The 137,947-nt window shown below is 37.1% G+C and overlaps 18 protein-coding genes, 2 long non-coding RNA genes and 3 other non-coding genes across 38 annotated transcripts in view; 9 read left to right on the top strand and 14 right to left on the bottom strand.

The window, feature by feature from the left end:
* Window positions 1-1,232, top strand: part of LOC106398587 (gamma-tubulin complex component 5-like) — a 4,841-nt gene extending 3,609 nt beyond the window's left edge. The window contains exons 13-16 of the mRNA XM_013839116.3: window positions 151-249; window positions 367-498; window positions 586-762; window positions 839-1,232. Of these exons, the coding sequence (XP_013694570.1) occupies window positions 151-249; window positions 367-498; window positions 586-762; window positions 839-982 (552 nt within the window). The 3' untranslated portion in view covers window positions 983-1,232. The remainder of the gene's footprint in view (window positions 1-150; window positions 250-366; window positions 499-585; window positions 763-838) is intronic.
* Window positions 1,233-4,844: 3,612 nt separating this feature from the next.
* LOC106436776 lies at window positions 4,845-7,747 on the bottom strand. Its single transcript, XM_048747492.1, has 5 exons — window positions 7,042-7,747; window positions 6,649-6,959; window positions 5,840-6,574; window positions 5,217-5,750; window positions 4,845-5,138 (listed from the first exon to the last, which is right to left on the bottom strand). Exons 1-5 carry the CDS (start codon window positions 7,295-7,297, stop codon window positions 5,031-5,033), a joined length of 1,944 nt encoding a protein of 647 aa, XP_048603449.1. The 5' UTR covers window positions 7,298-7,747; the 3' UTR covers window positions 4,845-5,030.
* A 3,781-nt stretch (window positions 7,748-11,528) lies between these two features.
* Window positions 11,529-12,862, top strand: LOC106436781 (glycosyltransferase family protein 64 C3-like). The gene has a single exon (XM_013877726.3). It carries the CDS (start codon window positions 11,678-11,680, stop codon window positions 12,725-12,727), a length of 1,050 nt encoding a protein of 349 aa, XP_013733180.1. The 5' UTR covers window positions 11,529-11,677; the 3' UTR covers window positions 12,728-12,862.
* Window positions 12,863-13,013: 151 nt separating this feature from the next.
* LOC106436780 (probable 2-oxoglutarate-dependent dioxygenase AOP1) lies at window positions 13,014-14,357 on the top strand. Its single transcript, XM_013877725.3, has 3 exons — window positions 13,014-13,475; window positions 13,539-13,866; window positions 13,948-14,357. Exons 1-3 carry the CDS (start codon window positions 13,099-13,101, stop codon window positions 14,239-14,241), a joined length of 999 nt encoding a protein of 332 aa, XP_013733179.1. The 5' UTR covers window positions 13,014-13,098; the 3' UTR covers window positions 14,242-14,357.
* Window positions 14,358-23,880: 9,523 nt separating this feature from the next.
* Window positions 23,881-25,349, bottom strand: LOC106436779 (gibberellin 3-beta-dioxygenase 4-like). The gene is made up of 2 exons (XM_013877724.3): window positions 24,779-25,349; window positions 23,881-24,584 (listed from the first exon to the last, which is right to left on the bottom strand). Exons 1-2 carry the CDS (start codon window positions 25,234-25,236, stop codon window positions 23,987-23,989), a joined length of 1,056 nt encoding a protein of 351 aa, XP_013733178.2. The 5' UTR covers window positions 25,237-25,349; the 3' UTR covers window positions 23,881-23,986.
* Window positions 25,350-26,599: 1,250 nt separating this feature from the next.
* LOC125581661 (gibberellin 3-beta-dioxygenase 2) lies at window positions 26,600-31,316 on the bottom strand. Its single transcript, XM_048747490.1, has 2 exons — window positions 27,785-31,316; window positions 26,600-27,272 (listed from the first exon to the last, which is right to left on the bottom strand). Exons 1-2 carry the CDS (start codon window positions 28,261-28,263, stop codon window positions 26,675-26,677), a joined length of 1,077 nt encoding a protein of 358 aa, XP_048603447.1. The 5' UTR covers window positions 28,264-31,316; the 3' UTR covers window positions 26,600-26,674.
* Window positions 31,317-39,223: 7,907 nt separating this feature from the next.
* Window positions 39,224-39,330, top strand: LOC125582573. The gene has a single exon (XR_007320030.1). It is a non-coding gene; the product is annotated as a small nucleolar RNA R71 (small nucleolar RNA).
* Window positions 39,331-50,096: 10,766 nt separating this feature from the next.
* LOC106398529 (katanin p60 ATPase-containing subunit A1) lies at window positions 50,097-52,881 on the bottom strand. The gene is made up of 7 exons (XM_048747489.1): window positions 52,609-52,881; window positions 51,882-52,383; window positions 51,505-51,702; window positions 51,063-51,307; window positions 50,818-50,976; window positions 50,660-50,747; window positions 50,097-50,587 (listed from the first exon to the last, which is right to left on the bottom strand). The coding sequence occupies exons 1-7, from the start codon at window positions 52,734-52,736 to the stop codon at window positions 50,306-50,308; spliced, it is 1,602 nt and encodes a 533-aa protein (XP_048603446.1). The 5' UTR covers window positions 52,737-52,881; the 3' UTR covers window positions 50,097-50,305.
* A 6,403-nt stretch (window positions 52,882-59,284) lies between these two features.
* LOC125581660 (aromatic aminotransferase ISS1) lies at window positions 59,285-61,448 on the bottom strand. Its single transcript, XM_048747488.1, has 9 exons — window positions 61,430-61,448; window positions 61,299-61,369; window positions 61,157-61,204; window positions 60,814-60,942; window positions 60,668-60,727; window positions 60,426-60,582; window positions 60,179-60,344; window positions 59,984-60,092; window positions 59,285-59,902 (listed from the first exon to the last, which is right to left on the bottom strand). The coding sequence occupies exons 2-9, from the start codon at window positions 61,359-61,361 to the stop codon at window positions 59,450-59,452; spliced, it is 1,185 nt and encodes a 394-aa protein (XP_048603445.1). The 5' UTR covers window positions 61,362-61,369; window positions 61,430-61,448; the 3' UTR covers window positions 59,285-59,449.
* A 492-nt stretch (window positions 61,449-61,940) lies between these two features.
* LOC125582324 lies at window positions 61,941-62,795 on the bottom strand. The gene has a single exon (XM_048748958.1). The coding sequence runs from the start codon at window positions 62,793-62,795 to the stop codon at window positions 61,941-61,943; it is 855 nt and encodes a 284-aa protein (XP_048604915.1).
* A 5,034-nt stretch (window positions 62,796-67,829) lies between these two features.
* On the top strand, window positions 67,830-72,253 carry LOC106422033. 5 transcript variants are annotated; one of them, XR_007319310.1, is made up of 12 exons: window positions 67,831-68,589; window positions 68,659-69,268; window positions 69,350-69,454; window positions 69,541-69,625; window positions 69,775-69,999; window positions 70,133-70,279; window positions 70,805-70,892; window positions 70,989-71,088; window positions 71,175-71,212; window positions 71,489-71,591; window positions 71,678-71,761; window positions 71,873-72,253. It is a non-coding gene; the product is annotated as an uncharacterized LOC106422033 (long non-coding RNA). The 5 variants fall into 5 exon arrangements; XR_007319311.1 differs by having other exon boundaries at window positions 67,830-68,589; window positions 70,994-71,088; window positions 71,678-72,253; XR_007319307.1 differs by having other exon boundaries at window positions 67,830-68,589; window positions 71,462-71,591; window positions 71,678-72,253.
* Window positions 72,254-78,675: 6,422 nt separating this feature from the next.
* LOC106364594 lies at window positions 78,676-82,311 on the bottom strand. 4 transcript variants are annotated; one of them, XR_001273251.3, is made up of 6 exons: window positions 80,831-81,470; window positions 80,037-80,139; window positions 79,825-79,940; window positions 79,406-79,607; window positions 79,236-79,330; window positions 78,676-78,984 (listed from the first exon to the last, which is right to left on the bottom strand). It is a non-coding gene; the product is annotated as an uncharacterized LOC106364594 (long non-coding RNA). The 4 variants fall into 4 exon arrangements; XR_007319304.1 differs by having other exon boundaries at window positions 79,825-79,919; window positions 80,831-81,467; XR_007319305.1 differs by having other exon boundaries at window positions 79,765-80,139; window positions 80,831-82,311.
* Window positions 82,312-82,500: 189 nt separating this feature from the next.
* Window positions 82,501-85,865, top strand: LOC125581657 (cyclin-A2-4-like). The gene is made up of 10 exons (XM_048747480.1): window positions 82,501-82,624; window positions 83,362-83,731; window positions 83,831-84,044; window positions 84,146-84,252; window positions 84,328-84,420; window positions 84,502-84,635; window positions 84,752-84,938; window positions 85,039-85,188; window positions 85,283-85,417; window positions 85,519-85,865. Exons 2-10 carry the CDS (start codon window positions 83,438-83,440, stop codon window positions 85,570-85,572), a joined length of 1,368 nt encoding a protein of 455 aa, XP_048603437.1. The 5' UTR covers window positions 82,501-82,624; window positions 83,362-83,437; the 3' UTR covers window positions 85,573-85,865.
* A 183-nt stretch (window positions 85,866-86,048) lies between these two features.
* LOC106398485 (D-glycerate 3-kinase, chloroplastic) lies at window positions 86,049-88,850 on the top strand. Of its 4 annotated transcripts, none has more exons than XM_013839040.3 (12): window positions 86,049-86,400; window positions 86,650-87,035; window positions 87,130-87,209; window positions 87,282-87,333; window positions 87,425-87,466; window positions 87,563-87,641; window positions 87,727-87,758; window positions 87,875-87,943; window positions 88,026-88,100; window positions 88,187-88,303; window positions 88,408-88,458; window positions 88,548-88,850. In XM_013839040.3, exons 1-12 carry the CDS (start codon window positions 86,151-86,153, stop codon window positions 88,689-88,691), a joined length of 1,377 nt encoding a protein of 458 aa, XP_013694494.2. In that variant the 5' UTR covers window positions 86,049-86,150; the 3' UTR covers window positions 88,692-88,850. The 4 variants fall into 4 exon arrangements, with proteins under 4 accessions (XP_013694494.2, XP_013694489.2, XP_048603435.1 ...); XM_013839035.3 differs by having other exon boundaries at window positions 86,056-86,400; window positions 86,635-87,035; XM_048747478.1 differs by having other exon boundaries at window positions 86,058-86,400; window positions 86,635-87,035; window positions 87,425-87,641.
* A 233-nt stretch (window positions 88,851-89,083) lies between these two features.
* On the top strand, window positions 89,084-91,301 carry LOC106398465 (E3 ubiquitin-protein ligase At1g63170). Of its 2 annotated transcripts, none has more exons than XM_013839017.3 (5): window positions 89,084-89,249; window positions 89,521-90,319; window positions 90,392-90,517; window positions 90,611-90,890; window positions 90,977-91,301. In XM_013839017.3, the coding sequence occupies exons 2-5, from the start codon at window positions 89,676-89,678 to the stop codon at window positions 91,145-91,147; spliced, it is 1,221 nt and encodes a 406-aa protein (XP_013694471.2). In that variant the 5' UTR covers window positions 89,084-89,249; window positions 89,521-89,675; the 3' UTR covers window positions 91,148-91,301. The 2 variants fall into 2 exon arrangements, with proteins under 2 accessions (XP_013694471.2, XP_048603438.1); XM_048747481.1 differs by having other exon boundaries at window positions 89,093-89,252; window positions 89,523-90,319.
* Window positions 91,302-91,377: 76 nt separating this feature from the next.
* LOC125581656 (N-terminal acetyltransferase A complex auxiliary subunit NAA15-like) lies at window positions 91,378-98,269 on the bottom strand. The gene is made up of 26 exons (XM_048747476.1): window positions 98,027-98,269; window positions 97,418-97,496; window positions 96,947-97,029; window positions 96,693-96,842; window positions 96,427-96,542; window positions 96,043-96,148; window positions 95,813-95,884; window positions 95,612-95,727; window positions 95,332-95,464; window positions 95,088-95,165; window positions 94,948-95,001; window positions 94,775-94,845; window positions 94,628-94,682; window positions 94,434-94,529; window positions 94,064-94,192; window positions 93,901-93,983; window positions 93,576-93,806; window positions 93,353-93,476; window positions 93,174-93,281; window positions 92,947-93,078; window positions 92,784-92,840; window positions 92,563-92,660; window positions 92,414-92,472; window positions 92,205-92,319; window positions 92,011-92,111; window positions 91,378-91,876 (listed from the first exon to the last, which is right to left on the bottom strand). Exons 1-26 carry the CDS (start codon window positions 98,075-98,077, stop codon window positions 91,677-91,679), a joined length of 2,697 nt encoding a protein of 898 aa, XP_048603433.1. The 5' UTR covers window positions 98,078-98,269; the 3' UTR covers window positions 91,378-91,676.
* Window positions 98,270-98,376: 107 nt separating this feature from the next.
* On the bottom strand, window positions 98,377-100,939 carry LOC125581658 (DNA-repair protein XRCC1-like). 5 transcript variants are annotated; one of them, XM_048747483.1, is made up of 8 exons: window positions 100,548-100,939; window positions 100,013-100,221; window positions 99,751-99,939; window positions 99,565-99,679; window positions 99,281-99,369; window positions 99,068-99,181; window positions 98,921-99,007; window positions 98,377-98,807 (listed from the first exon to the last, which is right to left on the bottom strand). In XM_048747483.1, exons 2-8 carry the CDS (start codon window positions 100,160-100,162, stop codon window positions 98,514-98,516), a joined length of 1,038 nt encoding a protein of 345 aa, XP_048603440.1. In that variant the 5' UTR covers window positions 100,163-100,221; window positions 100,548-100,939; the 3' UTR covers window positions 98,377-98,513. The 5 variants fall into 5 exon arrangements, with proteins under 5 accessions (XP_048603440.1, XP_048603442.1, XP_048603444.1 ...); XM_048747485.1 differs by having other exon boundaries at window positions 100,013-100,218; XM_048747487.1 differs by having other exon boundaries at window positions 100,013-100,208.
* On the top strand, window positions 100,693-100,774 carry TRNAS-AGA. The gene has a single exon. It is a non-coding gene; the product is annotated as a tRNA-Ser (tRNA).
* Window positions 100,940-101,227: 288 nt separating the features above from the next.
* On the bottom strand, window positions 101,228-102,102 carry LOC106398448 (VQ motif-containing protein 11). The gene has a single exon (XM_013839001.3). It carries the CDS (start codon window positions 101,934-101,936, stop codon window positions 101,442-101,444), a length of 495 nt encoding a protein of 164 aa, XP_013694455.2. The 5' UTR covers window positions 101,937-102,102; the 3' UTR covers window positions 101,228-101,441.
* A 5,154-nt stretch (window positions 102,103-107,256) lies between these two features.
* On the bottom strand, window positions 107,257-107,328 carry TRNAC-GCA. The gene has a single exon. It is a non-coding gene; the product is annotated as a tRNA-Cys (tRNA).
* A 6,968-nt stretch (window positions 107,329-114,296) lies between these two features.
* LOC125581655 (glycerol kinase-like) lies at window positions 114,297-116,620 on the bottom strand. Its single transcript, XM_048747475.1, has 4 exons — window positions 116,359-116,620; window positions 115,831-116,052; window positions 114,749-115,715; window positions 114,297-114,671 (listed from the first exon to the last, which is right to left on the bottom strand). Exons 1-4 carry the CDS (start codon window positions 116,490-116,492, stop codon window positions 114,426-114,428), a joined length of 1,569 nt encoding a protein of 522 aa, XP_048603432.1. The 5' UTR covers window positions 116,493-116,620; the 3' UTR covers window positions 114,297-114,425.
* Window positions 116,621-128,052: 11,432 nt separating this feature from the next.
* LOC106398423 (DEAD-box ATP-dependent RNA helicase 35) lies at window positions 128,053-130,506 on the bottom strand. Its single transcript, XM_013838980.3, has 2 exons — window positions 129,491-130,506; window positions 128,053-129,192 (listed from the first exon to the last, which is right to left on the bottom strand). Exons 1-2 carry the CDS (start codon window positions 130,387-130,389, stop codon window positions 128,328-128,330), a joined length of 1,764 nt encoding a protein of 587 aa, XP_013694434.2. The 5' UTR covers window positions 130,390-130,506; the 3' UTR covers window positions 128,053-128,327.
* A 234-nt stretch (window positions 130,507-130,740) lies between these two features.
* Window positions 130,741-133,213, bottom strand: LOC125581654 (P-loop guanosine triphosphatase YjiA-like). Its single transcript, XM_048747474.1, has 9 exons — window positions 132,829-133,213; window positions 132,627-132,692; window positions 132,361-132,541; window positions 132,091-132,287; window positions 131,830-131,880; window positions 131,663-131,754; window positions 131,450-131,565; window positions 131,244-131,335; window positions 130,741-131,163 (listed from the first exon to the last, which is right to left on the bottom strand). Exons 1-9 carry the CDS (start codon window positions 133,159-133,161, stop codon window positions 130,921-130,923), a joined length of 1,371 nt encoding a protein of 456 aa, XP_048603431.1. The 5' UTR covers window positions 133,162-133,213; the 3' UTR covers window positions 130,741-130,920.
* Between the last annotated feature and the right edge of the window lie 4,734 nt (window positions 133,214-137,947).

Below are 137,947 nucleotides of genomic sequence, written 5' to 3'. Positions count from 1 at the left end.
CTTTCTTCTTAGAATGTTTCATGTGACATCTAAATCCACTTTCAAAGTGAATCAGTGTTTTGATCAATATGGTTAAATATAAAGAGTATTGATAATAACGTGGTTTAGTTTGATAAAATGAGTGACTTGGTGCGTTTGTGTATGTGATAGGGAAAAGGCTCAGCAACAAAAATCCGCAAGCACCACTGGTTACTGGAACAAAAGCTACTCAATTTTGTGGATGCTTTTCATCAATACGTAATGGACAGGGTATTGTCTGATACTATATGATTGGTTATAATTACAAATATCACTTTTCAAAGCTGATCGTATGGCCTCAGTAATGGTGAAAAGCTTACCTGGGATTAAACTGGATCTTGTAAACAGGTATATCACACAGCATGGCGCGAACTGTGCGAAGCAATGGTAAAAGCAGGGTCTCTAGACGAGGTCATATATGTACATGAGACCTACTTGTTATCGATTCAGAGGCAATGCTTTGTGGTTCAAGAAAAGCTGGTAAATGGACCATTACATGATCTCTTTAGTTGCATAAGATTTTATATATTTGAATTTGTGACCAAATGTTTGGTGGTTGGTGTATAGTGGGCAATCATCGCAAGTCGGATCAACATGATTCTGGGATTAGCTCTAGAGTTCTACTCGATACAACAGACACTGAGCAGCGGTGGAGCAGTCTCAGCAGCGATCAAGGCTAGATGCGAAATGGAAATAGACCGCATTGAGAAACAATTTGAAGACTGCATAGCTTTCCTCCTTAGAGTAAGGCCATCGAATCTAAAACTCTGTATACTTGTTAGTTGTAATATGAAAGCTTAGTTGATTATTGAATCTGTAGGTACTGTCTTCGAAGCTGAATGTGGGACACTTTCCTCATTTGGCTGATTTAGTGACCAGAATCAATTACAATTATCACTACATGTCCGACACTGGAAGCTTGATGACTGTTTCTGGAGCAGAGACCAGCTCATCTAGAACATGAACTGCCAAATATGATCTCTGAATCGACCAATCTGAGACGGGGGAAATCTTTGGATGGTCTCGGACTTTTCTTCAGTTCTTTCATAGTAGCTTTCAAAGCTTTTAAAATAGATATGATTGTAAGATGTGGGTGAATGCATTATTAGCTCAAGACATTTCCATTTTGTATATGTTTTATGTGCTTGTGATGTTTGAAACTCAAAAAAATAAAAGGTGTCAGGCAAAAGAAAAGAAGAAAAGTTTTCTATAAAGTTTCAGCCTGTTCCGAGAGACTATTTGTAAGCATACTTGGTGCTGGTGCTGCTATTTTATTCAGAAGAAGAGATACACTCAGGATGTTATAAAAAAAAGAGGGATGCACTCAGGAAAAAGAAGCTTCTGCACTCTTTAATCCCTTGTCTTGACACTAGCCAAGGCAAATAAAAATTTACTTTTGGTTAAAAAATGTGTTAATTTGCCTACCAAGTACCAACTATATTAAGAGACAATATTAATAAAATAACCATGTAAATGTTCCAAAGAAAAACGTTCCAACAAAAAAAACCATGTAATAAAGTGGGAGATGAATAGAATAATTTGACACAAAGTTGAAATGATAGTTGACACAAAGTTGAAATGATAGTTTTGTTCAAACAAAACTATTTGTAAGATTAAAGTACTTTACAATTAATACTACGGTTAAAATCGATATAAATTGTATCAAAATTCTAGATTGACATTTTTTTGTAACAGGAGAATTATATCATAATCCATAAATTCAAATCTAAATCTATTTTTTTTTTAAGTTTACTTTTAGATGGTTTGAAATTTTATTACTTATGCGCTATTTGAAAATAAAAAATATATTTTATTACAATTTTAGGTATTTGTCTTAGAAATATTTTTGATGGAGTTTCCCTTATTTATAAATGAAACTTGTCTCATTTAAATTAATAAGGAGAGAGGAAAGTTTCTGATGATGCCCATGCGCATGTAAAGCGCGTTGAGCGCATCATCCCAGAATCCTAAGACTAAGACTAGAGATGGCAAAACATGAACCTGCCCGCGGGCCCGGCCCGTTTGAACTTGCTGCGGGTCGGGATTGATTACTAAGATTTAGGCCCGAATTTTTAGCGGACTTCGCGGGTTGAGCTTGTGCGGGATTGGGCCAGAAGCGGGATGGGCTCGGTGTGTACCGCGGGACGCGCGGGGATCCGCAAAGACATCGTCACTTTGAGTCTTCAAGCTCTCACCGAAAAATAACCTGAGAGAAATGGTGATTAGAAAGCTGATCTCTTATGGCTTCTCCTCTTCTTTGATCCGTCACAAAAACTTCGATCCACGAAAACAACTTCTCCATGCATGTTCTTCATCTTCTCGTTTGATCAATGTAGATCTTCATCTTCTCGTTTGATCAATGTAGAGTCTCTTCTCTGTTTCATCTTCTTTCTTTCTTTTTGAGTCACGATTCAAGAACTATGGGCCTTTTGAAGTTACTGATGAACATCAATGCATTCAGGTAAGGATAAAGTTTTCGATTACACGTTCTTTTGCTCATTACTGTGATTTAATTTGTAAGGAAAGATAAAATTTTTGGACCTAACTCTTTATTGTCGATTACATGATCTTTAGTGAAAGAAGAACAAGATATTGGGTCTCTTTTGTCTCTTATCAAGCGGCTACACATTGACCAATCGTGTAAGTTGTTCTGTCTCATTGCTGTCTCTTATCAAACAGCTTCTTATCGACAATATATGGGTTATTTTAGTTGTTCTTGTTTATTGTCATCAAGTCAATGTTTGCGTGTAGTTGTTCTTGTTTGTTCTCATCAAGACAAACGTTTAAAATGTTCTTGATTCTTATCGAGAATATATGGAGCCTGTTATGCTCTGTTTTTATATTTGTTTTCGCTCTGTTCGGTCTTGATATTGAAGTCAGAAGTATGTTCGGTCTGTTGTTTCTTAATGTTCTGATCGTATAAACTCAAGTGATTTTAGTCATATATTTTCTAAAACTTTTTCTTTATAATGACATGTTATGAGTGGGGGGTTGTATTATGATCAAGGAGGAGAATGATATGAGAATGCAAAGGACACTTGCATTCCGATCTATAAGGCAAAGGACCTCAGGTTAGTCTATGTTCTATTTTTTTACTAAGACGTCTTCATTGCTTAAGATAAGAGCTGATAAAATTTAGGTACTAGGTCAACATCACCTTCTACAGAGCCTCGTGAGATGGATCAACAAAATGTTTGTGGAGGACCGAAAGGAACATTTGAGAACTATGGTGTAAGTCTCCTGTTTCTATTTTTTTTTTAAATTAATTCTGGACCTGCGCTAGATATGGATAGCTTTGAAAGTCTGGATATTCCATCAAATCGTTTTTAATTTTTTTTTAAAACACTACATAATTTTTTTGCGTTTCGCAAAAGTAGTGTTGCTGCGAGTGGAAAGACAGCTCTCCAAGCTTATTTGGATGAACCTGCGCTAGATATGGATAGCTTTGAAAGTTTAGATATTCTCAACTGGTGGAAAGATAATACTCACAGGTTTGGTGATTTGCCAGCAATGGCTTGTGATCTGCTTAGCATTCCGATCACAACAGTGGCTTCAGAATCCTCCTTTAGCATCGGTTCGAGAGTTCTGAACAAATACAGGAGCCGTCTACTTCCGAAAAATGTGCAAGCTCTGATATATAGTAGGAATTGGCTAAAAGGATTCGAAGCTTATGAGCATGGTAAATTATTCACATTATTATATATTTTAGGGTGCCATGTTCTTTAAATCTAATTAGCTTCGATTTTTTTTTAATATTTCCGGAAGATGAAATAGTTGGTGAAGAAGAGACACTACCATGGTTCTGATGATGAAGTTGAAGAAGAAGAAACTTGATTTTTATTTTGATCTGGTGTTTTTATTTTATTTACATTATGGATTTCGTGGCGCTCTTTTTCTTTTGTCGGGTTTTGTCCCAATGAGTTTTCCCGATAAGGTTTTTACCGAGGCCACATTACATAACTTGGATTTTGTTTTGGTGTTCATTTACATTACTTGGATTTGATTATTTGGATTTGCCATCGTTGCTTCATGCCATTCTTATGCATACCGTGGTGTTAATCTTAATGACTATATTATGCATACACGTGGTGTTATAACCTCTTGGGTGTTATGAGTTTAAAATTTTAAAACAAGTTTCTAAACTTCTAACCAAACAAGTTTATAAACTTCAATAACTTCAATCGTTTCTATATAATTTATAAAAAGTCACCACCATACGCATCAAACCAAACAAGTTTCTAAACTTCAATAACTTCAATCGTTTCTAATCTATGCATACACATCGAGTGTTGGCCATTCTCTTATTTACGTACTTCTGAATCACTAATATGATTTCTTCTTGAGTGGATGATGTGTGCTTCCGATACGATTCTCAATCCTTTGGCTGAGCATCATTGTGTTTAACTGATTCATAGGACTTATGTTGTGTTCTCATCTCTATTGGTCTCTGCTTCTTGCAGGTGCTATGCTCAGGTTAGAGATGGTGGGACGGGACACAGCGGGTCGGTACAGCTCAATTGCCATCACTAGCGTATGTGTTGATGAAGATCGGAATCCTGCGGGCCTGTACCGCCAAAGCTTGTGCAAGTCGCGGATCGGGATTGGACAGCACATCTAGAGACCGCATCCCGCGCGGGCCTGTACCGCCAAGACCCGCATTGACCGTGTACTGCGGCCGGGGGACAAGGCGGGTCGGTACAACCCAATTGCCATCTCTAACTAAGACCATAGGCGCGTGATTAGGCCTTTCACAGCTAGTATTACTTTTCTCCTTCCTTATTTATATTCAGTACAAAAGAAACTTGGTTTGGTTCGGACATAATAAATAGAAGACTTTCAATCCACACATGAAAACAGAGAAAATTACAATAACTCTGGTCATGATGAATACACACAGCTGCTAAGATCTCAAAATCACCCCCCAACTTCTTTCCTTTTGGGGAAGACAAAAAAAAAACAAAACACAAACCACTAATCGATTGTGATCTAAGAAGACAACAAGAAGTGATCACTCAGTCACTAAGTACAAGTCTGCTTATGAATGGGGTCATGGCTGCAAGAAGCGCCTTTGGACACTCCTCATGCGGCAGATGACCACATCCTGAGATTGCTACTAGCCTCTGTTTGTTTGAACAATGTCTAATGTTAGTCCCCGAGAAGAGAGTTATTCGTTTTAATTAGATATACGGAAGACTTACAGAGTTAAAGAGTTTTGAAGCCATGACTTGGGAGGACTTGAGGGGAACAAGTGCGTCTTCTGCTCCAGCAACGACTAATACTGGTAAGCTTTCCACTGCTTTGAGAAGCGACTGTGCATTTTGAGTTGAAAGCACCATCTCGGATGAGAGTCTACCTATCTCGTGAAGCGCCTCGTCCCAGCCTTCGACATGGAGTGGTGCCTTGTATAGCTTTAAGACATCTGATGTCATCTTGGCAGGATCATACCAAGCTCGACGGTTCACCACCTGAGCTATCTCAGTTCGCAAAAGCGGGCGAACAAGGTGTTTCTTTCCTAGTGATGTGTGCAGAAGTATTCTTGCAAAAGCTGGGACTACTTCCCTCGTCAAGCTTACATTAAGCAAAACCACTCCTTTCACTTTGATGGTGGCATCATCATTTGATGCTACCAATCTTTGTGCAGCCTTGAGAGCAATCAAACCTCCATCATCATGGCCAACCAAGACTACCGAAGCAAACCCCATTTCGTGGCAAAAAGCAACAAGCATGTCTACCTGCAAACATCCAAGAACAGATCATTGAGTTTTTACATTTCTTTCTGAAGTGCAAATACAAAAGCTTCCACCAATGAAGATCAAATTACCTGATTTTCCAGAGTGTAAGGGTTTGGCAACTCTCTTTCTTCCAAATCCTTAACATGAGGCCTAGCGGTTAATCCCCAACCAGGCCTATCAAAGGCAGTGACAACACAGCCAAGCTGATGGGCGATAGAACCCATCACATTTCTCCAAGAGAACACTCCACCTCCAAATCCATGTACCAGCACTACACCAAAGCTTCCATCTGAGAGATCTTGCTGCTCCATGACACCACCACAACTGGACGCATTCATGACATCCTCTTCTTCCTGAGTATCTTTGAAAAGAAGAGGAGAAGTAGGAGAACCCTCTAGGAGAGGATCGTGTAAGGAAGAAGAAAAATTGTTGTTGAAGAGGCTGCTGCAGCTTTTATGGTGATGATGATTGAGCTTGTTTCTAGTGACCATGCTCAATAGTTTCCTATCAAGCTTCAACCTTCCTGCCATCGCCTCCGGCACATTGAGCATAGAATTAGCTTCGGGAGAAAGAGTTGAGGAGACAGACGACTGCCGAGGAGAGGCAGGTGTGCAAATCTTGTAATGCACTGAGAGTCCCGTGACTGTAACGAACAAGCTGTCAAGATCAGCGAGTACTCTCACTGGAAGCTCTCCATCATGTGATGTAGATGAAGTAAGCTTCCGTCTGACCTCGCCATCAGTCTTGGAGACCTTCCGCACCAAAGGAATGGGAGAACGTGGGACTTTCTGGTAACTGGAGAAGACACTTTTACACGAAAGAACCTGCAAACAAACACACAGAAGTCAATGAGATGATGTTTAGTTAAAAGCTTTGCAGGCAAAGTTAGTAAGCTTACAGCTTCAGGGTCGACCGCTCTGTGGAACAAGAGTTTCCTCCGAGCTCGGCAGCTAGTTCTATAAGCAACAACGGTGTGACCAAGAGCGAAAACCACAGAAGAAAGGAACAAAACTGGCATTCCCCAAGACTTCTTGAGGTGAAGTCGTTGCCTTGACGGAGAGATCGATGCTTCAGCGTTGAGCTGAGAGTTAGCAGTGAAAATGCAAGCTTTAACCGAAAGAAGAACAATGGAAACAACGGAACACAAGGACACAGTTCCGAGGTAAGGTCCGTGAGAGAGTGCAGCCCCATCGGAGAGTGAATATACACCTGTTCATAAAATAAAAATACATACTTTGAGATTCTAAAAAGTGGAAAAATTGAGAAAGAAAGGAGGGACGGTGAAAGGTACAGATGACGAGGAAAGATCTGACGAGGGAGACGAGAGGAATATCAGTCAAAGAGCTCTTGAAGCTGTATCTGCTCAAATGCTCCTTGAAGCTGTAACACGTCAAACAAGTAAAGCTGGAAAGCAAAAAGGTTGGGACCAAGACGTCGCCGATGGCTACGAGCACAGGCAAGGAGGAGACTAAGAGGGAAACCAACATGGCAACCATGAAAAACACCGTCTTTAGGCATCTTCCCAATTTCTCTACGACCTTCCCCATTCTTCCCCAAACCTCCCTGAATTCAATTCCCAATGCGTAAAATTGGAGATCGATTGGGATCAGATCAGATCGTTTGATCTATGTTTGTGTTGAGAAGCTAGCGAGAAGAAACCAGCAATCCACCAAGTTCGGAGGATTTTGTGAGGATGGTGACGACTTGGCCATCTGCCGGCGGCGAGAATGAAGAAGGAGGAGGGGGAGAAACCAAAGCAATCCCCTTTTTTGGCAAATTAAAAAAAAAAAAAAGGGAAATCAAAAAGCCATTGCTACTACGATTCTGAAAGGAAGGATCAAAGCTTAAAAGAATTTCAGAATCGCAGGAACGGCGAAAAGAGAAAGAGAGAGAAGAAGAAGAAGGAGATTAGAAAAAAGGGAGACACTTTTGTTTGTACAGAAAGAAAAAAAAAGAAGCAAAACCTCCCCTTTTTTCTGCTCCTATTTTTTCACAACCTTTTTTTTTTATAAGCTTTTATTTATAAGAAATTCACTTTTGTTTTTATCGGTCATTTTTCATTCATACGAGAAAAAGCTAATTTAAGATTTATTCCAGGTAATTAAAGTAAAGCCTTTCCCCCACTTGCTATTTGCGAATTTTTTTTTTTTTTTTATAAACAATCATCGGCTTACCAAAAAATTAAGAATCATGTCTATGAGACAAAGGGAACAACGAACGAGTCACAAGCGGCGTTGGCAATATTTACCCTTAGCTGAACAGAATCATCACTGCACACTTCTTCTATGCACCCACCACCAGATAATATCTCTTCTCAGACCTAATACCCAACAGAGAACTGGCTGCATTTTGGAATAATTAATCTTTCTAATTATTTGTTGCAAATTACATTAAACAAAACAAATCAAGAGTGGTGACTGTTATACCCCTATAGAGGAAGTACTGTTACAGTGGTTGGCTTCAGACGACGACAGATAGCAGCGGGAGAATCGAGGCTGTTTTTTTTTTTTTTTTTTTTGGTGACCGTTAACTTTCAAACTTGGATTTCGTGTAGTTTTGAAGATTCTTGTCGGGGACCATTTTATTGTCACAACAGTCCCCACATTTCTACTCTCTCTCAATCAGTGTCTCTAGCTTATGACACAAAAACAATGTGGACAATCATCGCTAAATATATCATACTTTGCTTGTACCTTTTCACATGTATATATGTACATGACAAAAAAGACATATGTATACGTATATGCAAATTAAATGGCAGCAAACTATCTGGTTGTAACTAGAAATTCGTGTAACCAAAATGCATAGATAAAATTACTTGACTGAAGGCACATAGGTTCTTTTTAACAGTGTGTCTCTTCTGATATACTTCTTTGATACACTTTCATATTAATATATAATTTTTTATTTCAACAAAACTTAGTTAATTCACTGTCCCTTTTATTACCAATCAAAATGCCACATAGATTAATAATAAAATACATTATTTTTTATTTTAAAAAATCTAAAATAATTGAAAAAAATAATGACGTTTACTTTAATGACGCTAACGCCACTAACTAAACCCTAAATCTTAAATTCTAAACTCTAAACCTTAAATCTAAACCCTAAATCCTAAATTCTAAACCCAAACTCTAAACCCTAAACCCTAAACCCAAACCATATATCTTAAACCCAAATCCTAAACCCTAAACCCAAACCGTAAACTATAAACCCAAATCCTAGATCTTAAACTCAAACCCTAAATCCTAAACCCAAACCTAGACTCTAAACTCAAATCTTAAACCCTAAAGAAACAACATCAACATTAACCCAAACCTTTAAGATATAGGATTTGGGTTCAGGGTTTACGATTTGAGTTTAGAGTGTAGGAATTAGTTTTGAATATATGGTTTGAGTTTAGAGTCTATGATTTGGGTTTAGGATATAGGGTTTGGGTTTAGGATTTACGGTTTAGGTTTAGGGTTTAGGATTTAGGTTTAGGATATAAGGTTTGGGTTTAGGGTTTACGGTTTGGGTTTAGGGTTTAGAGTATATATTTAAAGTTTAGGGTTTAGTTAGCGGCCTTAGCATCATTAAAATTAGCGTTATTATTTTTTTCAATTATTTCATCTTTTTGAAAATAAAATTAATCTATTTTATTATTAATCTAGATGGTATTTTGATTGGTAATAAGAAAAGAGTTGAATTTAAAGGTTCACCCTAAGACAGTGCCGGTCCAGAGTTCTTGGACGCCTAAAGCGCATTAAAGAAATGATGCCTTTTAGTAACAACAATTTTTATTTTAATTTTTTTAGACAAGCTAAAAAAACAAAATATGTTATTTTGTATGATGCTAAAATTTCGTTAAAAAACCCAATAGACTGATCTATTATATAAGATAAAATAAATACTGATTTAAAACGTCTTTTCTTATTTAATAAATTATCAGAAAATATTTTTGGTTCATATGTTTTTTTGGCTTAAATCTTTGGTTCATATTACACCAATTTGTTTTCTGTATAGTACCTAGTTGGTTGATTATAAGAGCCAACAATAAATTTTATAGGCTTCAAAAATAATAATTTTCATGATGTTCTTAGTTTTACAAAATACAGACAAAATTCTAAAAATAATTGGGAGCAAAAGATAATTAAAAGAGGAAACGTGAATGGTATGAGTCTGTGAGAAAACACTGATTAGAAAAGGAAACTAGATTTTTGTTTTGTCTCCAAGTCGATTTGTTTTATTGATATGACTATTATTTCATAAACATATCGAAACATATACACTGAAACTGTCAATAAATGAATCAGATTCTTTCATTTATAGTAGAAAAAAATAATTAAAAAGTGAAAGTCAAGATTCGAACCCGCATGCTTGAACTATAAAAAGAAGATTTCAAACCACCCGACCAACGATAATTAACTGTTAATATTTGGCGCCCCTAATTTATATACAATGTGGCACCTAAAACCCTAGCTTCGTGGACTTTGCCCCATGGTGAACCTAAGTCTTACTCTTTTTATTTTGAAAAGCAAAATATAAGCGTCTTTTAAATTAATATTTAGATCATAGCTACATATGAAAAAAAATAAAGAATGATACTGTTCTAGTAGAAAATAGACATTATTATTAAATATCCTCTCAGTAACAAAATAAATAAATAAATATCCTCTGATTTGCTTCTCCACATGCAAAAGGTTAGAAAATCGCAAATAAAAATGACGCAAGAAGAAAGTGAAAATGGCCATACATCAAAATGACATTGATGCATTCTTTTTCGATTTGTGAGATCATGCTTATAAGACCGATCACGGGCAAGTTAGTGAATTTAAATAGTTTTCAAAATACGATATAAGATGCACAAATGTTGAAAAAGGTAGGAAAAGCCTAGCAGCAGCAACTGAAAGGAGCAAAATCACGTGCATGGGTCCCTAAACCCGAAATCCACTAGTTTTCTATCTTTGTTTGCTTTTTGCTCTCATTTAGTTCTGATGAACTTTCACACTTTTGAGCAACTCATGTGGGCCGTAGTTGCTGCAGCATCTAAAGCTGCCCGAGGTACAAACCTTCCCCCACCATTTTAACTCACTTTCATGCATCCCCTCCTCCAGTTTCACCATTTTATCTGGTTTTCTTTTAACCAATCTATAACAAATAATTGAACTAGATCTCCCTCCCTATCTCTTTTTGGCTAAAGGTTAACTATATCTACATTTATTTATTTTTCGTTTCTATCTGCAATAGGATCCGAGGCAGTGGATTCTGTCAACTCATGTTTTCTTAATACTACTATTGAATTAATACAATGCTAGTTTCCTGGAAGCTGGAAAACTAATTTTAACAGTTATCAGTGTGTACCTATGACTTTGGCTTAAAATAAACGACCAACTTGTTTTATGATTTGTCATTTAACCACACATGTCTTGTCGGGTATAAGTGCGCTGGCTGTTTGACACACTGAGTGTCTAGCTTAGATAGTAAATAGTAGCCTAACCTAACTAACTCACCCGTTTTTGTTAGTTAAATGTTTTATATTCTCCTCTCCTACATTATTACTCTATCGCACCCACCTACCATACCCTTTCTTTCAAAACATTCGACTGGGCATATTAGTCACATCCTGTTAAGCTTGTTAAAAATATGATATTTATACACGTAGGAATTCAAAATTTCATTCTCCTCCTTTTAAAAGGTTTGGGCTTTGCTTGGTTTTCATATTCTTTTGGGCTTAATTATATATATGTTTAGGCCTAATTATAACATATACGGCATTGTAAACTAAAAGCCCATTTAATATCGTTCGCCGTTAGTTAGGCTCGGCTCTAAAACGGAAGATCAATCGGGAGTCCACGTCGATGCCGGGAGGACTTCTGCTTCTCCCGAGGTTCGATTGTTCGTTGTGATCTGTTTCATGGATCAAATCGGAACAAGAGGCTGAAGATATGGGAGTCAAAGAATCAGTGAAGGTTGCTACTAGTACTAGCAATGGCTTCTTCTCCATCTGGATTCTTATGTTCCTTGTGCTCTCTGTTACGCCACTCGTGTTTTCGCGCACGCTCCCGGAGGATCCGGATCCGGATCCGTGTGATGCAATGAAACTGAGAGACTTTGAGAAACTCAGATCGGATCAGATCGCCGTCCTAATCAACGGTTACTCTGAGTCCCGTATTCCTCTTCTGCAATCCATCGTAGCCGCGTATTCAGGATCCTCAATCGTCTCATCAATCTTAGTCCTCTGGGGAAACCCTACCACACCTGCTCAGCTACTTGACCACTTATACCACAATCTGACCCGTTACTCGCTTGGCACCGCTTCCATCTCTCTTATCCAGCAATCGTCTAGCAGCCTCAACGCCAGGTTCCTCCCTCGCCCTTCCGTAGACACTCGTGCTGTTTTGATATGCGATGATGACGTGGAGGTGGACAACAAGTCGCTGGAGTTCGCGTTTTCCGTGTGGAAGTCGAACCCTGATCGTCTTGTAGGAATGTTTGTGAGATCGCACGGTTTTGACTTGCAGGGGAAAGACTGGATCTACACTGTTCACCCGGACAAGTACTCCATCGTCCTCACCAAGTTCATGATGATGAAACAAGATTATCTCTTCGAGTATAGCTGCAATGGAGGTGTGGAGATGGAGGAGATGAGGGGGATTGTGGACACGATGCGTAACTGCGAGGATATACTGATGAATTTTGTAGCTGCGGACAAGTTTAGAGCAGGTCCAGTCATGGTGGGAGCAGAGAGAGTTAGGGATTGGGGAGATGCGCGTAACGAAGAAGAACAAGAGCAAGTGGAGAATGGGGTGAGAGAAGCTGGGTTGAGCAGTAGAAGAGTGGAACACAGGAAGAGGAGAGGCAAGTGCATTAGGGAGTTTCACAGAGTTATGGGGAAGATGCCGTTGATGTATAGTTATGGTAAGGTTGTTAACTCTGTTGGGGAACAAGGGCTGTGTCGTAAATCCGGAAAGCTTGTCTTTTGTGACCGAGATTGAACCAACCCCTATAGCAACTTGCTATCGATAAGCAACCTGTAAACCAAATGCTTCAAATAGTGTATTTTTTTCGACTTGGACAAAGATATGTAACCACTAAACCAACGTTTATAAAATAATGCGTATATTTAGCGACTTTGGGATTGTTGATAAATCATTAAATTAAAGAAAGCTACAACATCATATACTGATGACGCATAAAAGAGCCAAAACCGGATCTCTCTTAACGATTGTCCCTTTTCTACGAAGGATCTCATTCCAGTCTATACTGTTACCTATATGTATAAATAGAACGCTGGCATTCTTTAACAAATCTGTACCCTAATCTTTAAACTCATCATCACCTAACCTTTTGGGCTAATACTGCTCGAATGGGGTCACATGAAGAGCAGTGCTTACCAATCCTCGACTTCTCCCGCGAAAAACTAGTGCCAGGCACAAGTCAGTGGATCACGATAAGAGACAGCGTCCGAAGAGCCATGGAGGAGCAGGGTTGGTTTGTGGCAGAGTTCAACGGCGTCTCACCAGACCTCAGGGGCGACTTGCTCTCCGGCATGAAGGATATGTATGAGCTGCCGTACGAGGTCAAGATAAAAAACGAGAACCACAAGGCCTCCCATGGCTACATGTCTATGGTCGTCGACGATTGCAGGATCCACGAGAGTTTGGGGATCGATTATGCAACAGATCCCCAAGCTTGCAAAGACTTCTCCAAATTACTTTGGCCGCAAGGAAACAATCACTTCTGGTAAAAAAAAAATCACAACTTTCTCATTCCATTTCTGTTGTCTAAATGTTTTGATTTTTGCAGCCAGACCACACATAGGTACGCAACGGCACTAGCGGAGCTAGACCAGACAGTGATGAGGATGCTGTACGAGAGCTATGGAATGGACGAGAAGAAGCACTCGGCGCGCCATTCCGAGTCAACTCGGTACCTGATGAGGATGCTGAGTTACAGGAGACAGAGAAACGGTGAAGCAAACACGGGTTTTGTATCGCATACTGATAAGAGCTTCATGAGTATACTCCACCAGAACCACGTCCTAGGTCTCCAGCTGAAAACCATGACCGATCAGTGGGTCGGGTTTAACCCGTCGCCGACAAGATTCGTCGTTCTCTCGGGCATGGGTCTCACGGTAAAGTCTACTTAAAAATATAGAAATTTAGCTACTGTTATCAGTTCTCAGTGATTGTTGTTATGGTGGTGATTGGTGAAGGCGTGGAGTAACGATAGGATAAAACCGTGTTACCACAGGGTGGTGATGGGCGCAGATGAAGTTAGATACTCTTTAGGTTTTTTCTCCTTCCACAAAGGGACCATCTGTACGCCGGAGGAGCTCGTCGATGACCAGCATCCCCTCCGCTACTACCCTTTCGAGCACGACGGTCTCCTCCGCTTCTACGAGTCTTACGTCAACTCCATGAAGAAATCCAGCGAAGATCTCCTCCAGTTATACTGCGGAGTCAAGTCAACCCCTCTGCTCGGTGATCATTCTTCGCCACCGCAATAAATGTATCCACACTCTAAGGCCATGACTATTGCTAAAACTGTTTTATGCGTTTCTTCATATTTTTTTTTGTTTTTTTGTCTTCTCTCATTAAAAAAAAAAAAAAATTAAAAGTGGAACCAATCGGGGGCCGTCACGTGTCAGTAGAGTCCGCAAACAGTACAAGAAACAAACCAAAGTCGATCCTTCATTCGCGACTTTTGTAACCGAAGTTAATGGTTTTGTGGGTTCCTCAACATTACTTTTTTTAAGAAATCCCCTTTAAGATCCGCGATATTTATGCTCTAACGTGTGCAAGTTTAATATCAGTGTGTTTATAAAAATGATAAAAATGTATTAGATTAAATGTTGGACAATTCTCTCGAATAAACTTTTTTAAGTTTTTATCACAAAAATAGACTTCAAAAAACAAAATGAGCAAAATACTTTTTTATTTTGAAACTTTTAATATTTTTTTAGTTTTTAAAATTTGAAATCATACCCCCCAAAATCTCACCCTTTAACTCTAAACTCTAAACCCTAAATCATAAACTCTAAACCCTAAATTCTAAATCATAAACTCATAAACACACCCTTTAATAAAACATTTTGGTCATTTTGATCCTTAGGGACTATAATCGCGACAAAAACTTTTTTTTATGGCTATCCTAGTAAATTTCTCTTAAATGTTTTATATTAAATGTTGTTTGATTCGCAACTTTAGTTTTATTTAAAAACACTATGATAAAACATGCGCTTATATGAAAGTTATTTAAAAAATATCGTATAGAAAAATAAAATGTATATTCTTAATCGAATTAATATTTTTGGCCCTTAAACAATTTTAAATTATTTTTTGTTAATTACATAATTTGTTTATTAATGAGCTGATTCTATTTTTAAAAATATTTAGGTCAAAAAATCATTTATCGCATAAGAACCTAACGTTTAGACCGAAGAATATCAAGCCTGCTATTTGCTTACAATGAAACTATGCCAGCTTGGTGTTATATCATTATTTACCAATTTAAAAGTTAATTATCGTTATGAGAAGTTTACGTTCACGTGCCAATACTATATATCTTCAATTTTTTTTTCTTTTTGTGTCGTTTTTTTTCATTTTGATTATTGCTCGATATAAATATTAATTTTTGATTTTATTCTCATTTTGTTCTTTTGTTTTGGCATGAGATTTAAAAAATGTTTAAGATTTTTTTTTTTTGTCATCGACATTACATACTCATACTGACTCTGTGAACTAAACCGGGTGAGCTGAATCCACGTGAACGACAAAAGAGGATTGCTTTCTAGCACTGCGTGCTAGACTATCCGCCTTTAAATTTTGCGTCTGTGGTACATAGATAATCTCTGCTCGTATGAAGCTCTCCTTCAGGATCTTGATATCTTCTAAATAATTTGCAAAAGCTGGCAATTCTTCTGGTTCCGAAACCATCTTCACCAATTGAAAATAATCCATTGCAAACGTAACCTGAAATTGACGTAAATTCCTTATGCATTCCATTGCCCAGAGTAGCGCTTCCATCTCCGCATGAAGAGGCGAAAGACTAGCCCTAACATTCCTCGCCCCCAACAAACCATCAAAACCTTCCAAAGTACTAAGCCAACCTTGTCCTGAAAAACTAACACTCTCTTTCCATGAGCCATCTGTAAAACACCATCTTCCTGCTATCGACGGCAATATCGCATCTATTATTGATGTTGTCGTCCTCTGATCGTTCACTATTTGTGCCTCAGCCCACAATGTTGATTCTGTTTCAGCCAATTTAAGCGTATCCATAGGGTCCATATCCAAATTACTGAAAGCTTTATTATTACTAGATTTCCAAATGTACCATAGTATCCATGCAAACTGATGATCCTCCATTGACGAGAAGACTCTCCAGAATAGATGATCCATGTTTGTGAATAGGGAAAAATAGCTGGATTTGATGGTATCTTCGAAAGAGCCCAAACCTGAAGAGCTGGAGGACATTCAAAAAACACATGATTTATCGATTCCTCCGGAGCTCCACATCTTACACAACAAATATCCCCTTGAATCCCCCTTGCTTGTAAATTCTTCCGCACTGCTATGCATCCTGTTACTAATTGTCATAGGAAATGTTTTAACTTTGGTGGGCACCGTATTTTTCAGCAGTGAGCCTTTAAAACATAAACTGTAGGACCAATCAGTAATAGTGGTCTTTCTCTATATGGATAAATCTGTTCTACCCGATATTCTGATTTGACCGTATATTTTCCATTTTTTGTAAAGTGTCATCCATCTCTATCTACCCGCTGAGTCCTGCTCAGTGGTATGCTTTCAATAAGTTTCGCATCCTGAGGATCCATCAACGCACGAATTGCCTCTAAATTCCAAGTACGCGAGGTAGAATCAATGAGGGATTTTACTGTAAGGTTCGAGTATAAATTGTGTTGATTTTTATTAGCTGGTCTCGCGCGAGTGGTTGGGAGCCAAGGATTATTCCATACATATATAGAAGACCCTGATCCCACCCTTTTGATTAGTCCTTTGCTTACCAAAGATCTAGCAGAAATAATGCTCCGCCAGCCGTATGATGGAGAATATGAACGAATCGGTTCCAAGGGCGAAGCATTTCTATAATACTGACCTTTGAAAACTCGAGAGAATAAAGTATTTGGCTTTTCTATCAAGCGCCATAACTGTTTACCAAGTATCACCGTATTAAAATCAGTGATGTCTTCAAACCCCAAACCTCCTTCATCCTTATCTGCACATACCTTATCCCATGATTTCCAATGCATACCCCTTGTGCTTCTCCCTGGGCTCCACCAGAATTGTGATACCAAACTTGTCAGTTTCTTTACAGTTTCCTTCGGTAAACGATAGCAGGATATCGTATGATTTGATAATGCTGTAATCACTGATTTGATAATCATTTCCTTTCCTCCTTTTGTGAAGAATTTAAAAGTCCACCCACTGACTTTATTATTTAAACGATCTTGTACGAAACTGAAACTTGAATCTTTGAGCCCCCCATATTTTCCGGTAAACCCAGATAGGATCCCATGCCTCCAAGATTCTGGATGCCCAAAATATCCCTTAATTCTTGTCTAACAGATTCTTCAATCTTATGTCCAAATTGAATTGAAGACATCTCAAAATTTATTAATTGTCCTAAAACTGCCTCATATTCTTTCAAAATCCTAAGGATGGTTTGACACTCTTCCTTTTGAGCTTTACAAAAGAATATACTATCATCCGCAAAAAGCAGATGAGATATCGACGGACAAGCTCTCGCTACCTTCATCCCCGTTAATTGATGCCCTCTCTCTGACTTTTTTATATTTGCAATTAAAGCCTCAATACATAGAATAAATAAATAAGGCGATAAAGGATCTCCTTGACGTAAGCCCCTATCGGGAACAATGAGGCCACGTGGTTGACCATTTATGAGAACCCTATATTGAACCGATGATATACATTCCATCATTAATTTAATCCAATGAAGGTCAAATCCCAATTTCTGTAATAATGCCTTTATAAAATCTCATTTCACTCTATCATACGCTTTGCTCATATCCGTTTTGATTGCAATATACTTTCCTTGACATGCTTTATTAGTCTGTAATCCATGGAACATTTCCTGGGCGATAAGAATATTATCAGAGATCAACCTTCCTGCCACAAATGCCGACTGGGTTTCGGAAATGAGCAACGGAAGATAGATTTTCAATCGCTGACATAAAACCTTCGAAATAATTTTATACCCTACATTTCATAAACTAATGGGCCTTAATTCCGTCATCCTTGTAGGTCTCTCTGTTTTTGGGATCATACATATATTAGTGATATTCAATCTTGTATCCATTTCTCCCGATACCAAAAAATTATTCACCATATCTACTAAATCATTCTTAATAATATGCCATGAGTGTTGGAAAAAAAGAGCTGTCATGCCATCCGGCCCTGGTGCCTTCTCTGGGTGCATCATAAACAAAGCCTCTTTAACCTCCTCCTCCGTCGCTAGCCTCAACAAATGTTGATTCATCTGAGGAGTGATTCCCGGTGTAACCTCTGTAAGGAAACTATCGAAGTCCGATGGGAATATGGTACTAAATAGATCCTCAAAATAATCTATTGCCACCTTTTCCACGCCATTATCCTCTGTAATCCAATTCCCATCCACATCATGTAATCCACGAATCCTATTACACACCCTTCTTTGCCTAGTTAAAGCATGATAAAATTTTGTATTAAGATCTCTAAATTAATACCACATATTCCGACTTTTCTGGTGCCAGTACTCTTCCTCATCCTTATATGCATCTTGTAATTTCCTAGATACCTCCAGAATATCCTCGTGAGACCTAGTATTATCTGTTTGGACCTCTTCAAGAGCTTTTTGTAATTCATTTATTTTTTCCTTTCCATAAGGGGGATTATCTTTCCGCCACTTAGCAATTTCGTGACGACAATTACTAATTTTTTCCACTATATTCTGTGATCTCTCTTCCTTTCTTCTTTCGTTATAGTCTGTCCAACCCATTGCAATTGATTCCATGAGACCCGCCTGTCCAATCCATCTCTTATCAAACCGAAATTGTCATTTCCTCTTAGGGACTTTATCCTCAAGATAAGCCACCACTGGCCGATGATCAGAAGCCACCATTCCTAGATACTCTGTAAAAGAACATGGAAATAACGTGTGCCACTCTTCATTCGCTATAGCGCGATCTAGACGACATCGAATCATCACTGCCCATTTTCCTTTACCTCTTCTCCCCTGCCATGACATTTTGTTCCCCCTAGCCGGGAATTCGTGTAAACCACTATTTCGTATCATATTATTAAAAGGAATAAAAGAATCTGGACTCCTCATAGATCCCCCATATTTTTCATGATTTCCTGTAATCTCATTGAGATCTCCAATAATAAACCAAGGTTCAGATCGCGCCAATCCATACCTAGTTAAACGTTCCCATACTTGCTCTCGCAACTTTTGAACTGGATCCCCATATACAAAAGTAAGATAAACCTTTTTGCCAAGAGCCGCCGCTTCCACATCAATCATACGGTTGCTAGAATATAAAACCCTCACCTGATGCTCATTATGAAAAAACAGTGCTAGTCCCCCACTTCTTCCCAGTGGATGTACTGTGACCAAATTATCATATCCAAAAAGAGCTTGGAATTTTTGAACAAATTTCGGTTCTTGCTTAGTTTCTGCTAGAAATAAAAAACCCGGCTTATGTTTTTACCTTATCTCGCTTAAATAGCTTATAGTCTACTTACTGCCTATCCCTCGACAATTCCAACTTAAAACCCTCATTTAAAAAATTAATTTTTTATTTGCTCGGAAGAGCCAAAACTATGGATGTAATGATACCCTCTTTCTCCAATCCAAATATATTCCAGTCTTAGTGACCAGACCATAAAACACCATAAAGATTCCAACCATTTGTAATCTCCATATTGACCATTTTTCCATTTCGCATTCAAAGTATAAAAGAGTACATGTGCCAATAGTAACTTCTGTACCCTTAAAACGATCACCAAGGATAGGAAAAAACCTGTTTTGACGTTTAGCTCACACAAACTCCAAACCAAAACACCCATACTCCAAGTTGAGACTTGAGAAAAAGAACTAACGCAATATCACAGAATGTATCTACATCTTTATATATAATCTTTAAAGTACACAAGATAATAAAGTTGAAACCCACGAAGCCCTTTCCAAAACACCAAAGACATATCGACCATTTAACCAAAGTAGACAATGTAATAACGAAACCTTCCCCACCTAACTGGACTTTTATCAAAATAAGAACAGTAAACATTTGATCAATGTTGGGCCTAACGACCACATGTACCAAATTGGCCCATTCAAAAAACCCGAATTGCCTATGCCACCATTGAGCTGTAGTAACTTTGATACCATAACATATCATGATACCTCGTCTTCTTACTTCAACACCATTGATGCTCCGGACGGCGATCCTCCGTTTCAGAGCAGCCGCACCCCTGCCCCACTGTTGGCACCTAGACTGATCAATCGAATATATCATAATGCCACTAAATAAACTCACGGCACCACCACAATCCATATTCCAATCTATAAATATACCATCATATCGATCGTGTCCTTGTTGAGGGATGTCACCTATGTACCACGAACCACAATACCCATAACACAAACCATTTTTATTAAACCATTGCTTACTCTCAAGAGCAAGCTTTACCAACAACCATAACAATAAAGCCGAAACCATACACAAACTCATGTTTGAATGAAAGAAAATGTCAATGCTATTAAAGCTTATTAAAACCAAGAAACAAATTAAACCATGAAACTGATCATAAAGCAAACTCTGCTTGCTTAAACTCCCATAATGAAAGGCTTGATCCATAAAATCAAGGTTTCTGAGTACCATTTTTCGGGTTTAAAGGACCCTTGCTCTCCATTTGCTTGCTGTTGTCTCCTTGCCTTGTTCTGGTCTTATCCCCAGCCCGCTTTCGTGGAGACGCCAACGCATTGAAGACCCTCATCTTAGTGCTTCCCGCCGTGCTTGACGTGGGCTTAAACAAACGCTTGCGTAACTCTTGCTTTTTCGCAACATCCTCCAACCAGGCCTTTCTCTTCTTCCACAGATACCATTTCCTCTTCCTCCCGATCATTGCTCCCCTCCTCGTGGCCCTTGATCACCTCTTCAGCTTCTTCCTCCGAGAGGTTCTCCAGAAAATCTTCTGCATCCATGTCTATTCCGTTCTCCAGTAAATGAGCCTTAATCTCATCCATTTCCATCACATCTTCATCATCTAACTCCCCTTGATCCTCAAGCAAACCTTGAACCGTTACTAAACCTTGCTATGCATCTGTAGGATCAGATATTGCATCTGTTCCATCAGCCTGCGTATTGGCTAGCTCCTATTGGAATTTTTGGGAAGGCAACGTTGCAACTTTCTCCTCTACTCCCATAATCTCTCCCTCCTCTCGAGCTTCCACACGCCCACCTCTTTGCCCCTGTTGCTCCCTAGTTTGTTCATTCTGAACTCCAAATCGAGTATCATCTCTCCTCGCAGACCTATGACGAGATGCATCACCCTCTCCCCTGTAGCTTCCACGGTTAGTATATGCCCTCTTGTTTCCTCTCTCTGATACCTTCATCCATTTAGATTCTGATTCCTCCACCATTTTGCCCTTGCCGTAGTAATCACACCCTTCTCTCTTTTTGTTCTGTGAATTGACATTCCCGTTTATCACTACACCTTTGTAACTCCTTGCCCTATCATCGTGCTTTCCTCCTTCATACCACGAGCCATTTCCATCTCTACCTTCCCGTTTCTTCTCCGGACTCTTCTTATTATTCTTCGCGTCTAGTGGATACACTTCATCTTTATGGCAGAGACTGCCACATACTTGACAATAGCCAAATAACTTCTCATAGCGTAGCGAGACTGGAGCTTCCTCCCCCTCATAGAACTCCCCGCCTGTGAAGTCCACTGTGGTTTCAAAACAGAGCTCCTTGAAGGCGTCAACCACCACTTGAACTCGAGAATGATCCAAATCCACAGCTACCGTCCTTCCAATAGCATCACCTATGCTCTCAAAAGTAGGAACGGTTTTGAACTCCCCCGGTACGCCAATCACACGAACCCAAAAGGTGATCTCTGATGGGTAGAGCAGAGACTTCTTTGATTGCCAGCGTGCCAAGGAAAGCATCCAGTAATCAAAGTGAAAGGGCTGAAGCTTGAGCACCCCTTCCATATCCTCCTCCTCCTCAAAATCAAACTGGAACTTCCCGAAACCCAAATCCGTACCAACTACCTTTTCCTCCAACTTCCATATCTTCGGGAGGTTCGAAATCAGAGCCTTCATCTCCTGCTCCTCAGGATTCATGCATCTTCCCAGCAAGGTCTTGGAGAAGGTCTTGACCAAAGCTGAATTATCTTGCGAGTGCCTTCACCGTTCTTCACCTCCCCAACATTACTCAGAAGCTGACTCTGCGTTGTCCAAACGAAGAAAGGAAAACCGTTTATCTTTACTTAGAACAAGAGAAAAGGTTTCGATAATAAAGATGCAAAGATAAGTAAACCCCTTGTTCCTTTTATACTGATCCCAAATTCTCATTATCATTCTAAACCCAAAATTTCCTTGAGTGCCACCAAATCTCCCAGAATTGATGTATTCAAGATCAATCTCCCCACACATTCTCATTCGCAAAGCCCAGAATCCCCAAATTATCTCCTCACCATTTCCATAGAATTTCCCTTTTCTAGCTGTCTCGCCAAACCCAAATCCCTGGTTAACTCTACAAAAGGAAACCGAAATGATACCTCGAGGAAGATTCGATTTCGTCTTGATGATGATCGAAATCGAGATCCGAATCAACTAGATTCGGAGTCGCCGAGATTTCCCCAAATTCCACCTTCCCAAACCAATCCATCGAAGATTGATAGATGATTCCCAAATCCAATCCTCATAAACCTCAGAAATCCCAGGATCCCAACGCGTTGAAATCATCGAGATTCTAGATCGCCTCTTCAATACGTTATGTTTTCTAAAAAAAAAAATATTTAAGATTTAAAATTATTAAAGAGATATATACTTAGATTAAGATCCGCACTTTGTGCAGAAGAAATATTTTATATTTATTACTTTTATGTATTTTTGCATATTATGAAATAATAAAATAATAATTATATATCAAATAACTAAGAAATCAGTTACTATTATGTAATAAATTGGTGTACACATATAAATCAAACGACCGCTCTTATTTATTTGCAATTTTAGGATAAATAAATCAAAACAATTAATCTTATATATCGTATATGATATATAATTAAATTTAAATGATATTAACATAAATATATAGTATACTTTTAATATGGATATTTATTAAATGAGGTTTCTACGCATATGATTATATAATTCTTTGCATATTTGTGTAACAATATTCAACACTAACGAATTTTTTTTAATGTGGAATATTTAGTGGTTTCAATAATTATAATCATTTAAAAAAAACAATGAAGATTTCAAAATTAAAATATTAACTTTTTTTTTAATATTAACTTTTCAATATATGTTCAATGAAAATATCAAAATATAAGTATGTATTCTCATATGATGTATAATTTAATTTAAACGATATGAAATATATATTAACATAAACACCTATTAATTAAAATTAGTTTTTTCATATGGTTTTATAATCATTGTATCTTATTATAGAAAAAAAATTTAAACTTTGATCACAAAAATTTATGTGAGACTTTTAACAGTTTTAGCAATTTATACTCATTTTGAAAAATTCAAAATAAAACGTATACAAAAAAAAATCTAAATTTTTATTATATGATTAATGTAATTTTGTAATTTATTTTAATAATAAATAATTAAACAAAAATGATAAAAAGTAATTAGATTGTTAGCAAATCTTTATTATGTGAAATGATTAATTGTCATATATATCTTGATCACATTAGGTAATTCTGTAGGTTTTATTTAATGAAATAATATATATAATAAATTTTATAATAATATATAATAAATAAATAATTCATAATGAACATACTATATAATATAACATTTTCTAGCAATTTAATTTTGGACTAACAAAATTTTCAATTGATTCTCAAACCGCCACGTAAGCAAAATTGACATTCTAATTAAGTGACACTTAAGCAAAGCTCTTTTTTAATTAATACAAACTTGAGGTTACAACTTAACTTTTTAAATGTTTCTCGATTAATATTTTTAAAAACATTGGAACAGGAGATTCAATTGGTGGGATTAACGACTCTAATTGCGTCCAATGCCTTGTCGAAAACCTCAAATTTGATTCGGAGATATTCACTCCAAGTAACTGGCCGGTATAGATACGGTCCAACCGGACCAACTATCTTTGATATTGGACTTATCTTCACATCACCGGCTGGACCACCCCACAGATACGCTATCGATATTCTTGACTTGGTTTGGTTAACCCTTGCTCGGTGAACCACGCTAGGAAACTTCCCGTTCGATAAAATGTGAAAGAGGTCGCCGATGTTGACCACAAGAACACCAGGAATCGGCTCTACCGTAACCCAACCGGACTCTTCTTTGAACACTTGTAGCCCTCCCATGTTGCTCTGGTGCAAAATGGTTAGGAGACATGAGTCGGTATGAGCGGCTAGACCCATGGCTCTTTCTGGCTCAGGACAAACCGGGTAATGGTTTAGTCGTATGACGCCTCGGCCCATTTTTGATCCAGATTTCTCGGTCTTCTGAGCCCATTCGATGTCGTCTACGGTGACACCAAGTGAGCCTAATATGCATGATAGAAGTCTGTTTGCTAAGTTTTCCATTTCACCCTTGTACTCTTCGATTATTCCGCTGCGCATGAAAAATCCAAAAAAAGACTCAAGAATCACCGTTGAGTGTTAGAAAGCCAAGATCTAATCATAATTTATAAAGTTAATTAACTTGCATGTGAAAAGCTCATAATTCAGTAATATAAGTTTCATTTCACTTGAAACACTTTTGTAAACTATCCAATACATGTTTGTGTAAAGTGAAGTGGACGTTACCAGTATTTGGTGTAATCACGGGGCCAAATAGTAAGGAACTGGTTGCGGTAGGAGCCATCGGCGATTGTCAACCCTTCAGACCACATTTTCTTCTCGAAGAAAGGAGAGATTCGAGGTTCTCCGTACCCACTAACTCCTTTATTAGAGGAAGCAGCCTCGAGTTTCCTCTCTGACGGCATATCGAAAAAGGTTTTGGAGAGAGATTCAACGTCGTCGAGGAGACTTTGAGAGATCCCGTGGTTGGCTATCTGAAACGCTCCCCACGTTTTGCATGCATTTCCTAACAAAGTGGTGACGTCAGGATCGGAGAGGTTTATGACCGGAATGAACTCTTTCACAGTGGCGGAGGAGGGAGGGAGAAGGGAGTCAGCAGCGGTGAAGTTCCAGGTGAATGAGTCTGGGAGTGTTTGGAGACTGCCTAAGTTTCCAATAGATACATCTTCAGTTATTGAAGGCATGGCTGGTGAAATTGAGAGTGTTAGGATTTGGTGAGATTGGGATATCCATGATCTATACAATTACTTAGGATATACATAGAAGACACACATATGTTATGAATATATGTCGATCACAACAAGTTTAATACATGCATATATGATGAGGATAAATCATTTTTTTTTATTCTTGTCCTTTTCTGTAGGTACACGTGATTAACCTCAGTCTTTTAACTGGGGTTCTTAGCTTCGGATAAGAGACAGTTCTTAGCTTTTCTTAGATTTTAACTAAGAAAAGCTAAGAACCGTCTCTTAAATAAGAGATACGAGGGCATGATTATCGGCTGTGACATTTTTTGTCCTTAATTTTTTTTTTTGATTTTTTTTTTTTAAAAAAAAATTAAATGATGAACCAATTGCGGACCGCCACGTGTCAGTGGGGTCTGCAAACAGTTAGGGACAACCTTTGTGACGTTTCTTAATTAGGGACATTTGAGCAAAGTTCTTAGAAAAATGTGGTGGGTCCCACACCAAAAAACACTAAGGACCAATGTTGGGACTACCAATAATCATGCCCTTAGCATGATCAATGGAAAGTTCTTACGGTGGAGTTCTTAGCGGAATATAAGAATCCGTCTCTTAACTTTTAACTAAAAAATCTAAGAACCAGGTCTTAAATATCTTATTTAAGAGCTGGTCTTAGCTTTTTTAGTTAAAAGTTAAGAGACGAGTTCTTATATTCCGCTAAGAATCCCACCCTAAGAACTCTCCATTAATCATGCTCTACGAACCGTTTCTTAGCCAAAAAGTGTAAAAAAAAATAAAAAAATGTCAAATCATGAGTTAAGAACCCCGACTAAGAGATCGGGGTTAATCATGCTCTTAGGCTGAGGTTCTTAGCGGAATATAAGAACTTGTCTCTTAACTTTTAACTAAAAAAACTAAGAAAAAGGTCTAAAACTAGTGTATTATGGATTAGTAGAATATATCTTATTTAGTATTTCCAATTAAATCTAAGCAATTTGATTTGATCCACGTATTAACATTGACAAATGTTGGTTTCTCTATATTGATTATGCAATATTACTTATTGGCTATAACTCGGATAATGCCATTTTTCAATTAAAACTAGCAATTTGACTGGTATGTAACGATTAAAACAAGTGTGTTCATGCATGGTGTGAGTTACAATTGTTTTTTTGTCATTATTACTTTATGGAGAGCTTTTAATGACCCCATATTTTGATTCCTTAAGAGATAAGTACTTTGTAATTGCTTAAACATCAAAATCTAGCAAGTTTTCACATTTTTAAAAAAATAGGGGGGGGGGGGGGGTATACCTAATGTATTCTACGGTTTCTACCTAGCAAAGTTCTCGTGTAATGAGTTAAAATAAAGTATTAACTATTACTCATATTACTCAGATAAAAACTGTACAATAATGAAAGTACAAATGTAAACATCAAGAGGTTTGGTCTGAAGACAGATAGTTTCTAATAAAGGAAAGAGACTGATTAAAATGAGTAGCTTTGGTTGCAAGGTACTGCTTCCAAGTAAGAGATGGGTAAAGAGGAGAATGGAGAGGATCAACGAGTTTGGGAAGCGGAGAGATCATCAGATCAGAAGGTGGACCCCACAAGTAAGCCATGGAGAAGCGAGATCGGAGGTGGTTAACCCTAGCTCGGTGAAGCACGCTCGGGAATATTCCGTTGGTCAAAATGTGGAGTAAGTCACCGAGGTTGACCACTAGTGAGCCAGGGACAGGTGGCACGGTGATCCAGCCCACGTCATCCCTGAAAACCTGGAGACCGGCGGTGTTGTTCTGGTACAGTATGGTCATGAGAGTTGAGTCGGTATGTGCTGCGAGACCCATTGCTCGGTCCGGTTCTGGACATATTGGATAGTGGTTTAGTTGGATAGCTGCTTGTGCTCCTTGAAAGTCTGAAATGGGACCGGCCCATTCAATGTCTTTTTCCTCAACTCCAAGTGAGCCTAATGCCAGCCACATCAGCTTGGCTGCCAACTTTTGCATATGCTCTTCATACTCTTGAATAATTTTACTGTTTAATCGATGTGACAATCAGATGAAATCTTAAAACGTATACAAATCTTCATACAAAAACTGAGACAGCCATAATCTATTAATGCGTCCATCAGCCTTTTTTTTCCTACCATAAATGCCATTGTATTTTGTTACTGCTTACTATATAGTATACAGATATCGTTGAGACACATATAATCTTTGGTGGGTCTATTAGCTTTCATTGTGCTTTTAACTAAACTTCAACATGGCAAGATATTTCGATTTCTATTTTTCCTTTTTCGGATTATTCCTACTCGTATCCATAAGAAAATAACGAAATATATAATAGTCAACTGTAATGTACTAACACGTCCACTAATCTTATTTTTGGTTGAGCCGGTTTAATCTTTTTTTTTTTCCTTTAAGAGAAGTGGATATATATGTTGATATGCTATTTACGGTCTGTTGTTACAAGAAAACGAATCTTAGATAAAGATATATAGTTTTTCTCTTGTCCCAAAAAAAAAGAAGATAAAGATATATAGATACCAGTATTTGAGGTGCTGCTTGGGCCAGAGTTTGTGGAAATCATCAAGTGGGGAACCAATAACTGTGAAACCTTCGGACCACATTTGTTTGTTGAAGAAAGAAGCAATACGAGCAACCCCGTAGCCGGAGATGCCATCCTCCCGTCGAGCTGCCTTGAGCTTCCGGTGGACGGGAAGCCGGAAAAGGCTTCCAGTGAGGAACTCAATGTCGTCGAGAAGCCGTGAGGGCACTCCGTGGTTTGTGATCTGGAATGCCCCCCACGTGGTACAAGCATGGCCAACACGAGTGGCCACGTGGGGATCGGAGAGGTCGATGAAGGGTAGAGATTCGTCGGAAGAGGATGCGGAGAAGAGGAGATCGTCTTTGGGGGTCCATGTGTAGGAATCTGGGAGGTGACGGAGGGATGTGAAGTCGGGTAAGTTTGAGAGTGGGATATGAATGGGATGCGATATGAACACATCGCTTAACGTTGAGTGCATGATTGGATTGGTATAAAGGTTTATAGATAAAAATTTATTAGAATGTGAGTATTATTTTCTTAGCTAGTGTTCCCTTTTGGTATGAATATGATGTTTGGTGGAGAAGAGGAGTAGGAGTCGGAGGGTATTTATAGTAGTCAAGACTGAAGTGTAGTGAATGAGCGTATTTGATATGTGAAGACAAAGGCTCCTTTTAATCTCATTCTTATTTGGTTATAAAATTCTTCCTTTTTTCTGTCCAAATAATTTTCTTTTCTAACTTAGATTTAACGATTTTGTTTGTATGTGTCTGTATATTTTTGTTTTTGTTTTTTTGACTAAGTGTGTGTCTGAATGTTTTTCTTTTCTTTTCACAGAATAAGCTAATTTGCTATTTTGTTGTGTATTCATTAGAGTTTTTATAGGAGAGAACAACATTATAATTTGGCTAGCCTGTTGCAAAATTTTCCTCTTTTAAACATTAGTTCTACTGAAAACCTAACTTCAGTGTCAATATCTGTAGAAAAAGAGACAATTGTTACCAAACCAAAAATTTAAGAACGTCCTACAAAAAAAGTGTACTTTCCGAATATTAAATGTCAAAGCTATATGTTATTACGCTTGAATAATCAGGTTTGCATTAAAATAATTAATTTGCTTCACAAATTTACAAAAGTACGTACAACTAAAAATGTTTTATTATAAAACAATTGCTTACAACAACAAAAATCTGCCAAATGTGGAGATTTACTAAACAAAACCTATAGATTTTAGAAAAATCTACATTGTATTGAAGGTGAGTTTACCCCACTCCAAACCCAATCTTAAAATCCGGTCTAATAATCTAAAAGTTCGATAAAACGCAACAAAGTAGTGGTAGCCTACTGACAATCTCTTGGGGCTTGGTGTGTACCCACATCAGTTATGGGTTCGATTCCCCTGATAACTAAATTATCACTACTTGGCCAGTCTGAGCTTGGGTTTCGGCCCAAGTGGTTTACATGGTGGGTCATAACAGATGATTGGTCCACCCTCTGGCATTACGCGGAAAGTATTCTAAACTCGGATCATGCAATGTGGTACGCTTTCGGGATAGTCCACTTTGTATCACTAAGTGCGTTTCTCCCGGGGCCGACGGATCAGCCGATAAGGCTTATCAAAAAAATAAAAGTCCACAAAAGAATAAGGCTCATCTTGAGTTCGGAGAAGTATTAATCTGACATGACTTGATCAACCCAAAACTTAAAGAAAACCAAAACATTAAAAATGGTATTCAAAACGTCGGATACTCACAGAAAACTATGCCACCGTTACGATTCTTTTCCTAACAACTAGTATAAAAAAGCAAAGAAAAAGGAAAAGACGGATACAAACTTCCTTATACTGGAACTAGAGCATGCGCGTAATATTGTTTTATTGTTGTTAATTATTATTTTTCGAATGATTTAGTTAACTAATTATGTGATCGTCTTTATTTGCTAAGAGCATTATTGATATTTTTATTATGTTATGTAGTAATAGGTGATATGCTAACATATTATGTGTTTATTTTTTAATAGTGTGTTGTTGTGTAGTACTTATTAGTGGTGGAGTGAGTTTGTGATGTAATGCATATTGAATTTCAATAATTTTACATTTAGGAATTTGTTGATTCTAAGGCTAATAGTTTCAAGGTAAAAATTAATATTTGTTTTTTCAATTATTTGAACATTACTTTTTAAAGATGTGTTGTGCTCTCTTCCTATATTTTTACATTGAGCCGTCACCATCTATGCATTTCGTTTACCTTTCCGGTGTGCTGTGATTCTCACCATCACCGAAAAAGACTCACATATGTGCTTTTGTTCTTCCTCACCTTTTTCTCCACTTCTTCCTTAGATCTCGGCTCATGTTAGGAACTGTGTCTCCTTGGGTTGAGTCAGAGTTTAGTCGTCTCTGAAGTTGTTTTCCTCGTCGTTGGCTTACCATCGATAGTCCCTTCTCGTCTTAGTTTTCAAGATATGGTTTTTGGTGATCCGACTTCTATAGCTCGAGGACGGCTCCGATTTTGTTTTATCTACCCTTCCATCTATGTTCCCTCATCTCGTTGCAGCTTTCATCGCTGTTTGCATTTCTATGACTCTCCCTTTCGCCATGTTTGCCACTCCAGGTTTGGATAGTGTTCTCCTCCGAGTATGCTCTGTAGATTTGGAAGATTGTTTCTGGTCTTAAGTCTGGGCTCTGGTTTCTCGGGGGTTGGCTTCCGTTCTCCCTCACTCAGGTTGTTCTCTTCTTCCCTTGCTTCCCTTAGTATAAATGTGTGGTATTAGTCTCTTGGAGCTTTGGTCCCTTCTATCCAGAGCTTTGTGGTTCTTCACCGGCATAGGCGTCTTGTTTGTGCTTGTTTAGTTTGTGAGGTGCTTCTTACCTCTTAGCTGGTGGTTGTGCTTATCGTTCGTTATGTATGTCTTCTCCTGCTTCGTGGTGATTTTGGCCTTCTATGGATTATTCTTCCTCTAACCCGCTTTTTTGGTTCTTTGCATTGGTCATTGATCACGCTCCTTTGTATTCGAGGGATTGCATTATCTCAAGATTATCTTTCTACATTTTTCTGACTTTTGATTGTTCTAGCCAAGACACTCTATGATAAAGTGGGGTAAGTTAGTTTTCGTTCTTGATCGCCTTTGAGCTCTGGACCTTTATTGAGTTAGTGTTATTTTAGCATTTTTCTCTGTGATTATGGAAGTTTTATGTTTAGATTATGTGTTCTGCTTTAGTTTGGTTAATATTAAGATAAATATATAGTTGTAAATGAATAACAAAAAATAGTAAAAAATAATAAAATTTTTAGCTGTGAATAAATTAAATATTTAAAATACATTTATATTTGTATACTTATTTCTTTATTCATTTTGCAATTTTTGAACAATAAAATAGATTATCAAATTTCAAATGATGATGGTTAGTGTGAGAAGGATTAGATAGTGCATAGTTAGAAAATAGTGAACCAAATTACAATAATCTAAAAGAAGAATGATCTAAAATGTAAAAAGTCAAAAAAAAGAGGACACATGTCAACAAACCCTCCATTCCACATGTCATAAGAAGGAGAGAAAATCCTTATTTATAATAATAGACTAGGATAAGACATGCGCCTTGCGCAGGGTGAATTTATTTTTATATATTATTGATAGTTTCTTTTATATATTTGATCATTTTATTTATATATATAAAATATTTTTTGTTGTTATTATATAATTTTTTTCCGGTGGATCAGATCAATTTTTATTAAAAATAATGGAACAAAACTATAATTAATACATCATGGGTTGATCGTATTGGACATTAAACAAATTATGACATAAAAACCTTATTTTTTCCATCGAACACATTCTTGAAAAAAGTGAACAGTATTGTTTTCACAGTTGAATTATTTTGACTTTTATCTTCCATATGGTTTTGAAAGCTTTCAAATCAACCATCGTATTGATACATGTCATTTTAATGTTTTAGTCGTATACTTAAGGAAAACTTACATTTTTGTAATTTAAAGTCGTTTTAAAAAATTCAAAATATAACATATAAGAAAAAATCTAACATATAAGAAAAATATAACATATAAGGTGTTCTCATTTTTGTATTTTAAAGTCGTTTTAAAAAAATATATATAACATATAAGGTTTCCTCGTTTTTGTAATTTAAAGTCATTTTAAAAAATTCAAAATATAACATATAAGAAAAAATCTAATTTTTTATTATATGGTTAATGTGATTGTTTATTTTTTTTAATAATAAAAAATTAAACAAAATGAAGAAGGATGCAAAAGTTGTTATCAAATCTTTATTATTCATAATCATTAATTGTCATATATATGTAAATCATATTAGGTAATTTCGTAGCTTTTATTTAGGGAAAGAATACACACTTCTTATAATTTAGATTAATATAATGTTCTCTAGTGGACATTAAATAAATTATGACATAAAAACCTTATTTTTTCCCTCGAACACATTCTTGAAAAAGTGAACAGTATTGTTTTCACAGTTAAATTATTTTGACTTTTATCTTACATATGGTTTTGAAAGCTTTCAAATCAACCATCGAACTTATACATGTCATTTTAATGTTTTTAGCCGTATACTTAAGGAAAACTTACATTTTTGTAATTTAAAGTCGTTTTAAAAAATTCAAAATATAACATATAAGAAAAAATGTAACATATAAGAAAAATGTAACATATAAGGTGTCCTCATTTTTTTATTTTAAAGTCTTTTTTTAAAAAAATATAACATATAAGATTTCCTCATTTTTGTAATTTAAAGTCATTTTAAAAAATTCAAAATATAACATATAAGAAAAAATCTATTTTTTATTATATGGTTCATGTGATTGTTTATTTTTTAATAATATAAATTAAACAAAAATGAAGAAGAATGCAAAAATTGTTATCAAACCTTTATTATTCATAATCATTAATTATCATATATATATGTAAATCATATTAGGTAATTCTGTAACTTTTATTTAAGGAAAGAATACACACTTCTTATATTTTAGGTTAATATAATGTTCTCTAGTGGACATTCAACAAATTATGACATACAAACCTTATTTTTTCCATCGAACACATTCTTGAAAAAAGTGAACAGTATTGTTTCCACAGTTAAATTATTTTGACTTTTATCTTCCATATGGTTTTGAAAGCTTTCAAATCAACCATCGAATTGATACATGTCATTTTAATGTTTTTAGTCGTATACTTAAGGAAAACTTACATTTTTGTAATTTAAAGTCGTTTTTAAAAATTCAAAATATAACATATAAGAAAATTCTAACATATAAGAAAAATATAACATATAAGATGTCTTCATTTTTGTATTTTAAAGTCATTTTAAAAAGAAATATATAACATATAAGGTTTCCTCTTTTTTTGTATTTTAAAGTCATTTTAAAAAATTCAAAATATAACATATAAGAAAAAATCTAATTTTTTTATTATATGGTTAATGTGATTGTTTATTTTTTTTTAATAATATAAATTTAAACAAAAATGAAGAATGATGCAAAAATTGTTATCAAATCTTTATTATTCATAATCATTAATTGCCATATATATGTAAATCATATTAGGTAATTCCGTAGCTTTTATTTAAGGAAATAATACACACTTCCTATATTTTAGGTTAATATAATGTTCTCTAGTGTTATATAATTATGGAATAATGTGACACCATTAGATTAAACTATACTTTATATTAGATGCTCTAGAATTCTTTGAAATTGAATTTAGAAAGCATTTAGAGTGTCACCTAGGATTTAGGGTTTTTTTTAATTAATACAAAATTAAGGTTTTAATTTTTCAAATGCTTCTCAATTAATATATAGGGGATTACTTTTGTGTTCACTTATATACTTGTATATGTTGTTCATCCCAGTCGTATAAGTTTATAAAATCAATAACATACATTTTTCATATCAAAGTTATTAGTATATAATCTTCTTACAAACTACTTTTTAGTAATTTCTGATCATGTAGACTAAAGATAATTTTTACTTAAGCTAGTTCGTAATCGCAACTAAAAGAAAATAGCCGTCAAAGCTATATAGAAAAGAATGTTATTATTAAATTTCTCTCGGATAGTTTTGTTATTATATATCATTCCAGAAGAATAGTCTCTAGAACTCAAATAACGAACTCAAGTATGAAACTCAAAGACTCAAATAAGAATTATCTCTTATTAATAACTTGTGAGACTCTCTCAAAACACAAGTTCTCAAATCCCTAAATTTCGTAAATGGTATTACATCTCAATATTTACTTATATAGAGATTATATTTTCCTAATCCTAATAGATAAACATAACTTTAGATAACTCCTAAGCTTATAATGTTTCCTATTTCCAAGTCTCGATAGGATTAGGTCTCCTTACTTCTATCTCAAGCTTCTTTGTTCTTCAAGCTTAATCCAACAATCTCCCCATTAAGCTTGAACTTCACATCACTCAAATCTTGAACTCCAATGAGATATCTTATCTCCTTAAACTTTATCCTTCCTAGAGCTTTGGTTAAGATATCCGCCTTCTGTTGACTTCCGGGAACATGCTCGACTTCTATTACTCCATTCTCGACACACTCTCTAATGAAATGGTATCTAGAGTGTATGTGCTTGCTGCGTCCGTGAAACACATGGTTTCTTGTAAGAGCAATGCCAGACTTATTGTCAATACGTATAACCACCTTCTCACTCGATGACCCGTGGATCTCTTCAAGCAACTCGCTGAGCCATATAGCCTGTCGTGTGATGTTAGGAGTTTTCAAGCTCCTAAGACAAATGTTGTAGTATAGTGATTGTCGAACCAGTTCTGAGGGATATCAAAGCACTGAGAATGCAAGTACTCACTTAATCTAAGTGCAACCAATGATTTAGATGAGTTTTAAGCTATGACTAAAACTAAAAAGCAATAACAGAATGATACTTTCTTGACTAAGGGAAAAGAGAACTCATGGGCATAGGGATTAGACCTTGGGTGATCAAGTTTCGAACTAAGGATGACAAATGATCAATCAAACTATCTACCTTAAGCCTAGACACAATTCTAAGCAAGCTCTATGTCTAGATGAATGCTCATTTGCTAACATATCTCAAACATCAAATGTCTTTGGTTGAATAATATGAAAGCAATCATTACTAACAAGTCTATTAGCTATCTTAGCACCTTTAACAACAAATGTCTTTGGCAAAGTATATTAAAAGCCTAGGAGAGTTGTCTCAGGCATTTCATCAAACACCTTTCGGGTGGGAAATGCCTATTGATCAACTTTTGAGTGGCCAACTCAGAAGATGCATTAGGAATACTCTATTAGCAAGGAACAAGAATGATCTACACTAAAACATCCTAGAACTAACCTAATCACCCTTAATCTCCCTAACCCATGAATTCAAAAGGTGATTACTCACTAATCTCCATGATTCCTCTTAAACTCATATTGGATTTCAGATTAATCATGTAGAGAAATAGATAAGAAATCAACAAGAACATAACAATCAAAATCCAAGAGATAAACTTCTCAAGAGAGTTTTTGTGTATTTCTCAATAGATCAAAAGATCCTCTGCCTGGTGGCTACAAAAGATGTTTAAAACATAGGTTTTTCCAAGTGCAAAACGTCCAAAATAAATTGTAAAAAGGTCCTTGAGAAATCATGATTTTCGGCAGCAAAATAACGCGGAGCGACTTGCAGGTGTCGCTCTGGAAAGTCGCTCCAGGGCCGATTTTTGGTGTCTCCGGGCGAGAGGTCCCGAGCGACTTTGGTGTGTCGCTCCAACGGGTCGCTCTGAGAGGTCGCTCCAGGGTCATCTAAGACTGTTCGGAGTAACGAGAACGCGAGCAACTTCATGGCGTCGCTTTAGGAAGGTTGCTCTGAGAAGTGGGACACAACGACTTCGTGATGTCGCTCCGGGAGGTCGCTCCCATGCTCGGTTCGTCCAATGGTCACTTTTTCACCTCTTTTGAGCTCCAAATGCACTTGAATGTCTCCAATAACCTCATGTGGTACTCCAGTACCTAATAGAGACTCATGTATGCAAAATGCAACCTAAACATGGCTAAATCCTAGTCTATATGATCAAAATGCACATGGACGAATGGATAAGATAATGGAAATATGCAAGATATCAACTCCCCTAAACTTGTTCTTTTACTTGTCCACAAGTGAACTTTCTAGAACTCATAGGGAGAGAGGTTTGAAGGTGAGAGCTCATAGCCAAAAGAAACACACAAAACACTCAAATCAACATCTAAATTCAGCATTAGTACACCCTCTCTTATTATACTCTAGCTTCTCTAGGCCTATTCAACTCTTTTCATCCCTACACTCATCATCATGCATTCACACATGCAAATCAGCCAACTCTCACATTCATTAAGCACAAAACATCAGGTGAATTCTTGCAAATGGTCAGTTGGTCCAAGTCATTTGGTTGGGTAAGGGAAGGCTTTTATTCAAGTGAGTCAAGAGGTTCAAAATATATGATTTCAAAGGTGGTTCACTCTCAAAACAAGTAGCCTTGACATTGCACATAATATATCTAAGAAAGGGATCAACTCATGCATACAATGCTCAATCTCCATTGTTCTACCCTATTCCCAAACATACAATTACACAATCATTCCCAAATGTCAAACCCAACTCACATCTCTCACCAAAAGATCCTAAGAACATTAACTCCTTCTCTTTGAAATCTACAAGAGATTTTTCACAACCTCAAAACATTACTTAGCTCCTAACAACTTTGCTAGCTCCCTTTTTCTTTCTTTTTCTTTTCTTTTCATATATTTTTTTTTTTTTTTTTTTTTTTAGATGGGTGCCAAGACTTTTCATAACTTGAGCTAGAGGTTTTTCTACTTATCCCAATAAGACAATTCACTTAAACACAAAGAGTCATTTCTTTTCCTTTTTCATTGCTCCCAAATCATAATCACAACTCTCACCCCCCACCTATAGCTAGACAATAGAGTGCCCAATCTAGCAAGAATGAAGATCAAGCATTGTCATTCCCGATACTCTCAACATTATGCACATGTAAGACTTTCCGAAGAAGGCCTCACTCATCAAACAATGAAAGCTTAAAAGGAGGGAAAAGTTTTGGGAGTGGTCTACCACTAGAGTTTGTCAAAATAAGATTGGCATAAATGATGTGACAACTCAGGTGTGTATAGCCATGACTCAGTACACAAGGGACCATGAGCAAGAAGCATTAAGTTCGTTTAGTTCAAATAAGGTTGTAGTTGGCTTCAAAGACTGAGTTTCAGCAATCAACAAGTTTCAAGAAGAGTCTTCAAGGCTCGAAGAATACAAGTGTTTTTGAGAGGTGCATAAGCTACTCAGGTGCAAAGTAATGTTTTTTACAAGGCATTTCAAATCATTGCTCCCAATGCAAGTAAATGCAACCTATATGCCTTAGACTCTCCTAGAAATGCCAATGATGCAAACTAAATGAATTTTTTTATGCAAATATATATGTATAATGCAATGCATGAGACTCAAAATCATCAAAGCAAACGTGATCAAATACTTGGTACCTCCCCCAAACTTAAATGACACAGTCTCTGTGTTGTCAAGGAGAGAGAGATACCCAAAAAGAGAAAACTAATATGCAAAAACGAAATGGTATATACAAGGGAAAGTAGTGGGTTACCTTCTATGGAGAATGAGTAGAGGGAGATGCTCCCTCCTCGTCGTCCTCAGGTGGTAACTCTTCAAGGTGCTCATGAGTAAGAGTGTCCATCTCTTCAATGTAGAAGGCTTGCCCGAACACAGTTGGTTTTTTCATTTTCTCCTTGATGTCAAAGTGGAGAACATGCCCTTACCCAAATGGAGATCAATTGTGCCCTCTTTCACCTTAACAATTGCTCCTGCTGTAGGTAAGAATGGCCTTCCAAGAATCAATGGGTCCTGAGCCTCCTCACCCATCTCAAGCACCACAAAATCTGTAGGTATCTCATACCTTCCAATCATCACAGGTAGGTCCTCTAAGATGCCCACAGGGTACTTCACTGAACGATCAGCTAACACCAGAGAGAGTTTACACTTCTTGTACTGAGTGAATCCAAGCTTCTTTGCAACAGACAAAGGCATCACGCTGACACTAGCTCCCAAATCGCAGAGACATTTCTCAAATACCATAGGTCCAAGAGCACAAGGTAGTGTAAAGCATTCTGGATCCTCTAACTTCTCTGGAACATCAAGCCTTTGGATGATGGCACTGCACTCATGGGTAAGAATCATCATGCTTTCCATTTCCTTCTTCTTTGCAGCTACAACATCTTTCAGGAACTTGTTGTATTGAGGAATCAACATGAAAGCATCGATGATGGGCATTGCAACCTGAGCTTCACTCATTTGCTTCTCAAACAAAGCCTTGTACTTCTCTAGCAGCTGCCTCTTGAATCTACCAGGTAATGGTAGTTTGGGTTCATAGCGAGGAGGAACAAAAGAATTCTCACTTGCTGGATCAAGAACTTCACCATCTTTCACTGTTTTCTTCGCTTCCCAACCTTTCCTTTACCCTTGGCTTCCACAATCTTCTCCAAGATTTCATCATTGATTTTTTCATCAACAATCACCACTTCATCATCTAAGTTGATGGCCACCTCTTCACCTAGTTTCTCAGCATCCCTAGTGAGGGTTGTAGGAGGTAACTGCTAACCACTCCTAAGGGTGATAGCTTTGGCCTCCTTGGGGTTTTGGTCAGATTTCCAGGTAGAGATCCTTGCTGGCGAGTCTGGTGAGTGTTCATGGAAGCAAACTGATTCTCTAAATTCTTGACTGTAGAAGCAAGATGTGAGAACTTGTTGTTGAGCTCATTGTAGCTCCCATCAATCTTGGAATGAAGGTTCTTCAACTCATAACCAACATGCTTCTCACTTCTAGTCTGAGACTCCAAGATTTGTTTCAGCAGGGTGTCAGTGCTGCTCTCTTGAGGAGCAGAGGAACCAGATGAGGGGTTTTGCTGAGGTTGATAGTTGCCTTGCTGGTTGTTTCGAGGCGGATAACCACTCTGTTGGTTGTTGGGATAGGATTTCTGTTGGTAGTTGTTGTACTGAAAGTTGGGCTCTTTTTTGTACCAGCTACCATTGTTGTTGATGAAACACAGCTCTTCCTGACCTTCCAAACCCTCAACCTCATGGACAACAGGTGGTGTATCTTGGCTTGGGTTACCAACAAAGTGCAGTTGCTCTTGTCTGGCTTTATCAGCAAGGAGGATGTCTATCTTATCCTGTAGAGCTTTCAACTCCTTCCTCGTCTGCTTATCATCTGTTCGACTGCTTCTGTCGTGGTCTCCACTGTAGACTGCATCACTCTTTACCATGTTGTCAACCAGCTCCTCTGCATCTTCCTCAGTTCTCCCCAAGAAGAACCCATTGCTAGCTGTATCCAGTCTGGCCCTGTACTTAGGAAGAGCACCACGGTAGAATGTGCTCAGCAAGCTCTCCTTAGAGAAACCATGGTGTGGGCATTGATCTTGGTAGCCCTTGAATCTCTCCCACGCTTCGCTGAAGCCTTCCAAGTTCTTCTGTTGAAAACTGGAAATCTCATTTCTCAGCTTAGCAGTTCTTGAAGTAGAGAAGAACTTCTCCAAGAATGCTCTCTTGCAATCATCCCAAGTGGTGATAGAGTCGCTGGGTAGAGACTTCTCCCACTGACGTGCCTTATCCCCCAAAGAGAAAGGGAATAACTTGAGCTTTAAGGCATCTTCAGACACACCATTGGTTTTTGACAACCCACAGTAGCTGTCGAACTTGTCCAAGTGGTCAAATGGGTCCTCTAGAGCTAAGCCATGATACTTGTTGTTCTCGATCACGTTGGGGAGTCCTGACTTGACCTCAAAGTTGTTGGCTGCCACAGCCGGTGCTCGGATTCCTAGTCTATGACCATGAATGTTGGGCAGGTCATAAGTACCAATGGGTCGAGTTGCCCGCGGTTGGTGTTCTGCCCCTTGCGGTGGATCTGCCATATCAATATCCAATCTCTGCAAGTGGGCTTGTTGTTCTTCTTCTCTTCTAGCTCTAGTACACTCCCTCTTGAAAGCTCTGATGTCTGCTACTATTGGAACTAGGTTTGATGGACCTTTGCTCCTCAAGTTCATACACCTGAAAGTGAAAGGTAGGTGAAGAAGAAGAATCAGTAACAAAACAAAATTAAAATGACTTAGTCTCAAGCAAGTGACTAAATCTCAATGTTTAAATCTACTCAGAATTTGGCAACGGTGCCAATTTGATGTTAGGAGTTTTCAAACTCCTAAGACAAATGTTGTAGTATAGTGATTGTCGAACCAGTTCTGAGGGATATCAAAGCACTGAGAATGCAAGTACTCACTTAATCTAAGTGCAACCAATGATTTAGATGAGTTTTAAGCTATGACTAAAACTAAAAAGCAATAACAGAATGATACTTTCTTGACTAAGGGAAAATAGAACTCATGGGCATAGGGATTAGACCTTGGGTGATCAAGTTTCGAACTAAGGATGACAAATGATCAATCAAACTATCTACCTTAAGCCTAGACACAATTCTAAGCAAGCTCTATGTCTAGATGAATGCTCATTTGCTAACATATCTCAAACATCAAATGTCTTTGGTTGAATAATATGAAAGCAATCATTACTAACAAGTCTATTAGCTATCTTAGCACCTTTAACAACAAATGTCTTTGGCAAAGTATATTAAAAGCCTAGGAGAGTTGTCTCAGGCATTTCATCAAACACCTTTCGGGTGGGAAATGCCTATTGATCAACTTTTGAGTGGCCAACTCAGAAGATGCATTAGGAATACTCTACTAGCAAGGAACAAGAATGATCTACACTAAAACATCCTAGAACTAACCTAATCACCCTTAATCTCCCTAACCCATGAATTCAAAAGGTGATTACTCACTAATCTCCATGATTCCTCTTAAACCCATATTGGATTTCAGATTAATCATGTAGAGAAATAGATAAGAAATCAACAAGAACACAAGAACATAACAATCAAAATCCAAGAGATAAACTTCTCAAGAGAGTTTTTGTGTATTTCTCAATAGATCAAAAGATCCTCTGCCTGGTGGCTACAAAAGATGTTTAAAACATAGGTTTTTCCAAGTGCAAAACGTCCAAAATAAATTGTAAAAAGGTCCTTGAGAAATCATGATTTTCGGCAGCAAAATAACGCGGAGCGACTTGCAGGTGTCGCTCTGGAAAGTCGCTCCAGGGCCGATTTTTGGTGTCTCCGGGCGAGAGGTCCCGAGCGACTTTGGTGTGTCGCTCCAACGGGTCGCTCTGGATCGGGAGCGACCTTGGTAGGTCGCTCTGAGAGGTCGCTCCAGGGTCATCTAAGACTGTTCGGAGTAACGAGAACGCGAGCGACTTCATGGCGTCGCTTTAGGAAGGTCGCTCTGAGAAGTGGGACACAGCGACTTCGTGATGTCGCTCCGGGAGGTCACTCCCTTGCTCGGTTCGTCCAATGGTCACCTTTTCACCTCTTTTGAGCTCCAAATGCACTCGAATGTCTCCAATAACCTCATGTGGTACTCCAGTACCTAATAGAGACTCATGTATGCAAAATGCAACCTAAACATGGCTAAATCCTAGTCTATATGATCAAAATGCACATGGACGAATGGATAAGATAATGGAAATATGCAAGATATCATCGTGCGGCTTCTGTTCCAGCCATAAACTCTGCCTCACAGGATGACAGAGCCACAGTCTCTTGCTTCTGTGAACACAAAGTGATTGGGCTTTCCCCAAGATAAAAGACGTGACCAGTTGTGCTTCTTCCATCATCGGGATCCATGTTGTGACTACTGTCGCTGTAGCCAATGAGTCTAGACGCATTTGATAGTGAGCGCTCAAACATAAAACCACAAGTCATCGTTCCCTTTAGGTACCGTAAGCATTGCTTCATTGCTATACCGTGTGATTCCTTCGGGTGTTGCATATACCGACTCAACACTCCGACACAAAAAGACAAGTCAAGACGTGTATGTAATAGGTAACGAAGGCATCCAACATTGCGTCTGTAGCTTGTGGCATCAATGGATCTTTCTTTTTCGGACTTTAGTAGCTTAAGCCCGCACTCTATGGGGGTGTGCACCATATTACAATCTTTCAGTCCAGCTTCCTCTAATATCTTTAATGCATAACTCTTATGACTCAACGTAATTCTGCCTTGGTGTTGAGTAATTTCGATCCCGAGATAGTAAGTTAACTTACCCAAATCACTCATCTCAAATTTTGACGCCATCTCCCTCTTAAACTCAACAATGACGTCCATATTCGTTTCTGTAATGAATATATCGTCTACATAGACGGAAAAAACCAAGAGATCATTGTGTACCTTCTTTCGATAGACCGAGGGCTCCTTTGAGCACTTGGAAAACTGAAGCTCCATGAGAATTGAGTTTAACTTATTTTTCCATGCTCGCGGGGCTTGACGTAGACCATACAATGCTTTGTTGAGTCGATAAACTTTGTTCTCCGAACCCTTAACCTCGAATCCTTCAGGTCGAATGACGAACACGGTTTCTTTTAGTTCACCATGCAAGAACGCCGTCTTGACATCCAAATGATGAATCTCCCATTCATTAGATGCGGCAATACTGATCAGAAGTCGGATAGTTTCGATCCTATCTACTGGAGCGAACACCTCTTCAAAATCTATTCCTTGCACTTGTACATACCCTTTCGCAACAAGCCGAGCCTTGTACTTATTGATGCTACCGTCCGAGTTCCTTTTCAGCCCATTTTAAGCCAATCACCTTTGCTCCTATGGGAAGATCCACGAGCTCCCATGTTCTATTCTTCTCGATGGAGCATATTTCATCGCTACACGCATCTGTCCACTCTTTTGTTTATCTTGCCTCCTCATAGTTTCGAGGCTCATTGTTCAAACACATGAGTAGATATTCTCCTTCTTCCTCTGCGAGAAGTACATAATCATCTAGGTACTTTGGCTTACTAGTTTGTCTCGTCGACCGCCTTATTATGACCTCTGTTTCATCTTCTTCTCCCTCGTCATCATCATCTATAGTGACCACTTTTGGAGTATCTTCTCCATTGGAAAATCCACTTGTCTCACCTATTCTTTGTTGAGCTACTTCTCCACTACTGAACTCTTGATCCTTTTGGATACCGTGATTTCCAAATTCTCCTAATGTGATGCTGAAGCTTCCATCCATGCTCTGTTCCGAGCTGTTTTGAAGCCAATTCCATCTTTTTGTTTCATCGAAGACAACATCTCGACTTACCACGATTTTCTGTGTCTGAGGGTCATACATTTGATATGCTTTGGAGCCGGGGTCTGTACCTAGGTGAACGAGTAGGCGCGATCTATCCTCAAGCTTCTTTAGGTGTGGTTTCACAGTTTTGGCATATCCGATGCACCCAAACATTATGAGGTGATTCACATTCGGCTTTCTTCCACGAAGCGCCTAATATGGAGTCACGTCCTTGAGTACTCGTGTGGCCACACGGTTCAGAAGATAGGTTGAATGCCTTGTAGCCTCACCCCACATATAATTTGGAATTGCCATATGTTTAAGGATGCTTCGTGTCATCTCCATTAGGGTTCTGTTCCGTCTCTCCACGACTCTGTTCTGCTGTGGCGTATAAGGAGTTGTAAGATGTCGTTTAATTCCAATCTCCTCGCAGAATTCACTAAACTCGTGTGAAACAAACTCTCCACCTCTATATGTTCTAAAAGTTTGTATCCTTTCTCTTGAGTCTTGCTCCACCATTGTCTTAAACTTCTTACATTTTTTCGAACGCGTCAATCTTTTCCTTCAATAGTTGCAACCACATGTACCTCGTATGATTGTCGATAAGCACAAATATGTACCTATTACCACCAATTGTGCTTGGTGTTATAGGCCCACACAAGTCGCCATGGATGAGCTCAAGTGTTGTATCAGCTCGGTATGCGGTAGCTTGCGGAAATACTTGCCGTGTTTGCTTGCTGAGCAAGCAGGAGCCACACACACTCTTTTCGAAAGTCATGCGCGGGATTCCAGTTACAAGCTCTCTCTGAACGATAGATTGAATCGTCTCAAAATTAACGTGTCCCAGTCGTGCATGCCATTGGTTTGAAGCACTGGTTGCTGTTGATAACAAGCATATATTATCTTTTATGCCCATGTGAACCTTGTAAAGACGATTTTTAGACCTTGTTGCTTTGACTAGTAGTTTTCCATCTTGATCATGCATGGTCATACACTCCCCTTTTAGTCTTATGTCGCATCCCGACTTCGTGGCTTGCGCGAGACTGATTATATTACTCTTCAGATCAGGTATATAGTAGACATCGCACATCGTTCTTGCTTCTCTGTTTCTATCGATAAATTCAATACTACCTTTTCTTTTGATGTCTATTCGAGAGTCATCTCCGAACTTTACCTTTCATGTAATAGTCTCATTGATCTTCTTAAAGTATCGTCGATCTCCAGTCATATGATTACTAGCTCCATTATCGAGATACCACATATTATCTTCTCGTTTAGACTCGTAGTTGCTTAACATCACTTTTCCTTCGTTGAGATATACCACCTCATGCATCATAAGCTCGTCTGCATCTTGTGTGTCATCCTTCTCTTGCTCTTGAGCTTCTTGCAACTTAAGGAGACGGTCGGGACAGGTAGAGGCGTAATGACCCATCTTATCACACCGAAAACACGTTATTCTCGACATATCTCTGCCTCCATTCCAACGGCCACGACTCTTGCCTCTGAAAGACTGTCCTCTCCCATGATATCCTCGATAGTCCTCTTGATAGTTTCGTTGCTATTCCGTATTAGTGTACATAAGTTTGCTTTGATCATCTTGGCTATCTTCTACAATTCGGATGCATTTTTCATAAGCTTTTAAGCGTCCCACAATGTCTTCGAACTTTGTATTCTTTAGATCAAGTACTTGTTCGAGAGATGCCACGATGTGTACATATTTCTTGTGAGGGAGACACTTAAGAAACTTTTTGACCAGTTTAGATTCCTCAATCTCTTCACCTAGGACAGAGCACATTGACGAGATCTCAGATAGCTTGCCAACAAAGTCATCGATCTTCTCGGTGTCCTTCATCGTTAACCTATCAAAATCTGCCATCAAAGTTTGTAGTCTAGCTTCTTTAACTCTCTCTGCACCTACATGTCAAGCTTGGATAGCCTCCCAAACTTTCTCTGCTGTATCCAACTCTCCAACTTGTAGTACCAAGGCCTCGGGTACTGCTTGGAACAGCAAACCGATTGCTATATCATTCTTCTCATCATCTTATGTTGCTGTCTCAACAAGATTCCATACCTTATGAACCTTAAGCACGTTTTCCATTCGGATGGCCCACACGGTGTAGTTCGTAGAAGTGAGCATTGGAAACTTTATGGATGAACGCTCTCCCTCTTTTGATTTCAGCGACGTTACTATGGTAAGGTCTCCCATTCTCAATTCTCCTAAGGCTCTGATACCAAATCTAGAACTCAAATAACGAACTCAAGTATGAAACTCAAAGACTCAAATAAGAATTGCTCTCTTATTAATAACTTGTGAAACTCTCTCAAAACACAAGTTCTCAAATCTCTAAATTCCGTAAGTGATATCACATCTCAATATCTACTTATATAGAGATTATATTTTCCTAATCCTAATAGATAAACATGACTTTAGATAACTCTTAAGCTTATTATGTTTCCTATTTCCAAGTCTCGATAGGATTAGGTCTCCTTACTTTTATCTCAAGCTTCTTTGTTCTTCAAGCTTAATCCAACATAGTCAAATTTACCTTTTAAACACAACATGGCATTTAGGAGATCAACTCATGTGCCAATGCCATGAGGGCAATGGCCTCTCACTAAACGGCAAACTCGTCTCTCATGCCTCAACTAAAAAGCAATTTCGTCATTTTGGTTGCTCTGTAAAGATAAACATGAATGATGAAGCTAAAGAGAAATTGTTAGCCATCATGCTTACCTCATAAAACGAGGTCATTCTATACAAATCCCACTTACGCTTTCTAATGAAAAGTTGGTATATATAAAATGTTCCTATAAAGAATATATGATGCGTTTAATTTTCTCCTTTTCACGTCCCACCTGGCTCTCACTAGTCTCTAGCAAGAGAGACGACAAAATACGAAAGAGATTTGCCACTTGATTCTCGTGGCCACTTGATTATTCTCGAATATATCTAAGAGAAACCGCCTAATTTACAGATATAACATTCCTAACCCAGCAAAAACGAAAAACAAAATATAAACTTATAAAGTTAATGAATGATCAACCATTATTTCGAAGTTCATCTTTTAAGGCTAAAATATGAAATTATTTTTATTGATACATAACTGATTAAAACATAAAGTTCAAAATTTTCTCATCGTTAAAAATGTTTGTAATAACAAACTACTAAAGCTTTAATTCGCAGAGCGGATGATAAAGCAGTAGATATAAAAGCAGTACGATGCTATTTACTAAAATATTTAATATAATGATTATTAGAAGACATACTATTTTAAATTATTATAAAAATAGTATATAGTATATTTATTTTTATTGAATATATTTCTAATATATATATATGAATATATAAAACTAAGAAATATATAAAATTAATTTATTTTCCTTAATAATATCAAACATTATGTTTATTGAAAATGTTATTTTAAAAATAAATTTACAATTAAAATACATTTTTAAAAAATAATATTTCACATTTAAAATGTAATTAATTTTCTATATAATTTAATTATATATATAATTAAATTATATATAAAATTATATTATATTTTAAGTGTGAAATATTATTGAAAAAATATTAATTGTAAAATTTATTTTAAAAATATTAATTTTATTTTCTGGATATAAAACTAATTTTATGGTATTATTAAATAAAACAAATTAATTAATTATATATTTTTCTAATATATATTATTAAAAGCTCTATATAAAAGCATTGACCAAATAGCATTTGGAGAGTATTTTCATTTCGCAAATGCTTTTCTAAATGTTTTTCTAACAAATGATAATTGGATAATGTAGAGCATAATAATTATGCTAATGCTCTAATAATCAAGATCTAAGTTTTGTTTTTTAGGGTAAATCAAACTACTTACTACTTAGTTGTCACATACTTTGGAATTTAATTGGGTTTCAATCCAAGCTTTTTGTTTTTTTAATCAAAAAGTTTTATTTAAACATAAAATCTTTAAGCATTCAACGACCGTGAAAAAATTTGTACAGTGTTTTTTTTCTTTTTCAGTTTAACTGGAAAATATAAAGCAAGAGTTTAGATTAACCGAAGGTTGTAGTTTTAGTCATATACATCTAGATAACGTATTATACTTTAGCGGTGACGGAGTAGGAGAGAGTCGGCTTTTAGAGCTAGAGGATGAGTCAGATCTGGTTTTCCCTTTTCAGATCTCCGGCGACTCTTCGACGGTGACGACGCGTGGCTTGGTGTGACGCCTCCTCCATCATAAATCTTCCTTCACACGTGGCGGTGAGACATTTCGAGGAGAGGATTAATGACCGGTGGTAAAAGGTTTGCCCTCTGGTTCTCGGAGACAACAAGTACAAGGGTTTCGCGACGAAGGAGTGGTCCACCGGAGGAGTTTAGCCTCACGAAGGTACGTGGCAGAGACTCTACATCCCAGCGCCGGAAAAGAGTGTTCTTCTCCAACCGGTGGTACGAGCTCCACACTTTTGAAATTTGGATTTGCAGGATCGGTTCGTGTCTGTCACCGAAGCTTGCTTTTCTCAGTACAGATGAGTCTGTCCATTTTATGGCTGAGGATCGAGGCATTGAAGACCGGTGGGTTGAGACTAGTTCTGGAAACGCCTTTGGGTAGCTGCTTTTGGGACAAGAACTTCAAGCTGATCATTTGGGACCAATAGCTCAGTACATAATTGTAATCTTGAATTAGTTTCTGTCTCACTATGTTTAGTAAATGTCTTCGTATCATGAAGTCGAATTAGAGGGTCTTAAGAGAAGAACCTATTCCGAGTCGTGGGATGGGTTTAGTTTTTCACTGGGTTGAAATGTACAATGTGATCGGGTAGCGTTGGATCCTTAGAAGTGTTTCAGGGTTGATACTAGATCATCTCATTGTATAAAGGATTAAATCTCTTTTGAAGTCTAAATCTTTGTATCCAAATTATTGGTGAATGAAAGTTGCAGTTGAGTAAGAAAAAAAAAAAGAACGTATTATACAGTTTTTGGTCTAAGTTTGTTTATCTCGCACGCTGAGATTGGTTTTATTTTCTGATAAATTAGTTATTTGTTTATGGCAGGGAAACGCGATTTCTTGATTACTACGTAAGTTGTACGTACGAGTACGATAATTTGTGTTGCTGTTGAGTCTCAAGAACATGTTATATACACTAAAACTTCTATAAATCAATATATGATAAATTAATAATTTTTATAAATTAATCAATTTCGTCGGTCTTAACTTGGATCGGTGTAAAATATGACACAAATCGATAAAATAATAAGATAATAATATTTTTCAAACTCTCATGTAAATATATAGTCCCATTAAAATCATAAATTAATAATCTATCTCTATATATATTTTATATAAGTACAGACTAAATATTATATTGTTGGTTTTATATTCACGATGAAAATACTTCTATTTTTCTTAATATTTTAATATATTTTGATAATATTTAGTAAAATTATATCGAAAACCACATAACAATTCTATGAAACATAAAAATATATACCAAAGAAGATAATAAAATAATATAAAAGTCAAATTTCTAAAATTTAAATAATTTATATACGGTAAAATCAAATATTTTCTTATTTTATTAATAAAAATATCAAAAAAATAAATAAATATTAAAAAACTTTTGTAAATTAATATTGAAAAATTTCCTACGATAGTCATTTTTAAGTTTTTGTCACAAAATAGTCCTCAATGAAAAAAATGACCAAAATAAGTTTTATTAAAGGATAAAATTAGGGCTAATTAATCTAAAAAAAAATTATTTTGGTCATTTTTTTAATATTATTTTTGTGACAAAAATTTAAAACTGGCTATTTGAGAGAATTACCCATTAATATTTCTATAAATTAATAAAAAATTTAAATCCCAATATTTAAATTTACAGAGGTTCTAGTGTTACAAATCGAATCATATGGAAAACACGTAGATTAGACGACACATAATTAAGTACGTAACACATGGACATGCACCTCATCACTTGCATTTTTTTTTTTTTTGACATCCATCACTTGCATTTCATGTGTACGTGTTCCTCAGCTAATCACATCTATTTCCATCTCATCACGAATTCACGATTACAGCAATTATATTTTATACTTATACTCACTCCATTTGTTTTTTACACAGAATGTATAATGATAGGCCTGAAACGAATCGGATATCCGGGCAATTTTAAAGTATCTGGATCCGGATCCTTATCCGGCGGATCCATAATTTTATTATCTTTATCCGGATCCGGGGTTTTCGGATATCCGGGTGTCGGATATCCTTCTAAAAATTGTAATATCCGGTGGATATCCGGATCCGGATTTGGATCCTTAAAATAAATAAAATAATAATAATAATATATATAAAATATTAAAAATAATTTAAAAATAAAAAATATATAATGTTTTTAATTATTTCTATGTGTAATATTAAAAAATTTACATATACTATTATAAAAATGAAAATATATTAAATGAAGTTAGTTTTTATATATAGATATTACTATTTTTGAAATAGTTATTAATAAAACTTACGGATCCGGATATCTGGACTAAAAAATCAAGATATCTGGATTCGGATCCGGCTTTGACGGATCCAACATTTTATTATCCGGATCCGAATTCGACCCTTCTGGATATCCGGATTTTCGGATCGGATCCGGATCGAATTTCGGATCGAATCCGGATCTCGGATAAAAGTCTGAGGCCTATATATAATGATACTTCGACACTCGGAATCGTTTTAACTTTTGCGTTTTTCTGTTAAGTCAATTCAATATCGAACATATATAATAACAACACAATCAAGGAGTTGAAATGCCTTTCTGACATGGTTGATAATACTCCACGTTGAAATAACGCCTATCTTTCATATCAATCTGACTTATTTAGGTTCTTTCTTTTTTTTGTCAACTGACTTATTTAGGTTCTATTATTAAAAAAAAAACTATGTCAAAAACACCACTAACGTATTTGATAATATATGTCGGACTCTGACCTCTTCCACTCAATGTTTTTAGTTTTAACTGATTTAATATCCTGCTGTTCAGCATTTTGAATCCAGTTTCTAAAGAATTATTTTTAATTAAGTTCAACTACTACCCTCCATTCCAAAAGAGACGTAGAAAAAAAGAAATTTTAAAAGGAAAGGGTTGCTTCATGCAAAAACAATGAAAAAAAAAAAATACAATCATTTCTTCGGAGTTGGATGGAAAATACGTACTAGAAACAACAGAACATGATCAAATTAATAAATAACAATAATATAAACAACAACACAAATAGCGCACACATTCTTTGGGTTTGAGAGACTAATACTGAGAAAAAGTGGTTGGTTCCAAGGGTTTAAGCAGATCCAAACTCAGAGAACCACTTCTCCTGTTTCTCGATATCGGAGGAAGACACACTGGGTTGCACTTTCTTAATGGCCTCTTCGAAATCACACATAGCGACAGGATCGTTGGAGATATCGTCCTTTGACATGTTCTTTATCTCATCCCTCGTTTTCCCTGCTATCTTCCGCCTCATCCCGTTCATTGAGGCGTCCCTGCACACGTTTGTCAGATCGTCTCCACTGTATCCTTCCGTTCTCTTAGCCACATCTTCAATGTTTACATCACTCGCCACCTGAAACACCCATCCATTACATTGCATCGAGCAAACATAGATAATTATTAGTATTCATATCACAAAACTAACCTCAACTGTTCTCAGATTGATATTGATAAGAGCCTTGCGACTTTCTAAATCTGGAAGTGGGATGTATATACGTTTTTCCAGCCTCCTCCTGCACGAGTATTACGAGCTCAAGAGTCAGTCAGCAGTCTCATTGTATTTGAGCAAACAAGAATACGTACCTGAGAGCTTCATCAATGTCCCATGGGAAATTGGTAGCTGCTAACACCATCACTATTTTGCGACTTCCATCTTCATTTGTCGCTGTATTGCTCACTCCATCTACTTGGACTAGGAGTTCCGATTTCACCCTTCTTGACGACTCATGCTCTCCAGAACCCCTACATCCATACACACATTCATCAATTTACACATGGACTCAACCCGGTCTTCAAATCAGTCTCAGTGTGGTGAACAAGAGAATTACCCACGAGAATTGCAAAGAGAGTCGATCTCGTCAATAAAAATTGTGCTTGGAGCATATGCCCTGGCAAGATCAAACAAACATCTCACCATCCGCTCACTCTCCCCGCGCCATTTTGAAGCTAATGTAGCAGAAGAGACGTTGAAGAAGGTGGTACCACATTCTGTTGCAACCGCTTTTGCCAACAGAGTTTTACCTGTTCCAGGAGGACCAAACATGAGTACTCCTTTCCACGGTCTCCGAATACCCTGAAGAGAAACAAAAAAAGACCAATCAAATTAAGCATCCTCCACAACTGGAGATAACAAAAAAAACATTAAGACTGAAAGTACATAATATATGAACAGACACTTTTCATTCTCTTCATAATTTATTGGTTGCTCCAAAGCCTAAAAATAGTATTTAACGTATAAATACATATTTGGGAGCACAAGAAACAAAGTACCTGAAAATATTCAGGCATCCATAAAGGAAGGACAACAGCCTCCTCAAGCAGCCTTTTGGCTTCAGACAAACCTGCAACATCATCCCAACGGACACCAGGAGTAGAGTCCAACACATCCCTTTCAAGCATAGCAGCCAGGTCTTCATCAGGGCCCTCATACAATCCCCGTTTTGACTTGCCGTCTTCAGCATCCCTATTCTGATTGATTATCATCGTGAAAGCCACAAACTTTATTAGTTGATAGCAATTAAGTGGAACCTACTTACTCACAGCATCATCATCATACATAAGAAGTTAGAACCGAAACGCCATAGCTAACTTCAACTATTTACAGTAAACCATACATACACTAAAAGGCAGGAAAACATAAAGCTTACGGTAGAATCGGGTTTGGTGGATTTGGAGGCAGGTCCTTTCTTTCCGGCAGCAGCAGTAGCAGAAGAGCGGGCGCTTGCAGCAGCAGACTTACTGCCTCTTCCACCACGGGAAGGTGGAGCAGTCCGTGTAGTAGGGCCAGCACCACCACCACCACCACCACCACGAGCCCAAGCCCCATCTTGAGGAGACTTTCGCATACCAGGCCTGGCGGGTCTTCGGGTAGAAACATCACGGGTGGGAGGCCTCCAGACATCAGGATCATCCATGGGAGCACCGGAGGAGGAGGAGGAAGTAGGATACTCATCCAAGGGCTGAAAGACAAAGGAAGATTTGGTACTATTGATAGGGGGAGAAGCAGCACGACTACGACCAGTGGGAGCTTCCTTAAAAGCTCTCCTCTCTGCATCCAACTGCTTCACAACTTCAGTCTCTTCCATTATAGCCTTCTTAACGTTCATCCATTTAGTCCGCGACATAGGATCATCAAGGCTGTTTAAATGCCTACAAACAGTAGAGTCGTATCCCTTCAGAAAAAATAATCTCATTATCTCTCTTTCTCTACATACAGTTCATTGACCAATGCTGCAGTTTCTAAGCATAATCTTAAGCCTTAACTAAGCCAATTACTAACACGAAGAGAATCAAACTAGCTAGGGATCGAAGAAATTGCCAATGGGGTTGATCAAATTAAAATGTAGATTAAAGAGAGAAAGGAGGTAGAGTTACTTGTTGATCTGAGCAAGGGCCCCATCGAAGAAGATGACAGATGTGTCGTAGGATCCTTCTAGTGCGTATTCTCTCGCTAATTTCAAGTGATCTTGTAGACCCGCCAACGAGTTAGTATTACTTCCCATTTCCTCGATTTCAATACACAATCTCTTTGAGTCTCTCAAATCTCGGGACCTATAAATTCCCCCACCCTTCTCTCGGCTCTCCAGATTTACAAGACTCGTCGGCGAAGTTGGAACCGATGTGGAAGACGATGTAGAAGAAGATGGACGTCATGTAAATTGTCCACTCTCTCTTTATTCGGGTTTATTTCAAATTAGATCCGGGCCCCATTTACGGCCCACCTTAAATCCAATAAAGCTAAATCATCGATTCCTTACAACTTTATGCTCTTGTTTCCTTCAAAAATTAAAATTTCAAACTAAAGAAGGTTTTGTTATAAAAAGAACTTGTATTTTATTGTATCGCAGGAATTTAAATAATGGCAAAATTTTATATCCGGCGAAATTTTTAACACTGATAGAAAGAGTTTATTAGAGAGAGAAGAGAAGGTTGAGGGATGATTACAAATGAACGAAAACGTTCGTATATATATAAAGAAATTTACTGTGTAAATAGTGCAGCGGGTCCCACATTTTTTTATATTTTCAAACATTACGGCTCCTCCTCCTTTCTTTGACTTTCGTAAAACTCCCCCTTGGGGGCCGTTGTCACTATCCGCTCTCGCTTAACGTCTTTGTTGCCTCGTTAAAAACCTTTCCAGGAAAACCCAATGGGAAAAACCATAGTAAGGTAAAAAGAGTACAACCACGTAAGCTCCCCCTCGAATAAGTAGTCATAGATCCTTCTGATGACGCATTCCAATGTTATGGATGTGTTTTCTGAATACCGAGGTAGGGAGTGATTTTGTGAAGAGGTCGGCTGCATTGTCGCATGATCGAACATATCTTACTTCAATCTCTTTATTCTTCTTGAGCTCTTGAGTATATGAGAAGAACTTCGGAGGTATATGTTTCGTTCTATCGCTTTTAATATATATGTCCTTTGTTTGAGCAACACATGCTGCATTATCTTCATATAGAATAGTTGGCTCCGTATTTTCGTCAATCCCGCTGCTTGAACAGATGTGTCGGCTTATTGATCTTAGCCATACACATTCTCTACTTGCTTCATGGAGTGCAATGATCTCAGCATGATTTGAAGAAGTAGCCACGAGCGTTTGTTTCTGAGAACGCCAAGATATAGTAGTGCCTCCGATCGTGAAAACGTATTCTGTTTGCGATCGGGCTTTGTGTGGATCCGAAAGATATCCTGCATCTGCAAAACCAACCATTTGACCTTTTGAACTTTTAGGATAAAACAAGCCTAAATCAATGGTCCCTTGGAGGTAACGAAAAAAATGTTTAATTCCATTCCAATGTCTTCGTGTAGGAGACGAACTGAATCTCGTTAAAAGATTAACAGCAAAAGATATGTAAGGTCGAGTACAATTTGCAAGATACATAAGAGCTCCAATTGCACTTAAGTATGGAGTTTCAGGACCAAGTATTTCTTCATTTTCCTCAGATGGTCGAAACGGATCATTTTCAACATTAAGTGATCTAACGACCATCGGGGTGCTAAGAGGAGTTGCTTTATCCATGTTAAAGCGTTTCAATACTCGTTTGGTATATGTAGACTGGTGTACAAATATACCCTTTCGAGAATGCTCAATTTGTAATCCTAGACAATATTTTGTCTGCCCGTGATCTTTCATCTTAAATTCTCCTTTCAGATAGTTTGATGCCTTTTGGATTTCGTTTTGAGTTCCAATAATATTAAGATCATCAACGTACACCGCGATTATCACAAATCCGGATGTTGTTTTCTTTATGAAAACACAAGGACATATAGGATCATTCGTGTATCCTTCTTTTGTTAAGTGTTCACTAAGACGATTATACCACATTCGTCCAGATTGTTTTAACCCATATAATGATCTTTGCAATTTTATTGCACATAATTCTTTAGGTTTGGAACTTAACGTTTCTGGCATTTTAAATCCATCTGGGATTCTCATATAGATATCAGTATCTAATGATCCATATAAATATGTCGTAACGACATCCATGAGACGCATTTCTAAATTTTCATTGGCCGCTAGGCTCATCAGGAATCTAAATGTGATTGCGTCCATGACAGGAGAATAAGTTTCCTCATAATCAATTCCTGGCCTTTGAGAGAAACCTTGGGCTACGAGACGAGCTTTGTATCTTGTAATCTCGTTTTTCTCATTTCTTTTTCGGACAAACACCCATTTGTACCCAACAAGTTTTACATCTTTGGGTGTGAGCACAATAGGTCCGAATACATTTCGTTTGTTAAGTGAATCTAGTTCGACTTGAATTGCATCTTTCCATTTTATCCAGTCATGTCTCTTTTGACATTCATATACAGACTTTGGTTCTGGATCTTCGTTTTCTTCATTTATTTTCTTTGCTAAAAGGTATGAGAAAACGTCATCAATATCATCCATCTCATTTTGTTTCCATATCTTTCCATTATGGATGTAATTGATAGAAATCTCATGATTTCCTTCAGATTCAAGATGCTTTATATTGTCGTTAGATTCACAATTTTCTTCATCCAAAATATTTTCTGTTATTTTGGGAGTATCATGCTTTTCACATTCCTTACGTTTTCTAGGAAGTTTATCCTTTGAACCAATAGGTCTACCGCACTTTAAACGTGTTCCTGATTCACGTGTATCAACTGCCGTTCCACCATTTTGTGGTATTTCAATACGAGCAGGAGTATTTGCAGCGGGTATATGTGATTTAGTTACCATTTTGGTATCAGCAAATGCATCAGGTAGCTGATTTGCTATATTTTGTAAATGCATGATACGTCGAACTTCTAGTTCTGACTGTTTCGTAGGAGGATCAAGGTGTAATAACGATGGTATACTCCATTTGATCTCTTTTCCTACTTGTTTATTGTTTCCCCCTAGAGTTGGGAATTCTTTCTCATTGAAATGACAATCGGCAAATCGTGCCGTAAACACATCACCAGTTTGTGGTTCTAGGTATCTTATTATTGATGGAGAATCATAGCCAATATATATTCCCAACCGTCTTTGCGGTCCCATCTTTGTATGTTGCGGTGGTGCTATTGGAATATAAACCGCACAACCAAAGATTTTTAGATGAGAGATATTTGGTTCTTTTCCAAATGCTAACTGTAATGGGGAATATCTATGGTATGCACTTGGTCTTATCTGAATTAGTGCTTCTTCATGCAAAATAGCATGTCCCCATATAGATGTTGGGAGTTTTGATCTCATGATCAATGGCCTTGCAATTAGTTGCAGCCGTTTAATTAATGATTCTGCTAAACCATTTTGTGTATGAACATGAGCAACATAATGCTCTACTTCAATCCCTGATACCATACAATAATCATTAAAAGCTTGGGATGTGAATTCACCAGCGTAATCTAATCTAACTCTTTTAATTGGATAATCTGAGAACTGTGCTCTTAATTTGATTATCTGAGTTAGAAATCTCGCAAATGCCATATTTCGAGATGATAACAAACAAACATGTGACCATCTACTCGATGCATCGATTAATACCATAAAGTAGTAGAATGGTCCACACGGTGGATGTATTGGTCCACAAATATCACCTTGGATTCTTTCCAAAAACTTTGGTGATTCTTTGTCAATTTTGGTTGGTGATGGTCTTATGATTAATTTCCCAAGAGCACACGCATCACATGTCATTTTATTACTTTGGTATATATCTTGGGTTTTTATTGAATGACCATGTGAGCTTTCAATGATTTTTCGCATCATTGTAGTGTCTGGGTGACCAAGACGATCATGCCATAATGTAACATCTTCTGGATTTCTTTTGATCACAAGATGTGATTCTATAGCATCAATATAAGTGTGATGCAATCCAGAAGGAAGTTCTGGAAATTTTTCCAGTACAAGGCCTTTGCCTGATTTTTCAGAAGTTATATATAAATACTTCTTTCCATTCTCAGTTGCAGACTGAGTGTTATACCCTTGACGGTATATATCTTTGAAACTCAACAAATTTCTCTTAGAATTTGGAGAATATAAGGCATTATCTATGGAAAACTTTGTTCCATTAGGCAACATAAAGTTTGCCTTGCCAATTCCTTCGATCAGGTCTGTAGGACCTGATATTGTGTTTACAGTCATTTTTACTGACTTTAAAGTAGAGAAATATCTTTTATCCTTCAGTATAGTGTGCGTTGTGCCACTATCTGGTATGCAAATTTCTCTACCAATTTGCTTAATTGTTGTTCTATTTGCTTTCTTATCCATTTCTGTAACACACAGTTAATATCAGTAAAGAAAATAAATTTTCATAAGTAAACATATTATGCATTAATAACAAGTACACAATAATTATACATTAGTTATTCTGAAATACAACATTATTCTGAAAGTGAAATACATAATATTTTATGGCATCACTAGGCATTATTAAGCTTGATTAGTACAAGCACTTCAATTATTTTGATGAGTGGCCTCATCGAAATCCCCCATAAAGTCAGAGGATTCGAGGTATGTCGATGTTGTACCCACAAGGTGTTCATTGAGATTTACTTCTTTTGCCTTGCCTTTAATAGATTCTTGGTACAATTGGCATAGATGCTGAGGAGTTCGACATACTTGAGACCAGTGTCCCTTCGATCCACATCTGTAACAGACGTTCTCATTTTTATGAGTAGGGTTTTCTTGGGTTTCTTTCCCTTTTACCCGATCAGATCGATTCCATGTGTTGGATCCCCTTCCTCTTGGGTTGTTACTCCTTTCATGGTTGCGGTTAAATCGATAACCACGACCACGACCAAAACCACGATTATGACCACGGCCACGACCACGCCCACGATAGGAATAATTTCCTTTTTCTGGATTTTTTATATCCGTTGCGTTTACCTCAGGAAATGCTTTGGTTCCCGTGGGTCGGGCATTGTGGTTTTTAATGAGGAGTTCATTATTTCTTTCCACTATTATAAGCGCCACAGCGAGTTCAGAGAACCTCGTATACCCACAATTTCTATATTGTTCTTGTAGAACATAATGATTTTTGTGGAACGTTTGGTAAGTTTTCTCGAGCATTTCTGCTTCCGAGACAGGCTTACCACAATAATCTAATTGCGCCGCTATTCTCAATATAGCGGAATTGTAAGTTTCCACTTTTTCAAAATCTTGAAATCGTAGATTTTTCCACTCATCGAGTGCATGGGGGAGAGTAATTTTCTTTTGGTTATCAAACCTCTCCTTCAGAGCTTTCCAAAGATCTAAGGGATCTTTGGTTCTCGCAAAATCATGCGTAAGATTTTCATCTAGATGCCTTCTCAGAAATATCACGGCCTTAGCCTTTTCATGAGAGGTTGATATATTGCCGTCTTTTATTGTTCCGAGTATTTCCTCGGAATCTAGATGAAGCTCCATGTTTGTAACCCATGCCGTGTAGTTTGTCCCAGTTACTTCCAATGCCGGAAACTGAAGTTTCTCGATTTTTGCCATTTGTATTTCGAATCGCAGAGTGATCGTGCTGATAACGTGTTATAAAAAGAACTGATATTTTATTGTATCGCAGGAATTTAAATAAGGGCGAAATTTTATACCCGTAGAAATTTTTAACACTGATAGAAAGAGTTTATTAGAGAGAGAAGAGAAGGTTGAGGGATGATTACAAATGAACGAAAACGTTCGTATATATAGAAAGAAATTTACTGTGCAAATAGTGCAGCGGGTCCCACATCTTTTTATATTTTCAAACATTACGGCTCCTCCTCCTTTCTTTGACTTTCGTAACAGGTTTGATTATAAGAGTGTCCATTGCCTGCCATCTTACCCTCCACTTATTTTTAACGTCTTAACCAATAGCCCATACCACACAGTTGTTCAATTTGAATGTCATTCTCGACCTTATCCCTTCTCTAATCTAATATCTAATAGGGCTGGGTGTTTGATTTCAGGCCCTTTCGAGGAGGGTATCTGATTGGTTAATGTCAGCCCGACTCATATGGACTTCCGATGTTTCTTAGTTGACAACTGCATTGAAATTAGAAGTTCTCCAGTTATTCCTACACAAGCAGCATCATTTATAGATCTGATTGAAGAGCGCTAGGAAGAATGGATCGAACGAGAAAGATTAGAGCAAGCTTTGTTCTGGGTGAATCAAGAAAGGAAGTTTCGGGAGTTCCGTGTCCCGAAGAGAAAAGTTCACTAAGAACTAGCTTGGCCGTAGTTCCTCGTAGGAGATAGACGGACCAATTGCAGATTCCGAAAAGAAATAATTTCACTATCCTAGTTATGCGAGACGCCCTCTTCCTAGCGAGTGAATGATTGAACTGATAGCTTCAAAAAATGACTCTTCTCTTTCCTTTTGGTTAGCTTGCAATACAACGCGGATCAGCGAAACTTGTTTGAATGTAGACTTCCTTATTCTTCTTTTGAAAGCAGCTTTTACTTAGATAGCTACTTCTACAAGCTAGTAGGAATATTCAAATCAGATAAAGCTCGAATTTTCCTTTGGATTCTAGTTCTACTGACAAAGAGTTAGAACAAATAAATCTAATTCAACATTTTCACTTGTGGATTTGTTTATTGAATGGAAAATTCATTTTAATAAGTAAAGAGAGTATATACACACTAAAGGGAACACACCATTTAATTAGTTTCCAATACAAAATGATCTTAAATACAAAATGACTTTGAATCAGATATAGAAACACTCTTTTATTAGTAGTCTTAAAAAACTATAATAATTTCAGTAACACGCAAAGTAACCATCTTTTCTTAACAAACAATTCACTCCACCATTCCAAGGTGAACCAGCTCCTCTAATCCTTTCCTCAGCCTCTCCGCAGCAGCTCTCATTTCTTCCTCCTTCAACCCTCCAAACGACACCCTGACATACCCTGAACCACCACTTGCACTGCCCGGGATCACCACCACTCCATGACGGTGAGCCAGCCACCTCACCACCTTGAAATCATCTCCATGTTCCTCCGGCAGTTTTGCCCACAAGTATATCGCTCCTTCTCCTCCCTTGACGTTCTCCTTCCCCAGCGGCTCAAGCGCCTCTTTAACAATCTCCCTGTTCTTCACCAGACCCTTTACCCTTTCTGTTATCCACCCAGCACCCTCCTCTAGTGCGTATAAAGCCAGGCGCTGAGATATTATGGAGGCACAGATTGGGATGTTGTCTTGAATTTTCAAGAGCTCTGCCGCAAACCCATCTAGTCTCTCTGAGTAAGCTATCTGGGCGACTCCATCAAAACGTTTTCATAAGATTAAAGTTTCATAAATCAAGAATTTTGGAAACAGAAAGGCACTACTCACATAGCCAAGCCTCCAACCCATCATGCCATATGTTTTGGAGAAGGAGAAGACGTTAACTATGTTGTCTCCCTCAACGCAGCAATGTTTTAAACCATCATACATGAAATACCTGCCCATTTTCATAATCCCCTTATATTACATCAATTAAACTAATTAACATTCAAATCATAGCAAATGAGTCGAGGAGGAACTCACTCGTATGTGTTATCTACAATCAGCCAACACCCTGCATCTTTGCATATCTTTGAAATCCTCTTGAGAAGCGGTTCAGGGACATAGGTGCCGCTTGGGTTACCAGGATTCACAACAGTTACAACTTTTGGGGTCGGTTTAGACTCAGAGAGCGTCTTCTCTAACCAGTCTGGCAAAAAAAAAAAAAGACTCACGAGTCAGAATTTCAAAAGTTGATGAAAAAATGTGATTCACAGAGTCAAGGAGAAACCTGCGTCGGGGTAGAGAGTATCAGGATGGCCAGGACCAACGATGATGTTGGTAACTCCAGTCATCTGGAAGGCCATGTAGGCATTGAAGTAGTAGGGCTGGAACATGACAACTGAATCACCAGGATCGCATAGTGCAAGAACAAGATTCACAAACGCCTGCATTTAATAATAAACAAAAGACAAGAGTGTGAGACTAAAAGAAGAGAGAGGAGACAAAGAGCGGGCGGGGGGGTATACCCACCTGATTGGCACCTGCGGTGACCATCACTGCTGATTCAGTTAGCTTGTTTTCTTGACGCAGCTTTAATAGAACAAATAAACAAAGCTCAGACAAGGGAAATAGCCGACTATATTAATATCAAGAAAGGGTGTTATGTGATTATTTACCTTAATCTGAAGAGCGTGTCTAAGCTCCGGAATACCTTCGTCGGGACCATAAGAACTAACAATCGGATCCCAGACAATGTCCTTGACCTTATCCAAGGCCTTTTGAGGAGGCTGCCAATGCACCACTCCCTGGAATCACATGAACATTTGGATTCTTCTTTTTTTTTTTTTTGGTTTACATAAAAAGAGAATCAGCATATTAATTAATTAATTAATAATAACACAACAGTTTTCATCCATACAAAAATAAAAGCACTCACGAAACCCAAAGTATACACACACACACACACAAATTTCTAGAGGCGAACAAAAAGAAGAATTGGAGAGAGAGGGGGAAGGGAACCTGAGCAAGAGACATGGGGTTTGTCAATTCCGCCATTAATTTCCGAATCTGTACCGCAAAAACCAACACACTGTTTCTCACAATAACCAAATAAATAGAAAAAAAAAAGACAGGAATCAATTCGGGAGTACGAGGTTGACACCTGAGTCATGACGGGGGTATCAGTGCCCAATGTTCTCCTCGAAAGCATCCCGAACGATCCCATTTCCGCAACTGATCTCGAGACCTCAAGGAGATGATGGAAGAAGGAAAAAAGGGAGAGAGATTTTGCAATTAGGGTCCAACCAACTGTTCGATCAATAGATATATATATATGTGTGTGTGTAAAGAAGAATTCTGAAGTAGACCTAATGCAAAAAAAAAAAGGAATCCTAATCTAATTCTAAACAGAGGAATGAGCGTTTAACACGCCTCTTGTGCTTCGTCCTCGTCTGCTTCACCAACCCCCTTAATTTTTACTTAAAAAGTTATCAACTTTTAGCTTAATTAAACTATTCAAAAAGAGTAACGCCTTTGTTAGGATCTCCTCCACTCTATTCAATCCACCCACACAATTTAACTCCGTATTATATTAACTCTAATACATCCAAATGTAAGTAAAAACCCCTTTCTTTCGGGTTCCTTGGCATTTGATGCCCTTGATTTTCCACCTTTTTTTTTTTTTTGAATGAATGTAAAATTTATTCAATCAAAACTTCTATTACTTCAAGTGCCTCTCTTTTTTGATTTTGCAAATAAACAGATAAAACTATTTTTGAGTAAACCTTCACTAGCATTTTGAATACTAAGAAGAGCCTTGAATTCTTGATCCAAACCATGCGCTTACACCCTCTTCAAGATATCTTTGACTCCTCCCCTTAACTGCTAACAACTTCAGTCTTATCAATTTATCCACACATTTGATCAAGACTTTGTCTTCTCGCGGTTGCTCACCATGCCTTCGAGCATTACGTTCTCTCCATACACTATGCACCAAAGCTTGAAACGCATACCCAAGGAAATACATTTCGATGGCTGTGAAGCTAGACCTTTGCTGAGAAACAACTTCTAGAATCTCAGACCATTCTAGAGTAAACGCTGACTTCAATATCCCTCCTACTAGCTCCTTCCATACTTTACCAGAATACCGACATTTGAAAAATAAGTGCTGACAAGTCTCATGTTCTTCTTGGCATAACACACACAACATATTTGTCAATGCACTCCACCTCAGCATCCTGTCACAAGTTTGCAATCTATTTCTAACAGCCACCCATAGCATGAAGGAGAATTTGGGAGATGATTGAGGAAACCAAACTCCCTTATTCCATCTACATTCTGGTTGCGCTAGTCTCATATACAACCAAGTTTTCTTTGTAGAAAATTGATTTGCAAACCTGATATCATCTTGCCTCCATAATGGAACGTCATCATCCTGGTTATGCATGTCTCTCAGTTTTTCAATTTCACACTCTACTTCATTGAAAATGCCCAGTATGTGCCTTCTTCTACGGTGATTGAGCAACACATCCTCAACCAAAGCGTTTGCTGTGATACCAAGAATAACGGTACCTCTATCTCCAAGTAATTCTCTGAGACAACCTAGAGAAGACCAAGAATCGTACCAGAAGGATGTGTATTTTCCATTGTTCACTTCCATCTTTATATAGGATTTTGCAAGCTCTTTAAGTTTCAGAATTTTTTCCACGTCCAGGAACCTGTAGCCACATTACTTTTCATCGACCAAAAGGAACTTTTCCTTATTAAGTAGCAGTGAATCCACTTAACCCATAACAAAGATCGAGATGAAAACAATCTCCACAATAGCTTCAGACAGAGGGCAATGTTGATCTCTTTCAGTGGCTTAAGCCCCAATCCCCCTTCCCTTTTTGGCAGACAAACATCCTTCCAGCAGACCTTAGCTTTACTCGACTTTAGCTCTGGCCCAGACCATAAGAACGCCGAACATAATCTCTCAATCTCCTTCAAACAACTCCCCGTAAGTCTGAATGCTGACAACCAAAAATTTGCCATGCTAGAAATAACAGAACTGATGAGCTGCAAATCACCCCCATAAGATAATAACCTTCCCGTCCAAGAACTCATCCTTTTCCTTATTTTTTCCACCAGTGGCATATAGTCATTGACCGTCATCCTTCTTGTAAACAAAGGAAGTCCCACATACCTAACTGTCAACTTTCCAGATGCAAAGGGGAAACAATTGAGAATGTCTCTTTCCTGAACTTCAGATAAACAGCAGCCGCTTTCTCCAGTAGGTTAGAAAGAACATTCATACATATAACAAACAGATAGGGAGATAATGCACAACCCTGCCTTAAGTCCCTTTTACTCTGAAAGAAACCCGCCAGTTCACCATTAACTTGGACTGAGAAAGATGGTGTGCATACACAAAGCTCTATCCAATGTACAAACTCCTCAGATAGATTTAGAGTTCTCAGTGTATTCAACAAGAAAGGACAATTCACCGAGTCGAAGGCTTTCGCTATATCAATCTTCATAGCGCACCTAGGAGAGACATCCTCCTTGTGGTAGTCTTTCACAATTTCAGTGGCTAGTAGCAAATTCTCAACTAACAATCTATCCTTAACAAACGTTGACTGATTGTAGGATATACAGCGTGGAAAAGTACCTTTTAGTCGATTAGCTATGATCTTCGAAATCACTTTATACAACACATTGCAACATGATATTGGCATGTAGTCTCTCATCTCAGTCGCGTTGTCTTTCTTAGGAACCAGAGCTAGGATAGTAGTGTTCAATCCTTTTGGTAAAAATCCCTTGCTGAAAAAAGACTGCATTGCTGTTGTGAAATCCTTTCCAATAACATTCTAAGACGCTTTGAAGAATTCTGTTGTGAATCCATCAGGTCATGGCGACTTGTTACTCGGCATTTGAAACAACACCTCTCTAATCTCTTCATCGGTTATAGGCTTTATCAGTTGGGTTCTCTCCTCATCAGAGCATCGGAATGGAATAAACCGTTGCATCTCTTCCACTGATATGTCTTGTATATCTGGAGGCTCATAAGATAAAAACTCCTTAAAGAATTTCTCAGCTTCTTTCTTTATATCTTCCTGCGATGTAACCACTTCTTCCGATTGACATCTTATTTCTCTTATGGTGTTCTGAGCTTCTCTTATCTTCACCGCGTTATGAAATGCTTTGTTGTTACAGTCTCCCAGTTGCAACCAGTGCATCTTAGAACGCTGTTTTAGAACTTTCTCCTCAATAGCTGAGATTCTTTGCCACTGTTCTTCAATTCGTAACTCCTCTCTAATATTCTATGCTGTAGGATCATCCATTAATCTCTCTTGAATCTTGCACAGATCTTTGTAGGCTTCTTTTATCTTCATAGACAACTTCTCCAATCTTTCTTTACTCAACCTTCTTATCAATGGTTTCAAAGCTTTGAGAGACTTTGAGAACCAAAATAGAGCAGATGTAGATTGGAATAAGGGTTGATTATTTTTCCAAAAATCATCCATCAGCTTAGGGAAGTCAGACATTTCTGCAACCGCATTTGTGAATTTAAAAGATCTTCTCTTGCCTACAGCCTCCGATTGCATATGAAATCTTCCTCTAAGATGATCTGAACACCCCCCTGCTTCAAATACTCCACAAGATTTATCTTGTTTATGCAGCCAGATATCATTAACAAGAAACTGATCCAACTTTTTACAAATAATCCCTTCCTCACGCTTGTTACACCATGTGAACTTTGGCCCTTGACTTCCAAGATCCACAAGCCTACAATGCTGAATAACACTATCAAATTTCTGCATTCCCACACTAACAAGTCCCAAATCTTGGTAACTAGAATGTTCCTCCCCATCTAGAATCTCATTAAAATCCCCCATGATCATCCACTGCTTGCCTCTAAACATTATTGAATCCTGATGAGCCTTTATATCACTCCATAGCTCCCTTCTATCTTCCATTATATTTTCTCCGTAGACAAAAGAACATAAGAACTCTTCTGTCTCTCCTTCTAATAACACTGAAACTGTTATTATCTGACCTGATTTAAAAACTGGTGTTAACTGTACCTGCGGACTCCACACCACCCATATCCTTCCTTTCTTGCTAAACTCGTAATTATTAATGCAGGACCACCTTTAAAAACTGAAGAAACTATCTGCTTCGCCTTATTTTCCTTGACTCTGGTCTCCAACAAACATCCAAAATTCAAATCTTTATTATGAATCCAATTTCTGACTACTTCATGCTTCAAATTTTTATTAAATCCCCTTACATTCTAGAAGAATCATGTCATTGTAAGGCTTTACGAGTGGCTTTCCTTCCCGGGTAACCAGGCACAGAATTTTCAGAAAATACTTTATGGTATGTCTTCGAAGTTCTCGGTAAAGAAGGTCGGATGACATTAACCAAGTCGGTATTAGTTGATTTACGTGTAGTTTCTTTCCATGAATCACTCCTGACAATCTCACAATATGTTGGAGACTTCACAACTGCCTCCTTTTGTATTTCCTCCATTATAGTTCCTTCCTCGCTAATAGTATCCTCCATATTAGCTACTGCTTCACTGCTATTATCCTCCTCCTTATTTTCTGTTTCACTTATAACTTCCTCCATAGTAGTAACTACTTCACTATATGTTTCCTCCATTGTTTTCCCTGATCCACCTCTAGAATCCTCTAAGGTCCCACTAATCTCTGTTTCTTTGCCTTGTGCTATCTACTATGTCTTCTCTGTTTGGTCAATCAATTCCCCATTATCATTGATTTCATTAAGAACCAGAAATCTTGAAGGCGTCAGAAGTTTTACTCGACCAAATTCAAGTGTTCTCTTTGCACTGCTTGTCTTGCCTAGTGTAGCATCTGGCCACCCTTCTACTATCTGTCCCTCTTCAATTTCTACATCCTTAGCCACTGCCATCTCATCCTCGTTGTTTCCCATTGAGCTGGAAGTAGCATACTCAGAAACCTTAATCTCTTCTGTAGTCCTCTTTTCTTTCTCATTAGATTTTAGAACCATATTTTTAGAAACTGTTCTGACATACCAATTCCATCATTTTTTTCAATACAAAGAATTTCTCTACATGTCCCCACTTTTTACAAGTGTGACATCTTAGAGGAAGCCACAGATATATAACTCCACTAGTGACGATTTGCCATTCTTTGAAAAATTGATCTTCGTAGACAATTCCTTTGACAGATCTGCATTCACCAATATCTTGGCGATTTTGAAGTTAGAACAAGAAGCAGTTTCAGGATGTAGCCTAACTGGGACCCATATTTTCATTTTTACCCCATTCCATTCAATTCACTTTCACCTCAATGTGTAAGTGTAACTTGTGTGTATACACATACATATATTCCTCCACCCCATTTTTGTTGTAACAAACCAAGTAAACCCCCATTATATCACGTTACCACTCAAGCTTTGCGTCAAAATTTATTGGTCTTTCGTGTGTGTATGCATCTACGCACACACACAAACATATGTTTGTATATTATTACAAAGGGAGTAAAGTACTGGATCATCATATCATATTACTCGGACTTTGCATGCAAATTTATTGTTGTTTTGTTATGTGGTCAGATGTGTAAGAGGGGAGTGGGAGAGAGTTGGTGATTCAAATAAAAAGTGTAACAACCAAACATGACATGTTTTAATGTCTGTAAGAGTATATATCTGTTTGTGAGTTTGAAGTACCCTTTTATATTTTTTTTCTATGTGTGTGTTAATTTGAATTCTGTAGATCTAACCTTTTTTGGTCTTTCAATAAAACGTTATTATTATAAGGTCCACGACGACTCCCTCGTTACGTCCTTCTCACACTAACAGCTTTAGCGCATTCATCTTCAATATAAGATATACTTTTTAATTCGATCCATACAATAGATATCTTTCGTAAATTTCGATTCCAATATTTATAGCTTTTGAATTTCCTTAACTCCATACATGATGTGGTCAGTGGTTAAGACTTTTGTTTCTTGCTCCTTTATTGAAATTTCTTGCAGTGCCTGTATATATAACTAGTATATTCCAACAATAATATATTTTTTTTTTTTGATCAAAATTCCAACAATAATTTTTTGTTCCTTTTTTTGTATGATTGTTTCGGTTATAACTTATAATCATTTAACATCAAAATTTTGCATGAAAATTTTGACTTATAAATCATTTTGACTTTATTGCAGTTTCGCTTAAAAGAATCGAACCATCGAATTTTGCTTTTAAAGACAACGTACATTTTAAGCCCTTTTTCAAAAAAAGAAAAGACAACGTACATTTTCAAATAAAATCAAAATTTTAAGTATTACATTTTACCAACGTAATGATTTAGCACACATATTAAATTTATTATGTCTTTACTACTCTTTAGTTTAATTTTCATCAGGAAAAGTCCTTTACATCATGTCATTATTTATTAGCGTCGGCTGGTTCCGGGTTTTGGAAGAGATTAGAGACTGGTTCGAATTTCTTCCGATCAACTAAAAAGTCTGATCTTTATTTCAAAATAAATTCAGTTTATGTTTCAAATATGGTTGTATCTCTACATCTTCTGTTTTCAGTAGTCGTTCTTCAGATGCAATTTGAAATCAATATCTAACATATACTAAAACGGTTATATGAGCATCAGGGAGTGTGTCCACGTAGGACAATTAAATCATCCAATCAGGAGGCTTCTCTATGACACGTCAGACACGCTATGACCAATTCTAATTTTCCCAAAATCTAATCTCGATCCCTTTCTCTTCGTCTTCTCCGTCTGCTATTTTAGATCGAAACCGACGGGATTTAATAAGAACAAAATCGTTGGGTGAGAAAACCATTATTGGGGGTAAATTTTATTCTTCGAGCAGTTTCCCTTCATTCAACCTCCCAAATTAAAAAAAAAAAATTATTGGCAACGCACAGGGACAAGAAGAGGTCAACAAATCTGCCTCAAAGATTTGAGAAAAAGGTCCATATAATGAGACAGCGACGATATACCGCTGACTAGAACGCCCCTTCTTCTACAGGTGAAGGGATGCTGCAGCCACGGGCATGGAAGCTGCGTTTTGTAAACTCGCCACCACCGATGATATTTACGTTTTCCAGGATCGAGGTAGAGGACGGTTCTCCAATAGCAATCGAGCTCCTCGATGCCGCCACAAACGCCCGAGTCACCTCTGACTTGCAGCTCGAGATCGTAGCGCTGAACGCTGATATCGCCGAGGAAAGCTTCACCACCGAGGAGTTTAACAGGAATATTCTCCGACCACGGGAAGGGAAACCACCATTGCTCGCCGGAGACCTGACCGTGACGCTTGAAGACGGGGTCGGAGTAGTCAGCGGCGACGTCACTTTCACAGAAAATTCAAGCTGGACGAGATGCAAGTTAGGTGCTAAAGTTAGACAACAAGGAGGAGTTGTGGAGGCCATAAGTAGAGCGTTCCTGTGCAGAGATCGTCCAGGAGGAGAGTGTGAGTAAATTCATAGTTTGGAAGACTTTATTTTCACCCGCATTTGGTAAATCAATTTTGATTATGCAGCTTATTCTGATTCTAAGGTACACGACATGACCAAATACGGAGTTAAAGAATCATCTTCACCGGGCGGCGGCAATCAACAACGGAAGCAGATAGGACCCTCTACTTATGCAACATGGATGTAGCTCGGTGACTTAGAATATATATAATGCAGACGTCTAGGTCAATTTTTGGCATATTAATGTTGCATATTTACGGCACCGGGCGGCGGCAATCAACAACAGAATCATCTTCCACACCAGCTTGACCGTTAAGTGATGATGATTAGGAAAAATCCCATTTTTGGCGTCTGGCGTTTGGAGGAAACGCAACTATATACGTTTTTCTTAATATGAATTTTATTCAAGATTTGTGATTAAAATCTTGAGATAGAAAACTCAAATTCTCTTTCTTAATAATTACAATTGTGGTGACCCGTGTGAATCCACTTACGGTTTTTTTTTTCTGGATTTCTATTGGTTTTATGGAACTAATGAATCGTACACGTATCTCTACTATCATGATTTTTTTTTATTTTTTTTTTGTTTTGGTGAAGTTTGATGCTTTGGTTGCAGCCTTTCCGTTATCAGACTGAGGTGAAGAAACTCAGTTGAAAAGAATTGTTGAACTCCTGGTAATATATGTCTCACTCACTGATAAGTTGAGCTCGATAAATAAATCATTGCATGTTCCCTTCTATGCTATTTTTCTTCAGGTGGAAAATGATGTTATTGGCCAAGAGCTCTCTAACGATTTACATCTATTCTGATCCAACTGCTGCGGAATGTTTGTATCGAAGAAAGATGTCATGTAGAAAAAGGTATGTTAAACAGTTTACTCTCTCCTTATATTCTAAACTAAAACCTCGGAATATAATTTTAGTTGTTTATCTTTGTTTTATTTCAGTCATCAGCTGGGCAAGCACAAGGTTTAACAACCACTAAACCACTCAGTTGAGACAGTAGGATCTCTTTCGTGTTGATCATACAAGGTCTGTTGCTAGGCTGAGATTTTTATATTTTTCTGTGAGAATAAATGAAGTATGAAAAAAATTAACCAATCCTTAACACTTATAACAAACTTCACTATCTCCCTCTCTATTCGTTACCAACTCAAATCACTTTTACCATGTCATTGAAGCTTGCGATATAGAGCTAGAAGACAAAGCCAGAGAAGTAGTAGAGCTGAAAACAGAGAGGTAGAGCTAGAGAGAATTACGAGGCTGAAGCATGTAGAGGCAGACATATCCCCAGCTAAAAGTTAACGATGCAAAGCGGAGGCTGATTGGTCGATTATTAAGGACATGGACAATATTCAAACGCTGGATGCAAAATTATTTTCAGTATTTTATTTGCTAACGCCACCGTGAGTTTATTATTACCTCCATCACCTTATCTCTTAGAGTTACACAGATTTTTTTATTTCTTTCTCTAAAACAGAAGCTTATCATTCATTGTTCCTAATATTGACCACTCTCTTTTGTTTTTCTTTGTTTCAGGTATGTGCAGGTTGCAGAGTTTAAATGCCTACTCGGTGTTAAAGCTAATACCAAAGAATGAATACTATGACAAAACTTTCCAGCTTCCAAAAGAATTTGATGCTACAACCGCTTGGTGACAGTGCACCAGTGTTGGAAGGATCCTAGGTTAGTCTTAGATTCCATTATCTGTGCCTCTATTCATTGTCTTGAAAAATATGATATACTGGTTCTTCTTCTTAAGTTTTGTATCTAATTCTCTCATTGAGTATCACACTAAAGATCAGGTAAAACTTTGCTTGCTAGGTTTTTATATTCATTAGTGTCTTCTAACAATTTCCAATTTCCAACAAGACAAAAATTGATGATTTCTAGCATCTTTCTATCAAAAAGATTAATATGGTGTCCAGAACATCATTTAGATAGTAATCGTCTATACACTTAAGTCTATGTGGTTTTATTCCAAAATCAGTTGTAAGAAGATACTGTTATGGTCGCTTCTTTTCAGAGTACTGTAGTAAAGGTGCTTCTTTTCATCGCTTAAAAATTATCATTATTTTTTAGATCTCTGTTCAGGGGAAGAGAAAGATTTGGCTCAGCAGATGCCGCCAACATATTTTTTTATCCTTCTTTTCGCTTCGGTACTTCCACAACACATATTCTATAATTGTTAGTTTGTTTTTCTCTCCTCAGGTCTCATTCATCTTCTGTCTATTTGGAAATTAAACTTACTGAAGAAGTTGCAAGGGATAAGCAAAGTTGCTTCTTCTTCAGGAAACAAGTAAGCATCACCTCCTCTCTGAGAAATGTTCCATTGTTTCTTCGACTTTGGATCAATTTTCCGGAGGTTTTAACACTTTCACTGAATTTTTTTAAGGTTAGGTTGCAAGAAACACTGACACCAAAGAAGTCGCTTATTCTAGCTCTTCAGGAAGCTGAGAGAAATGGAAATAGCATATATATTATCTGCCTTATCCGTGAGTACACTTATGGCTTCCACTCACACTTTAATTAGTGTTCCAGAATTAGTTTGGGGCTTTATGTTAACTGCTATTGGTTACAGGTGTGGAGGATTCAGAGGATGAGGACCATACTTCTCAGGTAGGTTCTTACATTTCTACTTAACAATTTTTTTACCTTAGAGCTGAGAACCTTTTTTTAACAATATGAACCTTTGTGCCCACGTATGTAAAAATAAATACTGTCCAACCCCTTCTTTTGTTTAGTCATGTGTTCTCCAAAGTACAAAATTGTGAAAAGACGTTCCCATTATCGAGGAGATACGTCATACATGTTCCATCTATCTATTATGCTTCCCTCTGGTATTAGTTGTTTTGTTTCCATGATCAGGTGGCTAAGCATTGATGCTCACTGCAGGTTTCAACTGAATCACTTTGGTTTACTCCAAAAGAGAGGTATTAGCTTATAACTACTATACACTGTGCTCTTTGGTGTCTGAAGGAAAGAAATCTGCTCTCAGGTATATATTTAAATATATGCTTTCCGTTGCAATTTAAAATTGGATTCATATAGTTTTAAGCACACAACACATATGCTAATTTGAAGGTTCATCGCAATGGAACTCTATAATGTCTGAGAGGTCCTCTATAGTTCCATCGTCAGGCTTCCCAAGTTTAATCTTTCTCCAAGGTATAAGTATTTTCACTATTATATTTTGAAATTCCACTCTCTTTTTATCTATGTAGTAGGCTATTGAAAACCCAATGTGATAAGAATCTCTCATTCTGAGAATTCAAAAAGTTTCCATATGGCGGAAGGGATGTAATACTTCTGAAGTCATTTGAGTTCCAAGACCTATAATCATGTGGTCAGTTTTTACCGTTTCAAGTTTCAACAGTGGTCACTCCACTTTGGGTCAGCTTGCATTCAGTTACATGCCAGTTAAGTTCAAGTTTCTTCGTGCAAGAGCGTGCACCTGAACATCACCTCTCAATTTAGCTATAGAGATTCTAAAATGGAGTGAGTAGAGAACAAACATATGCGTGATGTATACTCTATGTCCAGTACTTATCAAGTTCTTCTCAAATCAGTGTATTCACATTAAAAACAAGTCTAATGTAAATAGTCACCACTATCTGGAGTAGAGATTCTTACACATTGATCTTAATTGTTTGAGATTCAGTTCAGCGCATTCATTTCTTTTATGAACTTGGCCATTGAAGCTCTTCGCAACTAAACCATGACTTGAACCCCTCTAACCATCGACTGTTCTCTTTTTTTTTGTGACTAATCGACTGTTCTATAATGAACGCTGACATTAACATTTTAACAATCTGTGAAACAAAACAACTCATCCTTCGTAAGTAATCCTGTTGAGCAGCATGCATCATGAACTAATAAAATGTTTTTTTTTTGTGCAACATTAGTTATCTACTTAATTAACTTCATTTGGTAACTAAATGTCTTTTTAAAAAAAAAAAATTCTCTCGCAAGTTATCATGTAAATACCATATGTTTTGAACCAAGTGTTGTCCAAGGTTGAGTCCTCACAAAAAGAGTACGAAATATGAGGAAACCATAAGAGAAGACAAACTAATACCACATTAAACAACAACATGTCAACATTTTTCATTTATGTTCACAAAAAATTAAAAAAAGTTTAAAAATCACAAAAATGTATGAAGTTTAACAAAAACAATAAAAACTAAAGTTAATTAGAAGTAAGAAAAAAACTAATAATGACAGAAATTTTACGGAAATAAAAATCAATGAAGTTATATCGAATTAGAATGTGATATTAATTCAAAACAATAAATGTTTTTACTAAAAATGAAAATATGAAAATAATGGTTTTGGATCATAATTTTGGACCGAAAATATATTCTAAATTCCCCTAAACAATTAAATAGATGCATTAATCCTTAATATTGTAATCAAGCATATAAGAAAAAACATTACGTTGGAACGTATATAAACATTACAAAAGATAAAAGATAGTATCTCTAAAATTAAATAGTATTTAGTGGTAAAAGTAAAATAAATTGAGAATATCTAGATTATATTTTTACACTGATTTTAATCAATGAATAATATTTTAACTATAGTTAGATTGTCAAATATTATTCTGTTTATAATAAAAATATAATATATTAAATAATAATAATTTTGTAGAAGTTTTAGTTAATTTAACTCATACAACATTTTTTTTACAAAAATTGTTTTAATTTTTTGTATGAAAATTGTCTTTTAAGTTAAAAAATACCATTTAGTTTATTTAAAACAATGAATATATAAATTAGGTATACTTATTATTAAACAAGTAATAAAAAGAGGATATAAGCTTTAGATAGAGTGTCCATATAGGCGAACATAATCGGCCAATGAGAAACTACATTTTTTGCCATGTCACCTCCTCTATTTGTTTTACAAAATGATCCTTTAATTTTTTACTTAAAAAATATAATCGAAATTATTTGTTTGTGAAAATATATTATTTACATAAATATAATTATATTTTTTATTTACATAATAGTTTGTAAATAAATATTTAGAGTAAATAATATCATAATTTTATAAAATACTAAAATAAATTGGGTTGGTTTTCAACTTTCACAAATAAAAAGTATTATTTGTAAACTTAGAAAATGATATATCAAAAATATTCTTTTCAGGAGAGAAAATAGAAAAATACATCGGAGACAAATCCATCTCTATTATGACATTCCTCTATTTTAGAGAAAAAAATAGAAGAATACATTGGAGATGGTCTAAGGCATGGCTAACGTAAATGATCGACGTTGAGATTTCAGCTTTTCTGATTCTTACTATTCTAATGTTTCAATATAATTTGAATATTCCCTTTGCTTTATAATATAATGGTTTAAAAGTATTTTTTTTGTTTCACTATATAAATTGTTTTTATATTTCAATGTAACTTTATATTTATTGGATATTGTGTTGTTAATTAAATTATATAAACTACTGTGTAATTGATTAAATTTATATATTAAATGACAACAGTTTTCTAAAATAATAACTTTTGAATATTTTTTCAAAAAACTTTTAAATATTACAGATTTTAATTAAAAGTGGAGGATATAAGCCTCAGATAGAGTACCACGTAGGGGAAAATAATCGGCCAATGAGAAACTATATTTTTGCCATGTCACCTCCTCTATTTGTTTTTACGAAATGATCATTTAACTTTTTACTTAAATAATTATAACCGAAAATAGTTTTTAGTGAAATATATTATTTATATAAATAGAATTATATTTTTTTACATAATAGTTTGTAAAGAAATATTTAGTGTAAATAATATCATAATTTTATAAAATGCTAAAATAAATTGGGCTAGTTTTCACCTTTCACAAATAAAAAATATTATTTGTAAACTTAGAAAATAATATATCAAGAATATTCTTTTTAGGAGAGAAAATATAAAAATATATCGGAAACAAATCCATCTCTATTATGAAATTCCTCTATTTTAGAAAAAAAAATAGAGGAATACATTAGAGATGGTCTAAGACATGGCCGACGTAAATGATCGACATTGAGATTTCAACTTTTCTGATTCTTACTATTCTAATGTTTCAATATAATTTTAATATTCTCTTTGTTTTATAATATAATGGTTTAAAAGTATTTTTTGTTTCACTATATAAATTGTTTTTATTTCAATGTAACTTTATATTTATTGGATATTGTGTGGCCAATTAAATTATGTAAATTATTGTGTAATTGATTAAATTTATATATTAAATGACAGTTTTCTAAAGTAATAACTTTTAAATATTACAGATTTTAATTAAAACTGATTACATTTTGAAACAAATAGAGTAATCTATAAACTAACTTTATATAGATATGAGGACAAAATTGTAAAGTGGTCTCACCTTGAACTTTTCTTATTCTGTGCATTCCTAATTGGAATGAGATAATGAAACATCTAATATTATATTACTCTGAGTATATTAGAAATAGTCGAACAGAAAACCAATTAACGATGATGTAAGGAAGACATAAAGATGTATTTTCAATTATCACAAATATAGAATCAATTGACAACAACTTAATTATGTCCAGCGTAAGACAACCGAGAAGAGTTTCCTTACATTCTAATATTATAATATCTCACTATATTAGTGGCTAAATCATTTTTCTCTAGCACAAATACTCACTTCATTCTTGGAGTTTAAGCTTTTCTATCTGATGATATTAGTAGTTTGATCCCAAAAAAAAAAAAAACGATCGAACGGTACATTGTAATTGGAGAAAGAAAACAAACAAAAATCAACCGGAGACTTTTCAGGTATATGAAACAAAAATTAGAAATCGCAATTCTCCGCAGTTAAAGAATAAGGCAATAAAATTGTAAAAATACAAAATAAAACAAAAAATATACAAAGAAAGAAAGATTTAGTAAAATAAAATCATAATATAATTTCCATAGTTGATAGTGCTCAGTTAAACTAAAAAGTCTAAATCTACAACATACACAATTTTATTTACATCTTTAAACCTATTATCTAATTAAAATGATTCTACAAAAAGTGCCAGCACGAAGAGTTAGAAAATATATGATAAAATATAATACATAACGTTAAAATACATTATCACTTATCACTAAAAAATCATGTTAGTAGTAATAAAAATGAAATGACAACACATTTATTAAAACTATAGAATAACACGCAACAAGATGTTATTAAATATATAAACTAAAATTTAAATATGCTCAATGCAAACATAAATAAAAATGAGGCATCATATTTGGATATATTTAAAATTATTAAATATATTATATTCTTGATAATTTTAAAATTACTTAAAAAGAAACTACATTATTAAAATAATAATATAAAAATATAACTAAAGCAATTTTGGTAACGTCAAAAAAACAAATATTATGTTAATAAAATAGGTTTTAGATTTTAAAGACTTATAATTCATGTAATATTACAAAATTTAAAAAAATTTATTACAATTAATATTTTACCATTAGATATATTAAATTAATATTTTAGATCGATATTCAATTGTCAGTTTTCAACTATTACACTTAAAAAAATATTATTACGTAAGCTTTTTTGAAAATTGGGTTTTATATTTTAAGTAAGTTATTGGAGTACTTTTTCTTTTCGTGAATTTATTCGATATGAGATTCTGATCTTTTAAAATAAGATAATTTATGTTCTATACATAAATATTTTTTTTACATAACTCTAAAATCTCGAACTTGATTCTTCATATTTTATTAGTTAATTGTATTACATATAATAGAAATACTTACTTCGAACTAAAAATATAAAAAAAAATAAAATTTAAAAATTAGTTATATATAATTTAATATAAAAATTCGCATACAAATAAAAATGATAAATGTAATAAATTTAAATATATTATCCGCGCGTAGCGCGTAGGAAGAATCTAGTATTTATAATTACCTTTATAATATTCATTATGGGAAGTTCTGAATTCGGGTGATAAACAACGAGAATACTAGTATACAGTATACAGTACACACCACTAAACTATTAGTCTTACACGTTTCAAGACAACATCCCATTTAAATAGTGAACAATAAAAGTCTATCAAACAACAAAATGGTTAAATGCATGTTATGCATCTCTGAAATTTCAAAATACTTGGCCTTTTATCAAAAAAAAAAAATCAAAATACTATCTATATATTTCTTAATTAGATGATGAAGAAACGGCTAGAGATTTATGTAACGATGCATAATAGTCTCATAGCTCTTTCAATCTAAAATTTGTGTATACATACAGAAAAAATAGATCATCAGATTGAGCATTAAGTCGTGGAACACAACAAAACCTGAAAATGCAGATTCCACCACTTTATTATTCACTCTATCAGTATCTTTTCTTTTTCTGAGTGGCTCGTGCAGATCTCAGCATCAAAATACTATTATAATTTATTTATTATCTTATGGCGTCCGAGGAGAAGGAGATCTATTACAGTTTTTGTGATTCCTGTTATTTCAAATAATTTTGTAGAGCGTTTTATCGTGGATAAATCCCCCCCCCCCCCCCCTAAATAACCAAGTTCATGTAGACTTGGTCTAAGTAACCGTTCTATAGGGAAATTAGATGTAAGTTTCGTTTTACACCAAGTTAAAAGTTCTTATAAAAAACTAGGGGTTGGTCCGCCCTACGGGCGGATGAATTTACACTAAAACTATTTTATATTTAAAATATATTTTAATTTTATATAACATTTTAAATTTACTTTATATTGAAATAATTAAATATAATATTTTTTTATTCTGAGATTATATTGTAAATTTTATTAAATTTAATTGGTTTGAATTGAAAAAACCACTAATATATTTTTATTAGAGAACAAAAAAGTATTAAATTAGAAAATAGAATAATTTATATTTCTCCATTTGATTTGTGTTTCAATTTGATATAGTTGAAGAAAATTTAAAGTAAGAATGAGTAATATTTTTTTTATTTTTAAGAGTGTCTGATTCTAATATTATTACAACAACTAATTTCTTACGGTAATAAATTAATACACCCACCTCTAAGCTAAATCAATTGAAAGTTAAATGTAATTTGATGAAATTATAAAAAGTTATATTTTAAAAGAATATATATAAATTGTTTCAATAATGTCTTAGTATATATTATGTAACAAAAAATGATGTTCTTTTAATATATGTTTGTTTCAATTTATATTAGATTTTCAATTTATAATGAAATTTTAAATTTTCAAACGTCAAATTTAAGGATCAGAGAAAGTGATGCAAGAAAATATTACTTATAATTTGTTTTATTTACTATAAGTCACAAACAGTTTTTGGAAAGTGTCAACAAATGTATGTTCGATCTTAAAGAACAATCCAAATGTAATTCTATATATGCTCGTATTATAAAGCACGATACTTTATGCATTATGGTTTTATTTCGTTGATAAATTTGGTTAACCTTTAATCAGATATTTGTGCCTCAGTTGGTTTGGAATTTACATGATTTCATAAATTTTGGAATAAGGTTATTAACCTAAAAGGATAATTAAAGTTTAAGCTGCATCAATAGTGATAATATCCAATCCAAGAAAGCGGTAAGAGTTATAATCTATAATAATAAGGCCAAGTTGAAATTTTAAAGAAAAGGAACAAATTGCATTTATAGCTTAAACATCCACCGAAACAAAGAGATTAAATTGAAAATGTAAAAGATATTAGAGAGTTCAAAATATTAGGGAAAACTATGATAAAGCATTATTTGATAAGCAAAGCGGTGGGAAATTGTTTAATCCAAGTTGGTCTACTCCTGACGTGCCTTCTTCTTCACGCTCTCACCGTTTGATGGTGCCACATCTTTTGCCAACTCTGCAACATCTCCATTGTCATCGGGTCCATGGTCATCCCTCTCGTGCTCAGTTATTATGCGTGATACAGTGAAGGTTTGGTGTTAGGAAGTGAAGTTGAACTCGCCCAACTTGAGCTGGAAAGTGAAGTTGAAATCGCCCAACTTAAGCTGGAAACTGAAGGCTTTACCAACTATTTGATCCAAAAATATATTTGAGCTTTCTTTCTTAAGCAATCAAATCTTTTGAGATAGCTTATCTTAGTGGTCAAGGGCTGCTAATACAGTGTGTAAATTAATTCAGTACTCCGTTCTCCCACTCGACAATTACAATATTTTAAACTGATGCAGTTCTCTCATAATACAAAGTGTATTTTCTCCATGTTTATGTCTTTTATCATCCTTATTTACGATAGCAAGTTGTTACTTGTTAGCATCCCATGTGTAAAATGTATGAAGTTGGAAATGCCACCGAGAAGCCGCAGAGGAGCCTGAAATGGAACGAAACAGACGTTTCTATAGATGTGACACAAAGAGGAAGAAGTGGCGAAGCTCCCCTTCTTTGAAACTCTGAATCAAAATCAAATCCCCAGCCATTAAAAGCAATGTGAGAATGCTGAAAATGTAAAGCACGAAACTGATGGTTGTCAATTTAATCAAGTTTTTAGTTCTTTATTTATGGACAGCAAGAGTTTTCCAACCCAGGTACACAAACATACATCTCTGAACAAACAACACAATCTAATCAGCTTAAAAACCGGCTTGTGATTATAGTTTTGTTGTATGTGCTTATCAAAGTTATAAAAGATAGTAGGACTTACATTTTTCTCCATCAACTTCAGAAATAATTTCATTAAGGTCTCTTCCACCATTAGTGTCCCTCAGGGACTGCTCCAGCGCTTCCATTGTGATATATCTGGAAACGGAGACCATGATTTGTTGATCTGGTTTTACCTATAATAAATTGTTATGTGATAATTACTGTACTTACCCACTGTTGTCTTTTTCAAAACGTTGGAAGGCTGAGAAGATTCTTTATAGAACTCCCTACTTGCAAGAGTACCAGACGTAGCGTTTTGCTTGGCCATTGGTGGTGCTTTTGATCCGCCTAGCATGTCCTCGTTCTTATTTATTCTTTCACTTTAACTATCGAGTATGTTGATGTGCATTGTTCCGTTACCGTCTCCATTAGCCTATATAAGACAGGGAAAATCAGTTCTTTTGGCATCTTAATATTAATATAAAGATAGCACTCTGCAGGAAAAGATTAGAATTTTAAACCCTCATAAAATCTAGTAGTCAATAACAAAAGGTTTCTTGACATGTTCCAAGCAATCTTAAAAACCCCACCGTTTTGCAGCAAAAGAGTCCACCAAAGCGCATATTTTCACCAAATACATGAAAGCTTACACATGGGAAAATGACCACAAGATTTCCATCGGCAGAGCCACACCATAGAAAACGGTCCGTGGCTCTCTGGTTGGATCTCGAAATACTTTACTCTCCTAATCATATTTACCAATTTCCTTCAAAACTCAGAAATGTATATTTGACATGAAATCAAAACCAAAAATATAATATGAGAGGTTACATTGCAAACAGAGAAGGAGATGCGGTCTAACCTGGATTTCTGATGAGTAGTTGTGAACCTTTTCGTACTATTTCTGAAGTTCAGGATATCGTATTTTTCTGCGGACCTTTACTTTGTGTCTTACATGTGATTAACTGTAAACAGAAACATAGAAGATAGTAAACCGCAGCCACCAATCAGGAATTTTTGTAAGGTAATGAACAAATAGCTTTTCAAAGAACTCTAGCTCTAATATGTTCTTGTGCTTCGCTGGCCCTGGCCGTAATTATGGTCATCTTGCAGCAAACTATGATAGAAACTATCTAGTAGCTTGCTTACTGAGACACAAAGTAACTGGCATCAAATATTTTCCATCACTATACAGAAACCAAATAAAAGAGTTTTTTACAATTCTGTTCTAAAATTAACAACCTGCAACTAAAAGATTACATCAGCACACAAAAGTTACAGCTTTTTAATACAGGACTAACACCTTAAGTGAATCACCAGCGACTACTTTTTCTTAATCATCCAACCCCACAACAAATTGGAACTTTGTTTTGTTAAGAGATTTGTAATAATTGACAGACGACCAAATAATTTGTATTTACAGATCAGACCAAGCTGATTTCATCAATCAAACTACTCATCGCAACATCACATATTTTCAGTGAATATCCATATAGATATAATAAACATTTTTAATTTAGTAGATACATAAACAAAATTGGAGATTTCACATATCAACGATCAGTTTTCTTCCTATTTTACTAAATATAAGCGAGATCTAAATAACGATCTAAATAACAACGAATCTAAATAAATAGGTTTAGTGAAATCAAGTACCTGTTCGTCGATTAGAAGCATCTCAAGGCCAATAAGCATTTTCTTGACAGGGTTCCAAGCCTCCCAGAGATGAATCAAGCGGAAACGCAGCTGGGTTTCATGAGGACCCGGTGAGACATCGCGGAAGAACATCACCTTTTCATCATAATCGGAGGTGATAGGGGATTTTCCATGTGGTTTCATCGCGAATTGAGGTTAGAGAATTTTAGGGTTTGGTTTGCAATCTGGAGAGTAAATCAGTATATAAGGTAGCAGGGAAAGAGTAAACGGAATCGAAATCATAAAGAAGAGATTGATGGATCGAGAAGTAATGGAGTATTGATTGTGGAGATGAAAACAGAGAGAAGTGAAACGATAGAGAAGAACTCGTGAAGACGAAGAGATAGAGGAGAGTAGCGTTGTTCATCGTGTTGTCCGTATTGGGATTTTTTTTTTTAATTGAACCAGATAGCTTAGCCCATTGCTAGATGAAGCCCATCCGAACAGATCATAGCCCATATGAAATCAACATTTTACAGAGCACATCCTACGTGTATTATTCAAATATTTTGATTGGACAATTAAATCTGTCGACGTGGACATGTTAAAAACACTCCATATCCTGCTTTTAGTATAGGGTAGATAATGCTATCTTTTAATCAATACTAGAAACGACAAAGTCCAAGTTTGCTTTTAAAACGGAGCAAATCCAATAGGAATAGAACAGATTCTTTAAGTTCTACACAATCATTTTAAAACTGAAAGGATAACTTAGAATTTATGGATGATCATCCTTACCATGTGGTATCCAAATAAGCTTTAAGGAATAATTAAAGATCAATCGAAACGTAAAAAGATAAACAAGAATTGACTGATTCAAGGATAAACATGCATTTGGTCTTTGTTTTTATTTTACTAGTTAGTTTTTAAAAATATTTCAGAAGTTTAAACTTAACCATTAAAAAGAAACTGGTGGAATCTTCATTCAAGACTCAAAAGTTTGAACAGAATTCGTAACTTAATCACTTTTATTCAACTTTAAAATATAACTATGTTTTATATTCACTGACATTTACCTTTGGATGAATAGCCACGCTGTCTAGAGTAACATCCCATTTTAAAAATGAGTCAAAGTGAAAGCGCATCTGAACGGTGTAAATGAATGTGTAAATTCATCAGAAAACATAACTATTGTTCTCTATTGCTTCCCTTACTAATTTTGGTTTGTTTAATTTAAGACCTTACTAACAAAAAAAATTAGATAAATAAAGAAAGTAAGAAACATTCGAAAGGCAAAAACAACATATGCATAAGTCCTAATTAACTACAAGAAGTTAAATGGAGAAATGAATACCTAAAATAGCAAATGTGATTAAGATATAAAAAAGGCAAATGATTAGTTAGCTTGAAACAAACAAAAAATTATGATCAATCACATACTTCAAATTGAAAAGAAAATTGAATCACCAATCACTTAACAATCAAGATTTTCCACACAAAAGACTATGTTAAGTTGTTTCATTTTCCCTCAGTTGATTGATGGTCAAACAGTCAACGAGATTCACAAATAAACAATTTTATGATAAAAATAAGAAAGTTTCTAATTTTAAAAGATGAATGATTAAATTAGTAACTTTAAACCCAACCAGGCTCTCTCATATATCCCGCTCACTTGCTTTGCATAAAAGAGAATAGACTAATACATTTACTCTCTCCATCTGCCCCAAAGCTCCCTTCTTCGGAGAGCTCCCACAAAGAAAAAGAAAAGGAGTTTCCTTTCTTTTTTTTTTTTCTTGAAAAATTCTCTGAAGCGGAGTAAGTTTTTTCTTTTTTTTTTCTTGTTTGTTGTTGATGGGGTTTGTAGAGATCAATGTTCGGAAGGGGTTTTCTTGAAAGTTTCTCTAGATTTTTGAAGCATTTTTCATTAATGGGTCATTCGGAATTTTTTGATGGGTAAAAGAAAATGTGAGTTTGATTGGGTTCCTCCTTGGGATCGATAAAGGGTTCTTTGCCAAATGATCTCATGAGTTTTCTCTGTTGGTTTTCCTGAGGTGGATGCTTGCGAGATGAAGCTTCATCTACTCCTGTTTCTAATCGATAAATAAAAACTTCAAGATTTCTTCAATATTTTTAATATCTCCAAATTTTACGCGCTATTGGTTGCACTTAATTGTTATGCGACTTTTTCAAGCGTTGAGGATTTCCCTGTGCTACTGTTTTGATTTTCTTCTTCAATGAGCAAAAAGAAAATAACTTATGATTTAATCTCCAATTTGTCTGGACTAGTTTGGAAAGAGTCTCTGTAACAATTATGTGATATACATTTGGGGTTGTCTCATCAAAGATCACTTTGTCTCTTTATTAGATCAACTTCCTTTTTTGTTTTTTTGTTTTTTGGGAGTAAACCATATATATCTCCCAACATCTTATATGCAATTGCTATCCTTTCATGCTAGCTTGTCTGTCTGCTTTAGCTGGATACACACATATCTCTCTGTCCTGTGTTGCATCATTTTCTTCTAATTAATCATCTTCCTACTTCTGTTTCACAGATCTCTAGCTGATGATGTGCTGCTAAGACCACCCAAAACATCAAAAAAAGGATCGTCTCAAGTAGGGGTTTCAATCATGGTGAAGGAGAAAGCTGTTTCTGGAAACACCACCATTCCCCTCTATGCTCGCCCTGTAACTCGTGCCCTTGTTTCTGCTCTGCGTGCTTCTTCTAAACTGATTACATCTTCAGATGTGGCTGCTATCACACTGATCAACCAGGGAATGGTTCTGAGAGCAAACAGTAAAAGAACAGCCTTGGATGATAGGACAACCAATGCACCTAAGAAGAGAGCTGTTCTTAAAGATATCTCAAATGTTACCTGCGAGAATTCTCACACTACAAGCTGCGTCAGTGCAGCTAAAACACAGGTTGTTTATATGCACAATGCTGCCTGCTTTTTTTTTTTTAATTTACCAAGAAATATGTCTGCTGCAGCTGACAATTGTGGTCTCTTTCCCATTTTTAAGGTGGAAAATGTCAAGCAGATAGAGAAGGGAAGGGCAGGTTCTTCCAAGGTGGCACCATCTTCTACTACTTCGGAAGTTACAGATAATGCAAAGTCACAGGTCGTGTCTGATTCAGCAGGAGTAAGCTTGTCTGGCTGTACAGGCACAAACAAAGCATCTTGTAGCTTTTCCAGGTTGCCTCCAAGACCCCCTGTGAGATCTACTTCTTCTACAGGTAAAATTTTTACAAGTGTTCTAGCCTACTGTTGCTATGTGAGTGGTTTGTTAACATTGCTGATACTCCTTTTTTTTCTTCTACTTGCAATTTGTTTACAGTTGAGACAAGTAGCCCAAAATTCATTGACATTGATTCAGATGTTAAGGATCCTCTACTCTGTAGCCTTTATGCACCTGAAATACACTACAACCTACGTGTTGCTGAGGTACTAATAATCCTCTTGGATTTTTTGATATGACGTTGCATCTGGTTATCTAACTACTTTGTCTTACTTGAGCAGCTTAAACGCAGACCATGTCCTGTATTTATGGAGAGAACACAAAGAGATGTGACTCAGACAATGAGGGGGATTCTGGTTGATTGGCTTGTAGAGGTTAGCGCTAGATCCACTTTTTATTTTATTTTATTTTCTTGTGACTTATGACAATATTCTCACAAGTCATAACTCTTGCAGGTCTCAGAGGAATACACACTTGTACCTGACACTCTCTACCTCACAGTGTATCTCATAGATTGGTTTCTGCAAGGGAACTACATGGAAAGACAAAGACTTCAATTGCTCGGCGTCACTTGTATGCTCATTGCTTCGTAAGTTCACTTAATAATAATATCTTATCAGAATTATCAAACAGTAATGCTTGTTCTGAAAGGCAGAGCGTCTAAAAGAAGTTACTGTATGTTTGTTTATTGAAACTTGTTTAAAGAAAGTACGAGGAAATCAATGCACCACGCATTGAAGAGTTCTGCAGCATAACGGATAACACTTACACAAGAGATGCGGTTTTGGAAATGGAGAGCCAAGTACTGAAGCATTTTAGCTTTCAAATATACACTCCCACGTCTAAAACATTCCTCAGGAGGTTTCTCCGAGCAGCTCAAGCTTCTCACTTGGTAATTTTGCTTCCCTTTGCCTTTTGCTTTCTTGTACAAATGCATCTATGCTAATCAAACATTTAGCGGAAAGATTGAAACTATTTTATTTGGGAAGCAGATGCCAAGTGTGGAAATGGAGTTTCTGTCGAATTATCTGACGGAACTGACGTTAGTAGAGTATGAGTTCTTGAAGTACCTTCCTTCGGTTATAGCAGCATCGGCTGTGTTTCTTGCCAAGTGGACAGTGAACCAATCAAGCCACCCTTGGGTCTGTTTGTTTGTTGAGACACACACATCGCTTATGTTTCTGTTCCAGGATTCCTCGAAACTCACACGAGTTTATTCTCTTTTTATGTGTACAGAATCCAACACTGGAGCATTACACAACGTACAAAGCCTCGGATCTGAAAGCATGTGTTGAGGCCTTGCAAGAGCTGCAGCTTAACACCAAAGGATGTCCCTTAAACTCCATACGCATGAAGTACAGACAAGACAAGGTAAAAAATCTCAGTTTGTTTCTGTAAAAAAAAAAAACGTTAGGCTTCATCGATCGATGTAACAGTTTATTTTTGTTTGGTAATTACCATTATTTTTGCAGTTCAAATCCGTAGCTGTGTTCACTTCTCCTAAGATACCTGATAGGCTATTCTGAGCAAAAGAGACTAAACCGAGGGGGGTTCATCTCCTAACACGAAGACTGTAACAACATTTTGTGGTGGACCGTCCGGTCATTGATTTGTCCATCTGTCTCTCTCTCTCTCGAATAAAACAGTAGCCGCAATCTTTCCACGGTCTCATCTCATACCAAAGAGTAACCGGTATATTCCGGTTTAGTGTAGCCTTGTTTGGTTCTTCCAAACCTGATTTGTTCTGGTCGAGATTGTTTTTTTTTTTATTAATTGAAAGCAATTTCTGTGCCACGAAATATTTTTGATTTCGTACCAATCAATCCCTTAATTAAATTAATAGACCGAAGATGATATTACTAGAAAAATCGAAGTTACGTCATTGGTTTAAAAAACAGAATAGACATTTTTTTTTGGGTATAAAAAGAAAAAGAAACAGTAATGACAGAGATTGACAGAGCATTAACAACACATTATCACGGAGGAATATGACTCACATATTCTATTCTACTGTAAGCAAGTATTGTTTTTTTGGGAAATTAGAGAAAATAAATATCATCAGTTTGCTTCTCCTTCGCTGCTTTCTCGCTGATAGAGAGAGAGAATGGCGGGGGCAACATCATCAAGTTTGATATGGTCGCCATGGCAAGCGACTCTTCAGCAATCTACTACTAATAATAATAATAGATTTTATCTCAAAAAAGGCTATCCCTTTCCTTGTCACTCTGTTTACAATACTTTTAATTTCAAAAGACGTTTTCTTTCTTCTTCCAAATATAACGATGACCATGTCGTTACCGATTCTTCTGCCTCCTCCAAGCTTTCTCCGCTTCAGACCCATTTCTCTTTCTCTGGTAAAAACGATGCCTCCTCCTCCTCCTTTATTCTCTCCTTTGTGGTTCAAAGTTTTGATCTTTTGTGAATTGTTTTGGTTTTAAGGTAAAACTTTAGTATCAGATTAATGCAATAAACAGTTCGGTTGATGATTGCCACACCTATCCATCTTTTGTCAGTTGGTATTATGTTTCATCTGCCTGTCACACACTGGCTTGAAATTTATTGTTAGAGACTAACTGATGTATTCTTAGCAATACGTGTTGTAGGGTGTGGTTGTTCGTGGATTCAAGACAATTCAATGGTTCTTGATTCGCCTACAAGTAATGTGCTGCTGACGTCCAAGAAATGCTCAGCATTACCAAGCAAAACAGTGGATGTCTCTTCAGTGTCTGACCTTTTTGAGTTCATTTGCTCGGGTCCACTCGTGGACAAGATCGGCATCACTCCTGATAGTGTTGGTCAGTCCATTGACAAATGGTTGCTCTACGGCTCCCAGCTCTGCAGGCTCTTTCAGCTTAATGAGCTTATGCTCACCATTCCCCAGAAAGCCAGGCTTTACCATTACTATATCCCCGTCTTTGTTTGGTGCCAAGACCAGATTGCTCTGCATACTTCCAAGTTTAATGATGGTGATGATGTGCCTCCACTTGTGGTACCAATCGCTTTTTTTCTTTCTCTTCTTAGTTATTGTTTTTATTTGGTGGATCAAGAGATTTGATTAGATGTGATTGTAAAAAAATATGCAGATTGGATTCAGCGCGCCTCAAGGATGTGGCAAGACTACACTTGTGTTTGCACTTGATTATCTTTTCAAAACTACCAAAATGTACACTGCAGTTTACTGCATCTAAATCCTAGGTGATGATTCTTAGTACTAACTCAAAGCAATATATCTCAGGAAGTCGGCAACAATATCCATTGACGATTTTTACTTGACTTCACAAGGCCAGGTATGATTTTACTTGTACTCTCTCTCTTTGCCTGGACCTTCTCTTCTCTTCTCTTCTCTTCTCCGTTTATTTATTTATTTTACTGTCTCAGGCTAAATTGAGAGAAGAGAATTCAGGAAATGCACTCCTAGAGGTAGTAGACACATCTTCAAATTTCTCAACGTTTTTGTCGTTTCTGCTTTATTTTGAACATATCTTGATTTTGTATCATATTATATGTTTTCTTCAGTATCGTGGAAATGCAGGAAGCCATGATCTTCCATTCTCTGTCGAAACCATAGAAGCTCTGACTAAACTCACCAAGGACGGTTAGATTCCATCAATACATGTGCTTATTCTTGCCTGTTATTAATCTTTATTTTACCTTGTGAGTTTTGGTTTGGTCATTGACAGGCATGAAGATGAAAGTTCCTCGGTACGATAAGGTGAGTGTCACAGCTTTGATTTTACCTTCTCTCTGCCTTTATCACTTTGTATCATTTAAACAGAGAGAAAGCAGGTATTAACTTGTTGAGATATCCATTCCTATTTTTGGGTGCAGTCTGCGTACAGCGGAAGGGGTGACAGAGCCGATGCAACAACATGGCCTGAAGTTGAAGGACCTCTAAAGGTATGTTTTATATCTTCTTTGTCAAGTGTTTTTGTTCAATAGTTAACGAGAGACCACTACATTTTGTTTGTTTTGGTTTCAGGTTGTTCTCTTTGAGGGATGGATGCTTGGTTTTAAACCTCTTCCTGCTGAAGCCGTTAAAGCAGTGGATCCTCAGGTTATCTCAAGAGTACTACTAATACAACGATATACATCTGATATTACTTGCATCCTGTAATGAAAAACTCTGTTCTCTTTCTATAGCTGGAGACAGTTAACAAGAACCTTGAAGCGTATTACGAGGCATGGGACAAGTACATAAATGCTTGGGTGGTCATCAAAATCAAGGACCCAAGTTATGTTTACCGGTGGCGCCTTCAGGTATTTTGCATATCTAATCAACAACCAAAAAAAAGAAAAAAAAATGAAAAGTTTTCGCTGCGTTTATTATACAAACACTATACTGTGATTTGGTTTTTGGACAGGCGGAAATAGCAATGAGGCAGGCTGGCAAACCAGGGATGTCAGATGATGAGGTATTGATGACGTTTTGACTGTGTTAGAAAGTTACTAATAACTGGTACTCTTGTGCTTATTATATATAATGTTGAAACATCTGTTATAGGTGAATGACTTTGTGTCGAGGTATTTGCCGGCATATAAGGCCTATCTTCCGACCCTTTACGCGGAAGGACCTAGCGGCTCTGACTTAGAGCGTGTGCTTGCGATAGATATTGATGAAGAAAGGAACCCCATACTCGCTACCTAAATGACATGTTGTATGTAAAAGGAGTATAACACACTACATGATCACACTTTGTTACTTTCCATCTTTCTGAAATGCTATTTCTTACATTTTGTATACTAAAACAGCAGCAAAGTTGTAGCTATTATGCAGGAGATGAGTAACACTATTTTTTTCACATAATATTTTTGTTTTTTATAAAGAGTAAACTTAAATACACAATTCAATAAAACTTCTAAGCTTGTTAATCTGGAAAGAAATTTGCTAAAAATTAAAAATAGCAGGGGTACTAAAAGATGGAAAAGCCACAAACGAGGAGTTAAAGATGACCGTCCGATCAGATATTTACTTAGAAGAACCCTCAAGATCCAACGGTTATCATTTCTTTGACATAATAACGAAGTCTCTTCTTCATCACTCTCCTCCTCCTCCCGAATGACTCCAAGAAAGCAAAAGACGAAAAGCTCTCATCTTTTTTGTCTTTCTCACGAAGAAGAGTAGAAGTAAAAGACAAGACCAGACCAACATCAGCTTTCTCTGTATTGAAATCGTGTGATTGTCTCCCAATCTTTTTCAATTCTGGTACACCCCTTGCTCATCATTCTTTCTACTCTTCTTCTTCTTCTTCTATGTTCGAAAATCGTATACGAACAATTGAAATCGTTGTTTGAATCCTAGTTTTCAGAAAGATCGGAACTTGATGGGGTTTTGAAAGAGTCTTACTTGAATTGGGAGTCTCTGAAAATTTTGGCCAATTCTAAGAGTTTCTTACTTATTTATGACTTTACGATTTTGATCTGTCTGCTTTGGTTGGAATCATAAAGCTTTTTGCTTTGCCTCTCTTCTGTAACAGGTGACTGTTTTTACCTTTTGCTAAAAGGCATTGCTCTTTTGTTCTTGGAATGTGTCATTTGGCTTTGGTGATCACAAATGACATGTCAACAACATTTGGGAGCCTCTAGTAGTAGCTGACTTGGTGCTTTTCAGCTTTCTTACTTTTTGAGTTAGATGGACGTTTCTTCCATTGCTCGAAATACATCCCAAACTGATCAAGATCCTTTGTTGATGGAGGAACGCCACCATAACCACGAGCACATCGTTGACATCACTAGCAACGACGACGACGACTCTTCCTCGTCAAGATCTTCTCTCGATGAGCTTACTCCACATCATCAACTTCAAGAGAGGGCATCATCATCTAACGCTACACAACTCCCACCTCCTCCTTCTCAGCAAAGAGCAGATGGTGGCCGCGCTAGTAGTACTAGTACTAGGAGGAGTCCATTGAATTCTGGCCTTTGGATTTCTGTTGAGTTAGTTGTCACCGTTGCTCAGATTGTTGCTGCCATTGTTGTTATGGTTCTTGCTAAAGATGAACATCCCGAAGCCCCGTTGTTTACATGGGTTGTTGGTTATACCTCTGGCTGTGTTGCCATTCTCCCTATTCTCTATTGGCGTTTTCGCACTTATAACCGAGGCACAGGCGGCCAAGATTCTTCACAACGTGGTAGTACTTCTTCTTCTACACTGGGCAATAATAATAACCCTTCGGAGTCCACACCATATACACCCGTCTCTGCGGATCAAGTGCCACCAGACGAAGAAAACACCACCATTAGGAACAATCAAGTTGGGGATAGCTTAAGAACAAGGTACAAGTAAATTAGTTAGTTTGGTTAGTTAAGTTAACCTAAACTGATCATTGATCATATGACTTGGTGCAGATTGAATGGGCTGGTGGACCATTTCAAGATGGCCATTGACTGTTTCTTTGCGGTGTGGTTTGTTGTGGGGAATGTATGGATCTTTGGAGGTCACTCCTCTCCTTCTGATTCTCCTAAACTCTACAGGTCGGCTTCATCCACTCTTTATTGTCCCAATGGATGAGAATTGGAACTCGAAAAACTCATGTTTTCTGTTTGGTGGTTGGGGCCTTGTTGCAGGTTATGTATAGCGTTCCTTACTTTCAGTTGCATTGGATACGCAATGCCTTTCATACTATGCGCAGCCATATGTTGTTGCTTGCCTTGCTTGATCTCTGTTCTCGGGTTTCGAGAAAACTTCTCACAAACAAGAGGAGCCACTGCTGAGGCCATCAACGCACTGCCTGTCTACAAGTTCAAATTAAAAAGCAGAAATGATCTGGAGTTTTCAGAGGAAGGTGAAGGTGGCTTTCTTCTACAAGGGTCTGAGAAGAAACGTCTTATATCAGGCGAAGATGCCGTAAGCAACTTAATACTCAGATCATTCAAATGAGTAGGTTAGTATAATTGTGCCTAACTATTCTCGGATGTTGTTGGTTTGTGTAGAGCTGTTGCATCTGCTTGGCCAGATATGGAGACGACGAAGAAGTAAGAGAGCTGCCATGCTTGCATGTCTTTCATGTGGACTGTGTAGACAAATGGCTTAAAATCAATGCCACTTGCCCTCTCTGCAAAAATGAGGTCGGAGAAAGCAGCACTAGTTCTTCCTCTTCATAGACTGAAAAGTGAGACCTCTCCCACATCGAGTTTGTGTTGTGTATAAATAGTCTTTCAGACTTGTATAGTTGAGAGATTGTTTTATTCATTTTGGTTTGTTCCAAGAGCTGTAACTTTCCCACATCAATAAATCTCCAAAATAATGGTGTTTATATGTTTCTGCATTTGCTAGGAATGTAGATCCAACAGCACACAAAGAAAATGCTTGTAAGATGGTTCAGAAGCTTAAAAAGAGAGATAATGTAGTGGGTGTGAATAAATGATGTGAAGAAGTTAAAAGGGTACAACAACAAAAAAGCTCGAAACATCCTCGTAAAGTGTCAGAGAAGGAAACAAAACGAAAAAAAGACAAAAGACCCTTTGCTTTCTCTGTGCCATTCTTCATAAAACTTGAGAAACACAGTATACACATTTGGTGTTGTTACAACTCCAAACATCTTTTGATCCAAGTATGATGCAACAATGGATCGTCTGTTTTCTGTAAATTATCTCCTGGGTAGACTTGCCTCTTATTCATACAAAAAGAGCTTCAAGTTGAGACCGTAAGGCTCTTGAATGCTTCGAGCTGTCCATCGTTCAATTCAGTCTGACCCATTGGATGGTTTGGTGTGTCGCCATTCTCATTACTCTTGAGAGACGAGTTGTACACTGAATCAGGCATCACAGAGCTACGCTTGCCTTCAAAGTGAGTCGAAAATGGAAAATACTCGGCGCAGCGTGATTTCCATCCTGCAGTTGTGTACCCAAAACCCGGCTTAATACTTCTAAAATTCTTAAGGACTTTAAATCTAAATGCAGCCACAGACAGTCATATCGGTACACTACTTTATGGAAACAACACAGTGAAGATATCTAATGCTTACTCGAGGCAGCTTCTGAGTCGAGGAAAACTGTCTCTAGGAGCTTATGAACTGCTATACAGTCTTTGAGTTTCCACTCTCTTGCTACTCCGAGAGCTCCATTTCTGCGCATGGACAACCGATGTTAAACATACAAACAAAACACAGAACAGAGACACCATAGAACCATAAGGTAAATATGTTTGAAGCAACATTACGTTTGTTGAACCACTTTATTGGTTGAGTCTTCAATTAGTTTGATAGCCTCAGTTTTCTTGCTTGGATCTAAAAGGCACAGCATTTCTGCGTATGCAGCTCTATGCACCAAAGAATCTGCAAAATTGAAATGCAGACGTAAACATTTTTCTTTTTATCAGAAACTGTGATATCTTCGTGAGGGGTGCCATGTAATCAGTTTGATACGCACCTTCGTGTCTACCAAGAAACTCTTTGTTTGCCTCCACTAATGACTTATTCTGCAATTGACTAGAATGCAAAGGAATGGACAATTTATCTCACAACAGATATAGAAAATCAACAGTAATGATGGATAATAATAATAGTTTGAGTAGTCACCTAATTGATGGGCGCTCGGCCTCTAGGACACTACAACGAAGTTTCTCAGCTTCAGTTGTTGGAGAACTTGTCGATCCTGTCTTGAGAAAGAATTTAACCTGCCATCCAAGTTCAAAAGTATAAACCCAAAAATGTAAATAGGACTAGCCACATAACACTTGAAGGGAAAACATTATAATCCCTTTTTTAGAACATCACAAGAAGCACGACGGATTGCATACCAGTGAACGATGAGAATCAGGGTTCTCCGCGTCCAATTTAAGCAATTGCTTGACCGCCTGAAGAATGAAAAATGGGACACCAAAGCCCTTAAATTAACTGAACAAAGGATATTACAGTACCGTGAGCTTGAGCATAACCACCAGACGAGAAATAGTTAGTTACCTGGAATGCAAGCAGAAACTTCTCTTTTCTCATGTTAACCTCAAAAGAAAGTAGATGAGTCTCCAAAGAGTTAGGTGAATGCTTCTGGAGTAGTCTCAAGTACTTTGAAGCCTCTGCCATTGGATCTTCCACCTGTGCAGATTTAGTTCTCTAGTAAGCTTCTGATAAAGTTAATACACATAATGAGAAGACCACAACAAATCTTACAAATGAAGCAAAACAACAACCTGAATTAACTTTTCCCCATGAGGATCTGGGTCTACAGGTTTCACATTCCGTTTGCCAGACTTAGAGACACCACAGGCAGTTGATTCTTCAATCTTAGTCTCAGCTTCCTGAAACGAAGAAGACCAATCTTAAGCCACCTAAGTGTCAATTTACTAGACAAAACACTGAAAATACGTGCTTTCTTTGCTCGGGCTTCTGCCTTTTTTTGTTTCTTCATTTTCTTCTTCTGAGCAGGAGCCAACTTTGACATTTCATCTTCTTCAGCAGTTGATTTGGGAGTATCGTGCAATTTAAGGTAGCACCTGAATATCGAGCCGAGAGGTAATTGTGATTACAGTCTCATGGAAGCTATCATGCTTCCATCTACTAGATACTGTAGTTTTGTGAAACAAAGAGTTTACCTGATAGCTCTGATGGCTGCTTTGTGGAAATATGGGAATGAGTGCAATCGGTCTTCGAACTTAAGCATGCCAACATACGAACGCAAAGTCATTTTTCTTAAGCAGTACGAGTGGAAATCAAATTGATCTTCAGAAATGTCAGAGTAGTGCTTCTCCACAGCCAGAAACCTCTTCAGGGCACGTCCAAGATCACCCTGACGGAAGTAGCTATCTCCAGATGCAAGATCATACCTTTTACGACAAGAGATCAAAAGATAGCCATTAGAAAGACATCTCAAAATGTCAATTTTACATTAGCAAAACTCCTCATTCTAGAGAGCCGTACCACATGCACTGCATGTCATGAAGACTGTTGAGCTGATCCCCCTCTTTTGTAAATAAAACAGCAGTTTTCTCAGCCGAGGTCACCTTCACCAGAAAAGTTCACAGATTGAGGTCTAAGGACATCGACCAAAACAATTTAATATGAACAAAACCGAGATGTAAACCTGATCTGCTTGCAGCATACGCTTGACGCATTCACTGTTAATATAGCGATCTGCTAGGTCCATGCATCTTGCTTCATCGGCAAGTGCGGCAGCGGCAGTTAAGTCTCCTGCATGCTTCATTATTCGGCTCTGTTGAGATAAACCAGTACAATGATTAAGACAAAACAGGAGTCCTCAAACAAAAAGATGCAGTGAGCACAAATCATACAAATTATGTTAACACAGTCGCTATAACTAGAGAAGTTCAAACCACCATCCCGTCAATGAAGTTTCTAAAAATGCCTCCAAACAGGTGCAAGCAGTAACCGTGACATACCAAAACCTGATCGAACATAATCTTAAAATTTTTGGCCAAGTTAAACAAACATACCTTAACGGAGTACAGATCAATCACTGTCGGCGTATGAGCAATGGCCTCGTCAATTTTACCAAGGGCAACATCATACTGACCACGCTTGTCATAATGCTGCAGTATGAAAAATAAGTTTCATGATAAGATAACGCAAAAAATTCAACCCAAAAGCTGTTTACAGAGAGAATTTAAGACAGCTAGCAACAATGAACCTGAGCCAAGAAAAATAATGTCCACAATAGAGTTGACGGGGGCTCTTTCACATCACTGTTTCAATTTAGGAATAATCACAATAAAAGACTGATCTAGTCACCAATCTTGATAACATTTCAGTTTCAGTAATAAATTCAGTCATATACCTTCCTGGGTAACTTCCAGTAGTCCTAATTGAATGTTCCATCTCAACAACTAGTTGCTCCATTATATCAGGCTGGATAACAAAACCCATATAAAACATTATCGCAAAATAAAATGACGCCAGATACAATGAAATTTGCGATAGCATGCATAAGGAAAAAGCAGGGAAGCAAACCTTGCGAGGGTGATCATACAGAGAACAGAGATCAGAAAACAATGAAGGAACACCCTGAGACAAGCATCAAGATATTAAGAAACATATTCTATTAAAGCATTGTATTGTAAACCAAGAGACATAACGGAAAGAAAAGATACCTTTGTCAACAGAGGTTTAATGTACTTTGCTACAGCCTCCTTAAACCTTTCATCTTGCAGAAAATCCAATGGTATCCTCTGAAAATGGGAAAATATAGAATAACTTAATACCAGTAGTCCAATTTCATTTATCAGCACCCCAGAAATTATCAGAGAGATCAAAATGAGTAACCGATAGTTCCCTATAAAGTGGAAGGGTATAAAAAATGTATTTAACTACAGGCACTGATCCGCCTTTTCTCACCTTAACAGCGGATGACCGAGTGTACTGCTCGCTTAGAGACTGGTACAAGGCATTTAACTTCTCAATCCGGTCAGACGAATATTGTCCACTTTCTGAATACAAACCAAGACATTTTTGGAGGCCTTCATAATATCTGAAAAGTACAGGAATGCACTATTTACTTGTTGACATGAATTGACAGTACCCAAATATATATTGAAGCCTTTGAGAATTTCATAGGAAAAGATAGTCAACTTTTAAGCAAACAAAATAATGAATTAGAAGTGCAAAGGAAAAAAACCTGTAATTGTCAGGGTTCATGGAAAGCAGAACCCTGTAGAGTTTACTAGCTTCTGCTGGGCGACCAAGCTTCCACAAGAGATATGCCTCTTGTTCTTTGTAGGACAACTTATCAACCTACAAACAACCACACGAGGACTATAAACTATATCCGTGTATCCTATGATCCACATATACAATACAATCAGCTTCCAGAACTTACTATTTTAGGCTCTTTTTTGTGCAACTCCTCAAGAGCTTTTCCAAAAGCACCGGACTCCTCAAGCAAGGAAACCTGGAAGAAAAAAAAAAGTTGAGATTTACAGATATAAACCTGAGCTAATGCCAAATGAATACCAGCTACATGGACCCTTTAAAGACAAGTATGATTTTCCAGGGGAAAAGGACTAGAGAGATAACAAAGGTATGACACTTGTATTTTTTGCTTCATACCTTGTACATAATCATTTCAGTGTGTTCACATAGCTCGTTCTCAGGAGGATAATCATCCTCTAGGGTGCCTTCAAATGCTTCCAAAATTTCAACAGCTTTAGAAGCACTGGTTTAAATAAGAAAACATATTAAGAGATCAAAGTGAGCTTCTGTCAAACCAAAAAAAAAAGCAAAGGCATATAATTCTACTGAATACTGTTCATTGGTATATTGTTTCCTAAAATTCTGATGTAAGATTCATCCGAGCAAAGGTGTACACTATTTACTCCTTAAAATGTCAAAAAGACTACAATTGCAAATCATAGAAATACACAGCAAATAGTCCAAAGAAGAAAAACTAGCATTCCATTCAAATGAGTAAAGGCTTCAAGGACCATAACATACTTTGCGTTTAAATGCTGGGAGACTGCAAAGCCAATCCAGTTCATTCGATGATTAGGCTTTAAAGTCAAAAGCTGCTGCCTGGTCTCCACAAAGCCAGATAAGTCCCGCATTTGTGCCTAGGAATAATAAAGTATACAATAAGCGATAATCTGTGGAAAGCATGAACAGAGAGATTAACACTGAAACGAGCTTACACAAAGGAGTATAATAAAGTACGAATTGACATTTACTAAATTCTCCTCAATCAGTTTTTTTCCCATAATTACCTGCAAGAGTGAGAGGTCTCTGAGTATTTCAAGATTATCAGGGTCTATTCTAAGAGCGTTTCGGTAGCATTTGATGGCCTCTCTGTACTCTCTGTCTGACCGGTAGAGGAGACCATACACATGCCAGCAAACATGGCTTTTGATGTCATTCTGCACGGAACAGTAAAGTATAAATCCTATGTTACCATGAAGAATCATAACATGTCTGGAAACTAACGAATGAATGTTATAATTATCAAAGAGCATAATGGAACCTTCACTCCAAGGCGAACAAGCTCATATGCTTCAGTTTTACGGTCCATGCAGTTTAGAGTCAATCCTTTCATCGATAAAGTCTCTGAAAATTACAAAGAATAAAAGAAACAAGTCTTAAATAGAAGGAAAAGCACAACTAGAAGACATGACAAATCCTGCAGGCAAGAAAGAACCAATCAGTAGAAGCAACAATTGCGTTTAAGGCAAAACAGAATAGATATCAACTAACAAAATAAAGAAAACAAAATCATCTCCTTCGCTTCCTTATGTGATCATACAAGTATAGCCTTCTATTTATTTGCTTTTTATAACAAAGAAAGGGACATGAAAGCGCCTATTAGAACATATACAATTCGTTTAATCTCAACTGATGTAAGCTCCCAAACTGATATAGCAATGAGATAATAACATAAACGCAAAAAAAAAAAAACAATAGAAGGGCTTTGGAGTTGGGATAAAAGGAAACTGACCCCCATGAGAAGGAAACTTTTTCAATATGGCATCAGCAGCCTTGAGTCCCTTCTTGTACTGCTTCGTCTCATAAGATTTCTGCATTTTAAGATTAATCAGAATAAATTTAAGCGATATATATATCTTGGAAAATGCATAAAAAAAAGAATATGAACTATTCCAAGTAGCTTGAACAAAAAAAAGTGAAAATCCAATGCAATAGTAGACATTAGGAAGATGATTATTAGCTAGTTTGTGGAGCAAGTGTGAGGGCATCATCATATAAACACTGAATGACGCATATAACATATGAAAGTAGAAAAATAATAGAAGACATATATATATTCTTAAAGCTTGGTTTTCGTGTAACTCAAAGGAACATAAGAATCACTAAGCTTAAAAATTATACCCAACTAAGTATGTGTCAAAGATCCTAGGCGGCGAGCCCAGAAGGCCATTCAAGAGACGATAGTCAACGTAACTGAAACTAGGAACTTAAGAGACATCAAATCTTACGCATTAGGCAACATAAGACAACAACACACTTAACTTGTCATGTCAACGAATTTATTACTGACGGCTTAACTTAATATTAGGGTTTAACAAAGAGAAAGAGAATCGGAGCATACGACGATGAGCTTGAAGAGGTTGGCCTCTTTAGGAGGAAGCGAAGCTCCCATTGTTCGTCGGCAACTGAGAGAGCTCGCGGAGGAAGCAGACGAGAGAGAGATGGCGTACTATCCGCTACAACCTTACTGCGGAACAAGGCACGACCAAAAGGGGTATAAATTAGGGTCTGGTCTTTCTTCAATCTTCCTTTTATCCTCCTTACCAAATTGGTACGCGTTTCCGGTTTATATTTGTCTTCTCCGGTTAGCATTAATTAAGCTCCCGGTTGATCAGTTTTAGAGAGAGTCGATCAAACCGGTTATCAATACATTCAGCAAATTGGATCCGAACCTAATTGACCGGATCAAAATTGTAGAACGCAAATCAAATTCATAATCAAAAACCGAATTAATGCAATCGATTCGAGCTGCAAAGATTAAAAACTAAACCGAAAAGGCAGCGTCCTCTGCTCTTCTATCATATGCAAGCCAAATGAAACAAGTTTGATCACTCTAAAGAAACGTTCCGGTAAGCATGCTCGATCTCTTCTTCGGTCATTTCAACGGTTTCATCACTGTCGTATCCAGAAGCAACCCCAGAGGTCCTTCTGCTTTTTGCTTCTTCTTCTTCACCCTTTTGTGCTAGCTCAGCTTCGTAAATCTTTTTCCACGACTTTGCTTGTTTGCAGAGTTGATCCTTTGAAGCTGTGGAGTTTTCTGTTTTAGAAGAAGACTCCATCTTTCCAAGCTCCTTCACTACGCGCGGGACGAAGCTCCACAGCTCCGTAACTGATCCAACATCCTAAAGTAAAAGACCATTCGAGGATCAATTCAAACGCTTTGACTCAACAAACCATCGTTTCAAAGTTGAGAAAATGCCAAAGATGAAAAACTCTACGAAAGCTTTAGACTAACCTTTTTTTGCTCAAGAGAATCGATTGCGTCTTGTAGACAGGTTAAGACTCCTTCTGCAGCTATTCTCTTGATCTCTCCTGGTGCTGGCTGTTGCAATGGTTAGACATCAGAAACAAAGACCCAAGTATTTTAGAAATAAGAACATACTTTCTCCTCCTGACTCTCTAGCCATGAGATGGTTTCAGTTAGGTCATCCCTTGCCCATTTCTTCACCTCGGTAACAGAAAATGGCTCTTTCACACTATTGCAAGCCTGTCTATTCTGTGAATACGGAAATAAACAGTCAGAAACCTTTTGATTGGAGCAACATACGGTTCCTTTTTGTTTAACCAAACCCATCAGTTATAACTTTAAGCAGACCTTGGATGAAGCAGATGACGTTCCCCTTGTTTCTGGTTTTGTCTCTACTTGATTCTCCTCTGATTTTATAGACAACTGTTTCTTCTTTTCTGGAATACAATCAAATATGTTTCACAATGTCAGCAAAACATCAAACTGAACCAGGGCAATGAGAAAAAGAAGAAAAAAAACTATTATCTTGTTCATCTTTTGACCGAATGAAATAACTCAGGAGACAAGAACCTAGTTTACACAATGACACGCCATCTAAAGCTTCTTCTTGCTATATGTTTTCCTTTTATTACCTCGAATAGTAGGATCTTGGGGAACACTGGTCTTCCTCCATGGTTTTCCAGCATGCAGAAGGTATTGCTCAATATCCACCAACTTCTTCTGCATATAACACTCAGCTATCCAGTCCTGAAGACACTCAGCGCAAAGTAGAAATTCAGTTACACACTGGAAGAGTTAGGAAAGGCAAAAGAGGTAACCTTAGAGACAATGGTTCCAGAGTTAGATTCGACTTGACGGAACTTAGGAGTGTTAGGAAAAGCACAAATCAACAAGGTGGAGTCAGAGTTCCAGTCAGGCTGATAAGTAGCTCCCATTGACAGGGCCTGGGACCTTAGTGTACTCCTCTCAGGGTTAACAAAGCCCGACAACACAAAAACAACTCCTTCCTGTACACAGATTCTATATCCTTAAAACTCAAATCACAATGACAGCTAATAAATGTAGACAGTTTTCACAGACCAGAAGTTTAGAGAAATCCATGGTAGTTGAACTTGACTCAGGAGCATTTCGAATGTTGTGCTCATCAGCATCCTTGGGCTTCTTCTTACTCTCAGGCTGAGGAGGATCCCTTGAAGTGATCCAAGAAGGAAGATTTCGCTTCTGGGACATCTTAGTCCTTGACACTAGAGTGAATACAAGGACGCCTTCTTATTCTCTGTGATCCCCTACTAGAGGAGATACAAAAATTGAAAAGGCTTCCTTGTCAAACGAAAGGTATAACAGTGTACATGAAAAACCCTGGGCAGATATTGGTATTTCAATTCTCAAGGAAATGTTGTTATTCCAACCAAAAATCGAATCACACAAGCACTAGATTCGTTTTCAGATATTAATTAGAATTCGATTTCAGATTGATTGATTGATTTAACAAGAATTCGAAAACGAATACAGAGCCATTTTTGCATTGAGCTGAGAAACATCAAAGAAAAACGCTAAATCTTAACATATCCCATGAACATAGAGGATACGAAGCAGGAGAAGACTATTTATTGACCTAAGCTGAAAGCGGCGAACCTTAACGCACCCTGCTTCCCTTCCTTCTTCTTGATCGATTTGATCCCAGGCAGTGTCAACGATATAACATGCCTGAACTCGAATCAGGTTAAACAACAATGGTAAAGTGAAACCTTGCATCATAAGTGGACGTGCCGGAGTGGTTATCGGGCATGACTAGAAATCATGTGGGCTCTGCCCGCGCAGGTTCGAATCCTGCCGTTCACGCTCTTTTTTTTGTTCCTTTGTTTTCCTTTGCATGTTTTTCTTGACGAAATAACATAAAAGTCTTGTGTAGACTAATAAAGCCCATTTTGTTTTTCTAGTATTTGGAGTGAGGCCCACTAGACCAAATAATAATGTTGATGCCCTCTGATAACTTAATTGGGCTTAGAGGGAGGGCTAGGATTTGAGAAAGAGGTTTTTTTGAAATGTCAATTTGTAGTTAACTTTCAAAACTACGTAGCATGTTTTTTGGGGTCGTACGTATTAGGCGTAGTGGCTTACAAGAAAATAAAACAAATTTACACCAGAAATTAAATCAAACAATCTGCTTTTGAAATTAAATCAAACCATCTACTTGTGAAATGATGTTTTTCTCGATCTTTTTCAACTTGCTTTTGTTGTTCAACTTGTCTTCCTTGACTAATGAAGTAATTGACGCGTAAGAAAAACTACAAATACTTTAAATAATTTATATTCTAAAGGAAGTGGACTACACACGCCGGAATAGTTGACCCTTCAAGAAGGTTAATGAAGGATGATAGAATTAATAAGGTCCAAAAGGTTAATTAAGAAACAAAAAACGGATACTAGCTACCCCTAACAAAAACAGTAAAAAAAAGCAACAGCGATATCAAGTGCCAGAAACTTACGATTAATAAGAACTCTCTAGTTAATAAGATGAGTGGCAATAATCGTTTCCATTCCGTTGAGGAAACAAAGGCAAAAGCTCCGGTGCTGGCTCGTCCCCGCTTCTCGGACTCGGAAGGAAGTAAAACCCTTTCCCGGCTATGGCTTTTTGCTCTTCCTTTTCCGGCATGGCGTGGTGATTCTCACGTGCTGACTGTGGGCTCACGCGCGTCCAGAATGGGTCGAGGTGAGAGACCGGTGAGACGAGGAACCCGCGGTTGAACTGGCCCAAAGAATCATTGTTGATCTTCAGCTCCATCCTCTTGGATGACTGACGGCGTTCGTGGAGCTTGAATGCTTGTTTCTTTGGAGTTAAAGGAAGCTTATGCTGTGCGGTGGAGACGGGGGAGAGTTCCGGTGGTGCTCCCGTGAGTTCTTGGACGATGTTTCGAAAATTGGAGGGGTCTGCTTGAACAAACATGGTGTTTGGGTCGGTAGCATAGCTTGGCCGCTGGGAGTGGTGATTCTTGTGGCTCATGGCGGTGGTGGATAAGATGAATTAAGTTGAAACCTTTGGAAGAAGAGAAGAGAAGTATGTCTTGTTCTTTGTCCGAAAGACATTCGTCTGCCTACTAGTACCCAATTATTTAAAGAAGACCGTCTTCTTGTGTGCGTGTGTTTTCTTGACATTTTTGCCAACATATTTATTAATTTAGTAATTATAAAAGTTTCCAATATGATTGACTTTGCACGTCTAGAATTCGTAGTTGATAAAGTTGATTGTAAATAAATACATATTGTATTTGCTAATAATTCTCTAGTCATATTTATGATTTGAACACTGGATTTTAAAACGTTTTCTAGATGGTTATAATATGTTAAAGTTATTAGAATTGTTGCCGATTGAGTACATTAGAAGTGAGAAGTGAGAACATACATACATATGATGAAAATAACGGGTCCATTGTTGACTTGGTAAGCAAATTAATTAATTATTTCCACAAGCATCTCACTTGTCTAATATCTCACACAATGTTCTCTTATACACAAACTGCAAAATTATAATGTTGATGAATTCAGATGTGATTTAAAAACCATACATTGAATGTCAATGTTATGATTTTTGTACGAGTTTCGTAATAAAGAAACCAACGAGATTCTTGAGACCGTGATATAATAATGATCACATCCATAATTTCTAATTTTCGAATTTTGAATTTCTCAAAGAAATAAATGCAACGACGAGGAATGCATCATAACTTCTCCTACAAAATTCATAAGAATTCAAAATTTTGAAGAATAACAGATTAAATGAATATAGACCAGTACATTTTACATAGTTAATTGAGTAGTTGCAATTTTGTTTTGTCAAAAGCTTGTGATTAAGATATTATATATTAAAACAGAAATCACAACTTTGATTCATGTGTGATTTTTAAAAAAATGGACATAATGGACATATTCTTAGAAAGTCATGTTACATTTAATATTTAATCTTATCATTTAAATTTTGGGCCTACCAGAAATTTTTATTGGGCTATCAATAATTGGTTTTAAACAATAGATAATTCATTGGATTTATAGATAGTATCAATTAAATAGATATAATTTAATGTTGTAATACTATACTTCTATATGCTAAATATTTAAATATTTGTCGATGTTAACTTTTAAAATTATAAAGTTTTTTTTAAATAACTAAAATCATATTATCTAACAATGATTAATTTTTACTACTTTAAACCAATGAAAACAAATTTTAAACAAAAACTAAATCTTTAATTATTTACTCGATAATATAAATCTATGAAGCGAAAAGTTTAATTTTTTTAAAAACTTTCTAAATTTGTGAAATTTTATAATATCTTTGAATATGACAATAAAACAATATTTTACTAATCTTTATATATATAGTTACAATTTTAATAATATGAAATAATAATTCGAAAATATATATATAGAAGAAGATACAGATACATGTGAAAGTTAGAAACAATTTATTCAATGAAAAAAATATACAGTAAACTTATTATGTTTTAAAAATTGATAGACACATATATCATAATATATACCAATTTAGAATTAAAAACAAAATATTTATATAAAAATAAATGAAAACAAAAAACCGCGCGGTTGCGCGGATCGAGATCTAGTTGATATTAAAACGTGGGATATCCTACTATATAAAAGCAACTAATTTTGAGGCTTCTTATGAGTGCCACAAAGGACAAAATATTCCCCACCAATCAAACTGCCACGTCATCAAGAATGTTTAGATGATGGGTCTCGAACCATCCAAACCCATCAAAATAGTCAGTCCATTGTATAACTTATAGCGTCCTTTTCCTTAGCCTCTTGCCTCAGACGTCTCCAGCGACTCCAAATCTGTTCGTCTATCCAACTTCACCGGTGTAACTCCTACGACTACAACAATGGCACTTCAATGCTCCCTAATAACTCATCAAGTGAAGACTCTTTGTACCTCTCCACATCCCTCCTCTCAATCAAAGATATCTATGCCTCTTCAAGAAACCATCATTACTTACTCAGTTGAAACGCATCACCGTATACAGTATAACCTCTATAAATTAATAATGTTGGGACTTTAAAATTTTATTAATTTATAGAGAAATTAATTTACCATTTTTTCTTTTTTAGTTTTTTTTTTCTATTTTTCTATTTTTATTTATAAATTAAAAATATATTTTATTTTACCGTATATACATTAAATTTTTTTTTAGAAATTTGACTTTCACATTGTTTTTATTATATTACTTGATTTATATTTTTATGTTTCATAGAATTTATATGTGGTTTTTATATAATTTTACTAAATATATCAAAATATATTGAAATGTTAAGAAAAAATATAGGTATTTTCAATGGAAATATAAAACCAACAATATAACGTTTAGTTTGTATTTATATGAAAAGCAACTAATTTTGAGGCTTCTTATGAGTGCCACAAAGGACAAAATATTCCCCACCAATCAAACTGCCACGTCATCAAGAATGTTTAGATGATGGGTCTCGAACCATCCAAACCCATCAAAATAGTTAGTCCATTGTATAACTTATAGCGTCCTTTTCCTTAGCCTCTTGCCTCAGACGTCTCCAGCGACTCCAAATCTGTTCGTCTATCCAACTTCACCGGTGTAACTCCTACGACTACAACAATGGCACTTCAATGCTCCCTAATAACTCATCAAGTGAAGACTCTTTGTACCTCTCCACATCCCTCCTCTCAATCAAAGATATCTATGCCTCTTCAAGAAACCATCATTACTTACTCAGTTGAAACGCATCACCGTATACAGTATAACCTCTATAAATTAATAATGTTGGGACTTTGAAATTTTATTAATTTATAGAGAAATTAATTTACCATTTTTTCTTTTTTAGTTTTTTTTTTCTATTTTTCTATTTTTATTTATAAATTAAAAATATATTTTATTTTACCGTATATACATTAATTTTTTTTTTAGAAATTTGACTTTCACATTGTTTTTATTATATTACTTGATTTATATTTTTATGTTTCATAGAATTTATATGTGGTTTTTTATATAATTTTACTAAATATATCAAAATATATTGAAATGTTAAGAAAAAATATAGGTATTTTCAATGGAAATATAAAACCAACAATATAACGTTTAGTTTGTATTTATATGAAATGTATCTTACAATATGTTTAGTTATCGATTCAGAATACTGAAAATATATGGGCTCGAGAACTATTTTTCTGAGTTTGGCTAATCTATTGATTTACTAAATGTACTTTACTTAACCTGCTATTGATATATAAGCTTGTATATGATACTACATTTGTTTAGCTTAAAAGAAGTGCATTATGATACTGCTATTGACTGTTTACTTTACAGTCAGGAAAAGGAAGTGCAACCAAACAACCTCAAAGGATATGGGGAACGGCTAATGCAAAGGTGGATGAATGGGTGAAGACTACAGTTATAACTTCATTAACAAATTGATGTTGAGCTTTTTGTTATCACATACAAGTTGGGAACGTCCAATTGACGGTATGGTGAAGTGCAACTATGATACTGCTTCCAATACTAACGATGGATGGGTTTTACGGGATCGTCTTGACTGAGGTCATCTCTTTTAGGGATGGCATGACCGAATTTAGAGGCAGAAGTAATGGTACCAAGCACATGCTTATGAGATCATGGATGTAAGCAACAATATCAAATGGTGGGCTTCGAAAAATAGTTTACATAATTCATTTGTCTTGCTTTTTGTTCTCTCAATCACATAGGACATGATAGCATATCTGCACCATATAATTTTTTCAGATTATCATATATCATAAATCAAGTTAACAAAACAAATCGATGGGCCATATAGACCTATTAGTTTTCAGTCGTAATAATATTATAATTTTTTTTATTTTTAAATTATGTATTGTAAGAAATTAAACATGGCTGATTTGAATATAAGTATTAAAACTAAAGTTTCGTTTAATAATATTAGAAATTTGAAATTCTATCATTATTTAAGTTTTATATTCTAATATTTTTAACATTATTTTTATAATATATTTTTGTATACAATCACAAACCATTTGACATCTTTAATCTTGAATGAGACCATCTTCTCTTTTTTTTGGACAAATAGACCATCTTCTCTCTATTTCCAAGTTTAATCTTGCAAAATTCACCTATATCAAATAACGTACACTTCTTCTATGGCGAAGCTGTTACTGTTACTATTAACTACATGGAATTGATTTAGTGAAAAAAACTAATGGAATCATTAATTTGATTTGTCACAAAAAGTCAGTGCATCATATAGTTTTTGAGATTCAAATAATATACAAACATATGAAATAAATTACTCCAAATTGTTATAAAATAAATAGTAACGTGTTAACTAAAAGATAACTTAAATTATATCCCCAAACTAAAACTGAATTTATACTCTCAAAATTTTAGTGATACAATTAATTAAAAATAAATCAAACTATTAATTAAAACAGTTTGTTTTATGGGGCTTGAGAGGAGTAACAATTTTGGAACAAAAGAAAAATCAAGTTATTGTTTATTTTAATATTTGATGATTACAAGTGTTTTGGATCAAAAAAGTTCAAATACTATTACAATAATATTTTTCATATATTAAATTAGTGTACAGATTAATAATTAACACTACTTTAAATAAGAACTGATTAGAAAAAGTTACAAAAATTTAATATGAGACAAAATAATGAAAACAATGTGAAGTTCTTCAATTCAAGAAATTGCAATGAAAAAAATTAAAGTTATCATCTGTTTTATTATCTTTTATATTCTATGATTTATAAGAGAAATACTATAAAAATTCCAAATATAAAAATACTATAAAATTTATAATACACACAATCCGCGCGTAGCGCGGACAAAAGGATCTAGTATATATAATTAAGATGCATCCTATTAAGGACAAATAAATATGAATATTCAATTTTTAAAATGATTTGAATAATCAAAGAAAAAGAAAGGCCCTTTAGGTTGCGTGAAGGAATAAGTAGGCAAAAAGAAAAGATTTTTCTTCATGCTTCACTTCACGTTTTTTCTTTTTTCCTTCCCTTTGCTTTCATTTGACTCTTTGTCATTATTTGTTGTGTTTCCACTGTTTTTCCCCTTGAATTCTTGAGGTAATAATAGCCATTAACATAATGCTCATTTGACTGCACATTTTTTCGCATATTCAACATCTTATCTTCACGTGTAGATTGGATCTGTTAATTAACAGTATGTTGCACAAAATGTTATGCCTTGAATCTTGATGCAGGTTGTTTGTTTCTAATAGGCAATTCCTTTCTAACTTAGAGAAAAAAAAAAGAGAAAAGAAAAATAAGGGCCCAACCGGCTTCGAACCGGTGACCTATTGATCTGCAGTCAATTGCTCTACCACTGAGCTATGGACCCAACTTGTCTTATTAGTTACCGTTATTTATTTAACTATAACTGATTTCACGTAGAAATACAAAGTTTCTGGTTTCTAAGTCTTTCCAATGTTCCTTACATACGTAAGAAGAGATTAAATTATTGTCTGCTAGTGAATCTGAAATTTACATATGCCTATAGTACAGTTTTGTCACTGTCTCTCAGTTAATCAATTATACATTTTGCTATGCTAAGGCAGATGCTAAACTAAAGACAAACCAAGTTATAAGAAACAGCTTTGGCGTAAAAAAACCTCTCAGGCACATTTAGCGAGGGAAGTCTTTGGCTTTTCTCGAGTTTACGAGTTTCCCCTTTATCCAGCAGGTCTTTTCCTGTTTTGGAACTGATCTCACTGCTCCTCTGAAACCTTTTTCAAATTATTCCCCTTTTGATCCTTGTCTACTGGGTAATAGTCGGCGCTGTAGTATAACCCACCGGGTTCTTCCCCCGACCCGGGTCGGAGGGACCGTCTCCGCCGCTCAGCACCTCCGGAACAGCGCCCTGAAGCCATAAGGATGACACGAGTTGACGTAGAAGCACGACTGGTCTCAGGCAGACTCCATGGCTGGCTCCTGAAGTAGGAGACTCAAGTTTTTCAGGATTAACCAGTGGTTACTGGGGTACACTTTCTCAAGACAAGCTTAAGGAGACTCTACAACCATTCAGATCCCAGTAAACACCGCTGCATACACGAAGTCTCCCTGTTCAAGGCGACTGCCTCACCTCTGTTCTAACAGTTTCTCTGTTTTCTACCCCTCGTTGGAACTAAACACTCTCTGCTGTAGCTACACGATGCAACGGCGTCTATCTTCCTCTGAGAAGGGGAAATCAATGGTATTGGAACATGTCCCTGCTCCCCGCAAAGCTAGAATCAAAGCAACCGGGCCGGACATCACCTCACTAAAGCAGAAACACTCACTAACCATTATTGGCAGAGTGACAAATCCCTCTGTCCAGAAAGTTTGGGCGCTCATTCCTTTCTTTACTGATCACTGGAAGGCAGACATACCACCCGTAGGAGCAGATCTCGGCCTGGGAACGTTCCAATTCCAATTCGAGCTGGAATCTGACCTCATAACCGTATTGGAGAAGCAGCCCTATCATTATGCCAGATGGATGATAATACTTCAGAGGTGGGAACCTACAATTTCTCCGGACTTCCCATCAATGATTCCTTTTTGGATAAAAATCCAAGGCATCCCGATTCACCTATGGTCTAAGGGGACCGTCCGGAGCATAGGAGAAGATATAGGTACGTTTGAATCTGCGGAAATCTCCTCCACGTCCGTCCGTATGCGGGTCCATGTCAATGGAAGACTCCCACTGATCAAAACCTCAGTCATTGAATATGACAACGGTGATGAAGTCACAGCTACACTACAGTATGAAAGACTCGAAAAGCATTGCTCCCAATGCTTGAAGTTGGATCATGAATATAGGGACTGCCTTGAAGCGAAAGCCCTGAAGAAAGCGATGGCGACAGCACATGGAGACTCCCAAAAAAGCATTGCGGAGCTCCCCCCCGCTCCCCGGAGAAAGGAACAAGAGCGAACGGTAGAACGAACTACTCGACTTCCTTTCCGCCAGACTGAGAATAGTAGAGCTTTGCACGACAAGAGCCGGAGCCGATACTCTACCCACACACCACTCTATGTCAATGCTTTAAGCCGTAGTGGATACCAGGACAGAGACCAAAGAGACAGGCTTTCCCAAAGGAAAGAATGGCAACCAAGGAGCAAACTCTAAACGGAAAGCTATAGCAAAGCTCGTGGAGGAAGCAACTACCGATATGAGCGAGGCTCCCATAGAGGGCATGACAGTGTTCGTGGGGATTCCCACTCTCACCTTGATTTAACTGCGCAACAGCACCACAGCGGATTGGCTCGAGAGGAGGAGCGACGATCACCTACTACTTACCGAAGTCCCCCCCTACTCCAAGAGGTTTCTTCAGCCACAAGGAACAAAGCTCGGCCATCTGAGAGGGGGATTCCCCTTCGGATGTGTAATGATAACATACCTCCGGATGCAGTTAAGGCTGCAATGGGAGAAATACGGGAGGTAATGACCCAATATGCTAGCTGTGCCGACCCGACGGAAAGTGCGGCTAGGAAGGAACGCATAAGACAAGCAGAAGCGCAAGGGCAGATTGAGACCTCTGCAGTACAGATGGTTAAAGCATCTATGGCCCGTGACACAACAGGCCCTGCTCCACCACCAACGCTAGCAACAAGTGCGCAAGAGCGGCTTCCCATCGTTGATAGATTGGGGCCAATAAACTTGGCGTCAAATGAACGAGTTCCTGCTGCAGACAGACTCGGTCCTTTGGTCTTAAGGGATGAAGACGAGGAGCCAAGAAGGGAGGACATAACCACGATGGTACAAGCAAGAAAACTAGGCAGACCCCCTGGAAAAAGGAAGGTCGCTTCGAGCCCTGCTCCAATAAGGAGCTCCTGCTCCCGCAAGAGGAAATTACAACAACCAAGACCAGCACCTGGGCAGGAGAAGACAGGTCTAGGGCCGGGCAAAACAAGGAAAGTGGCGAAGCAAAGCAAAAAGCAGGGAGCGTTGCAGATAAACGGAGGAGCTCCGGGGACGCCAACATCTTCTGATAACACACCGATTGTCAACATGATTCCCCCACGTACGCGATGTAGGATGGATTTTCGGGGTCCGTCCAACCCCGTTCCTTAGCAATACTAAGCTGGAACTGTCAGGGGTGGGGGAATCCCCGGACAGTTCGAAGATTGAAGGAGATATCAAAGAAATTCGATCCGGATATCATCTTCTTAATGGAAACAAAAAAATCCCGATGAAGTAGTGCTTAAGAAAGTAGAGCAGTTGAGATATGACTGCCATCATTTGGTCCCCCCAACGGGTCATGGGGTAGGTGGACTCGGATTATTCTGGAAGCAGGGACTAGACCTTCAAATTGTAGAAGCAAATGCCAATGTAATAGATACATTCATTCAATTTGAAGGGAAAAAGTTTTATTCTTCTTTCGTTCATGGGAGTACGGATAGAAACCAGCGGAACCTCCTGTGGGATCAAATGGTGACAAAATCACTTATTAGAGATGAAGCGTGGTTCGTTACTGGCGACTTCAACGACCTAATAGGCAATGAGGAGAAAGAAGGAGGACCTCAACGGCCAGAGGGCTCATTTTCGGACCTACGAACCTTCTTCTCTGAGGGGGATCTTTTCGATTTGCAGCACTCTGGTGACCCGCTGTCGTGGAGAGGGAAAAGATGGGATCATCTAGTACGGTGCCGACTTGATAGAGCCGTCTCCAATACACTGTGGGCTGAGCGGTTCCCGTCAGCTAGGAGCCAATATCTTGAGGCGGATTTGAGCTCAGACCATAAACCGCTATTATCCTTCTTCGACAATGGAGGGAGAAGGAGACGAGGTTGCTTCAGATATGATCGCCGGCTGTGTAAGAATGTGGAAGCAATAAAGGTCATTTCGGACTCCTGGAAAGAGGCTGGAAACGTGCCGGTCAGTGCAAAACTCTCTTCTACGAGAAGCGCAATTTCAGCTTGGAATAAAACGCAGCATAGAAACAGTCAAGCGATTATTTATCAGAAGAAACGCGAGCTCGATGAAGCTCTGTTTAGTCCAGTAAATGACACTACTCTGATCCACGACATTGCTTCAAAGCTAAATGCAGCGTATGAAGCCGAGGAAGAATACTGGAAACAACGGAGCCAGCTATTATGGCTGAAGCTAGGGGATCGCAATACAGGATACTTCCACGCCATAACTAAATCACGCAGGCGCGCTAACTCCTTCTCTGTCTTAGAAAGGGAAGATGGCCACATGGTTCACAAGGAGGAGGAAATAGTGCAAGTGATCGATAATTATTTCCGGAAGTTGTTCTTATCTTTGCCAGGAGACAGGGAAGAAAGGGTTAGACATGCTCTCCGACCGATTGTATCAGAAGCAGAAAACCTTAATCTCACAGCTATACCAACTGCATCGGAGATTCGCGAGGCGGCCTTTTCAATCAACGCAGATAAAGCACCGGGGCCAGATGGGTTTTCGGCCGGGTTTTTTCATACTCACTGGGATGATATAGGACCAGATATTGTCAAAGAAGTTCAGGCGTTTTTCAACGGGGCTCCGTTGCCGGCCAGTATAAACGACACAAACATCCGGCTTATACCAAAGATCAACAGCCCACAAAAAGTCTCTGATTATCGCCCCATAGCGTTGTGCAACGTGTATTACAAAATCTACTCAAAGCTACTCACCCGACGTCTTCAGCCGCTAATGGAGAAGCTTATCTCGGAAAATCAGTCCGTTTTTGTACCGGGGAGAGCGATAGGAGACAATTTGTTGATAACACATGAGGTTTTGCATTACCTCAAAACGTCAAAGGCGGAACAGAGATGTGCTATGGCTGTTAAGACGGATATGAGTAAGGCGTATGATCGTCTCGAGTGGGAATTTATCTCCTTAGTCATGCTTCGGTTGGGATTCCACCAAAAGCTTGTAGACTGCATAATGCAATGCATCTCTTCTGTTACATACTCCTTCCTCATTAACGGCTTGCCTAGAGGGAAGGTAGTACCGAGTAGAGGAATCCGTCAAGGAGACCCTCTTTCTCCCTACATATTTATTATGTGTAGCGAGGTCCTCTCGGGATTATGTAACAGGGCGCAAGAGGACGGCTCTCTCAAGGGTCTGAGGGTGGCGAGGTCAAGTCCTCGGATAACCCATCTCCTTTTCGCGGATGATACAATGTTTTTCCTTGAAGCTAACCGAGGAAATTGTGCAGCGCTTACTACCATCTTGAACAAATACGGAGAGGCTTCTGGCCAAGCGATAAACAAAGAGAAATCCGCACTTACGTTTTCCCGGAGAACACCGGCCTCACTCAAGATGATGGTGAAAGAAGAGCTCCAAATTCAAAAGGAGGGAGGCACTGGTAAGTATCTAGGTATGCCCGAACATTTTGGACGTCGTAAACGTGATATGTTCTCGGCCATTGTGGACCGTATAAAGCAGAAAGCCCGGGGATATTCCAACAAATTTCTATCCTCGGCTGGCAAGTTAGTGATGCTCCAAAGCGTCTTATCCGCAGTGCCTTCTTTCTCCATGACGTGCTTTGAACTCCCTGTGTCACTCTGTAAGAGAATTCAATCCGCGGTTACGAGGTACTGGTGGGATAATAACGAGAACACCAAGAAAATGGCATGGGTCTCTTGGGATTCGATGGCTAAGCCGAAAGCACTTGGAGGACTAGGACTCCGAGACTTCCAAACGTTTAACCTGGCCCTGCTCGCAAAGATTGGATGGAGGCTGCTTCAAAAGCCAGACTGTTTGCTGGGCAGAGTGCTATTTGGGAAATATTGTCCGGATAACAACATCCTACTAGCCACAGAATCTACAGCTATGTCACACGGGTGGCGGAGTATTCTTCGAGGCCGGGATTTGCTTGCTAACAACCTAGGCTGGGTGGTGAGAAATGGTCAGTCAATACATGTATGGCAGGACCCTTGGCTGAGTGTCAACAAACAAGAGAGACCGATAGTCCCACCGTGTGAACATTACGTGGAGCTGAAGGTATCAGACCTAATGCTGCCTGAAACTTGCGAATGGGACTTACAGAAACTACAACTCTGTCTCCCAGATTATAAAGACTCGATCCAATGCATCAAACCAAGTCAAACCGGGGCTCCGGATAAAATTGTATGGTTAGGAACAAAAACAGGGGAGTATACCACCAAGTCGGGTTACTACAATGCAGTGAACGGGGAAGACAACGGGCATGCTGGGCCAGTGGGAGATGATTTTAATTGGAAGAAAAATGTGTGGAACCTTGAGTGTGCTCCAAAAATCAAGATGTTCTCCTGGAAGTTGTTAAAGGGGGCTTTACCGGTGGGCGCACGGCTTCATGAACGGCACGTACCTGTAGATCCAGCATGCAAAAGATGCGGAGAGGTTGAATCTATTACTCATCTGTTTTTCCACTGTCGATTTGCTCGAAAAGTTTGGCAGCTTGCCCCTTTCGCAACTGAAGTGGACTGCAGCGGAAGGATAGATTTAGCAGAGGAATGGCTCCCCATTTGCGCGAAGAAATGTTTACCTCCGTCAGGGATTTCATCTGGATCGCTGGCCCCTTGGATCTTGTGGAGTCTCTGGAAGGAGAGGAATAAGTTTGTGTTTGAAGGGCACTCAGCTTCACCCGAAGATACGCTGTCGAAGGCTTTAGTAATCGCAAGAGAATGGTGCACAACAAAAGAGCGAAACACCCTCTCAAAATCGATCAGAATCACTATACCAGTGCAGCTCCCACCTCTTACAGTGACAATAAGATCTGATGCAGCGTGGGCTCCTGTGGGAACAACGGCCGGACTCGGGTGTTTTGTCATCTCTCCATCGGAATCCCACTCTTTTAGTAAAGGTGTGTCTCATGTAACATCAGCTTTAATGGCAGAAGGACTTGCAATGCTTGAAGCGGTCAAATTAGGCGCAAAAGAGGAACTCAGGAAGATATGCTTTGAATCTGACTCTTCTCAACTAATTAGCGCGATTAACTCCGGGACTTGCTGTCCAGAACTGTATGGAGTGGTAGCTGATATATTAGCTTTCTCAACCATTTTCGAATTTGTATCTTTTGCTTGGATTGCTCGAGAGAGAAACATACAAGCTGATAGGTTAGCCAAGGCTGCCTTGAATGTATCTGTACCCCAGGTGGTTGATGGAGTAGTTATTGCTCCCAACTAACCAGATCTCTTATTATTAATTAGAATGTGGTTCAAAAAAAGGCAGATGCTAAACTGTGATTTGTGTGACCACTGATCACCAGTTTCACAAGAATGTTGTCAGGGTAGAGAACTGAAATTAAACATAACGTGACTTGCAAGAAAGAGACCTAATGTGGTAAATAACAAGTAATCTATGAGATAAGCAATGCGGTTTTAAAAAGAGAATAGTTCAAGTTCAAATAGGCAAACACAAAAGACTTTTGATTAACGAGCATATTATATTAGAGATTCTTACATGATGTATAGACCTAACGACAGAGCTATAAGAAAAGGACAACGTGGGTTTTAAGGAAATATAAACTCAAGTTTTTAAAGAGAGAGATCGGCAAGATCGAATGTTCTCTCCACCGCTTTGCACCATGACTCCACTTTCTTCTTCCTGGTTGCTTCTTCCATAGCCGGTCTGAATACTTTTGAGTTCTTAGACTTCTCTCCTGACTCGAATATGTCTTCTTCCTTCCAGAATCCAACAGCCAGTCCAGCTGCATAGGCTGCTCCAAGTGCTGTTGTCTCTATGTCCACTGGCCTCACCACCGGAGTTCCCATCAAATCAGCCTGTCCACATTTCAAAAGGACAATGAGAATATTAACATTGAAACTAAACTACACTCATAATCATCACAATGCATTACCTGAATCTGCATGAGAAGGTTGTTGGCAGTGGCACCACCATCAACTCTAAGCAAGAACTCTCCTTTCTCGTTGTCTAGTGAGCCCTTTTCACCAGCATCTTTGTTCATAGAGTCCAACACATCTTTCACTTGGAAACACATGCTCTCCAACACAGCCCTTGCTATGTGAGACTTGTTTGTGAACCTTGTGATCCCTATGCAGACACCACGAGCGTCTTCTCTCCACCAAGGAGCAAACAAACCGTTAAATGCTGGCACAAAGTAAACTCCTCCTGTTGATTCTACCATAGCCGCCAAGTCTTCAATTTCACTAGCACTTTTGATTATGCCAAGGCTGTCTCTTAGCCACTGAACAGCAGCTCCAGCTATAGCTATCGAACCCTCGAGAGCATAGTTTGTCTTTGCTTGAGGCCCAAGTTTGTAAGATAGCGTGGTTAGAAGTCCATGACCTGACTTGATGGGCACGTCTCCTGTGTTGAGAAGAATGAAAGCGCCTGTTCCGTAAGTACTCTTAGCCTCACCTTTCTTACAAGCTTGTCCCAGCATTGCAGCGTGTTGGTCGCCAAGACATCCAGCGATCTTGATGCCAGGAATGGGCCAGCCTTTGCAGATTTCTCCAATGACCTCTGAGTTGCTTACTATTTTTGGCAAGATTTCAGCAGGAATGCCAAGAGTCTTAAGAGTGTCCTCGTCCCAGCTCAAAGACTTGAGGTTCATGAGCATGGTGCGAGAAGCATTGGTGACATCAGTCACATGTAGCCCGCCACTGGAACCGCCAGTCATGTTCCATATCAACCAAGTGTCGATGGTGCCAAAGATGGCATCCCCTTTCTTGATACCGTCCTTGACCGCATCCACATTCTCCATCAGCCAAAGCAGCTTCATGGCGGAGAAGTATGTGCTTATAGGCAAGCCACAAGACTCAACAAAATGTGATCTTCCACCTGAGAGTTCCTTCTCTAGTCTCCTGTGAAGATCATAAGACACCAAATATTATCAACCAAGAATATGATTTTAGGAAGAAACATATAAACAAAGACAGAGCAGAGAAAACAAGAAAGAGTGATTATTATGTAATGTACCTGCAGATGGAACTGGTGCGAGCATCCATCCAGACAATAGCCTTGTGGAGAGGAAGTCCAGTGGATTTGCTCCAGACGACGGTGGTCTCTCTCTGATCCGTAAGCCCAATGGCCTTCAAGCCACCGTCGACGTTGTGTCCATCGGCTGTGGCTTTGTCAATAGCCTTTGCAATACACACTTTCACACTTTCTAGTATCTCCATTGGATCGTGTTCCACCCATCTTAATTCACAAAGACAATATTCTTTGTCAAAACTCACAGAATATTAAAGAGACGTGATTATGTATGCATCAAATCCACTAAACAAAGAGCACATAATTGAAAGAAGTTTTCCATGAATTATGGAAATGATGAAAAAAGAACTAACAACTACTATTAATTACAGATCGTTCAGAAAAATGTCATAATGAAATACAGGATCATCGACAATAACACTGTCACCTACTTCTCAGACTAATCACATAACAAATGAGGAAAAATACATATTTAGAAAAAGTCAACAAGAAGGTGAGAGAGGAAGAGAGTACCCAGCTTCGGGATAGAACTGAGTGAACTCGACTTGATGAGAAGCAACAGCACGAGCATCGTGATCGTATATGATGAATCTGGTGCTGGTTGTTCCTTGATCTATTGATCCAATAAAACCATTTTCTCCTGCCATTTTTCTTTTTCTTTCCGGTGAATGAATGAATGCTCCTTTTTTTTTTCTTCCCTATCTATAGGAAAGTGGAGTCAGAGATATTGGTGGAGAGTTCACCGTTCACATTTACTCTAGAGGATGATGATGATGATGTATTCATTATGGTTTTTATTGGTGGAAGGTCAATATTATGAGATCATCTTACTTAAATTCAGCTCCATCTACCATGTGTTCTTCTAACGTTGGAAAATTTTAACCGTTTCTATCCTTGACTTTTTTTATAAACTCTTATGTCTGTTCACAAATGTTGTTAGTCTTGATACATATGAAAAAGTCGTATTCCAACTAAATAACAAAATAAAATAATCTTATCCAACATTATGAATTGATGTTCTTTCAGTTAAAAGATATGAATATATATGCTTGACAAAAAACGGATTTTGATAAATGAGGTTTATCTACTTCTATTGATTACTGCTGATAAAAGGTAACAAACCAATTTTGGTGAGCTGGTTTACCAATAATATTCTAAAACATACATGTTCTAAAAATATTGTTTCAAAAAGAGACATTTTTTATATTTTATATGGCACTTTTTGTCAACTAATAATAGCTAATTGTAAAATTCAAGAAAATTAAATGCATTTTTTAGATTTTTATTAGTTTAAAACTATGGAAAATAAATAATCACAAAATTTATGCATTTAATACTGTAATTTAATATCCCTTTACTATTATTCGAAGAGCATTCTAATTAATAAATTTTTGCCTCATGTGTTATTATCAAGATTGTCATTACTGTCATCATGAAAACTTTTTTCTTAGCTTTTAGTGAATAATTTTTTCCTTCTTAGACTAATTACATGTAATGTCATTGGTCATTTATCTTTCATATTAGTGCATATTATAATTTGTTCCGATTGCATGTCTCTTATTTTCATGCGATATCTAAAAATGTATTGATCGCTTTCACGCTTAAATCTTTTCATTCATTCTTTATCATGATAAAAAAATATATCTCTTTATATTTTTGGCAACCTGATAATAGTATTAAGCAAATAGTCAACCGACCTCTTTTGATGTCACTAAACTTATTATGAAAAAGATATTATTATAACTACAAAATAGATATATCATCCCAAGACGCATGTCAACCGGTCGTGTTAATATGACTGGTTTGCAGTTATGTTGAACCGGCCGTGTTAAAATACTTAAATCAATTCTATATTAGTATAAAAAATTTATTTTTCACAATTATTTGCAAAGGTTTCTGATAATTTAGTGTGAAACCAATATATATTTTTTCCTTATCATATCTATGTATGTTTTATTGTTATATCTTATGTACCATATAAGTTAACCATTTACTTGGATCTAATTTTGTTATATATATATTTTTGACCTCATCATGTTTTTTCTATTGTTTTGGTATGTTACATTTATGATGCATATTTATATAAAGCAATTTGTATATGAATATTAATCACATTACGCCTAACGCATTCTGATCTTTTGACTTATTGGACGATACAAATTTACAAATTTCATGTAATTCCTTAGCTTAAGCACCAAGACTCTATGTCAGGTTATACTCGAGCAAGTTAATTTACGTCACAACACGTCAATCTGGTTATATTCGATTAGGTTAATTTACAAAGTTAATATTGTTTCCTATATGTTGATTTCTTAATTATATTATTTTTCATAATTTTAAAATTGGCAGCTAAAAGTTAGGGATTCATTTGAAATGATATCCCCTTAATATTTTGCTTACATTGTTTTGTTTATCATGATAAGGTCGATTGAAGAACGCGACTAACAGGGATGGGTTTTCCAAAATTATTTTTGAACCCAATGATATTCTAGAAATCGATACTTTCATAAAGAGTTATATCATTTCGTTTAGTGAATTTGGTAAATAAGTGTGTTTAGTATGGTAAGTTGATTCCTTGTTATGGCATTTTATAGGATTGCAAACCAGGAGTTCTGAAGACACTTCTCACAGCAGTTGTGGTTTTATAAGTTTTTTTTTGTTTCTTTCGTATTTTATTATTCTATTGTCTATTTTTCGTTTTATTTTATGTTCATAATTTATATTATGAAAACAATAATTCTACTGCTTATGTTTTGTTTTATCTTAAATTCATATTAAATTTATATAAGTCTTTGTTTACTTTTATAGATTTATTTCCACAAAATATACTTAAATTACACCATTAAATAAATATTTATGGTTTTAAAGTTATAATATATTTTATTCCATCACCATGCGCATGGCGCGGATTATCACCTAGCCTTTTATTAATTCGTGTGAAAAAACTAAAACATGTATTTATTATTTTAAAACAGAGGGATTACGGTCAAAATAACATTGAGCTTGTTTATCAATAACAGCATAGCGCACTATCAAATAAATAATTTCGGTGTTTTCAATCTAAATGAACTCGTAGAATCTTTAAGATTCTTTTTTCTTTCTTATTAGTTTCCACAACAACCAACTTCATGTGATCTTTAAGCTTGAATTGGTAGAGGATGAACATGTTGATTTTTGACAAAATAACAAAAAGAAAAAGAACACAGAAGATAGAACATTGAATAATCTCATCTTATTAAACCGTTACATATAAGTATTGAAAGGTTTGGACTACTCAACATCCATACATATATATCACCATGTGTATCGTTACATATATTTAACTAAAAACAAGTAAGATCTATTGTTGTATGTGTACTTCCGGAACCATGCGACTGTTCCTGACTCTCGTTGTAACTGGTGGGGACTTGTAACATTTTGTACGACAAGCTGCACATTCTGACGCTGGTGATGAGCGCTGGCAATGGTCACGACAGATCTTACTGCATTCTATTTCCGATTTTGTTTCACCTTCTATGACCATTACGGCTAGTATCATCATTATCCACACCATGCCCATTATTTTCCCCATTTTTCTTGTGTATTTTCTTCTTCTTTTTTTGAAAAGGTATTTTCTTCTTCTTCTTCTTATTTTTTTTATGTTTATGTCTTTGAATGAATTACTTATGATGCAATGGTCTCTATTTATAGTCACGAGAACGAGAGGAATACATTCTTTCAATTAAAAATTTTAGTCAAAGTTCAACAGTAAACTCAAGTAAATTTCAGTCAACATTTCTGTTCAAAAATATTTATTAGTCAAAGTCTTATTTGCGATCACATTATGGAGTGTTTATATAGTCAAAGTTTTAGTGTTGCTCAAAAATAAAAAGTCAAAGTTTTAGTTGTTGCCATGATTGGTGGATTAATTGCGATCACATTATGGTTTTTTCTTTCGCTATAAATTTCAAAATGATTTTTAATATTTTTTCACGTTTTACCTGTTTAAATTTTCTATATGGACATATATCTTTAATTCTTTCACATATTTGCCAAATTGCCATGTAAATGATTTTTTCTATAGATATATACAGAACACTACAAGAAAACATATTTTTTACGAGGGCGGTATTCGTTGTAAATTCGTCGTAATAGGGGCTTTACGACGAATTAACATCGATACGCGTTTCGTTGTTAAACGCTCGTCGTAACGGAGGTTTCGTCGTAAAGTCCTAGTTACGTTTACGAGGAAGTCAATTCCTCGTAAAGCAGAAGGAAACTATTCGTCGTAATGCCCTCGTAAATGACGATGTAAATACCTCGTAATAGTTTGTTGTAAAAGCCACGTAAGGCTTCCACGTAAAGTCGATGTAAAATTTACGAGGACTTTACAACGACTTCATGTAAATTCCTCGTAAACGTTACGAGGACTTAACGTGGAATTTTACAACGAATTTACATCTCCATATTTAAAATATTAATTAATTATAATAATTATATAAATTTTATAAAACAATAATTTTAAAATTTAAAATATTTGAAATAAAATTAAATATGAAACCAAATAATTTTTTTAAAAAAACTATAAATTCACTAATTAAATAGAATTTAAATTTTTTATACAAAACAAAAGAAATTAAAAAAGGAAACTAAAGGCCAACATCATGGTCATCGAAGTAGTTGGCTGAGGGGTTCGGGTCTGTAGACGTTCCTGCTTCGGGATCCGGCTGGCTCATCCCGAGAGCTGCTCGTCTCTCCGCCAAAGCTCTCTGCAAAGTTGGATTTCCCACCGCCATCACATCCAGCAAACCCTCGAGAGAGTCCAAACGCTGCTGCTGGGTATCCATGCGAGCCTGCATCCGGTCGTTGTCCTGGTCCCGTCTCGAATAGTATGACGAAGTCGCCCTTGCAACTTCGTTAACGGAACCTATTCCAACCGTCCTTCCCTTCTTTCTAGGAGCCACCTATATGTATATATAAAACCGTATTTAGAGTTAATAATAAAATAAAGAAAAAAAATTAAAATTATTAAATTTTACCTCCTCGAAGATCCGGTCGACCTCTACGGTTGACAACTTGACGGGTAATCCATCTGCAGACTGTTGGGTAAGTTGCGTCTCTTGCTCTTCAACCCGAGACGCCACAGCGTTGAAGAGTTTCTCGGATGCAGGATCCACAAAAACCCCATCTGGTGAGGCGTGAGTCATCTTGAATAAGTCCGAGAGAGATGGCAAAACTCCCGTCTTCTCCAACTAATAAACAACAATAATAAATAAATTAAATATAATTAATAAATACAAGTTTAAAATAATGAAAATTATAAATTTAAATAAAACTTACAGCTTCGAGACGAATTCCGGCATGGGGTTTTTGGCCGGATCTATGAACCATGGGCAAATGGCCATCTTTATCCCTCGTTCTTCGGGAAGCGGAGCAGGAGTTGGCTTTGCGGATGGAGCTGGGTTCGTTCCAATAGGTGATGAGGCCATCCCATGCTTCCTTTGTGACCCCGCTCGGCTTCCCCTCATAGCCGTAAATCTCCCACTTGTCCTTCCAATCGGAGACGGTGTTGCAAAGACGAGTTTTTGCCTTTGCAATAAATTCGCTCTTCACCCTCTCGGTGATTCCTACGGACCAGTTCCACCTTTGCTGAAAAAACAAACATTTTAAAAGATTAGAAAAAAAAAATAATAATTATTTAATTAACAATATAAATATTAATAATATGTAAATATAATTACCGCAAAACATTTAAACCACGTCGTCTTGACGTGATCGGGAGTCATGGTCCAGTTGGGATAAGGGCCGTCATAATATCCCTTCATCGTCTCTGAAACGCTCCGGCTAACACGGTTGTTAGCCCCAAACCTGCAAATATAACAAATTTGTTAAAAAAATTGATCAAAGATTTTAAATTTAAAATTAATAATTTTATGTACTTACCAATAAGTACCCGGGGGTCTATCGGGGTCCAGAACGTGTAAACCCTCTCGTCCGGGCTGGGCAAGCAAATCCTCGACGGTGTATCTTGCGAATGGTGCATGAGCTGGCACCCGCAAATCGGGATGAACTGCAGCCGGTGGGGCAGGCTGATCCGGGGCGACAGGTGGAGCTCGTGGGGGAGGCATCTGAGATGGAAGAGGAGGAGGGGTCGAAGGAACTCTCCGAGATGTGTGAGAGTCTGGAACTGTCCCGGAAGAAGACGATGGACCGCTAGAGGAAGATCCATCGCCAAACAAATCCGCATACGTAGGTGCAGGAGCTGCTGGTCTCGGTCTAGGAGCCATCTAGAAAATTTAAAAAAATTAAATTAATATATATCCTAAACGAATTGTTTAAAATAATTTTCTAAACTAATCATCTAAACTAATTCCGTTAACTAATCACCTAAACTAATTCCCTAAACTAATCACCTAAACTAACAACCTAAACTATAAAAAAAAAAAAGATAGAGAGAGAAAGTTACCTTAGAGGGGGAGAGGAGTTAGGGAGGAAGATACGAGCAGTGCTCGTCTGAAAGACTTCTCCCATATATATAAAAACGGTTTCCTCGTAACTTCCTCGTAACATTACGACGAAGTTACCAGGCCCGTGTTTTTTAATTTACGACGAAGTTACCAGGCCCGTGTTTTTCGATTTACGACGAAATTACGTCGAAACATTGGTTTACGACGAATTTACAAGGCCCACGTTTACGACGAAGTTACCAGGCCCGCGTTTTTCCATTTACGACGAAATTACGTCGAAAAATCGGTTTACGACGATTTTACAACGCTTAACCCTAAACACCGAGAATGAAATCCCTAAACCCCAAAGTCACATATCATCTAACATCATATCTCTTCTTCTCTACTACTTTGTGCTCTTTCTCCAACTTAAACTCTAAAACCCTAAAACTCCAAATAATTTTTTTAAAATTAACACAAATACATATTATATAAAACAACATTTGTTACACATACATTAGGATGGTAAAAAAACAATATTTCTTTAAACATACGTTACAATAGAGAAATACAACATCAGAGACATATATTACATCACTCTAAATCGTTTTCGTTCTCATCAATATTACATCACTCTAAATCGTTTTCGTTCTCATCACTATCATTACAATCATCATCGTCGCTTCTCTCGAACTCGTCTTCACGTGCTTCATCTGTCGCATCTTCGGGAATATCTTCATATTGAAAGTTTTGCGGGTCGATCAAAAGGATTTCATCAGTTGGTTGTTCTGGTACCTCAACTTCATTGATAGCGTCTTCTTCTTGCAAGGGCGGTTCTTCTCCAGCGACAATGCGTCCACGAGGTGTAATTTTGATAGCAGCTAACCAGTTTATCCCGGAAGTTCGAAGCCGAGGATAAGGAAGGAAGCTTACTTGCTCGGCTTGTGAAGCTAAAATGAAAGGCTCAAATTTGTTGTATCTTCTCCCAAAATTGACATCCACAACACCAAATTTGTTATACCGAATCCCTCGGTTCACAACAGGATCGAACCATTCACATTTGAAGAGGACGCATTTTAGCTTCAATAACCCCGGAAATTCCACTTCAATAATCTCCTGCAAGATCCCGTAAAAGTCCGTTTCACCTTTCACACATATTCCGTAGTTACTCGTTGCCCGATGTCTCCCATACTCGTATGTGTGAAAGGTAAATCCTCGTGTGAAATACATAGGTGATGTGGTGACCTTTGCAACTGGACCTTGAACCAATTCGTGAAACCATACGGGATAATAAGGATCGTCGTAATCAACCTGCAAAAAGCAGTTATTCTTAATTAATATTGAAGTATCAAAACACTTACTTAATTAATCAATGTATGAGATATATTACGTACCTGTGATTTTAACCACTTGACAAAGTGCTTATCTTTACGTGTCTCCACATCAGTTGCAGATATTCCTGGTATTGCTTCTTCAACTTGAGATACAAACATGCTGCAAATTAAACAAATAATCAAGTCATACATAATTAACTGCAATTCATATAATTAACATTCACAAAAATATTTACCTTTCAAAGTAACGGGTCATTGCATCCTCGCAGTTGAGCAGAATATAAGTGTGGGCACTATGTTTATCCTCTTCACATGACCACCATACTTCTTTCGTTTTACCACCAAACCTTGCAATTTCGCAGAAAATGTCAGGAACACCATCAATTGGATATGATGTCGGTACTCCACCATCATCATATCTTCTAGGAACTCTTTTCCTCGTACGAACAGTTGGAGCAAAGTAGTATGATGTGAAGTTAGATGTTTCGGCTGTCAAACTTCCCGCAACTATTGAACCTTCCACCTTTGCAAGATTTCTTGCTTTCCCCTTCAAATGTTTCATCTGTCGCTCATACGGATACATCCATCCGTTGTGAACAGGTCCACGAAGCAATGCTTCATATGGTAGGTGGACAACTAGATGCTCCATGACGTCAAAAAATGAAGGAGGAAATATCTTCTCCAGGTTGCACAATATGATCGGAATGTTATGATGAAGTTGTTCGATGACTTCTTCCTTGAACGTACGTGTGCTGAGATCTCTGAAAAAAGCGCCGATGGCTGTATATTGCAAAAGTAATCAAATTAATAACATTTCATAACATATGTATATATATTAACGTTTTATAATTACCTGCAAGTGCTTCATGGACATTTGCTGGAAGGAGCTCGGCAAAAGCAAATGGAAGAAGTCGTTGCATAAACACATGACAATCATGACTCTTCATTCCGGAGAACTTTTGACCTCGTTCAACACATTTTGACAGATTTGAAACATAACCATCAGGAAACTTAACTTCTGATGCAACCCAGTCAAACAAGGTTGTTTTGGCTTCTGATGACAACCGGAAGATGGGAACAGGAACGTTTCCATTGCTCTTGATATGTAACTCACTTCTTGAGCAAATATCAGGTAAGTCCATCCTTGACTTTTTGTTATCTTTTGTCTTCCCAGGGACGTTAAGTAATGTATTCATGATGTTCTCAAAAAAGTTCTTCTCAATATGCATGACATCCAGATTGTGGCGTAAGAGAAGATCCTTCCAATAGGGTAGCTCCCAAAATATACTCTTCTTATGCCAATTGTGAGACACACCATATCCATCAGGCATATTTCCAGGAACATGCCAATTTCCTCCAACTTTAACTGTTTCCTGAGCTCCGTAATAATCAATGTCTGCTTCGATCTGCTGGCCGGTGAGATATGGAGGAGGACCGTCTCTGACAATTTTTTTGTGCCGAAACAATGTCTTATTTCTTCTGTACGGATGGGCAAGTGGAAGAAAGCGACGATGACAGTCAAACCAACAACTCTTCCTACCATTCTTCAGTTGAAAAGCATCCGTCGATCCAAGACAATATGGACAAGATAATCTTCCATGTGTTGTCCAGCCAGACAACATCCCATAAGCAGGGAAATCACTTATCGTCCACAGCAGAACTGCTCGCATCGTAAAATTGTTTTTCAAGGAACAATCGTACGTCCACACCCCTTCTGACCACAATTGCTTTAGCTCTTCTATCAACGGTTGAAGAAAAACATCAAGAGACCGTTTTGGATGCTTCGGCCCAGGGATTAATATGGTCAAAAATAGAAATTCTTGTTCCATGCACATATCCGGCGGTAAATTGTACGGCGTAAGAATGACTGGCCACAAAGAATATTGTCTACCAGACATTCCAAATGGAGAAAATCCATCGGTGCATAACCCAAGATAGACATTCCGAATATTTGTAGCAAAATCTGCGTGTACCTTGTTGAAATGTTTCCACGCTCTTGCGTCTGATGGATGTGCAACCTCACCATCTCTCTGGACATGTTCCGCATGCCACCTCATCGATGCAGCAGTCCTCTCAGATTGATATAATCTTTTCAATCTGTCTGTAATTGGTAGGTACCACATCCTTTGGTACGGTACCCTATTCCTCCCACGGCCTTGCGGTTTGAATCGTGGTTTTTTGCAGAATCGACACTCTTCTAACTTGTCATCTTCTTTCCAGTAGATCATGCAGTTGTCGATGCAAACATCAATCATCTCCGAAGGCAACCCAAGACTATAAACCAATTTCTGAATCTCATAATAAGATTCAGCAGACACGTTGTCTTCTGGCAAATACTCTTTAAACAACTCCGCCCATGCATCCATGCAATTCTCAGGTAAATTATGATCCGTTTTAATATTCATCATCCTAGCTGCTAGAGACAATTTAGAGAGACCTTCTCTACAACCAGTGTAGATTGGTTGATTTGCAGCATCTAGCATTTCATAAAACCTTTTTGCATCCAAATTAGGTTCTTCTACATTTCCAGTTCCATCAGCTATTGTTGTAGTTGTTTCTAAAAATGCATCACTAATCATATCTTGAACCCTATCATGATCTACCATCTGCTCATGATCTTGATGATAATTATATTCATTATGCAAATGATTCGGTTCTTCACTATGATGACCATCCTCAAAATTATTATTACTACTACTAGCTTCATTTCCCCCATAACCCTCTCCATGTTGATACCAAATGTAGTACTGTGGTGTAAATCCTCTGTTTACTAAATGCTTCCATACAGTTTCACTACGTGCAAATTTTGAATTCTTGCATTTCCGACAGGGGCAGAACATCTTACCGCTTTCCTGTGTGATCGGTGTACAGCCCGCCTGGTGCATGAATGTCTCTAGCCCGCTCAGAAATGCGTTTGTCACCCTCCCGTCGGAATCTTTGTGCAAATACATCCAACTCCGTAACTCGTAAATACTACCGCCACCGGCCATTTTTTCTTAGATTTTTTTTTCAAATCTTTTTTTTTCTGATTTTTTTTCAGATTTTTTTCTCCCGTTTGTGTGTTGTGAGGAAGAGAGTTGTGGGAAATGACATATATATATAGAAATTTTCGAGTTGGGTAGTTGAAAAATAACAACGATTTTACAAGGAATATTTTACATGGATTTTACATGGTTTTAACATATTATTTACAACGAATTTACGACGAAATTAGGTAAGTTAAAGCACATTGAATACACGTTTTCACCTAAATATAACGGTAACATGATTCGTTGTAATGTCGATGTAAAGTTTACTTTTCGACGTACTTGCGTCGTAATATTACATGGCGTTTACGACGAAATTTGGTTTCGTTGGTTTCGTCGTAATTGCGTTGTTAAGCCACCAGTTACTATTTCTAAGACGACGATAAGGAACCTGTGTCGTTCGTCTGTCTGCCAATTCAGTGGAATGACAAGGAGAAAGTGGACGGAAGTGCAGCTGGTTTGTACTTGAGAGGAACCTTTGACGATGGTTGGAGGTTCCTTTCAAGTATAAACCAACTGCACTTCCGTCCACTTCTCCTTGTCGCTCCACTGAATTGGCAGACAGACGAATGACTCATGTTCCTTATCGTCATCTTCGAAATAGTAATTGGTGGCTGAATGAGGAACATAGTCTAAACGCCATCAGGTTCGAGAGGAAGAGAGTTGTGTGTTGTGAAGAAGAGAGTTGTGGGAAATGACATATATATATAGAGAAATATAACAATGATTTTACAAGAAAAGTTTTACATGGATTTTACATGGAACATTTACAACGACTTTACAACGAATTTAGGTAAGTTAAAGCACATTGAATGCACGTTTTCACCTTTATATAACGGTAACATGATTCGTTGTAATGTCGATGTAACGTTTACAACTATTTCGCATTCCACGTACTTTCGTCGTAAACTTACATTGACTTTACGACGAAATCCTTTCGTCGTAAATTACCATGGAGTTTACGACGAAATAATGTCTCGTCGTAATTGCGTTGTAAAGCCCATGTAAAGTTACGAGGAAATAATTTCGTCGTAAACCGCCGTTGTTACTGCTACGTTTTCTTGTAGTGGAAATACTCCATCCGTTCCATAAATATAGATTTTTTTAGTATTTTCACACATATTAAAAAAACACATTAAACAGTCATAATAAATGTATCGGTTTTTGTAATTTTTAGTTTTCAATAACTTTTAACTAATAGTAATTCAATAAAATCAATTAATTTTCTTGAAGTTTACATTTTTTTCATAGAAAACACAAAAAATATATCATTAAAGAACCGAGGGAATAGCATCTATTGTAAGTTTGTAATAGTACAGGGTGTAATATTATAAGATTTGCCACCTTTTACATTTTAATGTGTCATCTTTTCAGTTACACACTTGTTTAATATATCTTCTTTCAACTTAAAACTCATTGAAGTATGTTTTAAAACATCAATTTGAATACGTAACAGAAAGCTTATACTCCCTACACTTCTTGTTTCCGTCGACAGTTTTGTTTATCACAGAATACAGAAATTTTAAAGCATACAAAACTTGAAATTACAGACTCATACATTTGCCAGTATCACTAGACTTGTGTTTCCTCTTAGACGGTGAATAACCTATCCAGATGAGAAGTCAAAAGTAGGACAAGATCGAGCCAATAAATCTCAACATCAGAGGAACTTGCGAAAGGGATTCTTGAAACAAAGATTATATCTCTCCCCTGTATCCACCAGAGCCAAAGTAGTCTTTTCTAGAATTAGATATCGCCACACTCTTCTGGTGCTCCAGTTTTGGACAGTCTCGAATACGATGTCCGAGACCGCCACAGTAAGCACAACCCTTGACACCACTTGCATTAGCAATGGTCTCTGCTTCTTCCATTGGATCCTTCAGCTCAGCAAGGACAGGCGGAATCCTCTGTTTAGCTTCTTGCAACAAGTGTTTCAGATCAAGCAGCGTGGTTTCGCTTTGGTTCTTGTTTATAAACGTAGTAGCTATCCCAGTTTTCCCACACCGACCTGTTCTTCCTATCCTATGCACATAGTTCTCAATCTCCGCAGGCATATCGTAGTTTATCACGTGTTGTATATCAGGGAAATCTAACCCTTTTGAAGCAATGTCAGTAGCCACCAAGACGTCTTTCTTCCCAGCTTTGAACGAAGAGATGGCGTACTCTCTATCCTCCTGATCTTTTCCTCCATGTATAGCCACAGCTTCCACGCCTTTCAGTAACAAGTACTCGTGGATATCATCAACATCAGCTTTGTTCTCACAGAATATAAGAACCGGTGGAGAGGTTTTCTGCAGGCACTCGAGGAGGTACACAATCTTTGCTTCTTGTTTGACGTACTCAACCTCCTGGATGACGTCCAGATTCGCAGCTCCGGCTCTTCCCACGTTGACTGTCACAGGCTTCACAAGAGCACTTCTGGCAAATATTTGAATTTTGGTGGGCATCGTGGCAGAAAAGAGGAGTGTTTGACGCTGTGACTTAAAGTGGTCAAAGACTTCCCTAATGTCATCTTCGAAACCCAAATCAACCAACCTATCTGCCTCATCCAACGTCAGGTACCTATCTCAGAAAAAAAAAGAAACATCATCATCAACATGTCCAACTAACACTACCTAGATTTGAAGACACATAAGACAGCCTTGAGACTCCAAAGAGAAGAAAGATGCATTCAGAAGTTTGTTCAGAGAATGAAACCATACCTAATCATACAGTGGACAGAACCTAGACAATCCTATCAATCTACCAGGAACGACGAAACAGGCACAGTAAACAGATACCCCCTCGAACCTAGCCTAGCGCATAACTCAAAAAATGAGAAAACAAGATGGAATAACGCAGTTCCAAACGGTAATAATACCTGCAGGAATCCAAGCTCATCTTTTTCTTGGCGAGCAAATCCTTCAACCTCCCAGGGGTTGCAACAACAATATGAACACCTCTCTTGACAACATCCAACTGGGACCTCATATCCACACCTCCAATGCATAGCAAAGACCTCAAAGGCGGGTATCCAGCCTGAACCAAAGGAGCCACAAACTGTTCAACCACTTCATAAGTCTGCCTAGCAAGCTCTCTAGAAGGGCAAACAATGAGCCCAATGGGACCTTCTCCAGGACCAATAGGCATCATCTCCTCCTCCTGGAGAGCAATCATGATCATAGGAAGCACGAAAACCAACGTCTTTCCGGAACCAGTGAACGCAATCCCAATCATATCCCTCCCTGACAAAATCACAGGAAGGCCCTGAACTTGAATAGGAGTCGGCTGCACTATCCCTTTCTCCTTGAGCGTATCCAAAACAGCTCTGGGAAACTTCATATCCTTGAAGTTCTTGATCGGAGGAGGAATCTCTTCACCACTAACTATGATATGCCATTGCTTCCTAATCAAATCCATCTGCTTTCTAGACATCTTCCTAACGTGCAAAGGAGGTTTCCAGCCTGTTAACAGAGGCTCTGTGTAAGTGATACCTTTGGCTAACTCGCGAACAGACATCAGCGTCTTCTTATCGGAGAGATGCTCCATCATCTCCTTCTCTTGTAGAATGATTTGTTCCGTAGCACTGACTTCGGGTACGTCTTTCTTGAGCTGAGTTGCTTGAACTAGCAAGCTGGGTTTGGATTCGGCGAGCTTCTCCTTCTCGGCTTCTTCCTCCAGCTCCAACACCTTTCCCTTCCGTTGAAGGATCTTCTGCTCTTCCATCGCTCTACGCTTCGCCACTGGAACGTACTCCACGTAGTCGTCATCGTCTTCCATGATTCGAATTCCACAACCCTAGCGAATCGAAATCTAATCAAGCAGAGCAGATCTCTCGAATCGCGCAAATGATTTCTACTTTCTATGGTGTCTTGTTTTTGCTTGTTTGAGCTTTTGAGCATGCCTATTGAGCCATTAATGGGCTTATTTCAATGCCTATTAGCCCTTTAATGGGCCTATTTTCATTTCCATCAGTTATTTTTATTTCTCACGATATTATAGAGCCATCAAAAGGTTTATAATGGTTGTGATTAGTAGAGTTAGTGGAATAAATTTTAGTAGAACAGAACTATAAAATAAATAAAATTGTCAATGATAGGATCGTATTATAATAATTCTCACATTTTATAGTTGACAAAAACAAAAGTTCTCACATTTTATAATAGATAAATCAGTGTTACAAAAGCAGAACTAAGTGAAATAGATGATGTACTTTTAGGACAATAGGATACATCTGACAGGTTGCACAAAAAAAAAAAGGATACATCTGGCAGAAATAGGGATGGGTTTGAATTGTAATGCTTAGAGAATTCAAATCAAGCAAGCTTTAAAACCCTTCTCTAGCTCCTCCCGGTTCAAATTCTTGCCAATGAAGACCATCTTGTTGACTCTAGCCTCGTCTTTTCCCCATAACCGGTCTGGGGATCCTTGAAAGATGTCATGGACTCCTTGAAACACGAATCTCTCTTCCATGGTGTGGACCGAGAGCAGACCTTTCATCCTGTAGATATCCTCACTTCGTTCCATCAGTAACGTTCCTAGCCACATGTTTGCCTGATGGATTGTTACATAAAAGGTTAACAATCAATTGCTAAAAATGCTAGTACTTCAGTGTGTGCTTCTCTGTTTATTACCTTGTCAAGGTCTAAGCTCCCTTCGCAAACTATACTGACTGAAGAAACACCGGGATCATGGGTATGATCATGATCATGAGAATGATTATGCTCTGCAGTTCAGACATTAGGTTGTGATGATAAAGACCAGAAGCAATAGCTCACATTAATAAAGCTGAAGCATACACATCAATAAGCTATCATGCCTTTTCTGGTACCAAACTTACCATGCTCATTGTGGTGATGGTGATCATGATGATGATGGTCGTGATCATGGTGATGTTCGTCGTGACACTCATTATGACCTTTCTTATCATCTTCGGTGGTCACAGAGCTTTCGATTCTGATAAACGCAGGATTTACGTAACAAACAAACACCTTAATAAATGCATAAAGCTACGAGACACCACTAACATAAATGGAACAAGAAAGAAGCAGACCTCTCTAGATCAAAACCTCCAATTCCAAGAACATAATCCAAGTCAACGTTTCCGTAATTTGTCATCGTCATCTGAGCCATGCTGTTTATTGTCTGCAGATAACCACATCAAATACGTTACCATGGCAGAACACGTAACATCAATGAGAAGAAAGAGGAAGAATCGACCTTTATGCGTTGCACCACTGAACCTAACTCTGACTCTCCGACAAGATCAGTCTGCAACAAAGCACAATCACTTTTCAGAACAAGAGCAGATAAGCCAAGTAAGAACAAGGCATTATGGACAATCAATAACTTCCACATACGTTAGGGTAAAACATCTATCAATCACTTACCACGTGCCAATGCAATTTGTGAAAAATGAACTACATAAAGATAGGTAGGAACTTTCACATCCTCTTGGAAGAGTAGTAAGGTTTTAGTTACCTTATTAACTATGATACGGTCAGCATAGGCTATCTGTTCAACAGCCTCGTTGACAACACCTTTGGGTTTGACCTCATCAAGATGCAAACGAGCATGCTTAGCATCAACAAGAGTAACAACGCCGTCCAGTTTGACATCATTGAAAATCTCATCCTCCGCATAAAAGGTTTGGATAATCGGAGCCGGGTTTGCCAGCCCTGGAAGAAGAATCAATCAATTATACATAACTCTCAATCCCCAGATTCTTTAAGATAACAAAATGTTCCCTACCTGTTGTCTCTATCACGATATGGTCGAACTTCCCTTTCTTCTTGTTAACCAACTCAGAAATCATCCTCACAAGATCACCCCGGACAGTGCAGCATAGGCAGCCATTGTTGAGCATCACTATATCCTCCGCTCCCACAGATTTGGAAGCAACAAGTGACCCGTCAATGTCAACTTCACCAAACTGAGAGACATTCACATGAAACATGAATCAGCTTAGAATCCGCCACATTCAACTAATCAGAGTATGTATCATCAACAATACATACCTCATTCTCGATCACGGCTATGCGCTTCCCATGATCTCTAGTCAGTATATGGTTCAGTAATGTCGTCTGTGAAAAAAGTTAACAAACAAAAATCCGGATTAAAGTCAGTACACAGTTGACTAAACCAAAACAAAATCACAACTACTTAATTAACCGGATTAAACCAAAACTATAATCCGGATTGTAAATAAGAGATGAAAACCTTGCCGGAGCCCAGAAACCCCGTGATTATAGTAGCTGGAATTCGGTTGTCTGGCGGAATCTTAGTTGTTGTAACATCGGAATCGTCTGTTTGCGGTGGCGCCGACGCGGAAGCTGAGGCCGAAACGGAGGAGAATTTTCGAAGTCGGTTGGAATTAACCACCGGGGGATAGAGTAACGACGGTTTCGCCCTGACGGAAACGGGCTTAGCTATGCGCCTAGAGAAAATCGGGACGGCGGCAGAAGAGAAGCGGTAGTTCAGGGCGGTGGCGGAACGAGGAGAGGTGAAAGCGAGGAAGGTCGTGGCCATCTCTAGCTTTGATAGCGTAGCCATTTTTAGTGAAAGGTAGTGCTGAATCGGCTGTACCTTCCAGATTACAAGATAAACAAGTTTTTATTATAGAATATAAATAACTCTGGGCCCTGGGATGTGGGCCTTGGGCTGCCTAAACACTCTGATATGCTTAAATAAAAAGACAGAAGAAACAAGAAACAAGCAACGAGCAGCAAGCAACATGCAACAGCCAATCAATTAAATAAATTTAATTTAATGTCCTTAGATATTTATACTAGGGGCATTGCGCGGAGTTGTGGTGAACAGAATTCTTGTTTCATCTTAATATTTGATAGAATTATTGTAGTTGTGAATTTTGCGTTTTGAGTTGATCATTGTTTTTTAAATTTTTTTATTGTTATAGGGTTAGAGTTGTGATGATGAACTGAGTATGCATTGTTCTCCACTTATGAATGACTAAACTGTGTTAGTAATGTGATTGATATAGTTCGTGGTGTTGCTAGCTGTGTCACTGAGACTTATTGTTTATTTGTCTTTTAATTTGTTTCTTGTACTGTTGAGAGTACATAAATTATATTAAGGTTGTTGAGAGTATTTTTAGTTTCTCGATATTTTTTTCTCCAGTTTAGTTGTGTAAGTTGTGTGTATTAAGTAATAATTTTTATTATCCTTATTATGTTTGTTATGTGTTTTATTTTTATTTTTAAACTTGTTGTTTTTACCGGACCTTTAAAACAAATACATGAAAACTTGTAAAAATGACTATAAAATGAGTGACAATTATGAGTATTTGGGCATGAATGAATTTTAAACGAATTTATGTATTTTTCATAAGAAGACAATAGCACTGGCATGTTGACATTGGACATGTAAGCTATTTTCATAAGACAAGAGGAGTGAGCAGGTGTAGATGTTGTTGCCGCCTTTGTGTTTGTCAGAATTGTCTCTTGTATCTCCTGGTGAGACTGTGTTTGTTTCTCTTTTATTTGATAGGTAATATGTAAACAAAAATCATTGTTAATTGTATTTATCAGAGTTCGTAACTTACTCTGCTTTTTTGTTTAGGTAATTTCACTGATCTTGGTTGTCGTCTTCGTCTTCTTCGTAAGCATCTGCGAAAGTAAGTTTGTAAATTGTTAAATAGCTGGCCGTGTAGTTTGTATTTGTTTAGCTGACTTGATGTATGTGTCGTTGAGTTTTAGTTGAGGTGATTGGTTTGGTATATTTGTTTTGAAATTTATTTTTAAGATCAGACAAAAAAGAGAGATGATCATTAATGATTCGTCTTTTTTGGAATTCTAGTTTTTGGTGTTTTGATTGTTTGGGTTGTTGTGGTTTCTTTTAAGCTGTAAAATAAATGTTTATGTAAAATTAGTTTGATAAGTAAGGGAGATAAATAGACGACCACAGATCTTGGGTATGAAATATTTTTGATTATTGATGTTAGCACAATATATACAGTAATATAAAGGGAATTGTGTGTTGATAGTTTCTTACGGATCAATGAGGAGACGAATAACGACTCGAGTTGTTTCTTTGGTGAGGTAAGAGCCATGGACAGAACAAATTTGCCCAACCACATCTGTGAGTTTAAATATCAGTTGTGATATTGAAACATAGTATAAACTCAAATGCAATATGATAATATATCTGGGAGATCTAGGTTTGTGTTCGTTATCATTTGGAGATTGTCAAACAGTCTAATCATGACCGGAGATTGATCTCAGGAGCACCCGTGATGACTTCATCAATAATAGTTGGTGAGATGGAACGAATGAGGAATGAATGATCATTTATCTTGTACAACACCTAGTAACCTCAAAACGATCGACTTTCACAATGGAACTGGCTTTCAAAGATGGCATGTAATGATTAGCACGTCTGGCGGGAATAAACCCATGAATCACGGAATCTGCAAATAATATTATTCAACAAAGAATCAGTAAATCAATTAAAAATAATTATGTTAAATAAGTGTGATAGATCAAAGATTAACTTACTTTTTCATCAAGGAGGAGAACCGTGATTCCCATAAACTCACTGTCTTTCTAGAAGTTCAGGGAATCCCAAAAGCGTAGGAGGCCAGAGGCTATGCTCTGACTACTACGACCAAGACGGAGAGACTCAAAGGTTGAGTGATGGACGCCGGGGACGACGGTTTGAGGAACTGGAGAGGCAGAGAGAGACCTCTTCTAGAAGATGGTTAAAGCTAAGAGGAATCAATGAGTTTTGTGGAGATGCAGATTGGGTTCATCAAATATGAGAATCATATATATATGGTTTACAGAAGGGCTACAAATCATGAACATTTATGATCAAGCGATTTAAGATAGAGAGATGAAGAGTTCACCGGTGGAAAAAATAGATTACGAACATACACTCGGCGCAACTCTGTAACTCAGACTTATCTGAGACAATGATGAAAAGAACCCTAACTCATGTTAAACGACGACAGTTTATAATATGAGAAAACTATAATTCTTGCAAACTTGAGATTTTTTTTAAATATAAAGTGATGAATCTCATTTAAAAATGAAACTCATAATACACTTGTAGGTCCGACCCTCAAAGGAAGCCGAAGAAAGCAAGGGCTTCCGACCTTCATAAATGTATATTAGTTTCGACAATCAATGTACAAAGTATCCTTTAGTTTAGTGGTATAAATGTTGGTGTTTATATGTTAATAACTCGGGTTCAAATAATGGGCTTGACTTTTTCACACTTTTTAAAAATAGGGCCTACAAAATGCTGACGTGGCGCGCTGAGGAGTGAGCAAAGTGCCTCATTATAATGTTGATTAGTGTCTCAATGAGTAAAATATTCTATAAAATTTGTTAATATTAGTTAAAGTTCATTCAAATATTTACTAGAAATTTTAAAATTTGTACAGTTAGATATATCGATTTTGCATTTCTTATTAAAAAGATAGATAAAATGTAGGGTTTTTTGCAAAATTGACTCAAAACTCAAAGTTACCACAAAACTAACATATGTTTTTTGGACATTTCATTTGCCCTATTCACCCCACAAGTTCAGATTATTCACAAAAATGCCATTAAATTTATTTATTTTTTCAAAAATGACATTTTTACTCTCTCAACCTCATCATCTTCAAGTATTTACAAGATTGTCATTGCCATCAATACACCAACCGCCATGAACAACCAATTTGAAACTCTTAATGCACCTCAAATCGATTTACATTTCTTCTTTCTAAATTCTTATGAACTAAAAACAACATCTCTTTCACTTTCTCTCCATATTCATCCAAAAAGACCCAAGATTTTGATTCTAAATTTTTTATGGTTCGTAGAGCCATTGAAGCTTACAATTCTTGGTGGGTCACTTTTGTTTGAGATTCTGGGTGATTGGAGAAGACTTATGTGTGCTAAATAAGTTATCTCATTGGTTGAAACTATGAAATCATTTTTTTTCCAGATCTGTTCGCCCAGACGACTTCCGGGTAAGTCTTCTGGCTGTAGACGACTTACATAGAAGTCTTCTGGTCAATGCAGAGGTTAGTTTTGCAATTGACTTTTAAATGTGTTTTTAGAGACGACTTACATGGAAGTCATCCATCTTTGTTTGTTAAAAAAAATTCGAGACAATTTCCATGTAAGTCGTCTAGGGTAAACGGGTTAGTTTTGCATTTGGCCGGATTATATCAGAAATTTGACTTTCCTGGATGACTTCCAGTAGACAATCAAAAAAATCAATATTTTGTTATATATAGACGACTTCCATGTAAGTCGTCTTAGGTTAATTGAAAAATAAAACATAAAAATTATTTTTTTCTAGACGACTTACACGGAAGTCGTCCGTTAGACGACTTACACGAAAGTCGTCCATGATTTTATTTCAAGATTCTAGTCAAACCTTGCTTATCTCGGACGACTTCCATGTACGTTGTCGGACCGACGACTTCAGTGTAAGTCGTCTTGAAAAAAATATTTTTTTTGTTTTATTTTTAAATTGCAAAACTAACCTGAGACGACTTACATGGAAGTCGTCTAGGTATAAAAAAATATTGATTTTTTAATTTTCTAGTGGACGACTTATGTGTTAGTTGTCCAGGAAAAGTCAAATTTCTGACACAATCCGGTCAAATGCAAAACTAATCCGTTTACTCTAGACGACTTCCTAGAAGTCTACCAGACGACCTTGGTGGAAGTCATATGCGTCAATGTTTAATAAACTTTCATTTTATCTACAACTATAAAGACTTTTCAATATTTTTTTTGTTAATTCATGTATATTAGACGATATTGAGCTCCTGAATGAAATTCATAACTTAATTGATTTATATTATGAGTTTACCGACATTCATGTGTATTAATGTTTCCAGAAAACTTCCATGGAAGTGTTCTACGTTAGTTTTTGTAAATTTGTTAAGTAACTTTAAGATATGTTTATTTAATTTTCAAAAGTGTTAAGTAACTTCAAGAATATCAAGTAACATGGTTTAATGTGTCTTCTTGGATCATAAGATATACTTTTTAACTTTCAAGAAATTTGAAATTTCAATTTTCACTTAAAATTTTGAGTTTTCTGCTTAAATTTTAATTTTCTGCTTATATTTCAATTACCCGCTTTAAATTTAAGTCTTCCGAGAAGACTTCTAATGAAAGTGTGATATCTTTGAACTTATGTAATGGTTATCTTTTGTGAATTTGACTAAGTTTTATTGAGAATTCTTCTCCCTTAGTTGTAATAAGTTTGATTAATTTTTTATGTTATTGTGTTTTGCTATTGAAATTGTATCAATAACTTCAATTATGTCAAGTTATTTTGGCAAGATAATATTATGGAATATGAACATATTTAC

The sequence above is a fragment of the Brassica napus genome, chromosome C2, assembly GCF_020379485.1.
Source record: "Brassica napus cultivar Da-Ae chromosome C2, Da-Ae, whole genome shotgun sequence".
Taxonomy (NCBI): Eukaryota; Viridiplantae; Streptophyta; class Magnoliopsida; order Brassicales; family Brassicaceae; genus Brassica; species Brassica napus.
This window is presented reverse-complemented; position numbering and strand designations above follow the sequence as displayed.

Excerpts from the sequence above, each read along its gene's own strand:
- LOC106436776 (XM_048747492.1), bottom strand. The coding sequence starts at position 7,297 with ATGGGGAAGGTCGTAGAGAAATTGGGAAGATGCCTAAAGACGGTGTTT. Across the intron at positions 6,575-6,648 it reads GAGCGGTCGACCCTGAAGCT|GTTCTTTCGTGTAAAAGTGT; the intron begins GTAAGCTTACTA and ends GTTTGTTTGCAG. Across the intron at positions 5,139-5,216 it reads CTTCAAAACTCTTTAACTCT|AGGCTAGTAGCAATCTCAGG; the intron begins GTAAGTCTTCCG and ends TCAAACAAACAG.
- LOC106436781 (XM_013877726.3), top strand. The coding sequence starts at position 11,678 with ATGGGAGTCAAAGAATCAGTGAAGGTTGCTACTAGTACTAGCAATGGC.
- LOC106436780 (XM_013877725.3), top strand. The coding sequence starts at position 13,099 with ATGGGGTCACATGAAGAGCAGTGCTTACCAATCCTCGACTTCTCCCGC. Across the intron at positions 13,476-13,538 it reads CAAGGAAACAATCACTTCTG|CCAGACCACACATAGGTACG; the intron begins GTAAAAAAAAAA and ends TGATTTTTGCAG. Across the intron at positions 13,867-13,947 it reads TCTCGGGCATGGGTCTCACG|GCGTGGAGTAACGATAGGAT; the intron begins GTAAAGTCTACT and ends TGATTGGTGAAG.
- LOC106436779 (XM_013877724.3), bottom strand. The coding sequence starts at position 25,236 with ATGCCTTCAATAACTGAAGATGTATCTATTGGAAACTTAGGCAGTCTC. Across the intron at positions 24,585-24,778 it reads CGTGATTACACCAAATACTG|CGGAATAATCGAAGAGTACA; the intron begins GTAACGTCCACT and ends TTTCATGCGCAG.
- LOC125581661 (XM_048747490.1), bottom strand. The coding sequence starts at position 28,263 with ATGCACTCAACGTTAAGCGATGTGTTCATATCGCATCCCATTCATATC. Across the intron at positions 27,273-27,784 it reads AAGCAGCACCTCAAATACTG|TAAAATTATTCAAGAGTATG; the intron begins GTATCTATATAT and ends TCGATTAAACAG.
- LOC106398529 (XM_048747489.1), bottom strand. The coding sequence starts at position 52,736 with ATGGGAAGTAATACTAACTCGTTGGCGGGTCTACAAGATCACTTGAAA. Across the intron at positions 51,308-51,504 it reads GGATGCCTGAATATTTTCAG|GGTATTCGGAGACCGTGGAA; the intron begins GTACTTTGTTTC and ends GTTTCTCTTCAG. Across the intron at positions 50,748-50,817 it reads GACATTGATGAAGCTCTCAG|GAGGAGGCTGGAAAAACGTA; the intron begins GTACGTATTCTT and ends ATACTCGTGCAG.
- LOC125581660 (XM_048747488.1), bottom strand. The coding sequence starts at position 61,361 with ATGGGATCGTTCGGGATGCTTTCGAGGAGAACATTGGGCACTGATACC. Across the intron at positions 61,205-61,298 it reads ATACCCCCGTCATGACTCAG|ATTCGGAAATTAATGGCGGA; the intron begins GTGTCAACCTCG and ends TTTGCGGTACAG. Across the intron at positions 60,345-60,425 it reads TACTCTCTACCCCGACGCAG|ACTGGTTAGAGAAGACGCTC; the intron begins GTTTCTCCTTGA and ends TTTTTTTGCCAG.
- LOC125582324 (XM_048748958.1), bottom strand. The coding sequence starts at position 62,795 with ATGGAAGTGAACAATGGAAAATACACATCCTTCTGGTACGATTCTTGG.
- LOC125581657 (XM_048747480.1), top strand. The coding sequence starts at position 83,438 with ATGGTGAAGGAGAAAGCTGTTTCTGGAAACACCACCATTCCCCTCTAT. Across the intron at positions 83,732-83,830 it reads TCAGTGCAGCTAAAACACAG|GTGGAAAATGTCAAGCAGAT; the intron begins GTTGTTTATATG and ends CCCATTTTTAAG. Across the intron at positions 84,636-84,751 it reads ACTTGTATGCTCATTGCTTC|AAAGTACGAGGAAATCAATG; the intron begins GTAAGTTCACTT and ends ACTTGTTTAAAG.
- LOC106398485 (XM_048747478.1), top strand. The coding sequence starts at position 86,151 with ATGGCGGGGGCAACATCATCAAGTTTGATATGGTCGCCATGGCAAGCG. Across the intron at positions 88,304-88,407 it reads TTTACCGGTGGCGCCTTCAG|GCGGAAATAGCAATGAGGCA; the intron begins GTATTTTGCATA and ends GTTTTTGGACAG. Across the intron at positions 88,459-88,547 it reads CAGGGATGTCAGATGATGAG|GTGAATGACTTTGTGTCGAG; the intron begins GTATTGATGACG and ends CATCTGTTATAG.
- LOC106398465 (XM_013839017.3), top strand. The coding sequence starts at position 89,676 with ATGGACGTTTCTTCCATTGCTCGAAATACATCCCAAACTGATCAAGAT. Across the intron at positions 90,320-90,391 it reads GGGGATAGCTTAAGAACAAG|ATTGAATGGGCTGGTGGACC; the intron begins GTACAAGTAAAT and ends GACTTGGTGCAG. Across the intron at positions 90,518-90,610 it reads GATTCTCCTAAACTCTACAG|GTTATGTATAGCGTTCCTTA; the intron begins GTCGGCTTCATC and ends GCCTTGTTGCAG.
- LOC125581656 (XM_048747476.1), bottom strand. The coding sequence starts at position 98,077 with ATGGGAGCTTCGCTTCCTCCTAAAGAGGCCAACCTCTTCAAGCTCATC. Across the intron at positions 95,728-95,812 it reads ACAAAAAAGAGCCTAAAATA|GTTGATAAGTTGTCCTACAA; the intron begins GTAAGTTCTGGA and ends GGTTGTTTGTAG. Across the intron at positions 95,166-95,331 it reads CTCGGTCATCCGCTGTTAAG|AGGATACCATTGGATTTTCT; the intron begins GTGAGAAAAGGC and ends TCCCATTTTCAG.
- LOC125581658 (XM_048747483.1), bottom strand. The coding sequence starts at position 100,162 with ATGTCCCAGAAGCGAAATCTTCCTTCTTGGATCACTTCAAGGGATCCT. Across the intron at positions 99,940-100,012 it reads TGGATTTCTCTAAACTTCTG|GAAGGAGTTGTTTTTGTGTT; the intron begins GTCTGTGAAAAC and ends ATCTGTGTACAG. Across the intron at positions 99,008-99,067 it reads TAGAGAGTCAGGAGGAGAAA|CCAGCACCAGGAGAGATCAA; the intron begins GTATGTTCTTAT and ends CCATTGCAACAG.
- LOC106398448 (XM_013839001.3), bottom strand. The coding sequence starts at position 101,936 with ATGAGCCACAAGAATCACCACTCCCAGCGGCCAAGCTATGCTACCGAC.
- LOC125581655 (XM_048747475.1), bottom strand. The coding sequence starts at position 116,492 with ATGGCAGGAGAAAATGGTTTTATTGGATCAATAGATCAAGGAACAACC. Across the intron at positions 116,053-116,358 it reads CAGTTCTATCCCGAAGCTGG|ATGGGTGGAACACGATCCAA; the intron begins GTACTCTCTTCC and ends TTGTGAATTAAG. Across the intron at positions 115,716-115,830 it reads CGCACCAGTTCCATCTGCAG|GAGACTAGAGAAGGAACTCT; the intron begins GTACATTACATA and ends TGATCTTCACAG.
- LOC106398423 (XM_013838980.3), bottom strand. The coding sequence starts at position 130,389 with ATGGAAGACGATGACGACTACGTGGAGTACGTTCCAGTGGCGAAGCGT. Across the intron at positions 129,193-129,490 it reads ATGAGCTTGGATTCCTGCAG|GTACCTGACGTTGGATGAGG; the intron begins GTATTATTACCG and ends TTTCTGAGATAG.
- LOC125581654 (XM_048747474.1), bottom strand. The coding sequence starts at position 133,161 with ATGGCTACGCTATCAAAGCTAGAGATGGCCACGACCTTCCTCGCTTTC. Across the intron at positions 132,288-132,360 it reads TATCGTGATAGAGACAACAG|GGCTGGCAAACCCGGCTCCG; the intron begins GTAGGGAACATT and ends TTCTTCTTCCAG. Across the intron at positions 131,755-131,829 it reads CAGTGGTGCAACGCATAAAG|ACAATAAACAGCATGGCTCA; the intron begins GTCGATTCTTCC and ends GGTTATCTGCAG.